The sequence below is a fragment of the Cannabis sativa genome, chromosome 2 (assembly GCF_029168945.1).
Source record: "Cannabis sativa cultivar Pink pepper isolate KNU-18-1 chromosome 2, ASM2916894v1, whole genome shotgun sequence".
Taxonomy (NCBI): domain Eukaryota; kingdom Viridiplantae; phylum Streptophyta; class Magnoliopsida; order Rosales; family Cannabaceae; genus Cannabis; species Cannabis sativa.
Genome location: NC_083602.1, coordinates 17256920 through 17401098, shown reverse-complemented (window position 1 = coordinate 17401098; position 144179 = coordinate 17256920). Strand labels below are relative to the sequence as shown.

Below are 144179 nucleotides of genomic sequence, written 5' to 3'. Positions count from 1 at the left end.
AAAACGATTGTGTATATTTTTTGATTGATTTGGATGTGTTTATGGTGGTTTATGTGAATTCAATGAGTTTATGTAAATATCTAAAATATTTGATGATAAATAACTTTAATTTTCTTTTGAAATTATTTTAAAAATGATCTTTGTGAAATTTTAAGCAAGTTTATTTTTTACAGAACTCGATTTCGATAAAAAACGAGAAAGTTATGGTGTTTTAAAAATCGGTGCCATGACTGCCATGCGAGCAGCCCTTTGAGCGTTGCACATCTCGAAAGGCATCCCTTCTCATGCGTGTGTTTCTCGGACAAGAATCCTCTTGTCCGCGCGCAGTGAAGTTTGAAGCATGCCTGTTCCCTATTTGTCTGAACCAACAGGCTGCAAGAAGCATCCTACGCGTGCGAACGAGGCTGCCAGTAGCCTCTTGCGTGCGCGGATAGGCTGCACCTAGCCTGTCAGTTTGGACAGGGTGCTTTTGGATCCAATTTTTTTTTTTTTGTGATTTTTCACTCAAATTACAAATTTTTCCATTTCAAAACTCTAAAATTCAGTATAAAATATTATTTTTAATATTTGAACTTAAATATTAATTTTAGAAATTAATAATTTAATTATTTTAGTAGTTTATTATTAATTTTTTATATTTTGAAGTATGAATTAAAAAATTATTTATTTTATATTTGAATTATGGTTAGATTTTAAAATTTTCTTAATTTCTTAAATTTTTACAAATTATTTAATTATAAGATTAAAAATTTTAATATTATATATATTTTATAATCAAAAGATATATTTATTTTTTTTATTTAAAATATTATATTATAAATTATCTTATATGATTAATTAAATAACAATAAATTTAAAACTAACTTAAATATTTTTATAGACATCTTAATTAAGATATGAATTTTGAAATTTAAAATTTATCTTTTTATTATATAATTTATTATTTAAAAATCATAAGTTAGAATAATAATATTTATAGGAATGGAAGATGTTTCAATAGTAACATCAAATGTGTAACCATAATGGTTATATTTATTTTTAGCCATTTGATTATTATTGAATGATTGTGATTAAATTAAAAATTAAATAGAAAATAACTTGTAACCTATAGTAACCTAATACTTTATTTCCTTAAAAAATTTTAATTAAGATTAATTATAATTATTAATTATTTTTTTGTAATTTATTACCAAACAACGTTCTTTTAGCAATTTTTTTTTTTGCACTTAAATTATTTTAAATATTTGTAGCAAACATCCTTATAATTTAAAATTATAACACATAATCTTATAATTTGAAATAATTTCACATATAACTAATAACCTTATAATTTAAAATTATTACACCTATAACCTTAATTTAAAATTATTACCCCTAAATATTTAATTTTTATTTAATAATTTATTTAAAAATTACATACAAACGAGTTTAAAATCTAACAAAAATAATAAAAAAAATTATTATAAAACTAATAAAGAATGCTATATAGATTAGGGCGTTACAACTTGGTATCAGAGCAACCATTAAAGGTCCTGAAGACGGGTCGAATATGTACATTCGCTGCGAGGACAGGTCGACTTATGGTATAGTAAGTGTTTATATTATTTTCTATTGGATTACCTACCTAGGCTATTATAAAGTATGTTGGAAAGTAGCATATTGATAATTTTGATAGGAATATGTGTATGGTATATGCATATAGATATTGATATTCGTTTGAGTTTTAAATGGTTTGAAGATGTGGACTAAATATGTGATAAGTTATACAGTAAGGGCAATCAAATAATCTGATTAACAAGCTATTTGGGCTCGGGGCAAACAGTAAGAAAGAGAATTCTTTATTGCCATAATGTTGGGAACATGTAAATTCTGCTATGCAAGATAGACAACAAGGAAAAATCGATCTGAGATCTGAAAGAACAATAGGCTCATCTTATATTTGTTCTTGTATTACCGACACTTCCTGTTGTACCACTATATGTGATGGAATATATGAAGTCAACTTACTAGTAGATCAGGAGCAAAAACTAAATGAACCACCAATTATGGGACAGGATAAAAAAGTTCTAGGGTGGTCAAGATAGCAGTTAAGGTGAGAATAAGAAATTGTGACCTTATCCTGAGTGTTCAAGATGTTAAAAGGCGCCATTTGAACCAATGTAGAGCCATATCTTGTTTTATTGTGGGGTAGTGGGTCATTTGAAAAGAACCTACCCGTAGTTAAGAAAGACTGATGTTAAAGGAGAAAAGTGTATGGGTACTGCCCAAGTGCTATTTATGACTCAAGGGGACTCAGGTATCGGTCCTTCGACCGACTCAAATTAGAATTTATGGGAAATATTATAATTGTTATTTTAATTTATATTGGTATTTAACATTGTACTCTCAATTGGGGGGAACATCAAAAGATCTAACGGACTGTGCCTGTGTGTTATTTAGTGGCAGTTCATCTGATAGGGAAAAAAATTGACAATATGAGTTAAATTTGTTGGTAATCCTAAGTGGAATATAGGACATGACTAGTTAATGGAGGTATCGATCTAATTAATTCAAATAACAAAATCTTTTGTTTAAAAGTGATCTAGCGTTAGCAAAGGTGGGACAATTTATGAGTATTGTCTGAAATCCTAAGTGAATTGAAGATGACGATTGTGTACTAATTTTGAAATTATGTAGGCTTGTGACTACCTATGTTTGCAAGAAGCATCTTGTTTTGGTAGCTCACCATGAGGGAAATGTTGGGTTTTGTACCCTAAATAAAACCCATTACAATCTGATTAGTTATCAATTTAGAATTTTGAAGTGATTTATGATTACATGTATGTTACATGTTTATGGTTTAATATACATATTAAATATATGCACAAAATCAGTTAAATCCAGAACATATAATTATTCACAATTACAGTATTGTCAATACAGTGGAATGTGATTGTGATTATATGATTCAAAAGATTTGTTCCCTCTTCATCAGTGTTTTGGATTTACACTGATGTGATAATCAGCGATGAAGTATACTTACACTTGGAGTAAGTGTTATGTTCTTTCCAGGACATTGGTAAAGTATACTAGTTTCGAATGTATAGAGTATACATTGGACTGGACCGATATTGAACTTAGATAAGATATTATAAACTTACCGTAGTATCCTTCCAAGTCAATATCATAAGTTGATCTTAGATTAAGAGAATCTAAATCCTGATATGCTCAGGCTCAATCTCAGGAGTGTTATTCATGTTCTTTGATTTATTAGTTAAGCCTACTTTTGGGTCAGGGCGATACGTATATTTTGGGAATATGATAGCATAACTGAGTGGGAGTGCTGAACATAAATATGGAATCTATAGCTTCTACTGGTGTATAGAAGTAAAGTGATGATTCCCTTCGAGCTTAGTTAAATAGAAGTAAATGGATGAGCTCTTGTTTCAGTGACTATATATTAGATCACTAAAACATCATTTACAGGTAACTAAGTGTTTTAAGGGGCAAAATACATTGAGAGGTGTAAACGGTAAATTGGTCCCATCTCGATGTAAATCATCTATATAGAGGATCTTTTAATCACATTAAGATTATAACAATGGTTAAATGAGATAGCATATTGATATCGTGAAACATATAATATGCTCTATATAAGTGTGAGAGTGCAATTCCAAGTTCTAAGAGTGGATTCAACAAGGAATTAATAAGTTAGGGATTTACTTGGTAAATCGGTTCAACTTATTGGAAGCTCAGCATATAGATCCATGGTCCCCATTCTAGTTGAGACTATACTGTTTGTAAGACTCTTATAAATCAATTATAATTCTAAAAGTTAGACTATGTCTAATTTGTGAATTCTCACAGTTTAAGGATGAAATTGTAAATAAAAGGGTTTCTAGGTTTAATTATTAATTGAGAGACTTTGCATGTCTAATTAATAATTATTTTAAATGACAATATTATTTAATAATCTATTTTAGTTATTAAATAATTAGTTTTGGCATTTAAATGATTAGAATTGGAAAAATGGCATTTTTGGAGAAATAGAAATAAAATTGAGGAAACTGCAAAATCCATGTGAGGCCCATAACACACCATGGCCGGCCACATGTTTGCTTGTTTCTCAATTATTATTTTCAATTTTAATTGTTATGTAATTGCTAATCAAAGCCTAGCAAAAACGGGAAAGTGGTGGATCACACTAAATAAGGCAGTTAATCAATTACACAGTAAAAGAGGAAACTGCTTATTTGGAAAGTTGTGCTCTCTCCTTTCCTATATAAAGCCGCCCCTCTCTTCTCTTGATGCATGTCTTTGTGTGCAATCACTATACACGAAAATAAGAGAGAAAATAAGAGAGAAATTTCGAAAATCCTTGTGAGAGAGAAGTGCCCACACACATCACTCAGTACCTCAATCATAGTTTGGAAGACTGTGAAGGATCACATCCAACTGAAGGAGATTCGGGCTCAGATCTTGATTATACTCTGCTACAGACAGGAATCAAGGGTTAGAGATTTGAGTGGAAGGAGACACTTAATTCTGCTGCCATCACTGTAAGTTATTCTTAACTTTTATGTGTTTTGTTTATCGTTTTAGAAGTTCATATTTAGGTTATTAAATCAACATACTTGTGAGTGGATCTAAGATCCTGGTAAAATTAATTCCAACAACTGGTACCAGAGCCATGGTAATTGATTTGCTTGCAAGAAATTTGGACTGAAAACGATTTGTTTGTGATTTGGATGGTTTCATGGTGTGTCATATTGATGTTTGTGAATTCTGGGAAAAATAATTGATAATCTGTATTTGAAATTATTTTTATTGGATAGTTTGGAAAATTCTAAGCAATTTACTTTTTTACAGAACTCGATTTCGATTTTATTTGAATTAGTTATGAATTTTTGAAAATCGGGAAAAAACGGGGTGGTGATCACCCTACCCACGTGCGCGGAAGGGCTGCTTGCAGCCTCCCAGCGCCGAGGTTTCTCGGCTGTCTCCCTTCACTACGCGCGCGGACAGTATGCTTTGCATACTGTTCGTACCACCTGCCATTTTTCTTCGTTTTCTTTGATTTTTCATACTATTTCATGGAATTGACTTCCGTTTTTTGCTGTAGTTTTGTATTTTGATTTTTGTTTTTCAATTTTCAAATCTAATTATCATAAATAAATTAATTTTATTTTAAAATTAATTTTAGATATTAGTGTAATTTGAATTTGAAAATAGGTTAAAATCAAGTATTGCTTACCTCTTTTCTTATTTCTTTTAAATTTTGATTATTTGATCTTATTTTTAAATAAAAGGTCAGAAATGAATTTTTTTTATAAAAATATTTCTTTTTGTAATTTGACCTTATTGTAACGCCCTTACTTACGTAAAATAAGATGCCATAAATAAACTGGCGTTAAGATACTAATGTTGCCTTTATCTAAAAAAAAAAACACTTTTCAAAACATGGGTACCCAGTTGAAAATAAAGTATTACCACTTAGGGAAAAGTAATAGAAAATTTAAACGACAACATCCTCGATAAGTTTAATAAATTAAAAAAAAACTTTCAGCGGAAGATGGCCAAGACCACACGCAGTTACATGATCACACGAGATACACCCCATGCTGCCCAGACTCAACTTGTCACCGAAAGCTTACAGGCTTACTTATCTGCACATAGGGGGTAAATAAGGGGTGAGCTGCAAAGCCCAATAAGGAAAAACAAAATACTATGTACCAGCATTCACACATCATAGCACAACATATACATCAAGCATACAACAACCTAATCATAAGTATAAATAGAGGCAGCCACACAAATACTGAAATACCACACACTCACACTCACGATCACACTCCAGCTTCCATACAAATCTGGAATGTCTTACGTTCTTAACCAGAACGCAGTACCAATAACCAGTGCACCCTTACGTACACTGACTCACTTACCACATCACCATACATGTGTGGTTTCCAACCACTTCTAAGTACCTGGAACATGATTAAACAGCCATATACAATTCATCGATAAAACACTATTTCACCGAAACTATCACATTCCACAGTTTCAATACAATTTATTCAAGCAGTCATACTAGATACTCAAACCATATAAAAAGCAAGTATAAAGTATAATTATTTTTCCTTACCTCAACTCTGCTGTAATTAACTCCTACGATACCTTCTAGGCCCTATAACAATTAGTGAAACCCTTAGTCCACCGATAAACTCAATATATTTATTATTCTTACTGTACAGCAAGTTTAGCCTAGAATTTGAATTATAAAACGTTTGAATTAGAAGTTCTACTGTTCACAAAGTTTTTAGTTAATTGAAAGACCTTTCTAACGGTATAAAGATCACCAAAATCGGAGCTATAGCCTAGGAGTTATGAATGTTTTCTCAAAACAGTTTCTTTAAAATCCTGGATCATGCCGATTTCTGAATACAGCCTAAAAATAAAAGTTTTAAAAATAGTTACACCCCGATCTAGACAATACTTTCTTCATACAAAATGTAGCTATTTTTCTAATCTTTAAAACGAGATAAAGATCTTTTAAAATGGATCAAAAGTGAGAGAGATATTGAATTTTTACTGAAGACACTTTTTCTAAAACGAAACTTAAAACGAAATACCATAAGCGAGTAAAGATCCTAACTTTTGACTGGTAAGAACTCCAAACTAGGGAAAGGTTTCTTCAAAGAAAATATGGATTATTGAATTATCTTTCTAACAGTACAAGAATCGCTGTAAAATAATAGATATCGAGAGAGATATCACACTTTTACTAAGGCAATATCGGAAAGAAATTTTAAAAAGCTGTAAATCGACAGTCAGTGTAAAACATGAATTTTTTTGACATCGAAATAATCAGAATTAGGAAATAATTTCTTCATAAAAAATATAGATCATTAAATTATCTTTAAAACGGTACCTAGATCACTGAAAACGGACCTATGGGGAGAGAGATATGATAGTTTTATGAAAGCCTATTTCTCTGAAAACGAAAATAAAAACAAGTACGAATTTTACCTGAAGATTTCGAAGACACGGAACGATGATTGGTTGATTGCTAACCCCGAAGCTCTTAAGATTAAAACAATTGATTTGGTTCAATAGAGAGAATAAAAAAAAGGAAATTGAGAGATGGTGAGAATAAAGGAATACGATACTATCTGGCTGCTAGGGTTCTAGAGTATATACGTATATAACATATCGTATAATAGGTTTAAATTTAAAAATAAAAATCTAACTAATCAGATAAAATTATGCTGATTTAAATTTAAATTTTAAATTTTAAACTAACTAATCTAATGCTTCACTATTTATTTATCTCACTATTTAATATATATATTTTTTTCTTTTTTAGTTACACACGCACAACAACAACAACAACAACAACAACAACAATAATAATAATAATAATAAGAATAATAATAATAATAATAATAATAATAACAATATAATTGTATCACACTTAACATACCAAATACCAATATATGTATATAAACTGGATATTACACTTATTTAGAATAAGATTACTATAATCATGGTATTTTAAAAGGGGAAATAAGATATTTTTGTTAACTTTTTTTAAATTTTGTTATTCTTACTTAAATTAGATTGTAAAATCAGAAAAGGGTATGTATTTACCATTTTCTATTTTATTGAATATTTAATTTATTAAATAACATGAAATTTAAAAGGAAAGTTAGCAATTTATTTTGAAATGATATTTAGGTTACTCAAAACCTAATTTTTTAAAATTGTAGGTTTAATTTTAAATATTTTTTTATTTCATTCTTTAAAAACCGAAATTCATTTTTTTTATTAAATTTCGAAATAAAGTTTAATATTTTGAAATTAAATAAATCCTACTTCCAACTATCCAAATCTGACTTGTTGCAGGAGTATGTGTTTTAGATTGTTTGTAAGTTTTCTAAAACCTATTATTGCTTGATCTAAATTGTCAGGGTTAACTTGTTGACAGATCCAATGATCTAATTTTAACCCATGGTTCAATTGATGATAGATCAAGTAAATAATTTGTAACAGGTAATTTTTACATTCTTCTTTCATCTGTGTATGACCTAGTAACATGATAGGGTCCATCCAAATCTGTGTGCATGTGTGAGCCTATATGTTTAATTTCTGTTATAGACACATATAGGTTGTTGTTGCTAAATAAAATGTCATAACTTGATAGATTTTATTTAGGTTCATTTAACTAATGGGCTTATTCAATTAATAACAGTTGTTCATTTTAAGGTTAAATTCCTCTCTTTTGGGCCTTGTGTGAGAGTTGGGAGCCTTAGAAGTGGGTACGACATACTGGACCCAGCCCCCCTCACATGAACAACCCCAATTGTGAAGGCCCATTTGCCTGATTTGGATAACTGTGCTAGGTTAATTAAACTAGTTTGACCTAATAAAATTGAATAGCAACATAATTAATTTCTCTGAAATTAATTTAAGAAAAACATAGTTTGTAGAATTTTATTTCTAGATAAACTATTTGTATTTTTTTTGTATTTAATTAAATAAAGAATTTTAACTAAGTAGATTCTTTCTGAAACTTACTTTTATTATTTCATTAAATATTCCTATTTAAGTTATGAATTAGTTATTACTAATTTTCTTTTTTTTTTTTAACTTAAATTTGAATATATTTTGAATTTAATATTAAGTTAAGGAATTCTAGGAATTAGTTATTGAAGATTCTTAAAAGATATTTTAAGTTGTTTTTAAACTTAAAATGGAATATCTTTAAATTAGGTAGTTACCACCTAATTTTGATATTTAATTAAATTTTATTTGGAAAATTTTAAGTTGCAAATTATAGATTCTTTCTATAATAACTTAAATCAGATATTTTTCAAATCTTGAAAAGATACTTAGTTAAATTGAGATATTTTCTAGATAGTTATTTCTATACTAATTATTATTTCTAATATAAGAAAATATCATTGATTGTGAAATTAATTGTTAAATAATTAATTTTTTGGTACAATTCAATTAAAGATATTTTCCTTGTATTAAATTAGAAATTAATAATTAAGCCTTCTCTATACTTAATTATTTATTTCCTGAATTTAATACATTTAATTAAATTGAAAAACTAAATATTTAAGTTGATTTTCATAATGATACTTAAATATTTTTATTTTCATGATATTTAATTAAATAAAAAAATTATTTTTAGTTGGGTATTTCCATAACAACTTAAATTTGAATGATTTTCAAAATATATTTTATTTATTTTATTAATCATTTTTCAAAATTGCATTTGATTATGCAAGATAATTTTGAATTCATCTTGAAAGATAGATTAAAGTTGTAAATTAATTATTCTAATTAAATTTGAAACAACTTAAATCAATGATCTTTTCATTTAATGATTAATTTAAAGTAAAGGAACTAAAATATATTATTAGAAATTGAATTAATTAGTCAAGAAAATCTAGATAGAAAGTATTTTTGCTTGAAGTATTTTTTCTAAGCAAAGTTTGATTTATTTTAATGTATTTTGAAAATTGTATATTTTTAGAAATACAATATATATATTTGTAGAAAATTTTAATTTGAGTTGCAAATTAATTTAAATTAATACAACTTAAATTAAGTAATTTTCTTAATATTTGTTGGAAAATTAATACTAAGATGGAAATAATTCATTTTATTTTCTTAACCATCTAAGTTTAATTTTACAAAAATTAAATTAAATTTTATTTAGAGTTTTATTCTAAATTTAAAATTTAATAAATATATATAGATTTAAAATAAATAAATAATAGAAGAAAATACATTTTAAATAATGAGCTTTATTATTATAAGATATTCGATCTCCATTGTTGGTTTTACATAGCTATTGTTTTAGTGAGTAATCCTCCCTAATGGAGGAACGTTCATTAGCAAGTTAGCGCCGTTTAATCTCGAAAGATAAGTATATTTGTAAGTTTTTTATATTAGTATTGATCACCCTAATGGTGGCGACTGTATAAGACTTACAAACGTATGAAACAATGGTGGAAGCTCATGAAATAGGAATGACCTTGACTCTCGCCTAAACGGGACAACGTCGGATTCTCTTTTCGATCGAATAAAAGGTTGCTAGAATGTTTGTCATTTAGATGAGCTGACAACTCTATTCAATGGATGATAGCTTTGACTCTCGCCTAAACGGGACACTGATATCAGTTTGTTGAAAACCTTGGAAATTATTTAGGATTGCATTTTTTAGTATTTTCTCTAGTCATTCCTACTTGCTATGTGCTAATAATTTCTGAATAAGATTTTGTGTTAAACCGTAATTGATATCTATTTATTATCTTGTAGTATCCTGAATTGCTATGTCGAATCCCATGTTATCACTGTTGACTGAAAATAAGCTAAATGGAGCTAACTTCCCAAAATGGAGAGAGAACATTAATATTGCTCTCATAGGTGAAAGTGCCATGTTTGTGTTGACTGAGCCGTCCCCTGAGCAGCCAGGTGACAATGCAACCAAAGCTCTTAAAGAGAAGTTCGAGCGTTGGCAGAATGCTAACAATAAAGCTCGATACTTCATGCTTTCCAGCATGGTTGACACCTTGAAAACAAGGTATGCTAACACTGTCACGGCTGCAGAAATCATGACGCAATTAACTGAGCTATTCGGTGTGGCATCTATTCATTCTCACTTTGACGCGACTAAGAAATTCATCAACGCACAGATGGAACCCCATCAGAATGTGCGTGATCACCTTCTCCATATGGCTAGTTATTTCCAGAAAGCCCAGAATCATGGTGCTGAAATGGATAAGACTACTCAAGTGAGTCTCATCTTGAATAGTCTGACTCCAAATTTTCTGCCCTATATTCAAATTATGTCTTGAATAAGAAGGAACAAGACTTTCATACTTTAGTCAATGACCTTCAGACATATGAAAATTTGATTGGAGGTCCCAAGAAAAGAGGGAATAAACCTCAGAATTCTGGAAATGGTAATAAGACGAGTAATCCTGAGGCACATGTTGCTTCTACTTCCAAATCCAATAATAAGAAGAAGCGGAAATATGCCAAGAAGCGAGCTCAAGCTGTGAAAGCAGCTAAGAACAAAAAGGCTGGAGCTTCTAGTGATACACCAAAAGGAAAATGTTTCTACTGCAATGAGAAAGGCCATTGGAAATCCCAATGTCCTAAGCTTCTTACAAAGAAACAAGGTATTTCTTTATAAACTAATGTGTTTTAGTGAATTATTATCCATTTGGATTATTAATTCTGGACTACTAACCTTGTTTATTATTCTTCTTATAGCTCAAGCTTCTTAAACTCGGATGCTGTCTTAGCGAGTTGGATCTGAAAGCTGGATGGTGGATGGAGGTCGTCTATGATAAAGAAGAAGCTCATTAATTTTTTTTTTGAATTAATTGTTTAGTTTTTCAAACAATTTGGATTTCAAGTTTTGGGATTTTATTCCCTGTTTGTTTCTCATAATATTGCAAACAATTTTTTTTGGTTTATAATAAAGTTTCTTTTACAAATAAATTGCAATCTATGAGTTGAGCTTCAGTACTTTATCTTATAAATCTATTACCAATTGTTATATTTATTATGTTTGTATGTATATGTGTTTTTATTATGGATACAAATTCTATAGTTATTTAAACTCCTTACAGAGTTATTACTACATAAACATAGAAATTATTTCTATGTTTTTGAATAATTGTTAATCTAGAACAATTATTGAGAATTTGTTTAATAAAAAGATCTTTTGATCTGATAGGGGTGGAGAAAAGTTAAGAATAATATGTACTTCAACGATCTTTTATATCTAATGAACTCTGGATTATATTCAACTCCACATATTCTCTATCACACTTAGGGAATCATGATCTTTACAACCTTTAGGGGTGGATCATAATCTCTATAAACTTAGGGGTGGACTTTATTCCACAGTGCTCTTTGTGACACATAATTTAAACATGGAAATAATATAATAAATTAGCTATTATCAGAATAAATCCTTGATCTTGATTATATGTTCCAGTTTAGATTTACTGTTGTAATAATTATTGATACCAATAAAGTTCTTTGATAATGTATCACATTACCTTAGTTGAGTGGGAGAATATTAAAATTCTTTACCCATCTTCGTTTGGTTGATATTTGTGATAGGAACTTAAGAACACCTCTGATAAAACAATCTAACCATTCACATGGATAGAAATAACTTATCAGAATTATGAGAATAAGATAGAAGAATTCTTGCATTGTCTATTCGAATGACTTGAGTCAAGATTTCTAATCCTCATAACATTTTTTGGTTTCTTAATTTGATTGCTTAATCTCTAGCAAGTATTTTACACTTCAAATACTAGACTGTTATGTTGTTGATGTAGTCTTAAAGAAACTTACAGTTTCAGATTAAGATAATAAGTAACAACGAGATATCCCTCAAAACAATAATAGGAGGTTAAAAGTATTATTTAACCAGACATCTACTATTGAGTGGGAGCCATCTGAGATGTAATCAAATGGGGAACATTAGGGGACAATCAAGAAAGATTTATGAAAGTGACCTATATGTTAGATATTAAGGAACTATGTATTAATGATCCTAATATCCACACCAACCCATAAAGAATTTGAGATGGTGGTTACTCTGGGGGTGGAGGAATTATTGTAGAAGAGTGTAAAAACTCATCTATAATAATTCAAGCTTCATCAGAGAAGATATAACTTTGTAAATTCAAAATTACCAGAAAGTTATTTTACTGAAGAAAATTCTACACTGCATTATCTCAATTCCAAATTTTAAAATTTGAGAGATATGTCTTCTGTTTGTTCACATGTACTTAATGGGCAGTAAGGATTTCAGTATCCCTTGATGAGTAAAGCATATAGTTAAGGAGGTTTCATAAGTTTCATGAACCTGGTTCCAGAAGTATGGATGGATTCAAGTATACTACACTTGATCAGAGGATCAAGGCAAAAGATTGATTGTAATGCACAACTTGTTTTATGTTAGTGCAAGTGGGAGTTTGTTGGGTTTTGTGCCCTAAATAAAACCCATTACAATCTGATTAGTTATCAATTTAGAATTTTGAAGTGATTTATGATTACATGTATGTTACATGTTTATGGTTTAATATACATATTTAATATATGCACAAAATCAGTTAAATCCAGAACATATAGTTATTCACAATTACAGTATTGTCAATACAGTGGAATGTGATTGTGATTATATGATTCAAAAGATTTGGTCCCTGTTCATCAGTGTTTTGGATTTACACTGATGTGATAATCAGCGATGAAGTATACTTACACTTGGAGTAAGTGTTATGTTCTTTCCAGGACATTGGTAAAGTATACTAGTTTCGAATGTATGGAGTATACATTGGACTGGACCGATATTGAACTTAGATAAGATATTATAAAGTTACCGTTGTATCTTTCCAAGTCAATATCAGAAGTTGATCTTAGATTAAGAGAATCTAAATCCTGATATGCTCAGGCTCAATCTCAGGAGTGCTATTCATGTTCTTTGATTTATTAGTTAAGCCTACTTTTGGGTCAGGGTGATACGTATATTTTGGGAACATGATAGCATAACTGAGTGGGAGTGCTGAACATAAATATGGAATCTATAGCTTCTACTGGTGTATAGAAGTAAAGTGATGATTCCCTTCGAGCTTAGTTAAATAGAAGTAAATGGATGAGCTCTTGTTTCAGTAACTATATATTAGATCACTAAAACATCATTTACAGGTAACTAAGTGTTTTAAGGGGCAAAATACATTGAGAGGTGTAAACGGTAAATTGGTCCCATCTCGATGTAAATCATCTATATAGAGGATCTTTTAATCACATTAAGATTATAACAATGGTTAAATGAGATAGCATATTGATATCGTGAAACATATAATATGCTCTATATAAGTGTGAGAGTGCAATTCCAAGTTCTAAGAGTGGATTCAACAAGGAATTAATAAGTTAGGGATTTACTTGGTAAATCGGTTCAACTTATTGGAAGCTCAACATATAGATCCATGGTCCCCATTCTAGTTGAGACTATACTGTTTGTAAGACTCTATAATTGATTTATAATTAATCAATTATAATTCTAAAAGTTAGACTATGTCTAATTTGTGAATTCTCACAGTTTAAGAATGAAATTGTAAATAAAAGGGTTTCTAGGTTTAATTATTAATTGAGAGACTTTGCATGTCTAATTAATAATTATTTTAAATGACAATATTTGTAACGTCCTAATGCTAAGGCATGCTACAGTGCTTTTTCAATTATAGTGCAATTTTTGCTAATCAAAGAATTTTCTTGAAAAACGTGTCAAATTAAAACTTTTATGATAAATATTAAACTTTGTAATATAATAAAATATTTACAAGTGTCGGGATCCCGTTTTCAAACTTTTAAAAATTAATATTCTAAAATACACAAATTACAGGTCGCACAACGACTATCAAAATACAACTTCCAGATGTCCCGAGACCGAACACTCCAAGTCGCGCTGCTAGACATGTACAATCCCGTCTGAGCTCAGGTTCACTCCTTTTCAGCCTTCGCCTTTCCTTTACCTACACATGGAAGCAGAACTGTGAGTCGACAGACTCACTAAGAAATGCATATAACATATCATATAATTTCCGACCTGTAAATAGGCACCCATACACCTCTTTACAGAGCTTAACAGATGAGTATGAACGTTCTATACTAGGGTACAACCACTATACCACATACACAACGTACCTCACTGTACGAGTGTTGGTAAGGTTTACCCCGTACTCTGAGTACCACTGAGTGATATACCACACACCTTTGCACTTCCCCGTACCCGTGTTGGTATCACTGTATCGTACTCACATCAACAATACTCACTATACCAATGCACTCTGTATCATATCCATACAAGTGTTGGTAGTGCAAATCACAATTTAAGCATGCATATACAAACACATATACATACATTCAGATAATCACATCACATATTATATTCAGTTCTTACCTGTTCCCCGAATTCAAGTGTGCTGGCCGACCTGAACGGAAATCTCGTGCTAGATGGATGCCCTAATCACATTTTGAAACCGGGTAAGTTACATGATTAAAACCCTAATCCCGGGAAACCCAAAACCAAAACCCTAGGTTCTACTATGCTCTTAATGGGTTTTTCTAACTCTGGAAATGGGGAAACACCCAACTGAGGCATCGAAATGGCGAAAATTGAGAAAATGAAAGGCCCGGGGAACCCTGCCAAAACCGGCTAGCCGGTTTTTGTGGCCCTGCAAACCGGCTAGCCGGTTTGCACCAGGTTTCCCAAAGCCATTCATTCCTTGCTCAATTCTTCACCAATTGCCATGAAACCTTCCAGAGCTCCTATTCAATGCATAAACAATAAAACCCAGCCAGTATTTCACAGAACAAATCACTAAATCTCAAATTGCCATTAAAGCTAAAAGCTTTGAACTCAATGTTCAAAGTTGCACAAAACTTAAACCAATCACCAAAACCAGCAGCTAGGACTTAAAATCAACTCAACAAGACCCTAAAATTCGAACCCTAGGCATATGAAAACCTAACAGCCCCTATTACTCAAAAACATAAGCTCAAACCAAAGAAAAAGCTTAAAATCACATCTTCAAGAGTTCTAGGGCTTTACCTCACTTGCAATAGCTTTGAATCCTTGCTTAAGCCAAAGAAATGGAAGGAAAAAATCTAGTTCTTGCTCTTGGTTTGTCCCAGCCGAAAGAGAGAGAGAGTTCAAGAGAAACTCTAATTTCTAATTTCCTCTTTTCTTGATTTTCTTCAAAATGGGAAAAAGGATTTTAATTAATCCTTATGCTGAAAATTAACTTGCCAAGTGTCAAATAATTGGGCAGCCACCTCACTCACCCCTTAACCAAAAGACTAAAATGCCCTTTAAACTTAAAACTAGGGTATTTCTAAAGCTAGGGGTAAAATGGTCAAAATCCATAATCCCACTCAATCCCGATAATTTATTTCCTCTAAAATATTTCCCACTAAGAAATAAGGTTCTAAACTTACCCATGTGATCAATCTAGCCATCCATTGCATTTTCCGTCATCGCCGAGCAAAAATTACAAAAATAACATATTTCACATATAAGCTAAATAATACCCCTAGAGTTTAATAAAATCTCTGGAATTGAGAAATTATAACTCTAATATTCATTTCTAAATATTGGGGTCCACAATTAAATTAATTCACAAATAATAATAAAATAATAAAAATTAGTGCTAATTGCCTTTACTAATCCAAATTACTAAAGCGGTCATTAAAATATTATTTAATAATCTATTTTAGTTATTAAATAATTAGTTTTGGCATTTAAATGATTAGAATTGGAAAAATGGCATTTTTGGAGAAATAGAAATAAAATTGAGGAAACTGCAAAATCCATGTGAGGCCCATAACACACCATGGCCAGCCACATGTTTGCTTGGTTCCCAATTATTATTTTCAATTTTAATTGCCATGTAATTGCTAATCAAAGCCCAGCAAAAATGGGAAGGTGGTGGATCACACTAAATAAGGCAATTAATTAATTACACAGTGAAAGAGGAAACTGCTTATTTGGAAAGTTGTGCTCTCCCCTTTCCTATATAAAGTCGCCCCTCTCTTCTCTTGATGCATGTCTTTGTGTGCAATCACTATACACGAAAATAAGAGAGAAATTTCGAAAATTCTTGTGAGAGAGAAGTGCCCACACACATCACTCAGTACCTCAATCATAGTTTAGAAGACTGTGAAGGATCACATCCAACTGAAGGAGATTCGGGCTCAGATCTTGATTATACTCTGCTACAGGCAGGAATCAAGGGTTAGAGATCTGAGTGGAAGGAGACACTTAATTCCGCTGCCATCACTGTAAGTTATTCTTAACTTTTATGTGTTTTGTTTATCGTTTTAGAAGTTCATATTTAGGTTGTTAAATCAACATACTTGTGAGTAGATCTAAGACCCTGGTAAAATTAATTCCAACAGGAACTTCATGGTTGAGTGTCCTTCACTTGGGGTGATTTCATTTAGGAAATTTCTCCATGAAGCGTGCGAGTCAGAGCAAAGCACGTTGGAAACACTTGGATTGGTCCGTGGGGGTGAGTCGTTAGTTCGGGAACCAGCTAGAGTGATGCACTCGTGTATAAGAGCCATCATTCTGTGGGAGTAAGGGCCCAATGGAGGCTTGAAGCGGGGACGTTACTGGGGTAACGTATAAAAGAACATCAGGAAGAGTAGTGGTATCACTAAAGTAAAGAAGATTACCTGCATTACTTAAGGTGATACGGTAATGATGGAGAGTACTTCATAATTGACTAGATAGTCAATATGGTATATAAGGAGACCATTGTAATTTTGGGAAAAGATTACTTTATTAAGCAATTATAGAAAGGCATACTTACCCAGAATGGGAAAAAGCTTATGAATTGAGATGAAATTTAATGGACATGTATTCGAGTGATTAGTGAATGTTGGATCATAAAGTAAGTGATTTATTAAACAATGGACTATATAATGGAGGGTAAAATGAGTTTTAAAGAGATTAACTAAATATAGAGATAGTGATGATTGCAAGAAAGTAATAGTAGCGTATGAAGCAGGGAGTGAAACCTTAGTGGTAATGATGGAAAAAAAAAGAACACGAGAGTCTCATAAGTTGATGAATCAACATCATCAACGGGAGACTCACTATAAGTTAGTGTGGTAATTTATACCAATGGGTTATCAATCTAACAAAGAATATACTTGAGGTATGTATATTTCTGGGTGTGTTGAAAAGATCATCAAGATCTTTACCAAACACAAAAAAGAAATTTTAAGATCACGAAATAATCTTTGATTAATTGTTATTAGTAGAGAATTCAGGAAATGTGTATTTCCAGTTTAGTTATGGGTACCTGGTATGAGCATTGTTGGTTACATTAATTCACTTTATAATGGTAGTTAACTGCAAGTGATTGGGGAATTTTAAAGTTGTGTCAGCTCAAGAGAAATTGATGCAAGTTAAAATAAGTAGAAATTAACAAGATTCAAGTTGATAATAAGATGGGAATTCCTCAAGTTTAAGTGAACAAAAAACGATGAGGAATTGAAAGAGGTTAATGAAGGGAGTGATGACAATTGAATTTTATCAATGAAAGAATGAAAAGCAAGAATTACAATTAGGAACGACAAAGAAGCATCTACTCTCTAATAACCCACCATGAGCTTACTTTGGAGTTAAACATACTTAACTTAGGGGTAATCTCAAGATGGAAAATCTTCTGGGGATTCATCTCAGAAAGTGTACAAGTGAGAACAAAGTACGCTAGAAAGATTCATATTAGGATGTAAAATTAGTAGTCGTTCCAGATATTATCAAGAGGAATGGATGTCTTAATAAGTAGATATTGACAAGGTATTGAGATGAGTATATAGTAGTGGATGGAAATAAGAAGTACTCTAATTGAATATCTATCAAAAATGAATACTTAACTTATTATTAAGCTAAGTCAGTAGGTCAGCTTAGGAGGCCCATATAAGGAATGCAAAGACATAATTATGAATTAGGTATTGTGGGATCTTATGATTTCGACTGAATAGTAACGGCTGGAGATACCGAGTTAATATGCTGTCTGTCAATATAGATAATTTATACAATAAATAAGAATATGAAATTCATACGAAGGAATAATCTAATCTTGTGAGATTCCAAGATTGATATCTTGGGCTATGATGTTAAGAATTAAAGAAGGTTAATGAGAACTGTGGAGATTAAAGCAAAAATAGCATGATGTTTTATTCTTGAAATGTGGATAACCTTAGAAGATCAATGGAATATTAGAAACATGTCATGGGTATATTTGATATAGGTTAGATTATTTTAGAATAATCTCTTCCTTTGACAAAGTGTTTGTCTAAAAGTGATAATTAAATGTACTATTAGTTAGGTACTTCAATAAGTGTGGTACGAGAGAAATATTATATACCTGTTTACTGAGATAAATAAGCTAGATAGCCTATCAGCTAGCCTTAACTCATGCGTTGTCCAGAGTATATAGTGTGTTTCATGTCTCCATGCTGAGAAAATATGTATCAAACTCGATCCATATTCTGAGTTGTGACGATGTTAAAGTTAAGAAAAATTTATTATATGGAAAAAAAAAATCTTGTCTAGGTTTTTGGACTAAAAAAAGGAAATACTATGAGTGAGACAATTCCACTAGTTATGAAAGTGATGTAGAAAAATAACAAGATAGAAACAACAATTTGAGAGTTAGAATCATAAATATGGGGGTAATATCCCGAATTGTTTAAACAAATTTCGAGGACGAAATTTTTATAAGGAGGCGGTAGTTGTAATATCCCAATAAGTTTAAAGGTAAATAATTAGGATTTATATTTATATTATGAATTAATCAGGTAATATTTGGGATTATGATCCTACTTCAGCATAAAATTTAAATTTTGCTATAAGTGAGTAAATAAGCGTAATTTATAAATTAAGGAGATTTATATAACATGTGTGAATGTAATATGAGCTATATGTGGAATAAAAATATATTTAGGTCCAGCGACCCTGAAGATCTAATAAGTGGATAAATAAACGTAATTTGTTAATTACAGAGATTTATTTAAAATACGTGGATATAATATGAGTTATTTGTGAAATAAAAATATTTTTAGGTTCAGCGACCCTGGAGACCCGATTGGAGGCCAAAAATGTCACAACAATTTTAGTTAAAAAATATTAATTGAATTATTGAGATAAGTTGATTTTAGAAATACCGAGGTAATTGGAATACTCGGAATTTGCTAAATACCCTAGAAATATAGATTTCTTAGTGACTAAAAAATAATAAGATAACTATTCATAATAAAAATTTTATTAATATTATATTATTATTATATTATATATATAAACTAACGTATCAGATATATATTATATGTTTTTAAAAACATAACAGAAGAAGAAGAATGAACTCTTGTTCTCTCCCTTTCGATAAAATTTTCTCCTTTTATATTTATTTTCTTCGATTTTTAACCCGAAACCTAGCGATCTAAGCTCTAGTAGTAGCGGAATAGCAAATCCTTGAAGAGGAAAAGCTTAAGGTATAGTTTAATTACGTTTTAAGCTAAAAACGATTGGCTTTATATAGGGGCTTTATGATTTAAACAGGTTATGGAGATTTTGACTTCGTAGAATTGTTCTTTGGTAACTTTGGGACTAGTTTATATGTTTACTTGTTGAATTTGAGGTGATTTTGAGTTAGAAATCGAGTTCAGAACTTTTCAAAGCTTAGTTCGAACGTTAATGACGTTTTTCATTTAAGGGGTCAATTTTAATTTTTGTTATGCAAGGATTGTAATATTTATGGTATATATGCGCCCTGTGAAGTTTGGAGTGATTTGGATAAGTTTTGGTAGTGTTTCGGTGAGTGCGAAAATTTGGATTTTCGAGTTTCATTGTTTTTAGAAATTCCTAGGAGATCAGAAATCGTATTTTTGTCCTAACTGTTGACTTGGGTGTCCGTTTTGAACGTTCTATATACCGTTTCGAAGCTTGCAACGAGCTCTAAAATATGTTGTATGTTTTAGAGCCAAAATATAAGTTTTATTTTAGTTTATTTATACCGAAGGATTTGGTAGAAAACCGTAGATTGTCTTATGTGAATATTAAGCAGTGTTTTGGGATAAACACTTATTGGTTTATCATTGTTGTGACATAGGGCCGAGATCATCGAGGATAATTTTCTACTTGGGTTGGCCAAAATGTATGAACCTGGATTAAAGGTAAGAAAAGTATATTGTACTGCATAGTACGTTGTATGTAATACAATTAGTATTGTTATGAATTGATTAATATTGAGATATAGTTAATATTGTTATATAATGAAAATAGTGATTGGTTGAGTATTGATAATGTGATAATATTATGCATGTGATATATGAGTTCACCTGATTAGGTGATGCAATTTTCTTGGCGACGTACTGGGCGTTAGTGATATATGATGAGTACCGAGCGTAGGTACGAGCTCACCTGATTAGGTGATGCGATTTTCTTGGCGACGTACTGGGCATCAGTGATATATGATGAGTACCGAGCGTGGGTACGGGCTCACCTGATTAGGTGATGTAATTTTTCTGGCGACGTACTGGGCGTAAGTACGGGCGTCAGTAACATATGATAAGTACTGGGCGTAGGTATGGACTCGTCTAATTAGACGATGCGATATATTAGTGTCAGATTGTGGCACGGGCTCACCTGATTAGGTGATGCAATTATATGATATATGGGTGCAGGTTTTTGCCACAGGCTCACTTGATTAGGTGATGCAGTTATGCGACATATGGGTGCCAAGCTATGGCACGGACTTGCCTGATTAGGCGATGCAATACAAGATTATCAGATTAAAGCATCGACCTGCCTGATTAGGCAACGTGTTGTTATGAAGATGGTTGCTTTATGAGGTAACTGTTGGAATTATTTTGCCAGGATCTTAGATCTACTCACAAGTATGTTGATTAACAACCTAAATATGAACTTCTAAAACAAGTATAAATAAAAACATATAAAGTATGAGAAATCTTACATTGAATGCAGCGGAATAATATGTCTCCTTCCACTCAGATCTCTAACCCTTGATTCCTTTCCTGTTGCAGAGTATAATCAAGATCTGAGCCCGAATGTCCTTCTTTGTTGACTCTGAATTTTCCACAGTCTTCCTCACTATGATTGAGGCATTACTTGATGTGTGTGGGCACTACTCTATCACTTAGAGGAATTTCGAAACAGAGAAGAAAGAAAGAGAGAGAGTGGCGGCTCAGGGAATTTTCTGTGAAAGGAAAATAAAGCAATTGTGTTGTGTGTGATTTATGAAGCCTTTACCTTCTATTTATAGAATACCACACAGGGTTAGGTTTGAATTACTTGGCATTAAAAATGAAAAAATAAATGATAAAGGGCAAGTTAAGTGGCTGGTCATGGCATTGTGGAAACTAGTCTTTCACTTTTGCAACTTTCCTATTTTATCATTTCTAGTTTCCCATTTTCTCAAAACCTGCCAATTCACTTATTCAACCAAATAAATGTCAAATCTGACTATTTAATAACTATAATTAATTTTTAAATAATATTGTCATTTATTATATTTATTAATTAAACTAATTAAAGTTTCTTAATTAATAAACATACCCTATAAACTCTCTATTTACAATTTCGCCCTTAATAAGTGATAAATTCACAAATAGACATAATCTAATTTGAGAATTATAATTGATTAATTAAAACCAATTAAATGAGTCTTACAAGTAATATTGTCTCAACTAGTGTGGGGACCATGGGTCTATATATCCGAGCTTCCAATAAGCAGATCAAGAATTTACATCTTAAATTCACTGACTTATTAATTCTTCGTTAAATCTACGCATAGAACTTAGAATTGCACTCTCAGCTATATAGAACGCTCTATATGTTCCACCATATAGATACGTCATTAATTATCCATTGTTATAACCCTAATTTGATCAATAATCCTCTATATAGATGATTTACACTGTAAAGGGATTAAATTACCGTAACACCCTACAATGTATTTTATCCTTAAAACACTTAACCCTGTATAAATGATATTTCAGCTAAGTGAAATGAGTACTCTGTTGGAATTTATTTTACCAGGATCTTAGATCTACTCACAAGTATGTTGTTTAAACACCCTAAATATGAACTTTCTAAAACGATAAATTAAACACATATAAAGTTAAGAAAACCTTACATTGATGCAGCGGAATTAATGTCTCCTTCCGCTCAGATCTCTAACCCTTGCATCCTTTCTGTAGCAGAGTATAATCAAGATCTGAGCCCGAATGTCATTCTTCTTCAAGTTTGATCCTTCACAGTCTTCCAATCTATGATTGAGTTACTGCTTGCTGTGTGTGGGCACTTACTCTTTCACTAGGGTCGAAATTTATGAAGAGAAAAGAGAAGAGAGGGTTTCGGCCAGGTATAGAAAGTAGGGAAGGCTCAGTTTTTCTGAAGAGAGAAATTTCTGTCAGATAACTAATGAAAAGCATGTATTTTGACTGAGCCACACTTTCTATTTATAGGCAACTACTAGGTTTAGGTTAGGAATTATTTGGCATTAAAATAATGAAAAAATCAATTTGAAACTCCACAAATAGTGGCCGGCCATGGTGTGTTAGTGGGCCCCACTTGATTTTGTAGTTTTATCAAATTTTATCTCTATTTTCTCAAAAACGCTAATTTTCCAATTCTAACCTTTTAAATGCCAAAACTAATTATTTAATAACTAAAATAGATTATTAAATAATATTGTCATTTAATTTAATTATTAACTAGACATATAAAGTCCATTAATAAATGAATAAACCTAGAATCTCTTTTCTTTACAATTTCACCCCTAAATAGTGAAAATTCATAAAATTAGACATAGTCTAACTTTAGAATTATAATTGACCAATCACGAATCAATTAATGAGTCTTACAAGCAGAATGTTCTCAACTAGAATGGGGACCATGGAGCTATATGCTGAGCTTCCAATAAGTGAACCAAATTTATCAAGTAAATTCCTACTTATTAATTCTTCGTTGAATCCACTCTTAGAACTTAGAATTGCACTCTCAGACTTATATAGAGCATATTATATGTTTCACAATGTCAATATGCTATCTCATTTAACCATTGTTATAATCTTATTGTGATTTAAAGATCCTCTATATAGATGATCTACATCAAGATGGGATTTCTTTACCGTTCTCACCCCTCAATGTATTTTGCCCCTTAAAACACTTAGCTACCTGTAAATGGTGTTTAGTGATCTAATAATTAGTCAGTTAAACAAGAGCTCATCCATTTACTTCTATTTGCTAAGCTCGAAGGGAATCATCACTTGACTTCTATACACCAAATAGGCTATAGATTCCATATTTATGTTCAGCACTCCCACTCAATCATACTATCATGTTCCCAAAATATACGTATCACCCTGACCTAAAAGTAGGCTTAACTAATAAATCAAAGAACATGAATAGTACTCCTGAGTTGAGCCTAAGCATATCAGGATTTAGATTCTTTTAATCTTAAGATCAACTACTGATATTGACTTGGAAAGATATATATAACGGTAAGTTTGTAATATCTTAACTTAGTTGCAATATCGGTCCAGTCCAATGTATACTCCATACATTCGAAACTAGTATACTTTACTAATGTCCTGGAAAGAACATAACACTTACTCCAAGTGTAAGTATACATTATCGCTGATTATCACATTAGTGTAAATCCAATAACACTCATGAAACAGGGACCAAGTCTTTTGATTCATATGATCACAATCACATTCCACTGTGAATAAACATATGATCTGGATTTAACTGATTCTGTGTGTAAATGTAATAAACATATTAAACCATTAGCATGTAAAATTCATGCAAAATTCAATCACTTCAAGTTTCTTATATTGATAACTAGTCAGATTGTAAAGATTTTTATTTAGGGCATAAAACCCAACATACTCCACCATTTATTTTTGTTTGGTTAAGCTCGAAGGAAATCATCTTTTACTTTCTATTCGCTAGATAGAAGCTATAGATTCCATATTTATGTTAGCGCTCCCACTCAATTGCACTACCGTGTTCCCAAAGTGTACGTATCACCCTGACCCAAAAGTAGGCTTAACTAACAAATCAAATAACACGAATAACACTCTTGAGATTGAACCTAATCATATCAGGATTAAGATCATTTGATCTAGGATCAACTAAGTGATATTGAATTGAATAGATATTACGGTAAGTTTAATAAATCTATATCAAAGTTTAATATCGGTTCATTCCGATGCATACTCCATGCATCCAACCCAAGCTTTACTTTAACCAATGCTCTGGAAAGAACATAGCATTTCTCCAAATGCAAGTAAACTCTGTTGCAGATTGTCATATCAGTAAAACCCCAGTGTTCTGATAAATCTAGAAATCTTTAATCACATAGTCATGTTTACTTTCCAATGTGTTGACAACACAATAAACATGATTAAGTATGTGAAAAGGGTTTGGATGAATTTATAAATCAAATAGACAAATAATTGATAAGGTGAACCAAAACATACACAAATGAATGAAAAATATTTCTGTTTCTTTATTGATATTGAATAGTCTGGATTACATTGAAATAGAGTTTTATTTAGAGCATAAAACCCAACAGTAACATATATATATTATTTATATGATTAAAGGAATATGAATTCCATTATTGGTATAATAGTTTTGTATTACCAAATATCTGTATACTGATGTTTATTCGTGGCAGATGCCAGTAGTAATTTGGATTTCATCTTATGAACAATGTGTGATGGTTTGACTCTTATTGTGTATAAATGATAATATTCGAATAATAAATTATATGATTGTTACTATTACTTTTCTTGTTGAGTTCTTGTGACTCACGGGTGCTATGTGGTGCAAGCAAAGGCAAAGAAAAGCTAGATCAACCATGAGGTGACAGTCTTCTCAAACAATGTACATATTGACCCCACCGGCATGCGTGCCGAGTTGTCAAGAGTTGTTTTGGGCTAGTTGTATCTGCTGTGTATTTTGATTTTGTGTTTAAATGGTTGTCGTATATATTTCTTTAGCAAAACTTTTTATAACAAGGATCCCTGAAACATACTTTTTATGTCGTTATAATGTCCGTTTTTAGTATTTTCTTTTGGTCAAGTTTTTAATATTATCACGTTTTTAATAATTAATTATTCTACTAGTATTAAATTAGTTTATAAAATCACACACATGACGTCCCTATAGATTAGGGCGTTACATTTATAATTTTAAATTATAAAGAGTTTTGCTATAAAAAATTTAATAATTTAGGGAAAAAAATTTGTTAAAAGATCCTTATTTAATAATAAATTATGAAAAATTAATTAATAATTATAATTAATTTACTTTTAAAATATTTTAATTTTCATTAAAGTTTTATAAGGAAATAAATTATTAGGTGACTATTAGGTTATAAGTTAATTATTATTTATTTTTATTTAATTTCTAAATTAATCACAATCATTCCATAGTAATCTATTGGTTAAAAAAAATGTAACCATGATGGTTACATATATTTAATGTAACCATTGAAATCTCCTATATATATGTTTCTTGGTAGCTGATGGCATTTTATGCCTCCTACATTCTTGATAGTTGAATCTATTTTTGACTCCTATTACTTATCTCCTTTAGTGATAGCATTAGTGCCTCCTAGCTTCTATTTTTATTTATCATTTTAGTTGATGGTATTTTGTATCTCCTAAAATCTTATTATTATTACTGTTACTACTACCACTGTTATTATAGTTAGTTGATGACATCTTGTGCCTCATAACTTTTATAACTATCAATTTTTGTTATTGTCATTTTTTTATTTATTGTATTTAGTTAGTTGTAATTTTATTTACTTTGCTTAAAAAAATATTAAAAACAAAGCTTGTTCTTTCAACATAAGTAAATTTTGTTTAAAAGAAATTTGGCAAAGTTCTCATCCACACTTAATAATTATCTCTGGAGAGTTGTTATTAAGTTGTGAGTAAGTGTAATCAAATAGGCCTAAGAACAAGTTAAATAAAAAAAAATTGAAAATTTTTAAAATATATCATAATCTCTTCATGCTATAAGTATGCTATGTGGTTGCAGTTTATAACTGATCTTCCATATCAGAAATTTGTTTTCTTGAGATTATTGTGTGTTATTTGTGCACTTGATGAAATTTGTAACATTGTATGTAATATTGGCAACGTGATTCAAAAAATCGTTTGGTAAAAAAGAGTAGTAACTTTATGTGAAATTGAAAGTATTTTTGAAAATTTAAGCATAATGGAACAAGAACCTAATGTAGCGCAAGAAAAATGCTACTTGAATATTTTTCATCTATTTTCATCTAATGCTCCATCATGCATTGTTTTTCCCACTACTAATGCCACTCATTTTGAACTTAAACCTTCAATCATTCAATTGTTGCATTCATTTTATGGTAAAAAGAGAATATCCTTACATGCATGTAAAAGATTTCTTGGATATTTGCTCAACTTTTTTATTTTCAAAATTTTTCAGATGAATCGGTCAAACTTAGGTTGTTTTCTTTTTCTTTAAAAGATAAAGTCAAAGCTTGGTTAAACTTACTTCTAACAGGAACCATAACTACTTAGGATCAACTTTTTAATAAACTTCTTGCCAAATTTTTTTCAATGTCAAAAACTGATAATTTAAGAAGAGAAATGTCCAAATTTTATCAAAAAGATAATGAAAATTTTTATGAATATTGAAAAAGATTTAAAGATTCATTATTAAAATATTCCCACCCTGGTTTTGAAAAATAGAGACTTGTAAAATATTTTTACGATGGTTTAACCCCTTCTAACCGACAAATGATTCAATCTATGCATACCAATTTTTTTTTGAAATTACAAGGGCAAGAGGCTTGGGAAGGTCTTGAAGAATAATTTGTTAACTCATAGCAATGAAATTATTCAGAGCCTAGGTCTAGAGCAAATAATTCACCTAAAAGAGGCGAAAAATATGAAATAAAAGAAAAAACTGATTTGAGAACATCTTTTGAAAAATTAGCAAGAAAATTAGAAGCCTTAACAAAAAGTCAAACTATGAATTCTCATGTTCAACCTAAAAAAGATGTTTGTTCAATATGTGTTACTTCTTGTCATAATGCTCAATCATGTCCTTCTTTTCTTGAAACATTTTTTGAAGAGACTAATGCATTACATTCTTATGATAAACCAAATGATAGCCAATTTTCTAACACATACAATCCTAATTGGAGAAACCATCCTAACTTTTCATGGAGACAAAACCAACCACAAATGAACCAAGGAAACCTATTCAACATGTCAAATTTAAATCATGCCCAACCAAGTTAACCTTACCCTCCACAAAGAAAGCCTTCCTTAAAAGACACTTTACAACAATTCATGCAATCCACCCAATAAATCATGCAAAATCACTCTCAATCTATTACCAAACTCGAGACAAAATTGTTGGAAATTATTTTACCATGATCTTAGATCTACTCACAAGTATGTTGATTAACACCCTAAATATGAACTTTCTAAAACGATGAAATAAACACATATAAAGTTTAGGAAACCTTACATTGGGTGCAGCGGAATATAATGACTCCTTCCGTTCAGATATCTAGCCCTTGATTCCTTTCTGTAGCAGAACATTATCAATATCTGAACCTGGATCTCTTTCTCTGAATCTTTGATGCTGAAACTCCTTTGCTGATGATCTTTCTTCACGATCTTCCTCACTATGATTGAGGTATTGCTTGATGTGTGTGGGCACTACTCTAATCACTAAGGATTTCGAAATTCAGAGAAGGGAGAGAAAGAGGCTCAGTTTTTCTGAATCAGAAGAAGTGTTTTTCCTGAAGCCTTCACTATCTATTTATAGCATTCCACTAGGGTTAGATTTGAATTATATGGCATTAAAATAATGAAAAAATCAATTTAAAACAGCTACAAAGGTGGCCGGCCATACACTTAGTGGATTGGGCCTTGTTTTTGCAATTTTGCAATTTTAACACCTTTTGTATCTGATTTTCTCAAAAATGCCAATTTCCTAATTCAACCATTTAAATGCCAATTCTAACTATTTAATAATTATAAATAATTATTAAATAATATTGTCATTTATCATATTTATTAATTGAACCATACAAAGTATCATAATTAACAAATATGCCCCTATAAACTCTTTCTTTACAATTTCGCCCTTACTTAGTGAAAAATTCACAAATAGACATAGTCTAATTTGAGAATTATAATTGATTAATCAAAACCAATTACATGAGTCTTACAAGCAATATTATCTCAACTAGTGGGGGGACCATGGGTCTATATAACCGAGCTTCCAATAAGTAGATCAAGAATTTAGCACTAAAATTCACTAACTTATTAATTCTTCGTTGAATCCACGCATAGAACTTAGAATTGCACTCTCAGTATATAGAATGCTCTATATGTTCCACCATATAGACACATCATTAGTTATCCATTGTTATAATCCTAATGTGATCAATGATCCTCTATATGAATGATCTACACTGTAAAGAGATTAAATTACCGTTACACCCTACAATGTATTTATTCCTTAAAACACTTGACCCCGTATAAATGATATTTCAGCTTATGTGAAATGAGTACTCCACCATTTATGTTCGTTTGGTCAAGCTCGAAGGAGATCATCCTTTGCTTACTATTCGCCAGATAGAAGCTATAGATTCCATGTTTATGCTAGCGCTCCCGCTCAATTGCACTACCGTGTTCCCAAAATGTACGTATCACCCTGACCTAAAAGTAGGCTTAACTAACAAATCAAAGAACACGAATAGCCTTTCAAGATTGAGCCTAATCATAACAGGATTAAGAACATTTGATCTAGGATCAACTAGGCGATATTGACTTGAATAGATATTACGGTAAGTTTAATAAATCTAAGTCAAAGTTCAATATCGGTCCCTTCCGATGCATACTCCATGCATCCAACCTGAGCTTTACTTTAACCAATGCTCTGGAAAGAACATAGCATTTCTCCAAATGCAAGTAAACTCTGTTGTAGATTATCATATCAGTAAAACCCTATGTCTGATAAATCTAGGAAACTTTCTTCACATAGTCATGTTTACTTTCCAATGTGTTGACAGCACAATAAACAGGATTAAGTATGTGAAAAGGGTTTCAGATGAATTCATACATTATGTTCATATATTCATGAAATAAATCATGTGAACCATGCAACATTAAATGTTGTTTCTGATCTATATTAATAAGTAAATTTAATTATATTGAAATGAGTTTTATTTAGGGCATAAAACCCAACAAACTCCCACTTGCACTAATATAAAACAAAAAGTGTGTTTCAAATAATCTCAACACCTTGATATACAAATCAAGTGTAGTAGTAGTAAACTCCTCGTAATAGGATCTGAAAGGTTGAATTAACCACAACCTTTCCTCCACTATTACTCTTCCTTAACCACAAAATCATTGATAATGTGAAATTCCTCTCTATATGTCTACTCTCTTGGGATACTGGATTCTATACCTTTGGCAACTACTTTTGGTTAATCAGGAAATTAACACTAGCAGTTTAAGGCAATTTGGAATGGTGCCAAAGATGTATAGAACTTTTCTTAGACTGAATAAGTACCTTTCCTGCAACCTTAACATTCAGTCCCTCTCTGGTAGACCTAGAGACTTCAGATAGGTTTTTACACTTCTCCAAAATCACTATTCCACCCCCAGAGTAACCACCATCTTATCAGAAAGATTTACTAGCACAAAGGCAAATTTCGAAATCTGATATGGTGTAGTCTAAGAGTTTTAAACACACCCTTATAGACTAACATATAGTTCCTCTTCATAATCTTAAGATTTACTTGATTGTCTTCCAATGTTCTTCTCCTGGATTAATCTGATACCTACTCATTACTCCCACTCAACAGCAGGTGTCTGGTCTAAGGCATGCAAAAGCATATCTAAGACCTCTCACTGTTGATATAAGAAATTCTTTCATGGCTTTATCTTTTCTGGAATAGTTGAGACTTTTCCTTAGATAAATAAAATCTATGTCTAAGAAGTTGTGAAGCTTCTATAGATTGCCATTAGAAAGAAAATGCTTCAGCATCTTACTAAAGTAAGTTGCTTGCATTAGAGTAAGTAATTACCAGGTATACCATAAGCCATAGGTTTAGATAAACTCAAACCTATAATACTAGGAACAGGAAGTTTTGTTAAGTCCATTGAATAGACTTATAAACGAAAATTTCCTTTTATGTCCTTGTAGTAGAAAACTTTAGGTTATTCCATGTGAATGGATTAAACCATAGTTCTATTGGGTTTCTTCTTAGTTTCTTATCTTGACAATCCATTACTTGTTTAAACTCACAATGGATTTTAATCACTAGTGTCTCCCAAGTCATAAGAAGGTGAGTTCCTAGAAACTCTCCCACTACGACGAGGTACCGTGAATAATGTCTAAGAAAATGGTATTAACCTCTTTGGTTGTGACAAGACAACAGAGGCAGTGGGATCATCATATCTTATATAAGATGATAGAACACTTTTGGAATCAAGAAAAATATCTCCTTTATTTGCTACTTGTTTTCAGACTTAGTCATTATCTTAGAAAAGTAGTATTTGTTTGAACAAACACTTTCTTATCTATTGACAATGGGATGGTCCACCCCTAATCACTTAGAATAGCTAAGAAACCATGGTTAACAGTTCTAGCTTTTCTTAAGATTTTGATTAGGTCATCCATGAATATAGTAATGATTTACATTAAGTATACAACCATTACATCATTCTGAAATTGTATTACCATAGAAGGAATTAGGCAACGACTAGTAACTAATCATCAACATGCAACTCGAAATTTCTGGGGAGGTAAGTTTGGATATAATTCAAAAATCAATTTAATGATCTTTGAACTGCATATCTACTAACTATTTCTCCACCCCTGTCAGTTCGCAAGATCTTTAACCACTTACCTTAATGGTTTTAACCATTGCTAGAAATTAATGAAATTTTTTAAACATTTCAAATTTCTTTGCATAAGGTATAATCTAGAGTTATCGTTTTAGGAATACAACGAAAAACTCATATCCAACCCTGAATGTACATCCATCTGCGAATGAGATGAACTACTTTCAGTGGATATAGGCATATTAACTCTTTGCAGAGATTGATCTTGTCAAATCCACTATGAACAAGATACAAATGCCATAGATTAAAAAAAATGTGGTAGTGTCTATGATGACATAGGTTTAGTTACATCAAAGAGTTCTTAGAATACTGCAAGTGGATCCTGGTCACAGAATACCTAACTCATATTCCATACAGTTTGAATCCATTAATAAAAGATGGATATTAAACACTTGAGAAAGTGTAACTGTATTGTATCTGGAATTAGAAATATAAGAAAATTTCTGTTTGGATTCTAAAATTAAAGTCAAAGACTTAAATTCAACCAAATATAATGAGTAATTATTTCTTGGACCACCACTACTAATACAAACTCTAAGTCAGATTTGCCCATACAAGTAGGAGATTTCTAAGATTGAGGATTTATATCAATTGGGAATAGAATTTCGGGATTATAATCATATGCGTCATATAAAATGACATGAAATGATTTATAGACCATTCATCCAATGATATATAATTGAGCTAATTCGAAATGAATAAGCTAAGAGGAATTAGGATAATTTCGTTTAAAATAAGAATCCAACGATGCTTCGATTAGCGAATGTCAAAGTAATCTTATTTATACAATCTTCTTGTTTCATATCGTAAAAATACTAGTCTAAGGTGTCATCAATTGATGAACAGCTAGATGTCGCATATACAATATTTATCTTTCGAGATCTAACACTATTATGTATGTCTAATGGTGAAAATCCACTAGGGATTTATCTCATTAGATAAACAAGCCAAGTTAGACCAACAATGAAGATTCGAAATTAAACTACAACTTAATAACAGAAAATAACATGATTCAATATAAATTCATACACAATTCAGAAATTATAAGCATATAGCAAGTAGGAAGGACAAGTGAAAATACTAAAACTTACAATCCTAAATAATTTCCAAGGTTTTCAACAAACTGATATCAGTGTCCCGTTTAGGCGAGAGTCAAAGCTACCATTCATTGAATAGAGATGTCAGCTCGTCTAAAATGTTAAACATTCTAGCAACCTTTTATTCGATCAAGATTGGAATTCAGCGTTGTCCCGTTTAGGCGAGAGTCAAGGCAATTCTATCTTATGAGCTTCCACCATTGTTTCATAATTTGCAAGTCAAGTATGGTCGCCACCATTAGGGTGATCCATACCATACAAAACACTTACAAACTACTTATCATGCGAGGTTAAACGGTGCGAAATTGCTAATGAACGTTCCTCCATTAGGGAGGATTACTCACTAAAACAAACGCGGTGTAAAACCCACAATGGAGATCGAATATCTTAATAATAAAGCTCATTATTTAAAAAAAAAAAAAAGAGTTGTATTTTCTTTGATTCTCTTTATTTATTCTATTTATTTTAAATATATATTTATTTAATTAAAATTTCTAATTTAGAATGAAAAAATTCTAAATATAAATTTTAATTTAATATTTATGAATTTTACTTAGATGGATATAACATGAATTATTTCCATCTTAGTAATAATTTCCAATAAATATTTAGAAAAAATATTTAAGTTGTTACAAAATTAATTTAATTTAATTTACAACTCAAATTTAATTTTCTATAAATATATATTGCTTTCGAAAAATTAAAGTATTTAAGAATACAATTTTCGAAAAATGCATATTAAAATAAAAAAATAAATCCTGGAAAAATCATTCTAATTTAATGTTGGCCCAAAATTAATTAATAAAATTAATTTACAACAAAAAATATAATTTTCCTATTTAATTAAATATATATAAGAAAAATTTCAAATATTTAAGTATGATGATGAAAATCAACTTAAATATTAATTTTCTATTTAATTAAATACACTAGAAAAATACTTCAAGCAAAAATATCATCTATCTAGATTTTCCTTTGACTAATTAATTCAATTTCTAATAATATACTTTGATTCAATTTATTTTAAATTAATCAATAAATGAAAAAATCATTGATTTAAGTTGATCCAAGAATTAATTAAAATAAATAATTAATTTACAACTTAATCTATTTTTCAAGATAAAATTCGAAATTCCAGCATTTAAGAAATGCAATTTCGAAATTTGATTAATAAAATAAAGAAAAAATATATATTTTGAAAATTATTTAAATTTAGTTGAAAAATAAATTTCAACTAAAAATAATTTTCTATTTAATTAAGTGTTATGAAAAAGAAATATTTAAGTATCATGATGAAAATCAACTTAGATATTTAATTTTTCAAATTAATTAAATGTATTAAATTCAAGAAATAAATAATTAAGTGTAGAGAAGGCTTAATTATTAATATCTAGTTTAATACTAGGAAAAAATACACTTAAAATAAATTGTACCAAAATTAATTATTTAAATAATTAATTTCACAATTTATAATACTTTCCTATTTTAATATTAGAAATAATAAGTAGTCTAGAAATAACTATCTAGAAAATATCTTATTTGACTAAGTATCTTTTCCACAAAATTTGAAAAATATCTAATTTAAGTTGTATTAGAAAAAATCTAACACTTAAATATTTTCAAATTTAAATTTAATTAAATATCAGAAATTAAGTTGTAACCACTTAATTTAAAATATTCCATTTTAAGTTAATATTCGAAAAGATATTAACCTAAAAAATATCTAAAGAATTTTAATAACCAATGCCTAAAATTCCTCAACTTAATTTTGAAATTTTAAATCCAAAAGATATTCAGATTTAAGTTGGTTAGTTGTAGATAACTAAATATCAACTTAAATAAGAATATTTAATGAAAAATTTAAATTAAGTTCCAGAAAGAATCTAGATGGTTATAATTCTATATTTAATTAAATACAAGAAAATACATATAGTTTAGCTTAGAATAAAGAATTCTTTAAACTATAATTTTCTTAAATTAATTTCAAAATAAATGAAATTAATTATGTTGCTAATCAATTTTATTAGTTTAATTAACCTAGTATAGTTATTCAAATCAGGCAAATGGGCCTTCACAATTGGGGTGGTTCATGTGAGGGGGTGCTGGGTTCAGTATGTCGTACCCACTTCTATGGCTCCCAACTCTCACATAAGGCCCAAAAGAGAGGAATTTAACCTTAATAAGAACAACTGTTATTAATTGAATAGGCCCAAAAACTAAATGGGCCTAAATAAATTCTATCAAGAACTATGATAATTTATTTTAGCAACAACAATCTATATGTATCTATAATCAAATTAAACACATAGGCTCACACAGGCACACTTTGGATGGGTCCTATCATGTTGCTAGGTCATACACAGATGAAAGAAGATTGTAAATATACCTGTTACAAATTATTATCTTGACCAAGGGAGCCATCAGATCATTAGATCTGGCAAAAAGTAACCATGGCTATTTGCAATCAAGTAATAATAGGTTTTGAAAACTTACAAATTAGTTAAAACACATACTCCTGCAACAAGGTTAGCTTGATAGTTGGATGTAGGATTTATTTAATTTTAAATTAAATATTTAATTTCGAAAATAATTAATTATATAAAAAAAAATCGAAAAATTTTAAAAAAAATTGAAAAATTCGAAAATTAAAAAAAAATTAAAATTAAGCCTACAATTTTTGAAAAATTAGGTTTCAACCAACCTAAATATCATTTCAAAAATTTGCTAACTACTTTTAAATTTTAAATGTTATTTTATAAATAAAAATTAAATAAAAAATTAGAAAAGATAAATAAATATCTTTTCAGATTTTAAATTTAATTTAAATAAATAAAATAACAAAATTTAAAAGTTAGCAAAATATCTTACATCAATTTAAAATTACATGATTATAAATATCTTATTTTAAATTTAAATAAGGTCAAAATATCTAAAAAGATTTAATTTAAAAAAAAAAATATCTTAAAAGATAAGATATAATTAAAAATATCTTATAAGATAAGATATCTTAAAAATATCTTAAAAGATTTTATAAATATCTTATAAAATCTGACCTTAAATTTAAAAAATAAGATATAATCAAATTTAAAAATAAGATAGATTTTTAAGCAAGAAGATAGATACTAATTCTATTCAAATTCAAATTACACTAATATCTTGAATTAAATTTAAAAAAAAATATTAAATTAATTCAAAATGATAATTAGAATTGAATTAGGAATAGTGATAGTATAAATACAAAACTATACAAAAAATTGGAAGTTAATTCCATGAAAAAGCATGAAAAATCGAAGAAAAACGAAAAATTCGAAAACTCAGATTTTACGATTTGCGATCGCAGAAAATATCAAGACAAAATTTCCGATTTTTCAAATCTTCAAAAAATCATAACTAATTCAAATAAAATCCAAATTAATCTAACTTGCTTAATTTTTTCCATACTATCCAATAAAAATAATTCCAGAGATAAAATCGCAATTATTTTTCACGAAAATTTCACAAACATCAATCAATCATCAAATAACACTCAATACAACATGATACCATCCAAAGAACATACAAACAATCGTTTTAAAGTCCAAATTTCTTGCAAGTAAATCAATTACCATGGCTCTGAGGCCAGTTGTTGGAAATTATTTTACCAGGATCTTAGATCTACTCACAAGTATGTTGATTAACACCCTAAATATGAACTTTCTAAAACGATGAAATAAACACATATAAAGTTTAGGAAACCTTACATTGGGTGCAGCGGAATATAATGACTCCTTCCGTTCAGATATCTAGCCCTTGATTCCTTTACGTAGCGAACATTATCAATATCCGAACCTGGATCTCTTCTCTCGAATCTTTGATCTTTGAAACTCCTTTGCTGATGATCTTTCTTCACGATCTTCCTCACTATGATTGAGGTATTGCTTGATGAGTGTGGGCACTACTCTAATCACTAAGGATTTCGAAATTCAAAGGAAGAAGAAAGAAGAAGTGGTAGCTAAAGATAGGGAGAGAGAGGGGCTCAGTTTTTCTGAATCATAAGAAGTGTTTTTCCTGAAGCCTTCACTATCTATTTATAGCATTCCACTAGGGTTAGATTTGAATTATATGGCATTAAAATAATGAAAAAATCAATTTAAAACAGCTACAAAGGTGGCGGCCATACACTTAGTGGATTGGGCCTTGTTTTTGCAATTTTGCAATTTTAACACCTTTTGTATCTGATTTTCTCAAAAATGTCAATTTCCTAATTCAACCATTTAAATGCCAATTCTAACTATTTAATAATTATAAATAATTATTAAATAATATTGTCATTTATCATATTTATTAATTGAACCATACAAAGTATCATAATTAACAAATATGCCCCTATAAACTCTTTCTTTACAATTTCGCCCTTACTTAGTGAAAAATTCACAAATAGACATAGTCTAATTTGAGAATTATAATTGATTAATCAAAACCAATTACATGAGTCTTACAAGCAATATTATCTCAACTAGTGGGGGGACCATGGGTCTATATAACCGAGCTTCCAATAAGTAGATCAAGAATTTAGCACTAAAATTCACTAACTTATTAATTCTTCGTTGAATCCACGCATAGAACTTAGAATTACACTCTCAGTATATAGAATGCTCTATATGTTCCACCATATAGACACATCATTAGTTATCCATTGTTATAATCCTAATGTGATCAATGATCCTCTATATGAATGATCTACACTGTAAAGGGATTAAATTACCGTTACACCCTACAATGTATTTATTCCTTAAAACACTTGACCCCGTATAAATGATATTTCAGCTTATGTGAAATGAGTACTCCACCATTTATGTTCGTTTGGTCAAGCTCGAAGGAGATCATCCTTTGCTTACTATTCGCCAGATAGAAGCTATAGATTCCATGTTTATGATAGCGCTCCCACTCAATTGCACTACCGTGTTCCCAAAATGTACGTATCACCCTGACCTAAAAGTAGGCTTAACTAACAAATCAAAGAACACGAATAGCCTTTCAAGATTGAGCCTAATCATAACAGGATTAAGAACATTTGATCTAGGATCAACTAGGCGATATTGACTTGAATAGATATTACGGTAAGTTTAATAAATCTAAGTCAAAGTTCAATATCGGTCCATTCAGATGCATACTCCATGCATCCAACCTGAGCTTTACTTTAACCAATGCTCTGGAAAGAACATAGCATTTATCCAAATGCAAGTAAACTCTGTTGTAGATTATCATATCAGTAAAACCCTATGTCTGATAAATCTAGGAAACTTTATTCACATAGTCATGTTTACTTTCCAATGTGTTGACAGCACAATAAACAGGATTAAGTATGTGAAAAGGGTTTCAGATGAATTCATACATTATGTTCATATAATCATGAAATAAATCATGTGAACCATGCAACATTAAATGTTGTTTCTGATCTATATTAATAAGTAAATTTGATTATATTGAAATGAGTTTTATTTAGGGCATAAAACCCAACAAAAATTGGGTCAACTTGCCAATGATGTAACTGAAAGAGAAAAGGAAGATTTCCTAGCCAATCCATCTCAAATCCTAAAGGCCAATATGAAGTAGGAGTTCCTAGTCATAAAGAAGAAGCTAGGTCTATTTCAACTCTTAGGTCCAAAAAACAAATCGTAAAACTCGATTACATACCTCAAGTTGAAAAAGACCAAAGTCAACCTCAAAGTTCCAACAGAAATGACTTGTCAAAAGATAATGATCAAATTCTTTCTTCCATTCCAAAAGCTCATTTTCTACAAAGATTACGTCCATTAAAGAAAGGCAACCAATAAGTGATATCTTAGAAGTTTTCAAACAAGTATTAACATCCAATTCTTAGATGCCATTAAACAAATTTGTGCCTACTCTAAATTTTTGAAAGACCTTTGCACTGTTAAAATAAATACTAATGTTCCAAAAAAGGCATTTTTAACTGAAAAAGTTAGCTCCATAATTCAATATAAAAGTCTTGTGAAATATAAAGATCCTGGTTTTCCAACAATTTTATGTATTATTGATGATCATTTTATTAACAAAGCTTAACTTGATTTAGGAGCTAGTGTAAATCTATTACCTTACTCTGTTTATAAGCAACTTGGTATAGGAGAATTAAAATAAACTTCTATAACACTTCAATTAGTTGATCGTTCTGTGAAAATTTCTAGAGGTATTATAGAAGATGTTTTAATTAAAGTTGATAAATTCTATTTTCCTGTTGATTTTATTGTTCTTGATACTCAACCTGTTGAAAATGCCCATGCTCAAATACCCATCATTTTAGGTATACCATTTTTAGCTACATCTAATGCAATTATCAACTGTCGTAATGGTGCATTGAAATTATCTTTTGGAAACATGACTGTTGAATTGAATATTTTTAATGTTGCTAAATCTATCGAGTGTGAAGAAATACATGGAGTGAACATGATTAACAAAGAAAATATTTTTGAAATTGACATGAATGAATCTTTTGAAACTTATAATTTGGAATGTGCTTAAATGTTGATGATTCTATTTATGATGTTAATTCTTTGCTTGAGTCTACACCTCTAATGGATACTGAAAAGTGGAAAGCTAAAATTGAACTATTTATTCCATTAGAGCATGTTGCGTCAACTCCTGAGCCACTAAAGTTATATCTCAAACCATTTCCTGACACATTAAAATATGCATTTCTAGGAGAGTCTAACACCTATCCTGTTATCATTGCATTTGATTTAGATGAAAAATAAGAAGCAAAGTTGTTATATATATTCTTAGAAAGCATAAAAAGGTCATAGGTTGGACCATATGAGACATTAAGGGAATCAGCCCAACTATTTGCATGCAGAATTCATTTAGAAGAAAATGCTAAGACCTCCTGAGAAAGCCAAAGAAGATTAAATCCAAATATGAAAGAGGGAGTAAGAGATGAGGTAATTAAAATGTTAAATGTAGGGATCATTTACCCTATATCTAACAGTCCATGGGTTAGTCCAGTCCAAGCTGTTTCAAAAAAGTCTAGCCCATGGGTTATAAACTAGGGGTGTACGTCGGTCGGTTTAGTCGGGTTATAGTATATTTTTATCAACCCAATATAAATATCGGGTTGCAAATATTTAATCGTAACCCGCCCAATTAAAAATTAGAGAAAGTTCAACCCGCCCAATAATTTCGTCGGTTTGGTCAGGTTAACCCGTCCAAACTGACTGTTCTTCACTTTTTTTTTTATAATTATTATTGTTAGTTTCTACTATTCAAATAATTAGATTTTTTAAAAAATAAAAATATATTATTTATATTTCAAGTTAAAAAATGCTATAGTTTAAATTAATTTTAAGAACATTAATATAAGATAAATATAATTGAGTAAACATAAAATAATTAAAAATAATAATAAAATATGGTAGAGATTTTAAACTTTAACTTCAATATCCAAATACAATAAAAATTATTAACTAGAAAGTTTAAGCTTTAAGTTAAACACTAAAATGTCTAAACTTTAAATACAAAATAGTTTAAGTAATAAATGTAATTTATGTGATATAATATATACACTTCTATAAAAATATATAAATCGGTTTAATTCGATTTATTCGGGTTAATTGAGCGGTTTAGAATAATTTGTAAACCACCCAATATATTCATTGGGCGGTTTAGATTTTCATTGTATTATTTCGGGTTGTATTTTTTATCGGTTTATTCGGTTTGGTTTGGGCAGTTTATTCGGGTTAGGTGGTTTGTAAATTTTGTTGAACACCCCTATTATAAACTAATTTATGAAAGCACAAACATGGCGTCCCTATTAGTTAGGGTGTTACATATTTTATTCTATTTTGATATGATATGCATTAATCTCTCAAACTAGGATTCTTGATCTCGAAGGAAAATTTGTGGGATGGCTTTGATGGAGTCTAGAGTCACAATGATGACTAGGCATATCAGGATTTTGTCTGCACACTTTCTATTAGGGCTTCACATCAGGTGGGTTTAACTGGGTTTGGGTTTTTCGGGTTCAAGTTTTGGGTGTAGGAAATTACATACCAAACCCGCCCATTATAGCACCGGGTTTAGAGGGTTTCGAGTCCGGGTTTTACCAGGTGTAATTCAATAAAAAAAAAATAACAAGATCTTCATCAAAAAAATAAAAGAAAAAAACAATAACCAAATCAATAACAATAACAATAACCATATATTATACTCATTAAAATAATGCCAACAACAACAATAACAATAGGCTGAGTTGGAGAGGAAAATAGAAAGACAAAAAATTAAAAAAATAGTGAGAACCATCATCGATTAGCCAGCGGGCTTTGCATCTATTGAGCTAGAGAGAGGGAGTTAGATTTAAGGAGAGATCGATTGTCAAGAGGCTGAGATGGAGAGAAAACCAAAAAAAATAAAATTAGAAAGAGAGATGGGTATATAGAAAAAAAGGAGAGAGGAGAGGAGAGGGATGCAGCTGAGGGAGCTGAGGTCGGTGGTCATCCCTATATGTGTGACTTGGCTGCCGAGACAAAAAGAAATCAGGGAGGGGGCTGGGAATGCTTAGAGGCGAGGGCCTAAAAGTGAAATGGATGTGTTTTAGTTTAGGTTTTCTTGTGGGGTTTGAGTAAGAAAAGTAAAAAAAAAAAAAACATATATATATATTTATTATGGGTTATTAATGGGTTTTAGGCAAGTACGGCAGTTCTAAAAATCTATTATTTTCCAAACCTGAATCCAGCCTGAATAGTGCCCAGGTTTCACCTGAACTTGCCCATTATTTTTTAAAACCCATTTTCTTGTGGTTTTCTGGGTTTGGGTCGACTGGGTTTCCCAAGTGGGTGGGTTTTTTGGGTACAAATGTCTACCCTACTTTTTATATCTGTTCAAACAAAATTTCATCATATATGAGTTTTTGTAAGGAAACTAATTAATGAATTCTCTTTTCAGACCTTTTGAGCTCAGTTTTGAGTGTCATTTATCCCTATAAATATTACCTGACCTATAGCAGAAGGTTAAACTCTTTCACTTCTTAATTTCTTATATTTTTAGAAGAGTATTTTTTGTAAAGGATAGTTGTTCTGCTATTCCTATGTGAGTGTGTGTCTATGTGATTACTTTTATGTGAAGTAATTTCCAAAGTGTAGAACAACCTTCAGGAAAAGGTTCATCTAAGTCTTGCATCGAGAGGAAGCAAGCACTGCTATCTTCAGGAGAAGATTTCTATAAGTCTTGCATCGGGAGGAAGCAAGCACTGTTACCTTCGAAAGAAAATTTCTACAGGTCTTGCATCAGGAGGAAGCAAGCACTCATCAAGTAATTTGAAGAGAGTTCAAACCTTGGTGTCTTAAGGAGATTCACTCAACAAATAGGAGTACATCAAGCTTGCGATAAAATTATTAGAGGGGGTCTAAGTTTTGTTTAAGTCAATTACTTTGTACTTGTTGAAATTTGACTAATGAATCTTATTTCTAGGCGTGGCCTGTGGATTAGATGCAATCTGCAAAGATTACTGATACCGCATATAAAATAGCGTGTGTCATTTTAATTTCTACAATATTATTCTGATCTATTAGGTTCAGTTTCTAATAGAATATACTTTGATTTTGTTCAAACAATTTTACAAGGATTTCATTAATTAAATTATTTGTTAATTTCACTTGGTAATCATAAAACAAAATTTCAGTATATATAGTGATTTAATGGCCATTATGTTAGAACATTAAATTGCTCATTTGTAGGAGTGTTCATATAATTTGTAATCTGTGATTCTAAACTCCAACCAATCTGGACCAAACTATTAGAGACCGAACCAAATGAATCCGTTGTGAATGGTTTGGTCAATCTGGACCGTTTGCAATTCTCTGATTCAATCACGATTTTAGAATTCTCAGTAGCGTTTCAAATCAAATCAATCTGTGTAATTATTTTATATATACTTAATATATTTTTTTTTTAATGGAATGTTGATATTTGGGAGCAATTTTTGGTAGAATATTGATATTGACTTAATATTATTCTGAGAATATTTTTTATATTATTTTATTTATGTATTATAAACTTATTAAAAATAAAAAAATTACTAAGAAATGAATAGTTATTGTATAATAAATATAGAACAATTACGAAATACAAACCATGATTTTGAACTAAACTAATCTGTTCTTAAGTGAATTAGTTTGAAGGCCAGTTTGGCACAACTTTTGGAAAAGCTAAAAGCTGTGACAAAAAAGTGTTTGGTAAGCAGTTAAAAAATAGCTTATTAAAGAATTTATGTAAAAGCTATAGCTAAAAGCTAAAGCTGGTACAACCCAACTTTTAGAAAAAGCTGTTTTGATTAAAAGACTATAATAAATTATTTTTTACTAAAAATTTATTTAATTATTTATTATATATTACAAAAAATAAAAATATTTAAAATAAATAATATTTAAATTTTTAAATTTAAATTTTTTTATTTGGTTTTAAAAAATATTTATTTTTTATTTTTATTATTAACAAACAATATCAACCTAAGCTTTTTATAAGCTACGATTTTTTTTTTTAGAATTGATAAAAAATATAATTTAATAATGTTAAAAATTATTTTTATCAAATACATATAAATTTATACTAAAGAAAAAAAATACTTAAAAATATATAAAAAAAATAAAAATTTTATATAACATATTTTCTGTAAATATATTTGTGATTTTAATGAAATAAATTAAAATATTATTATTATTATTATTATAATAGAATCTTAACAATTCACAACACTTTAAAATTTATAATTTACCAAATACTCAGCTCAGTTTTTTTTTACAGTTCTGATACAGTTGTTTTTTCCTACTGATGCTTTTCTCTACAACACAGCTGTGCCAAACTGGCTCTGATTTAGTTTAATTTTGAATTTTAAAAAACCGTAATAGTAGTTTGATTTGAAAATATTAAAAATCTGAGCAATTTGCGGCGAAACCCCCTTATGTTTTGATTTTTATACACTTAACCCCCTTATCTTTATTTTTGGTGGCAAAACCCCCTTATGTTTTAATTTTTATACACTTAACCCCCTTATCTTTTTTTTTTGTGGCAAAACTCCCTTATATTTTAATTTTTATACACTTAACCCCTCTATCTTTTGTTTTGGTGGCAAAACCCTTCAATTTACTTTTCTTTGCAAATTTAAAGTTTTAGTTAAATATTACCGTTAAATACTAACCGGATTACTACTGTATCGACTTCGAGGTTTTACCGTTACTTATACAAAAGTGTATACAGTGGTCATCCAGTTGATATTTAACGGTAATATTTAACTGGCGTGTCAAATTTGTAAAGAAAAATAAACATAAGGGGGTTTTGCCACCAAAAAAAAAGATAAAGGGGTTAAGTGTATAAAAATTAAAACATAAGGGGGTTTTGCCACAAAAAAAAAGATAAGGGGGTTAAGTGTATAAAAATTAAAACATAAGGGGGTTTTGCCACCAAAAATAAAGATAAGGGGGTTAAGTGTAAAAAAAACAAAACATAAGGGGATTTCGCCGCAAATTGCTCTAAAAATCTATACCAAACTCTAATACTCCTAATCATTTGAGACAAAAAGCATGTGAGAGAGTATCTTCATAAATTATAATTCCTTGAAGTGAACGTTACATATAAATACAATGCATATAATAACTTCAGCAAAATATAAAGACTTTTTATATTTTAATCTCCATTCCTCTTAGACTCTTAGCTCTGCTACCACTTTAGTGACTAATTATTATTATTATTATTATTATTATTTTTTATAACTTCCAATGATTATAATTGTAAGGTTACTTAAGTACAACAACAATGGAGTAATGTTAAAGAATCAATTTTTTTCCTTAGTTTAATGGTAACATCTATTCGCAATAGTGCCATACTCAGTGAGAAAAAATATGACCAATCTATATATCTATATACCTATATAAAGGAAAGCACAAAAAAGATTATGTGGCATTTTATATGATTTTCATTCTATTTTTACTCATTTGTGAGATTTTCTCATTTTATGAAGAAAATTTGATGATACATGTTTTCAAAATAGTCCCACATTGTTTAGGAATTATGTTGGGTGTTATACTATATTGTATAAATAGTCTATTAATCTTTACTTTTATTTGTAGTAAAATGAGTTTTTTTTAACCTTATGTGGTGGTTGAATAAAATATTTTTATTATTTAATCTAATCTTGCTTAATTAGTTAAAAAAAATTATTTATTATTTTGTCAAAATCTTAGTATTAAGAAAAGTTTCTTAAACACTAAGAAAAAAAAATATCTATGTAGGAAATGTGGCATTTTATATGATTGTTATTCTATTTTTACTCATTTGTAAGGCTTTCTTATTTGAATATAGAAATATTATATTACTAACATTTTTATGTAAATCTCTCATTTTTCTGTTTCAAAAACAAATAATATTGTGATGCCCTATTTTATAGTTGTCGTACCAAATTTACTTTTGGAGAGATGACATCCCACTGATACCACAAAATAAAATGTAAAATTTTTCATAATATTAGTTAAATTGTTTCTTTCTATATGATTTTCATTCTATTTTTACTCATTTGGGAGGTTTTCTCATTTTATGAAGAAAATTTGATGATACATGTTTTCAAAATAGTCCCACATTGTTTAGGAATTATGTTGGGTGTTATACTATATAGTATAAATAGTCTATTAATCTTTACTTTTATTTGTAATAAAATGAGTTTTTTTAACCTTATGTGGTGGTTGAATAAAATATTTTTATTATTTAATCTAATCTTGCTTAATTAGTTAAAAAAATTTATTTATTATTTTGTCAAAATCTTAGTATTAAGAAAAGTTTCTTAAGCACAAGAAAAAAAAAATCTATATAGGAAATGTGACATTTTATATGATTGTTATTCTATTTTTACTCATTTGTGAGGCTTTCTTATTTGAATATAAAAATATTATATTACTAACATTTTTATATAAATATCTTATTTTTCTGTTTCAAAAACAAATAATATTGTGATGCCCTATTTTATAGTTGTCGTACCAAATTTACTTTTGGAGAGATGACATCCTACCGATACCGCAAAATAAAATGTAAAAATTTTCATAATATTAGTAAAATTATTTCCTTCTAATAAAGTAAAAAAAAATCTAAATGGTCTCTTAAAAATAAATATATCATCAATCACAAGCCCATTTTATTAAATTTAGAAATGTTATTCTTTTTTTCATTTATTTTATTAAAAAAACACATGTAATTTCTTTTTTAGTTCCACAATTTTTAATATTTGCCACAAAATTGCCATCTTTCAATATATATATTATAATGTGTCTAATTTCACTACTATTACTTTGTTTGTAATACATACATCAAAATGATATATTTTAAATTATATGACTTAATAAATATAAAAAATATATAAATAAAAGATTAAAAGAGTTAGATAACACCGCGCGAAGCGCGGCTTGGTTTCCTAGTTCTAAAATAAAATAAATTATTTTAATGTCCTAGCATGACATGTCCCACCTTTTAGCACGATTTTGAATGTAATAATGCATGGTGACTTTTCCTTAAAAATATAATAAAAGTAATATATATGCGTGTTCATCTAACTAAATTTGTACTATTTTGGCATTCGATCAACCGTAAGTATAGATTTTATTTTTAGATTTAATCCAATCCGCACAATAGTTCAAATTCAATTCAATTGGCACAATAACTTAAATTCATTCCAATCCAATCCAATCTAAAAAAATACAGATTATATCGATTATTTTAGATTTATTACTTTTTAATATTAAATTATTTAATATTTATGAATTTTTTTTTTACATAATTAGCAACAAAATAAAATAAATTATTATTTTATCTCCAATAACAAATTAAAATAAATAAAATAATAAATAACAAATTCAAATGAAGACAAAAAAAATTGCATGTATAACGAAATGTTTAGTTTTATTATAAATTGTATGTAGAAAAAAAATTATATATAAGAATAGACTATACATTTCATCCATTGAGTTTTGAAATATAATTGTACTATATATATTAGACTTTAACTTACTATTTTCTTTACATTAAAATATTATTTGTATATATAATTTTTAAATTTTTTTATAAATATGCGTGGATTAGATTAGATCGGTTACTTTTACATGGCAATCAACATTCAATCCGCACAAGTGGGGATTTTAATTTTTCCAATCCAATCAAATCCGCATAAGTACGGATATCTGCACTTTACGGATTGGATTTGATTAGATCGTACAAATTGAATTAGATCAGTTATTTTATGAACACCCCTAATGGCGACCCACATAATTTCTCTTAGTCTTAAATTGAAGAAAATCCAAAAATTTTCAATAAGATAGTACATGATTTAATGAATTTCACACTGTGGGATGCGTGAATTTTGGCTATTTTTAAAATCAACGTACAGCTTTTGTAATTTCTCAAACCGTAATCGCACCACAAGAGCTTGAACCACAAAAAATATAATATCGTGTCTTACAATTTTAACATAGTATTATAGTCAAAAATCAAATTTTAATGAGTATCCAATCCAAAAATAATAATAACAAAATCGATGGAAAAATAGTAGAGCCTAAAAAAGCCACCAAAATCTTTTGATTCGGAGATAGTGAGCCAAACAGAGCCGCTTGTAATCAAATTGTCCAAGATTGATGAAAAAATAATCATCATTTTGAGGAATGTTAGAGAGTCTCACATTATTAATGTGTGAAAATTAAATACCATATATTAAATTTATGGACTACTCATCTCATAAGCAATTAGCTTTAAAACATTACATATAGTGATTATGGGCGGAGCCACAACCTAAAAAAGAGCGGGCATGCCCCCAAACATTTTAAAAATCCCATTATATATAAATAAATATTTATAAAGTAAAATACACATATAAATAAAGCAATATTAATAATAAATAAACATATTTAGCCTCTATTAATAATAAGTAAAATATATTAAATTTTAATAAAAATAAAATAGAAATTAATTTGTTTAAGACAATTGTTTATTAATTATTTTTTTAGGAATCATTCATTATACTATTTTTAATTTTTTATTTTATTTTTACAGTTTGAGTTGTTCCGGTAGTTGTTATGTAGATTTAAACTGTGATTTAAGTTGCTCAATTGGTTGCTATGTGAATTTTCGTAAAAATATAAAAATAATTACTTTGAAATGTAAAAATGAAAAAATCATTTACCAATAAGTTAGTACACCTATTATTGTTATATTTTTTTTTTCTACATCATTCACTAATTGATAACTTTCATTACTAAAATAAAAGTTGGAATTTATGATCTCCTTTAGTTAAGCATTAAATTTTGTTAAATATAAAAATTATTTTATTCATATAAATATTTTTGTTGTATTAAATATTTACTAAATTTAAAATTAAACGTGTGCTTTGATTAGAAGTGTATTAATATTTCCAGTTTGAATAATATAGAGTAAAAATTTGTATAATATAGATAATTTTTTACATACAAAAAAATCATTTTAAATTTTAATATTGAATATAAATATGCGTTATAAAAATTTTATTTGATACTAAATTTTAAAACTTGGCCCCTTACATTCAAGTTCGAGTTCTGCCATTGATAATGACCTACATAAGAAATAGTTAGGAGTCTCTTTTGACATTCAAGAGAATTGTTTTGTTTATTTTTTTTCCTATGATAATGTACATTGTACTTATTTAAGATCACTTGTAAATTGTCAAAAAATTTTGAATAGCTTACCGTTTTGAAAGTAAAGTTCAAACAATTACTTACCATACGTATTAGAAAAATAGTCACATGTGCAAGAAAAATTAATTTTATTTTCAACACTATAAATTGTTCAATTTTTTTTTTTTTTGAAATTATAAATGACCTAAATAACTACAATGTACATGTTCATAAATAAATAAAAAAAATTAAATAGCTCTCCTAGATGCGAAAATAAATAGAGAGTCTACCAGACCATCCTATTTATTTTAGTATCATGAGAGTTTTCTCATCTAAATTTTTTTATGATCTTGTAAATTTTTAGAAATTTTTAAATATTTTATATACTGAAAATAAAGTTCAGACAGTTGCTTACTATGAGTATAAGAAAAATCAATCATGTGTGTAAAAAATATTTAAATATTATTTTTTATATTATAAATTATTTAAAAAAAAATTAAAAATTTATAAAATTTTTTATTTTTTTAAATAATTACAACGTACACAATTATAAAAAAAAAAATAGACTAAAAAAACTCTATTAGATATAAAATTAGATAGAAGATTTACCAAAATATCTCTTTAGGTGTACTATATTTTTTTCACAAATAAATAATATATATTTTTAGAAGGTTAAAATATAAATAAAAGTCATCATTGATTCATGGGAATGGTAGTCATTGAAAAGAAATTAAGAAAAGATTCTTAAATCATTGAAAAGAAAGGAAAGAAACAAAAACAAAAACAGAAGCATATTGAAAAAGAGAAAAGAAAAAGAAAAAGTGTGACATTGCCCATTTACTCGTCTTAATTGGGACCCAATAGCCAAAAACACTCTAGGACATGGAGTACACCAAAGCAAGACCCCAAAATAGAGAATGAATGTGGGAAACATTGCATTCATTTTTTTTTAATGTTTCCATGAGAGTAGTAGTAATAACTAAATCATGTTTATCTTTTTTTTAGAAAAGAAAAAACCATGTTTGTCAAAATTTTCCACATTACTTAATTCGAATAAATAAAAAATACAAGATTTTAAATTTAGGATTGGATACTAAATACAACTGCCCCTTCAATTTTAAGAAGAATAAAAGAACAAATATTTTAAAAATCAATTTTTAATTAATTAATCAAAACTTATGAAGAAACTACAAGATTTTGTTAAGTAAAATTTTAAAAAATAAAAACCAAAATGGTTCCCGCCTATAATTTTTCTCCCTCAAACTCAAAGTATTACCATTTTTTAATCGTGATTCTTAATTTTTTTAATGTTGTTTTAAATTTTCCTTAAATCATTATTATTGTTGACTGTCTCCTTTGTTCAATATTTTTTTACTATGAAATGTCGGTTAAAATGTAACTAAGGTTATCTCCAATGGTAAAACTTAAATTTGGTATTAAATAAACACAAAAAAAAAATGCTATTTCAACACTATTTTTTTTTAAATTTCAATCACAATACTAAAAATTACACAAAATTTTATATTAATTATTATTTTATTATTTTATTAATATAATAACAATATTTTAATACTAAATATATATATAATATTATTTAGTTTTTCCTCTTAAAAATATTATTTAATTATTAAAAACTTTTTTTAAAAAAATAGTGTGGTCTACAGTGCCCCACTAAATTTTGTGGGACACTGTATACAAAGTCATTTATGAGTATAATTTTAGTGTCACATTGGAGTAAATATAGTGTGAAACTGTATTATATTTAGTGTTTTAAAGTCCGATTAGAGATTCCCTAATCTACCACGGAAATATTATTATTGTAGAGTTGCGTCTTTAAATTTTATTGAATTGATAAATTTTGCCACCAAATTATGACCACTTGCCAATTATTTTATTGTTGCAATAGTTCAAAAGAATCTAAAATAATGTTAAAATTCAAAAAAGATGATTAATCAATGACAATAAACCTTATAATTGAAGATAAAAATCATATTTATTCAAAATAAAATTCGTCAAAGAAGAGAAAAGAATAACATTTGGAAGGAAAAAAAATAAGAGTCATAAAATAAGTTAGACACGATAATACGACTCCAAACCTGCATGAAATAAACGAGTTTGAGATGAAATAAACAAGTTTGAGTTTTCCCTAAGTGAGATTGGACTATTTTTGGATTGACATGACCAACTCATAAATAATATAACAATGAACTATTTGAAAATATACTTTTATCTCTCAAAAAAAAGAAAATACACTTTTACATTTTTTATATTTATTATATATAAAATATATTAAGTTAGTTAAATGGCACATAAACATATTAAATTGCTCATATATATTTGTCATATACCAAATAATTTCATTAAAAAATTATCAATTTTGTCATTTGAATTTTTGACAATACTAATTTTTCTTCCTAAAATATATGACTTGTTAAAAATTTTCCCTCAACTTTTACATTTAAAGAAATTTAGTCATTCTGTTAGGTTCCATTTCAATATTTCATTTAAATGCTAATGTGTCTTTGTAAATTAACAATTTTACCCTTCTAAACTTTAACAACCATCAAATCATACCTCCTTGAAATAAAAATGTGAAAAATTCAATATTTTTTTAGTTGATCTTAACAAATTAATTTAGATATTAAAAAAATCATTTTTTTTTTAAATAAAATCATCATCTTTATTAGTTGCAATCCATAGTGATTACATGATTAAAATCTGGAGTAACATCACTACTCTTGATAAACACGTTCAGTAACTAAATAGAATGCTCGAGCTAAGAAGTGAGTAACACTATTTGCAAAACGTCTAATAAAATTGACAGAAACATCTCTCAAATCATTTAACATCATCTTACAATTAGAAATAACACTTCCAAAGTATGAAACCATAGGAAGAGAACTACGTAATGCTTGCACCACTGTAAGACTATCAGTTTTAATAACAACCTCCTTCCAATCCTTTGCCTTGATTAAATTTTTAAAACTAATTAAGCGATTTTAAAGTTATTTATTTTTAATTAAAAAATCTATTCAGAAATAAAAAAAAATATTAAAATTCAATGTTTGTAAAAACTAAATTTTATGGAAACAAGTTTAAGTATATTTTTTTCTCCAAAAATATAAATTTAGTTTAATTTCTATTTTTTTCAAAGTAATTTTATATTTTTACTAAATTAATTTTTTTTTTATTTTTCAAGATATGAGTTTATATATATAAATAAGCTTGATTTTTTTTTTCAAAAAATTCTTAGTTTGTTTAAATTGTTTATTAAATTTTAAATAGTTTTGGTTTAATTTTTTAAGATATGTAATTATAAGTAAAATAAAATTTGAAAATATTTATTAGTAATGATTTAGGTTTTTTTTTTAAGTAAATTTAATATTTTTATCAGATTTTTTAATAATTTTTATTAATTTTTTCATAATTAATATAACATTATAATTTTTAAAATTAATTTTTTTATTAAAAGGAGCAAAATTCTATATTGATTAAAGTTTAAGAGATAAAAATACTAATTTTTAACAGTAAAAGAAATAGAACCTTATAGAATAGGCATAATTATGTAATTTTTATTTTATGAGATATTTTTAACCAACTATATATTTTAGGGAACAAATTAAATAGTTCAAATGAAAAAAAATTCTAATTATTAAAAAAAAAAAGTATATCATTTATGATTTAGTATAATTTCATATCTTAAAAATGTGTTGGGTTGGCAAAATGATTACATCTGAATTTGTTGTTTTAAAAAAAGTGAAGTAAGAAAAAGTAGAGAACACCAAATAATAAATACCCGATTAATTATATATATATATATAAAAAAAATAATAAATACCCGATTTTTAAAATAATAATAATAATAAATACCCGGAAAAGCGGGTCAAATAATCCATAAAGAAAATTAATATTTACTCTCTCACTGATACTCGAAACATTCTCTCTCTCACTCAATTTTTTTCAGTACCTCAGTGCTTGCTTTCACATTCCCTCATTTCTGAGCTCTCTCACTCACTCAGATCCAGCTTTGCCTCTGCTCCAACCTCTGCAACTTTTTATTTTCTGGTAACTTTACTTTTCAATATTGGTTTTTCCCTTTCACAGTTTTCTGTGAAGATTTTGGTTATTGAGAAGTGGGAGTTTAGAAAATGTAAGATGAATATTTAAAGAGAAGATAGAAATATAACGGTGAAGTAGGTTTAATGCTGTTTTAAAGCTTTAATCTTTACGGAAATGGAAAGAAGATTTGCTCAAGTGTATTTTTTTTTGCATATTTGAGAGTGAAAGCTCTTATTTTTCTTGGGTCCCAATAGAGAATAAAAAGAATAGCTTGATTTAAAGCTTTTTTTTTTTTTTTCTCAGCTTTTCTTAGTAACCTTTAACCAAGCTTGAATATTTGGTTTTCTGACCTCCCAAAAATAAACCCTTGAAAATACTTGGTTGTGTTTTTTCTTTCCTTATATAGAATAATGTTGGGGTTTAAGAGTATTGATCATGAGCTAATGTGTTTTCTTTTCAGGCCTTTGAGCATTTATGGTTTCCTACTACTTTCCATTAAATATTTTCCTTTCTCAATTTGTAGTATAATTTTAAAAAGTTTTGTATTAATTCTCAAGTAGCAGAATAAATTAAAATGAGGAGAGAGAGAAAAAAAAATGGAAAAGGGGTTATACTTCAGTGAATTTCTGCTATTAAAGTCCTCTAATTAAAATAAATGAGTCATAAAATAAAATTAAAGTATGGTGCTCAATTTTTAATTCACATTTGATAAATGTTTATGATAAGAATAATCCTGGTGTTAAATGTGTTTTTTCAGTTTTCTTTTTTCAAGGCTGTAATTTCAACTTTTCAAGAATTAAGTTTGAAGAACAATTAATAGATTGTTGTTGTTTTATTTTTCTTCAGTATTTGGGAGAGGTTTGTGAAAGCCTCCCTTTGCATCATGGTCAGCTTTGTATTCTCAGCTGTCTTACACAATTTTGTTTTCCCCCAGTTTCTCAGTAAAATAGCTGGTTTTTTCTCAACCGTGTTTATTGATGCAGGTTTTTGGATTGAGCTCTGATTTATTGGAGTGAAATCATTACATGGCTAAGTTAGTCAGAGTGAATTAAAATTTTGTTCTCAGGGAGAAGATAATGGAAGAAATACAGTCTCAATCTGACAATAACAGGTCTTCATCATCTTCAGCTAGTAGTCCAGCCAGCAGGGTACCCTCAAGTAATTTTTTCTACTTGCGGAAACCTGGTTCTCTTAGACAACCCATTTCGTTTGAGGATTCTCCGGACTGGGGGGATACTGATATTGATGTTAGAGTTGATGATGGCGGTGATTCTATCAATGCTGCCACAACGCCGGCCTCTCCATCACTCTCTAAGCTTAATAGTAGGTCCTTTCCTTCCCCGCCGCTACCTGAGGGTGCAGTTATGGCAAGAAAGATTGCTGGGGCATCAGTTGTTTGGAAAGATTTAACTGTTACTATAAAAGGGAAAAGGAAGTACTCTGATAAGGTTGTGAAGAGTTCAACTGGTTATGCATTGCCAGGAACCATGACAGTAATCATGGGTCCTCCCAAATCCGGGAAATCAACCCTATTGAAAGCTATTGCAGGTATGAAAGCGCCGAACTCCATCTACAAATATTTTTGCTTTCTCTTGTTTTAGGATGCACAAGAATTGAACGTTGTTAAATTACTTGTACCTTAGGAAGACTGCATCATTCTGCTAAGATGTACGGGGAAGTTTATGTAAATGGAGCAAAGTTGGACATGCCATATGGATCATATGTAAGTTACACACACATTAACAAGATGTATGGTAGTTATTTTTTTTTTGGAACTAATTACTTTCAAGCACACATTTCATCTTAAATTTTCATGATTTTTTTTTCAGGGCTTTGTTGAAAGGGAAACAACACTAATTGGATCACTCACTGTTCGCGAGTTTCTTTTCTATTCAGCGTTGCTTCAGCTTCCTGGTTTCTTTTGTCAGAAAAAGAGTGTGGTTGAAGATGCCATCATTGCTATGTCACTGAGTGATTATGCAAACAAACTGATAGGTGGACACTGTTATATGAAGGGCCTTCCTAGTGGCGAGAGAAGGCGGGTTAGTATTGCTCGGGAGCTTGTGATGAGGCCTCATGTCTTATTTATAGATGAGCCTCTTTATCATCTTGATAGGTAAAGAGGTGTTTTTAAGTTTCTTTGCTTCTTACTGTTTTTACCATCCTTGTTAACGCTCTGCCTCTATGGATTCATTCGTTAAGCAGACGTCTACATTGTAAGGTTCTTGTCAGGAACTTAGGAAAGTACTAAGTTGTTTAATATTTGTGTATTTATTGGTACCCATTATGATATGCTTCTTTTGTTTATAAATGGCTGCATCTGAATTAATTTTTCTATTTTATTGGAATATATTTTTACTCAATGCAGCATTGTTGTTGAATAGGTTATATTAATTTATTTATTTTCAGTGTATCTGCACTTCTGATGATGGTTACATTGAAGAAACTTGCAAGCATGGGGTGCACTCTTTTGTTTACCATTTGCCAAAGTAGCACCGAAGTATTTGGCCTTTTTGACCGGATTTGTCTGCTTTCAAATGGAAATACACTATTTTTCGGGGAAACATTGGCTTGTCTGCAGGTACAGCTGTAAATATGTTGTTTTCTTTGCTACTTTTGTCTTTGAAGTTTGTAAAGTAAATATTTTTAATACATGATTTGTTGCTGATGAACTGAAATTCAAAGAAACAGTAAAATTTATAATCCAACTATGTGTTTGACTTTGGATTTTTAACATTTTGTTTTCTTAAGTAGGAAGTTAAATTGAAACCTTGTAGAAAATTACTAACCGGCACTCCTTTTGGTGATGTAGCACTTCTCAAATGCTGGATTTCCTTGCCCAATTATGCAAAGTCCTTCAGATCACTTTTTACGTGCAATAAACACAGATTTTGACAGGATCATTGCAATGTGTAAAAATTGGCAGGTAATTTTTATATTTTGTAGTGTTGTTAATTATCACTGAACTGATTGCATCTTGCAAATCTTGAATAAATGCTTATGCCAGTAAAAAATGGGATTTGTTTGGCAATAATATTTTAGTGTTAGAGGACCGGTTTTCTGATTTGATAACTTAAAGGGCTAGTGGTGTGTTTAAGTATTTCTTAATATTGTTACAACAGTAGTTGGGGATCAAATATGCCTTCAACTTTCATAGGATATTCTTTTAATCGCAAATTCATTTGGATTTTCATTTTTTTTTTGTTAACAATGTGCTGGCATTATAACAGGATGATAATGGGGACTTTTCATCAGTGAATATGGACACTGCTGTAGCAATACGCACCCTTGAAGCAACATATAAATCATCTGCTGATGCTGCTGCAGTTGAAACGATGATTCTGAGACTCACAGATAAGGTCCGTGTTTATATTTATATAGATATAGATATCATATTTTGTTGCTTACTGTTTCATATTAGCAAGCAACTCTGCTCAGATTCTTTATAATCAGTAGTTGCATCTATTGCATTTAGCATTACTTGCAACTTACATGAGCTTATAAATAAATCAGTAGATATAGATATGTGTTCACCACAAAGTAGTTACTGTTTATGTGTATATTTCCCCTATCTGGGACTAGTCTTCCCATTAAACATTACATTCTAAAAAGTATGAAAACATTGGTGGAAAAGAGAATCCTTAAGATAGAGAATAATTGGAAGTAATAAATAAAGTGAAGTTGAAGAAAGTCACAAATTTGATTGATTTATTATACATCAATTAAGCTTGATCCCTATGTATGAATGAAAGAAACCTTCAGCTTAATGAAAAATTGATGTTTGCTCATTAGTTTAGATCAAATTCTCACATGGAAATTATGTATATTAGTTCTAGGTACCTACTATTAAATTCTCACACCTAGCACGTATTGGTTTTAAGCTGGAGTCCCAATTCTATTCTTCAATGTCCTTTCCCTTCCAATTTGCAATTATCTTTTCCCCAAAAATTTACTTTATGAAAAGTATTCTCTTTGTGGTTGTATGTTGGCTTTTGTTAATTTAATTACTTGAATTTGCAATTTACAGGAAGGTCCACGTCTCAAAACCAAGGGAAAGGCAGGCAGTGCTACAAGGATAGCAGTATTAACATGGAGATCACTATTAATCATGTCAAGGGAGTGGAAATACTATTGGCTTCGTCTCATTCTTTATATGCTTCTTACACTTTGTATCGGTACAGTGTTTTCGGGCTTAGGGCATTCTTTGTCTTCAGTTGTGGTAAGTTTATGAGAATATACTAATATTTTTTTAAAGATGTTTGCACCTTTTTTTTTCCTTCTTTAAATAAAAATATCCTTGTTTTTTAAGGCTTCTGCATTTTTTTGTTATTTAAAAAATCTGCCCTTTCTCCTTGTCCCCTGTAGTATCACTTCCTTGTTTTGTATTTTTCTTTAGTGATATATTTAACTTGCATGCATGCATTATTAGAATGTTGTTATTCTTTCTTGTGTAATGTAATATTGTTTTATAAAATTATCATAATGTCCTCTATGGAACTGCCTATTTTCCATGAAATTTGTGCAATTGTGACAGACCATTCTTAGTCAATTTTAACCGGTGTGTTGATGAAAGCTAAAATATGAATTGATTCTTTGGAATAGTAATAAATAGGACTTACTGAAGGAACCTCTCCATTATCAACTTTAGTTGGCAGTGGTGAAGTATTTTACAAATAGAAACCGAGAAGAACCCGAATTTTTGAGGGAGATAAGCTTATCCTGTCTGCTGCTACGGTTGTAATTTAAGTTCCCGACAGTCTCATTTTATACTATCTTTTGACTATTTTGAAATGACCAAGAGTTTTCTCAACTTGCTGTGTAGTGCAAAGCAGCGAGCTGTTCTATCTGAAATGTCCTAGATACTTAGTAATATTGTGTGTATCACTATGTATGTCAATGTCATGAAGTCCCTTGTTCAATTATAGTTGCTCTGTCAGATTTCTTGTTAAAGTTTGGTATCTTGTTTAAATTGAGAAACACTGTTATGCCTTCTGGTATTTATTAAATAGTTTCCTGTTATGCTTTCTGGTATTTATTAAATAGTTTCCTTTTAGTGTTGGACTCATGTTATTTGCTCCTTAAGTCATATGATCATAAGCAAATTAATCTGATTCACGAATCCAGTTAGTGAAGTTATTAATTTTCTTTTCTCTTGACTATGTACATTGCAGACAAGAGTTGCAGCAATATTCATTTTTATATCATTTACTGCACTTCTAAGCATTGCTGGAGTGCCTGCACTTATGAAAGAAATCAAGGTACCACTGACTTGCCAAGCTGCTTCTATTTTAAAGCTTGAAAAAATTAAGAAGATTTTCAGTAGTTTGTAATGAGAATGAACTCTGTGGTTCGGTGATATCTAAGTATTTAAAAGGTGCAAGCCATTTTTACCTCTTGAGAGAAGGAAGTAAATGAGTGTATGGGTGTTCATTCCATGTGTATGAGCCTAGGTTTGAAATACACGTTATGCAATTATAAATTACTAAATTATCTAGTTAAGAACCTGCCAGCTGCCTGCCTATGTAGTTGAGATTTTAAAGGATACATGTAGTATTGTTTTCTCAACCCTGTTTTTATTGTAGTTTTAACAAGTTTCATAATAGATTTTCCTGGGTTCACGTTCATCCATCACAAGTATTTATCTCATCTAATGATTGTATATTTTGGCAGATATGTGCAAGTGAAAAATCAAACCAACACTCTGGGGTTTTAGTATTTTTATTTGGGCAACTTCTATCAAGCATTCCCTTTCTCTTTCTGATCTCAATTTCATCAAGTCTTGTCTTCTATTTCCTCGTTGGGTTGCGAGATGAATTCAGCTTGTTAATGTACTTTGTGCTAAATTTCTTCATGTGCCTCCTGGTAAATGAAGGGCTAGTGCTTGCTGTTGTTTCTATGTGGAAAGATGTTTTCTGGAGCGTCCTGACCCTTGTATCCATACAAGTAAGTTTCATACAATTTATTACTTGGTTACTCATAAATATTTTGGTTACACTGTCAACAATAATGGATCTTGGTATAACCATAAACCTGTATTGTCCAATTAAATGAACAATCATGGTTGTATGTATTTATCATGATTTTTGTGAAACATTTAGCTTCCGGTAATCTTACCGACATAAACTATGGAATATCAGGTCGTAATGATGCTCTCCGCGGGATATTTCAGAATTCGTAGTGCATTACCAGGACCAGTCTGGACAATTCCTATATCCTATATTGCTTTTCATACCTACTCTATCCAGGTAAGAAGGCTAACGACGTTACGGCTCCCCCTCTCTAAATAATAATGTTTGTATAAAGTTCATTTGGGAAAACTTTGCCCTTGTTTGCTTCAATGCAATGCAATTTCAGATGGGAAATTTCACTAGACTAACCTTTCTTATGTTATTATTTTAAAATTGTATATTTCCCTCTATGATGTTATTTTTTGTTCATATTAGGGCCTTCTTGAGAATGAGTATCTAGGGACAACATTTGCAGTTGGACAAGTAAGAACCATATCCGGTATTCAGGCAATCCGGAGTGCATACGATATCTCTCCCGACAGCAATTCCAAGTGGGAGAATTTACTGGTATTGTTTCTTATGGCAGTAGGCTATCGTGTTTTTGTGTTTTTTTTGCTATTCTTTCGAATAGGGAAGAACAAATCGATACATAAAATTTTCCGGTGTAGTCGGGATACAAATAGTTGAAGATGAATGAATGTACTGTGAGCTTTCTTTGGTCGTGTATCTTTGTGATCTTGGCAATAGTAAAACTTTAGAAGAAGAAAAAAAAAGTGCATAGTTTGAGGCTTCATCAATCTGTGTCTTTCTTAATGCAATTATTTTGTCTTAATTGCCAAGAATTGATTTGTCGATCTGAGTTTGAGAAAAAAAAGTTGTTTGAAGTTTTTTTTTTGTATTTTGGTGGCCAACATCTCAAACAATCCAATTATACAGAACCAATTCAATTTAATTAAGTTGGATATCCTATTACAACTAGAATGAATTTATTAATGTAAATTGTTAGATGGATTGAATTAAAAAAAAGGTTGAATTGAATCGGATGCTTACCCGTACTTGGAACCACTTAAGCACTTAAAACCCAAAATCATCATCTACATGAACCTCTAATAATTTTTCTTTCCTGAAAACTTTACATGTAAACTCAGTCATTCCCATTAAAAGTTGAAACACTCAAAATTGAAACAAGAATCATCAAAACACAATGACCATTGAGTAGTCGACCTCCACAGAAACAAGTGTTCCTCTATTAACTCAAGTCAAGCCCTTTATCGTTGTTCACTTCTTTATACACATAACAAAGGATAAAAGATAATTTTTAGGTTTTTTTTTTTTGGAAAATTTACAATTTTCGTTACATTAATAAGAATTATTACATTTTATATACAATAAACATAAGGAAATGGTGTGCTTTACAAAAAAAAAAAAAAAAAAACAAACAAAAAAAAAACAAAAACAAAACATTAGAGAAATGGTATCAAGTTTTGATTTATATAGCATAGAAATTCAATTGCATCAAATATAACAATTTAAAAAAAAATAAAAAAACTTAAAAATATATATATATAAAAAAATTCATTATATATAATAGAGAATGTCATAAAAAAAACTTTAATTTTTGTTTCTTTTTTCAAAAATGAAACATTGAAATAAATAAAAATAATGTCAATTGTATTGTAGAAGCTATTTTTTTTTGAAACTGAAGCAATACTAAAACAATTTTATTAGGGCAATAAATTATTAAACTAGTTAATTGTGTATAATCAAAAATTGGTTTCTTAACTAAAAAGCTATTTACAATACAAATACAAAAACTCATATATAAACTTTACATGCTTCTTAGAAGCTCCAAGACTTGACCATCAACCTACTACCAAAACTAAAACTAACACAAGACCAAGACCAAAACTAAAACCAACACAACACCAAGACCAAAACTAAAACCACCACGACTAAAACTAAAACCAATACAACTATACAAGACCAAAACTAAAACCAGTTACAAATTTCTAAGAAGCTCTAAGACTCGACCATCAACCCACTACACAAAACTTTCACTATCCACTAAAACAAAATATTAATCGCAATACAAGTAGAAAATAGAATGAGAATATTTAACAAAATTGCTATCATCATCAGAAAAGTCGTCGCTCCCGGAAAGTCACCGTAGTTAGACATCGGAGTTGTCACCAGTATTGGATATATGTTAGAGTTGTCACCGAAGTTGGACATTAGAATTTGACAATAATAAATCAGTAATATTTATCAGCTAGTTAAAAATAAGATATCGAGAAACCAATTATGTAGAGTAACTATATTAAAAACTAAATCTTAAAATCAATTGCGCGCAAAAAAAAAGTAATAATTTAATACAGACACCAATTTCATATTACAATCAACTAAAAAGTAAACAAACATACGACACCTAAAGTAATAAAAATATATATCAATTACAAAAACCAGTTACTTAAAAAAAAAAGACATCATAAAAGAATTTTTAAAAATGACTTCTAACTTAAATAACAAACCTGTTATATTAAACAACTTAGCAAAAAATCTTACACAGAATATCTGCTTACATAAAATAACTAAATTAAAAGTCAACTCACATAAATCAATTAACTAAATAACTAAAACAAAAATTAAATACAGAAACCAATTACTTAATACAATTAACTACAAAATTAAAACAAAAACATAAGAAACCTAAAACAATAAAATGATATATTAAAACAGAAAAACTAGTTAATTAAGAAAATACCATAAGAGAATTCTTAACAGATAATTAAACTCAAATCATTAAAACGAGTTGCATTAACTAACTAAATAAAATTTGACACAGAGAAACTAGTTACATTAAACAACTAATTGAATATTGTATACAAAAAACCAGTTACATTAAACAAACAATTAAAACCTGACACAGTGAAACCAGTTACATTAAATGACCAATTAAAAATCTTAAACAAACAAACACACTATTTACGTAAAAAAAATTGAATAGACATAAAATAACTACACAATAAAAAAAAATTGAAACACAAAAACGAGTTACTAAGAAAATATAACACATTTTTTTAACAAATAGCTTATAAAATTAAATTTTCAGAAGTCAGTTACATTAAACTACCAATTAAAATCTTAAACGGAGAAACCGGTTACATACAAACTAAACTAAAAAAACTAGTTTCATCATACAACAATAATGAACATCATGAAAACTAAAACAAAAACCAATTTCGTTACACAACAACAATAAAGATTATGAAAATAAAACGTAAATGATAAACAATAAAGATAATTGGAACCAGTTTCATGATCAAATGGTAAAAAAATGCACACAAAAATACAAAGAAAAAAATACTTATAAATATAATCAAAATAACACACAATACACAGCAAAAATCTAAAAATAAAATATAAGTGTGAAAACTAATTTCAAACTTAGAAACAAAATAATAAAAGAAATTTAAAATAAAAAATATACAATAATATCATAAAATAGAGCAACCCCACTATAGAACCCTTAAAACTTGTAAAACCAATTTTAAAACTTCGAAACCAGTTTCGAACTGTGAACCCACATTCAAATGGTGAATCCTGTAAAACTAGTTTCAAACCTATGAATCTTGTAAAATCAGTTTCGGCCCTATGAACAATCATAGCAAAACTTGTGAAACCATAACAAAACTAGTTTTTCTATGTTGGATTTGTAATAGGTTATTTAACGTAATTGATTTCTTTATGCTAGATTTGTTATTGGTTGTTTAATAGAAATAATTTTTTTTATATAGATTTGTTAAAAATTCTTTTATGGCACATCTTATATATATATATATATACTAGGTAATTGTTACGTGTCAAGCCACGTAGTGTTAGTTTTATTTAATATTTTAGTTTTTTATTTGAATTAATAATTAAAATAGTATAATTATTTGAACGATTTGTTTTAAAAAAATAAAATATGTGTCCGTATATTTAGTAAGTAAAATATAGTTGTGTTATAATAATGTATGTTATTAATAGTAAAATGTACATTAATCTTCTAATTGAAAAAAGTTCTATTATCTCATTTCATATCTAATAATAGCTACACAACTATATATTTATAGATTTTCACATTCTTTGCAAATTACTAATAAGCACCAATAATATTTTCATATTCTAATATTTTTCAACCTTCTCCTCTTGGTGGTAAAATTAAAAATAAAACTAAAAATAAGCACAAACATATAAGGTAAATACTAATTACAGCCCATTTTATCTTTTTTTATTATTATTTTTTTAAGCCCAAGCCCAAAAATCTCTAAGCCAACACAATCAATCTTCTTTTATATTATCTTTTCTAAATATTTTATCTATATTTTTCTTTTTTAAAAAATAAATAAAAAAATTATTAATATTCTCCCAAGATAGGGTTTGTTAGAGAGATATGTGGCTAAGATGATTTTTTTAATTTAAAAAGAGATTATTAATATTTAAAAGATTGTTTATTTAAAAGATTGTTTAATTTTTTGGGTTTAATTATTGGGTTTATTTTTTAACGGGAGATCAAATCTAAATTTAACAGAATATTCTTTTATTTTTAAGTATATTCTGTTAAACCAAGAATGTTAAACCAAGAAATGCCGTTAGATAGGCACTTTTAATATATAAAGATATATTTTAAAATTTTTAGTTTTGTGTTTCAATTTTTTTTAATTATTATTTTAGGTCTTATATCTTTGTTTAAACTTTTTAGTTAGTTGTAAAAAACTTATTTTTGTGATTAATTCTAAATATCTAATTATCATTATCAAAATATTATTAAAATTCTAATTTTATCTTATGTAGAGAAAGAAAATTAAAATAATTATAGAGCATAGATTTTGTTTATTATACTCTCACTTTAATATTAATATTCAATAATAATACTATAACATTTAAAATAATAATATTGTATTAGAGTCAATAATTTTGTAAGATGAGATTTCAACTACTCTCTTTCAAAATTAAAGTATTTTCGATGCGTTTCATTTGGATCATTTGTATTGTCAACTCTATCTATCTTCAAATGCTATACCTTTTAAACTTTCACTATCCATAAATTTATATATAAATATTTGTAAATAGATTATAGATATATGATAATGATTACTAGTTTTAAAATGAAAAATTATACTTTTTATTTTTTTTTATTTTTAGGAAAAGTTACTTGTTATTATAAATTAAACAGGAATGTCATTTACAATAACAGAGTAAAAAGTTAGAGGTAAATCGTCTAACCAAGAGCAAGTCTCATCCACCCCTAAAGCAAACTTAGCTAAACAGTGAGCAACCATATTGGCTGAGCGTTTAGCATGGACAACATTCACTTGTGGGAGAAAGGAAAGAAGACTAGAAACATCAAGTAAAATATCACGATAGGAAGAAATTGCAGTAGATCCATACTGCAAGGCGTTAGCAACTAGAAGCGCATCAGTCTCCACAATTGCAATTGGTAATTGCAGCTGAATAACCCAATTACGGCTATGAAACATAGCCTTTGCTTCCATTTCATGAGATGCAAAATTACCGATAATTGGTTTCGCCAATGCAGCAAGAACACGACCGGCTGAATTACGAACAACAGCCCCAACTCCAATAATATTTCGGTTAGCATCAAGGGTGGCATCCACATTCAGTTTCAGATCCAAACCAGTTGGCGGAGTCCATTTTGTAGCAGCTGGTGCTGGTGCAGGAAGTGTAGTAGTGTTGGTTGCTGCAGCATGATATTTCCCTGTTGTTGTTCGAAAGTTAGATAAGTAATTGACAGCAAAAGAGGCAAGTATTGGTGCTGGTTTTGCAGAAGAGCCATGAACCACTCGATTTCTTTCTGTCCAAATTGACCAAAGTGTGCAAATAATTTGTTCCATCTCTTGTTTGTTATAAATTGTAGAGAGATGTACCAAATAGTCTCCGTTGTACATTGCAGAAGCTTTACTCCAGTCAAAAATTAGATCCATGTTGCGCCATACAGCTTTGGCATATTTGCATCCAAATAGAGCATGCCCAATTAATTCCCACGCTTATTTGCAAACTGAACATGTTGAGTCCGTGATGATCTTGCGCCTCACCAAAGAAGTAGCAACTGGTAGAGCATTGTGAATAACCCGCTAAGCAAAGATCTTGAATTTTTGGGGGAGTTGCAAGGACCAGAAGTACTTCCACCAAGAAGCTTGTGAGATAGAACTAGAGCAATTATTAGCACTAGCATCTGCTATAGAGGTTGCAAGATGGTACCCAGATTGTACCGTGTAGGCACCTGATGTGGTATAGTGCCAAACAAGAGCATCTGAATTCTGGAAAAAACTAAGAGGCAGTGTCAAGATTCGATCCACATCCAAAGGAGAGAACCATTGTTGCAGGAGAGGGACATTCCAAACTCTTTCATCTGTGATTAAATGGCTAACCATTGCATTGGCAGGACCAGAAAAATGGATGGGAGTGAAAGTATCTTGGCCAGGTATCCAAGAATCAAGTGCAACCCGAATCTGCCTTCCTTCACCAATTTTCCAACGCAAGCCTTTAATGAGTAACTCACGTCCCCAAATGATTCCTTGCCAAGTTAAAGAGGGGTTGTGACCATGTGGAGCATGTAGAAAATCATTATGAGGAAAGTAACGACTTTTGAGTAATTTTCCAAGAACCGAATCTGGTTTCTCCAACAACCGCCACGCTTGCTTTTCCAACAATGCTTGGTTAAATTGTTCAAAAGATCAGAACCTCATCCCACCATCTATTTTAGATTTACACAGTAAGTGCCATGCTCTCCAATGTATTTTCGATCCATTTTCATTCGATCCCCACCAGAAGTTAGCCATCATAGATTCTAGCTGGTTACCGACATAGACTGGAAGTCGAAAACAACTCATAACATATGTTGGAATAGCCTAAACCACAGCTTTAAGAAGCACTTCACGCCCCCCAGCTGAAAAGATTTTCTCATTCTGATTGTGCAAAAGGCGCCAAATCTTCTCTTTAATGTCACTAAACAGGTGTTGCTTGTCACGGCCAGTGTATGATGGTAGACCCAAATATTTTTCATGGCATTCACAGATGGGCATGGAGAGATGTCTGTGAAAAAGAATTTGTGATGCCAAGGTGGTGTTTGGAGAAAAAGACATTACCGACTTATCATGGTTTATAAGTTGGCCTGAGGCACGGTGATAGATGTCCAAGACTTTCTTTATAGTAAGACATGAACTTTCATTGGCATGACAGAAAAGGAGACTGTCATCAGCAAAAAGCAAGTGAGAAATCGGTGCAGCGTTTCTAGTCAGCTTAAGCCCAGTCAATCGTCCTTCATCTTCCTCAAATTGTAACAATCTTGATAGGCCCTCGGAGCAGATGAGGAACAGATATGGAGACAAAGGGCAGCCTTGGCGTAAACCGCGAGTTGGGGTCAAGGATCCAGAGACTTCACCATTGACATTAAAAGAGAAAGTATTTGTTGAGAGACAAGTCATGATAAGGTTGATCCATTGTTCAGCAAAGCCCATTTTCCTCATAACTTCTTGAATAAAGCTCCATTCTACTCGGTCAAAAGCCTTACTCATGTCCAACTTAAGAGAGACAATCTGTTTCCTTCCCGCTGTTCTATTCTTAATGGCATGGACAAGCTCGAAAGCCACTAAAATATTGTCAGTGATGAGGCGATTTGGCAAGAAGGCACTTTGAGTTTCTGAAATGATATGTGGGAGAACAACTTTAAATCTTGCAACAAGAACCTTGGTAATGAGCTTTGAAATGACAATGGAAAGGGTAATCGGTCGGTAATCTTTCATGTTCTGTGGCTTTTTATTTTTGGGAATCAAGGTGATAATGGTACGGTTCAAGGGAGTTGGGTCAGCTCCATCATTGAGTACTCCCAGCACTGCCTTGGAGACTAAATCCCCCACTAAATCCCAATGTTTTTGGTTAAACATGGCGGACATACCGTCAATTCCAGGGCTTTTATCCGGACTCATACTTTTCAGCGCTTCATCAACCTCCGCTCTAGTAAAAGGCTGAGTGAGACCGTAGTTCATATCAGTAGTGACCATGACAGGGATTGTTTCAAGAGCAGAGGACGTTGTAGCATCATCCGTTGGAGAAGCTTGAAAGATATTCTGAAAATACTCTTCAATTACAGAGACCAAATCTGAACGTGAGTGCACTTTGAGGCCAACATCATTAATTAGAAATTTTATTTTGTTATTAGATTGCCGAGCTGAAGCTTTCGTGTGAAAGAATTTTTTGTTACGGTCTCCTGAACTCATCCATTCCACCCGGGATTGTTGTTGCCAATATATCTCCTCTTGTTCTAATAAATCATCAAGTATTGATTCAGAGGTTTTGAGTTCTTCCATGATGTTGTTTGATCGAACCAAGGTATTGTTGAGTTCATTGACACGGGTTTGAGCTTCAGCAACCCTTTTCTTCATACGGCCATACTTCCCAATGTGCCATTTTTGCAAGTTAGTGGCACAACCTTCAAGATTATTAAGCACATTATTAATAGGATTATGGGAAAATTGGTCTAACCAGCAGTGAGAGATTATGTCCCTACTTTCAGCATCAGCTAACCAAAGCTTTTCAAAGCGGAAACGACTTCTTCTTTTGGGATACTGCACTAGTTCATCATGAGCTGCAATCACAGCAGTAATAGCTCTGTGATCAGAGTGAAAATAGTCCAAATGAGAAACTCTTGGTACCCCAAACACATTGTCCCATAGATTATTAATAAAACACCAGTCGAGGCATTCTTTTAAGGTTGTGGCAGCAGTGCGGTTTTTAATCCAGGTGAAAGAATCACCCTCATATGGTGTGTCATTTAAATTGCAATGGTCAAGACAAGCACGGAAGTCATTCATCAAGCGTTCATTTCGCAGTGGGCCTCCTTCTTTATCAGCATTAGATAGAATCTCGTTGAAGTCACCAATTACAAGCCATGGCTGGTGAGGAGAATTATCAGCAAGCCTCCTCAAGAGGGTCTAAGAAGCTACTCTGTCATGAGTAGCATGGGCGCCGTAAAAAGTCGTGACGTGGAAAGAAGGGCCATCTTCGAAAGCCAAAGAACAATCAAAAAAAGTGTCTCCAAAATGGGAGAGCTTGACACTGACATTATCTTTCCATAATAACATTAAACCGCCACTCAATCCAACTCTTGGGGCCTCTAAACCATTCAAAAAATGAAGACTATTACGAAATCGAGTAGCCGAATTAGAACCGAGTTTTGTCTCCATAAGAAACAAAACATGGGGCGATTGTTGTTGAACAAGAAATCGTAAATGTCTGAATGCGTTCGGGTTCTCCAAACTCCGAGCATTCCAACTTAAGATTTTCATGGAGATGGGCATGGTTGCATAGCAACCTCCGTTGTTGAAGTAAAGGTGGTTGTAGAATCCGCATTTGCAGAAACATCAGTCACAAAGTCATCACCTCCTAGAGCAGTTGATGACGAACCATTCAGAAATCGGCTTCGTTTGAGCATTTTCCTAACAGACATAGTCTCATTTGGTCGCTTCGGAATGCAATTTGGCGAGATATTTTCTTGGCCAAGAGAGGTCGTGACATTTGGGGTTGTAGTGGTGTAGGCTGGTGTGGTGGAGATATGAGAGTGGAGTTGGGAAATGACTGGTGAAGTTGAGTGAAAGGAGTGTGTTGGTGGGTAGGTAGCAAAGACATTGGCGGAAGAAAAATGTGGAAAGGAATTGTAATCAATATTAGGCATATATATATTGGAGAGATCTGTTGTAGATAGGGAGGGGTTGATTTGTTGTGTTTGTGTAGAGGAAGGAATTGTTTGGTTGATTGATTGAGTAGTTGGAGTGGAGATCATAGGAGCAGTAGAGGCAATGGATGATTGGGTTGAAGCATGAGTATGAGGGTAGGATGGGGACTGCTTAGGTGAAGGATGGAATTCATTTATCTAGTAACATGGCATCCCGAACCAGATGAGTGTAATAAGGTGTTTGTTGGTGATGACACAGTTTGGTCATGGTGGGAAGTGGGGTGAGATGAACGTGAGTCTAGAGAAAAAGGTGAGGATGAAGACTCCCCATGAAGAAGAATTCTTGGCTGAGGTTGGCCACGGGTTCGAGTTGTCGGTAGTGAGGGTGAAATGGAGTTTCTAGCCAACCGAGTGAGAAGTGGCCAAGCATTGGCTTTGGAAAAGTCTGTACGATATCTGTCATAACCATTTGTTGGAAGCTTTGACCCTTTCATCCATGGCCCGTACTGAAAATCATCATCATTACCGTTGTCCATTCGTTCCATGAATGCCACACATCGTTCAAAAGGATGGCCAAGACAGCCACATTCGAAACAAAATTCAGGCAGCTGCTCATATCGAAAGTCGACCCAAAATTCATCCTTAACTTTTGGAAGTTTGATCATTTGGCCTCTCATAAGTGGTTTAGTGACTAGAAGTTTGACTCGGATCTGCAGGAAAGGACCCCATCCCTCATTAGTAGAATCATCATGAACTTCTAAAAATTCTCCAATGATATTCCCTAGTGCTTCAGCAAGGAACCGTGACTTACTTAGGAAAGGTAAGCGACATATTTGCACCCAAAAAGGAGTATGAACCATATTTTCCACTGTGACATTTTGCAGAACATCTGACCCCAAAAGGATAATCAAGTGGTTTTGAAAGTGCCATAGTTCTTTGTTGAGAACTCGTTGTTTATCACCCTCACAGGCAAAGCGAATATGAAAGAGACCTTCTTCATTTTTATATTCAGTGATCGTGACGGGGTATCGTCCCTGCCAGTGCCCCGACATTTGATCTATGCAGCCCGGTTTATAGACATTCTGTGTGGTTAAGACCCTTGCTAAAAGAGCAAAAACAGGCTGCGATGTTGCTGAGCCTAGAGTAGCAACGTCAGGCAATGTGAGAATAGAACTTTCCTCATCAGTGAGAGAAAGAGCAGAGTTGATGTTGTCCATAACAGAGTGCATGGGAGTGAAGGAAGTGGTGGGATAGTGACAGAGAAGGAGGACGCCGGCGAAGGGCAAGAAGAGCAAGGAAGGTGGGAGCAGTTATCTTCAAAGGATTTTTGAAAAAGGAAAAACAGTTAAAAAGAGAAAACAGTTAAAAATCCATAACTTCCACAGACCCAAAAAAGGGCACAATACATAATAAGAATTGTACTTCGAAAGATTATACTTTTGTTAACATCATGGCTCTTTTCCTTATATTAAAAATACAGTTATATTTATATATAGAACATTTTTTTAATAGGTATTCAGATTTTTCTTAATTAGATAAAAAAATTAAGCATAAAACTTAAAATTTTATAATACTATCTATGAATGGATAATACCCATTAAGAGTGCACCTATATATAAATATATTAGATTTTTTATAGTTAAATTCTTTCAATTATTATTTTACTTGAATTAACTATTAACATAGACTCTTGCTTATAATGAGTAATAGTATAAATTTGATTGGATAAACACCCCTAAACAAAAGAGAAATTTAAATTTATATATTCAATTTAACTACTTAATTAAAAAAAATATAAAAAAATACTTTTTTTACAGTATATTTATTAAAGGTATGTTTATATGAAAAATATTTAAATTAAATTTAACTTTATTTTATCATTTCTTTGCCGAAATTATTTTTCAACCAATGGAACAATCTCAATCCATAGAGATTTTTCTAATTAAATAGAAAAATTAAACATAAAAACTTAATTTTTTCTACTATTACCCATTAAACATCGCCACAAAATGTAGGATGTCAACCTCGTAGTGGTGTAGCAGCGTGTTGGGTACTAAAAAAAATGTAACAAGTTTAACCCCGCCAACATGTGAAATATGTTGGTTAAAAACTTCATTCAAGATAATCAATGGAACGTGAGCCTTGTCCAACAATGGTTCCACCACAAGGATGCGAGACAAATCCTTAATATCACAATGTTCGATCGACATGTTGAGGACTCTTGGCTTTGGCTCCCGGAACCGAGTGGAAAATTCACCATCAAATCGGCCTACAAAACCATAAAAAATCTGAAGACCAATGCAGGGGCCAATGAAAAATGGAGAAGCATATGGGGAGCAAGAATTCACAGCAGATTAAAGATGCTATGGTGGAAGATTTTATCCAATAGCCTACTCACAAGGGGTAAACTTCTAACATTCTTTGATATTAGAGACCCGGGATGTCCTTTCTACTCTATGACCATCGAAAATTCCTTTCACATGTTTTGGGAGTGTCACTTCGCTAGAGCTGTGTGGTTTGGTTGTTCTTGGCAAATTCAAACCAGCGAGATAAATATCGAGGATTGGGATAATTGGTTGATGTGGTTCAAAGCGGGCAATAGAAGACCAAAAGATCTTAGCTTTCACGCGTTCTTAGGATGTGCGGCCATTATCTTTGAAAAAGTTTGGAAGAAAAGAAACTCTATTATTCACCAAAGGAAATCCACTCCAATCAAGGTGATAATTTCTCAAGTCAATAGTCGTCTGCTGGAAAACTCTAAGGATCACTCCCACCCTGATTCTACTATGCTCAAGTGGCTCCCTCCCCCTGAGGGGTGGAGCCTGTGCAATACTGATGTCGTCATTGGGCAAAATCGAGGGGCTGGTGCAGCCATTTTCAGAAATGAAAATGGGGTAATCACGAGTATGTCATCTTCCAAAGCGACTCAACGGGTTCAATCAACGCAATCGACTGCAAAAGGACAGATATCTCAGGCTTCAATCATAACATTCAGGACCTCATAAAAAAGTTCCATGTTCTCATGAAGAAACTTGATCTCTAGGAGATCAGTTGGATCCCAAGAATTCACAACGGTGTGACCCATGATGTGGCCCAATGGGCATGTCGATCAAAGCAGTTTGGAAGAATCGACTTGTCCAATTTTGACAGTTTCCCACTCCACTTGGAAGTGGATGCCTGATTTGGTTCGGATACTTTGTCTTTCCGTTTTTTAGTTTCCTGTTTTAGTGTTTTTTACTTGTTATGGTCTCCTTTGTTCTGTTTGCCCTGTTGGTTTCCAGGGCTTCGGCCTTTTCTATTTCCTGTCGTTGTATGGTTTTTACTCTGGTTTGCTCTTTTGGCACCATTAAATCAACAAAAAAAAAAACATGTGAAATATGTGATGCCGTATCTTCAGCGTTGTATAAAAATGAAAACATGTAATGAAAGAACAAACCATACTTCCTGTCAAAACTGTCCCATTAATTTATTACAAACAGCTAATTTGCTATATATAAATATATTTTTTTTTTCAAAAAAAAAATAAAGAAAGCAAAGCTTTGCTTAGGTGAGGAAGAAAAAAAACTTCATAACCTAGATCTAATACAACTCTAAAACTAAGTTACAGCTTACCTTACATACCAAGGATGTGGAAAATTTCACATTGGTCTGTACACTACAGTGAAAAAATGGTCAGTCAAATTGGCAAAACTTATGGCAATAGAATTTACGACACCAATTGCGAAGAAATCTGTCTTATTGTGTTGTGCAATCAAGAAGCGGGCTTCTTGCTGTTTCTCTTGACAGCTTTGGCAATAGCATTAGAAATCTCTCTTTTCCGCTTTATGTTGTTATTGTTGATGTTGATGTCGTTGTCGTTGTTGTTATTGTTAGCATTGCCCATGCTGTTGTTGTTGCCACCCAGACTTGCTGAGCAGGAACTCTTGCCTTGAATTTCTAGAGCATCCTTTACAAAAAACTTTAGCCTCCACAAAGTGGATTCAGTCTGCAAACGGAATAAAATAGGCATTAACCATTTTGATATCAGCATGATGCATTGGACACAATATAACCAAAATGGGCAATTAAATGTGAAATGAAAATGACCACCTGAGCATCAATGTCAAGGTCCACCTCTTCAGCAGTAGCTTGGAACCCAGGATTATTTTGAGCAACAATCTCCAGTGCCTTGCTGAGATCTTCAGGAGACAATTTGGTGAGAGATGCCCCGAGCTTTCTTTTCTCTTCTACTGAAATTTTTCTACATCCATGGTTTAAGATAATTAGATTCATAACCATCAATAATATGTGCAAACAAACTCGTGTATTTTCAGTTATACAAGCAATGTTCCCGACATCCTGATGGTAAAGTTACCAGGAATTGGGTATTATACACACAAGAGTGTGCAGAATGCAAGGGCACACTGCAAAATGAATATCCGAAGATGAGACATACTACTATAAGCCACCATCATCATGTTAAAATAAATGTTCATAGTAGGTGGTACTATAAGCCATACAAACTCAAAACTTCTAAGTTCTAACAGTGTCAAGAAAAATTTACATCCTTAAAAAGTTCGCACACATATCAGGCATACTGTAGAAACAGTTCAAAGTTGTGAATTAACAAATTCCTGGCTCCTGCTGGTTCATAGAGGCAAGGTAAGATTGTAAATCTCCCACCCAACTCTGTCAAACATTCTACTCTCATGCACACCCAATACCAAATAGAATTTGGATAGTTAAATGGAATTTGATCACACATGAGAATCATGAATGAAATTGTCAATATATTATTTTGCACTAGAGGAAGGGAAATTACAGAATGGAAAATAAATAAATAAAATAATGGTTAGTAGTGTCTGTAGAATGAATAGTTTGTTAAGGTGAAAATGTATTACCACATTTTAATACATTTTCCTAACTTCCATAATTTGTTGGGGGACGGGATCAAATCCCTCTAGGTCTTGTTTGGACTTTGGACTTTAAGAGGTAAAAATAAAAACAAATCTATAAGAATCTATTTTCTAATATTGTGATTGAGTAAAATAAATTATAAATTCTATTGTTCAAATAAAAAATAATAAACTAAAATTCTTTTTCTAAAAAATTAAAACTTAAATAAGTAGTACAATTTTATGAAATTTAGAATAATTACAAATATGTACAATATATATATAAATATTAGGTCTTTTTATAAAATTTGTAGATTTTCTTCTCTCTTTCCCTATTATTTCCTTTATGAAATTTTCTTTGGTAAAATCCAAATTCAAACAAGGGCTTAGTATATGATAAGTAAGCCATCATCACCTTAATTTCCTCACTATTCATTTTTTATATTTTGAGATGGTTGTGTTGGAAAATTCAATGCAATGCACACACAAAGATAAATTCATTTTACACCAGATATAGGAATAGATCTGTCATTACAGCTTTGTTTTTATTGGGGCAATATAGTGGATTTAACTATCAAAATATACATAATTTAAAGTATAAATCAAACCTGCACTTTTGAACAACCATTTCTCGAAGTTCTTCCAAATGCAGATCAAGCTCGTGCAGCTGAAATAAGTGCATCATGATATAGCTACAAAGTTCAACCATCATACTTCTCTTAAAGTATAAAAATATCTTAAAGCGGAAATATATGACACTTGCAAAATCATTTTCAAATTGCTTGAAAGTAAATCATAATTATTTAGAAGTGATTTATCCCTTTTAACTATGACACACCTCATTGTTTATATCTCTAGCCATTTTGTTATGAGCCGCCTCATAAACAAGCTGAATGTTCATCTGCGCTTCTGCTTCCTCCTCCTCTCGTCTTTTTTCCTGTAAGCATGTTGCTCTAGAAGTTTAGTGGTGAAGTATTCAACAAGTGCCCATGTCCATAAAAACAAACAACTAATAAATGAGTGGATCAAACAAGCAAATACCTCTTCTATAACCTTAGGCAGAAATTGCAGCCACTTCTCCTCAAACTTTTTCAGCAAAGTTTTGGCCATAACATGAACGTTACTTCTCTCTTCATTATATTTCATAGCATTTTTGAAAACCAACCTTACATCACCACAAATTTGTCGAACATTTTTATATCCAGTGCCATCGTTAGCCTCCATTTGGTTTTTTATTGTATTAAAATCCATTGGCTTGTCAATAACCTATTAATTGAAAATTCAATAAGATATTAAGAAGAAATCTGAGACAATAGCATAATGCAATCAAGGATTTTCTTGCTAAAGTCAAGAAAAGAGCATTTAATTACAAAAGTTAACTATGCAGGAGAAGAATTCTAACTAGCTATTATAATCTCAATACATCCTCAATAAGGCTAAATACATTAACAGTGAGCCATAATTTATAAATATATATTTAAAAAAAATTACAAAGAGTGCCACTAGACCTGTGAAATAAATCTTGTGTCAAGAACTCCAAACACAAACGCCTAGCAAGTAATATTTATCTCACACCTAGTCTAGAGAACATGTTACACCGCCTGTACTTATCATGCAATCAACAGTTGAATACTTTATAATGTACATATTTCCCATGACATCCAGTTGAAACCATAAAAGGCAGAGAAAATATATTTAAGCTTAAACTTCACAAATTGTTACATACATATGTAAAATGTGCAAGCCCATGCTACACATGTTTGTGCATACTCCTCGTTTTTCACAAGTATAAAATGTGCAAGCCCATGCTACACATGTTTGTGCATATGACTCTCTCATATTCATGTTGAAGCAAATGAGAGAAAATTGTTTTTATTTCTGATGATTTCTTTTAGTATATACAAAGGGTATATATAATACAATGTGAACACTAAATGAAAAAATACATTAAATGTAAATTTACACCTAATTGCTAGCTTGATTTCCTACACTCCCCCTCAAGCTAGATATATACTAAACATTCCTAATTTTGAACTTAGTTCCCTAAAATTAGGACGATGGAGAGCTTTGGTTAAGATATCAGCAGCTTGTTGTCTCGAGGGAATATGCTTCAAGGTGATGATCTTGTTTTCAATCTTTTCACTGATGAAGTGACGATCAATTTCAACATGTTTGGTCCTATCATGATGAACTGGATTCTTTGCTATTGCTATGGCTGATTGATTGTCACAGAGAACGTCTATTGGGCCTTCAAGTTTGATTCTGAGTTCATCAAGAAGACGTTTCAGCCACATTCCTTCACAAATTCCATGTGCTAAGGCACGAAATTCTGCTTCTGCACTGCTGCGAGCTACCACTTGTTGCTTCTTGCTTCGCCAAGATACGAGATTTCCCCAAACATAGGAGCAAGACATCGAATGGATCTTCGATCGTTGAGAGAACCAGCCCAATCGCATCCGTGTATATTTGAAGATTTTTGCCGAGAGTTTTCCCGAACATTAACCCTTTTCCGGTGTTCCCTCGAGGTACCTAAGAATCCGGTAGATCGCATCCATGTGTTCCTCAAAGGGATTATTGAGAAATTGGCTAACAACACTCACGCCGAAATAAGCTTATGTCGTGCCGAGTGTGAGTTAGGTATATTAGCTTTCCCACAAGACGCCGATATCTTCCTGGCCAACTTTTGTTCCGTCCGTCCGTACTTCAAGTTTGGTATTGTGGTCCATCGGAGTTTCACTCGCTTGCATCCGATCATCCCCGTTTTCCCGTAAGAGATCAATGACATATTTCCGTTGAGTGACTGAGATACCTTGGCTGGATCTTGCAACTTCCATCCCCAGAAAGTATCTTAATTGGCCTAGATCTTTAATCTCAAATTCGCTGGAGAGAAGCTGCTTGAGATGAGAAATTTCTTCCACGAAATTACCTGTTACCACAATATCATCGACATAAACAATCAATGCTGTTAAATTTCCACCAACTGAGTGTTTTATAAACAAAGTATGATCTGATTGGCATTGGGTGTAACCATCTCCTTTCAACACTTTTGTAAACCTGTCAAACCAGGCTCGAGGGGATTGCTCGAGGCCGTAGAGAGATTTTTTTTCAGCCTTGCACACTTTTTCTTTCGAGAATCCTGGCCCTCAAATCCTCGGAGGAATGTCCATGTATACTTCTTCCACAAGGTCGCCGTTAAGAAAACGCATTTTTTACGTCAAGCCGGAATAAAGGCCATTCATTGTTGGCAAGAATAGACAACAATCCCTGATGGTGTTCAACTTAGCAACAGAGCAAATGTCTCTCGGTAATCAATACCATACGATCAAGGGTGAATCCTTTAGCCACTAATCGGGCTTTGAATCTTTCAATACTCCCATCGACTTTATACTCGACCAAGAATATCCATTTACAACCAACCGTGCGTTTGCCATTTGCGTATCCGTGATAATCCATGTTTTATTCTTTTCAAGTGCTTTTATTTCCTCCATTGTGGCAGCATTCCAATTGGGATCCTGTAGAGCTTCCTGAACCGAATTTGGAATCTGAACTTGATCCAGAGTGGTGATAAAAGCTCTATAGGTAGGAGATAAGCTTGAGTAACTCAAATAGTTGTGAATGGGATGTTGAGTGCAAGAGCGAACACCTTTCCTGAGAGCAATGGGAATGCTTAGATCGTCAAACACATCTTCTTCCACAACAGGTTCAACTCTAGCATCTTCCCCGTGTTTGTTCAAGAATGAATGGAATCGATTATATTCATGACTTTGCCGAGTTTGAGTGGTAGCTTGTTCAATGTGGGCAAGATTTTTCTTTTTCCTTGAGTAAACCCGATTTCTTTGTTTGGGATGTGGACAAGGAGTTTTTGGCTCATGTGAATTGGCCGAATGGTTGAGCTCTGCCCTCGTTGATAGGAATAAGACTTAAGGAAGGAGCCGGGATGAGGATTTCTTGGCTCATGTGATTTGACCGAATAGTTTGGAGTATGAGTACGTACTTGGATGATGAGTGTTCAAGCAATGGTGTTGTCGTAAGAATGAGGATCATTGAGTGAAACAGGAGGATGAGTAGTTTTTGGAGCAAGGGTGTTGTCAAAAGAAGAATGAGGATCAATGAGTGAAACAAAGTCCCAATTTTGTAGTTCTTGATTATGATTCTCCCCCTGAACTGCAAATTTGGGATAATAAGACTGTTCCTCAAAGAAAGTAACATCCATGGAGTTGAACACTTTTTGTGAAACAGGACAGTAGCATTTATATCCCTTTTTATTAGATGAATAGCCAAGAAGGATACATTTCGTGGCTCGAGCATCAAGTTTGCTACGATGTGAGGAGTGAACATGGACAAATGCAACACAACCAAAGACACGTAAGGGAATCTGAGACACAAGATGTGAGTGGGGATATGCTTTTAGGAAGATTTGCAACGGAGTTTTGAATTTTAATACACGTGATGGCATTCTATTTATGAGATAGGTAGCTGTGAGAACTGCTTCACCCCAAAATCTTTTTGGAACATGGGATGAAAAAAGTAAAGATCGGGCTACCTCTAGTAAATGACGATTTTTGCGTTCAGCCACACCATTTTGTTGTGGTGTGTCTACGCAAGAACTTTGATGAACAATCCCATTGGATTGCAAATATGATCCAAGTACAGAATTGAAGAAATCACGAGCATTGTCGGTTTTTAACACTTGGATGTTTGTTTGGAATTGAGTTTGGACCATTTTGTGAAAATTTTGAAAAATATGACTTGTTTCAGATTTTTCTTTCATGAGGAATGTCCAACTTAGGCGGCTGTGATCATCAACAAGTAATAAAAACCAATGTGCTCCACTGATATTTTGAATTTTGGATGGTCCCCATATATCACCATGAATGAGTGAGAATGGGTGAGAGGGTTGATAAGGTCTTGGAATGAAAGAGTTGCGAGAGTTGCTTTAGAAATTGACAAATATCACACTTGAGAGACTGAGGATTTACATTGACAAATAGGGATGGGAACAAGTGTTTAAGATATACAAAATTTGGATGACCTAGACGGTAATGCCATAACATGATAGTATTGATTTTATTGGATTGATTTACTGAAGAAAGAGATTGACCTTGGGAGAAACAACAACGATTTCCATGATTAAACATGGGGTTCTCGATTTTTAGCAGATACAAGCCCTTACTGAACTCAGCATAGCCAATCATCTTCCCCGATTCCACATCCTGAAAAACACAAAACTTAGCAGCAAACTTAACTTCACAATTAAGATCACTACTCAATTTGCTTACAGAAAGTAAATTGCAATCAAGTTTTGGAACGTAAAGGACAGAATTTAAGACAAGACTTGGTGAGATTGTTATAGTTCCAATTCCATCAATTCTAGAAGTCGAACCATCAGCTATGCGAACAGTCCTTTCATGAGAGCACTTACTTAGAAAAGAAAATAGAGATCTATCACCTGTCATATGGTCAGAAGCACCAGAATCCACAATCCAAGGGTCATGAGGGATTTGTTCTGCCATGGAGAAAGACATCAAGACAACACAAGTATATAACCCCAGAGGAGACGAATAGTGAGAGAGGACGCCGGAAAAAAACGTCGCTGGAGTTGGAGAAGAGTCTGAGATCAAGAAATATGAGAGAGACGATGCCGAAAAAACACCGCAGGAGACTGCCACGCGCGTACACGCGCCGGCGCGTGGAGAGGGTCGCGACGGAAGGAGGTGGCGCGTGGGGCCCACGCGCAGCTCAGATGGAGGCCGGACTTTTGGGTTTTGCCGATCGGAGGTGGGACAAGCTCCCTGGGTCGGAGGTGAGAATAGAAAACTACTTTTAATTAATCTTCTAGGATAAAGCCTCCAAACCCTAATTTTAAGAACCCTAATTTTAAGGAAGGGAGTTTGAGAAGTTTCAAATGCTCTGATACCATGAAGCAAATGAGAGAAAATTGTTTTTATTTCTGATGATTTCTTTTAGTATATACAAAGGGTATATATAATACAATGTGAACACTAAATGAAAAAATACATTAAATGTAAATTTACACCTAATTGCTAGCTTGATTTCCTACACATGTTATACCTGCAAACTACATTGGAGATTCAAGAAGGAAGCAATAAACTTTACCTCATAGTAGTCATGCAAACCAAGACCTTCAACATCTACAGGCTGCATAAAGGGCCAGGCCCATTTGTGTCTTGTGATCTGGTTGTCAAGTCAGATAAATGTGCATTAGAAAAATAACTTGATGCAACATTTGTGCTTTAAGCATCCATTACAAACAAATTACACAAGATTACAATACCAAGATGCTATAAAGAGAAAATTAGAATAACAGCTCTCCCAAAGGAAATAACCATCACTATAAGATCAAAAGAAAATAAAACCACCATCAATGAGAAACTTGCCTGGCTCAAAATAGTTCCAAATTGGCGCATGAGGTCATGCATTCTCTTTGCAGCAGCAGCTTCCCTTTTTGATGCCTCTTGCTGCTGCTTCTTAAGACTTGGGATATGTTTCTCCTTATCTTTATCTTTTGAATTTGAGCTGCCTTTAGATGCCTTTAGCTGCTTCTTACTTGTACTAGAGTTGAACTGCTCTACCTCAATCATTTTTTGCTCAAGCTGAAAGTAAGTCAGGATAGGAATGGCAATCTCAGAAACATATTATAAAACCATTTAGAATATAAAATGAAGCAGCCCAAATAGCATAATAACTGAGGAAAAACAAATACTTGAAAAACTAGGTAGAATTAGTTCCCAAGCCATAACAGATATTCTTACCTCCTCAATCTTCAGTGAAAGTTCATCTACGAGATGCTGATAACCCTCTACTTCTTCCACATTATTATAACCACTAACTGTTGGAACATTTAAAACATCTAAAACAGGTACATCCATTGAGCTTGCCTGACAAATTCCACAAAAGTTAACAGTTATTGAATAATCAATATAACAAAATCACACAGGCCAACAAGACAAATGTCACTGTACACATGGGCCCAAGCATACAAGCAATGTACAACAGCATGACCGGAAAAAAAAAAAAAAATTCCCACAATCTTCTACTAAACCCAATGACTAACAATGTGTAACTGCCCCAATTAATTAAAAGATCATGCTCTCAGTCTTATCACCCAATTTAACAATATTTTCAACATAGAAAAATGCCTGCCTTTTAGCTAACCACGTATAGAACTCAGCTAATTGAGAGAGCAACTAACATATCGATATGGCAACCCACTTCAGGAAGCTAATGCATTTGGGTATTCCACATTAGCTATAATTTGAACACCGTTGGAATTATAAAAGTTGTAATGAGAGGTCCACTACTACCCTCAAGCTGGTATTTAACAGTAAGAAAATAAGTTGAAAAATGAAGAATTTCTTTTTTAATTCAAATTTCAAATGATATGTCAAAATCAAACTAATAAACATAGCCCATCAAACAAACCCACCAACTAAACTAACGTGAACCTTGATATGTAACTTGAGTTCCTACATTCCCAAAATGAATACAAATTTAAACTCAATCAACCTAGATTGAGCAGCACAAATTAAATATAGGACATTTTCTTAACTTACTTTTTCGGTCAAAATGTTACATCCACAGGTCGTTTAGTTGCCTTAAAATTCAAACTTCTTTTAGATTAAATTGCCAAAGAGCGTAAAGAGTCTCAAAACAAAAATAGAAGTATAAATAAAAAAACTCTGACTCACATTTCTAATGCTTTCTCGGGAATCAAACAGGTCGTGAAATTACAATAATTAACAATACACAAATAATTCAAGAGAGAGTGAAAGAGTGGGGGAGTGTTATGAGGAGTGACAGACAAATTGAGGCAAAGAAAGGTTTTCGTACAAATTCTGTGTGCTTTTTTAAAACAACAAAATGTTATAAAACTCAAACAGATATGATAAATAATATTGTACGAGCTCTTTCTTCTCTTTTCTATTCAGTGTACATCCTCTACGTGTACCTCTACTTTTAGTTTAATACGTAAGATGCATCCAACATGTATACTGCTACTAGTTGACATGCACTAAACAGATGCAGAAGATTGTTACCAACAAACATTCAAACACTCCACTTTATAAAAGAGTAAACTATAGCTAAATAGCTATATTAGCATTGATAAATGAGATATTATACCAGTTAGCAAAACTTAGTAATGTTGAACAACTGGGATAAATTTTTTAAAGCAATTAAATTCCGATAACTTTTTTCTTTTTCTTTTGTCCTTCCCTTGATGAATGAGAGAAGTGAGAGTGCTACTAAAAGTTCTTTATACTACTCAAATTAATTAACCATAACCTATATAGTTAAACTTAAAGAACTAGAACACTGTTAAGGCTGAAGAAAAACCAGTGAAAAGAGCATGGGATTTGGAATATCACTTCTCTCTGCTTTTTCCACTATCACAGCTTAAAATTGTACAAGAAACTTTTAACCAATATCTAACCAAGATAGCTATTAAGCCAAGAGAAATGTTATGATACCTAAGACATAATCATGGAAGTAAACTTAAAGAAAACTATATGAGCCTAAGCAATGTTACAAAACAACTGAGATAAAATAAAAAAAAAAAATCGAGTCTACAGGGAATTTTGAAGTTACCTTCGGTAGATCGTCTGCTGCGAAAAACTTTAAGAAACTCGGCTCAAAGCTTCTCGACATTAATGGCTTCCTCCATGTCGCTCAGCCTTATGCTCTCAGTAGTAATCAAAAGTACTTCATCGTTTCTATAAATGATTTCATTTTCAGACTCAGTACTGCATTTCAAAAAATTTGAATCAAAACATATGTAGAAACGGAAAAGAAACTTCCATATAAGATACCTGATAGCGCGGAAGTGTATAGAACCGGCGAAGTGGTTGACCAGAGCACCCACCGGGAGTGGAAGAAGACAGGGAATTTTAGGGTTTAAATTTGTGTGAATTTGAGAAAAAGATATAATAATGTAGCTATGGTGGAAGAGGAACTGTGATGGGCTTAGGTGAAGAGACGCCGCCTGGAACCGCCGAGGGGAAGCAGCTGTTGTTTTTTCTCTGCTAGGTCGCGCGAGAGATCGAAGAGAGAGAAAAGAATGTAGGATCTGGGGCTCCGCGCTTGGGGTAAAACAATTAATAATAAAAAAAATAACTAATTAGTAATTTTCTCCCCGAACACATGTACTAAATCGTGTTCTTTTAATTTTTTTGGCTGTTAAAAATTTTCCCAAACTATTAAGATTATTAAATTTAAAGACTTTTGTCTAATTTTAGTAAAACATGGATAAAAGTTCAAGGGGTATGGTTTAATACATATCAAAGTTTGAGGGCATGATTTGGTAGATATCAAAGTCTGAGGAGCATGGTTTAGTACATAAACAATCACTGAAACAGTAAAATTGAATGAAATTAGACAAAAGTCCTTAAATTTAACAATCTCAATAGTTCACGGGAATTTCTAACGGCCAAAAAAGTTCACAGGGCACGATTTTGTACATGTCAAAGTTCGAGGGGAAAAATTACTAATTAGCCTAAAAAATATATTAACAAATTTAACAAACATAATTTTTTTTTTTTATAAAGAAATGGGATTTATTTTTAGTTTTATCCAATAAAACTAACAATATTACAAAAATATTTCCAGCTGCCTAAATAAATAAATATACAGTTTAAATAAAAAAAAATTACACAAATACTTCTTACACATACCTTCAACCCAAGATCTATACTTCTTGGGCAACCTTCGGGCAACCACGCAGCAACCCAACGCAACCGAAATGAAAATCTAACCAAAAAGAGAACCACCATTAATTTTGGCGACTTCACCTGAGAAGACGACTTGAATCAATTAAATCATGGACTGTTTTGAATTCATGAAAAAAAAAGTGCAGAAAAACTACTACGAAACTAAAATTCAACTAGAAATCCAGTTTAATTCGCATAAAACTAATGTTTTGACTTCAATTTTCAGATCCATGAAATGCAGATCTCAAAAAGTTGAACTGGAGTTCCCAAACAATCCAACTCAAGTATAATCCAAAAAACATTACATCAATACTATAGTAAAATATTTATCTTGGTATATTTTCGTTGTTTTTCAAATTTCTAATGGTGAATTTGTTCATATTAAATCATGATGAGACATGTAGATAGAGTAACGTACGTGGATATACTGTTCTAATTTTTAATGTTTCATAACAGTTGCATAAATATTTTGCTAACAGTTATTTCTCCACATATTATTATTAAGGTACAAGTAATTATCGATCAGTGACAAAAAAAATACTAACAAATAGTTTCTTACATATACACATTCACATTTTACATTTTTTAGTTGCAATTAAGTTGCATGTTAGTTGGCTCACAAAAGATATAACTGTTGCATTACAATTTCAACAACACCCACGATCCATGCTTCCAAGGATTGAAACATTTGTCTGATGCAACCAGCAACCTTCGTCTAATGCAACCTTCGGCCAACCATCCAGCAACCTTCGTTTAATTGAAACTTTCGTCTGATGCAACTTTCGGACAACCACCCAGCAACCTTCGTCTGATTGTGTAAGTGATAGTGTAAGAGGTATTTTGGTAATTGAAAGCACATAAAAGGTATAAATATTGTCCACATCTTATGAAGGTATTTTTGTAAATAAAAAGTAAATTTTTATTTTTCATGTAATAATTCCTAAAAAAAATTAGTATAATAAAATTGAAAAATAAATAAATTCAAAAGGAAGTCCATTCATAGATTGTAGTGGACAGTCACCAAACCTGTAACACCCTAACTAGCATAGGCGTATTACGTGATTTTTAAACATACTGTGCAGCTCGTTGCTAATCAACGAGATTTATGGAAAACGTGATTAATTAAAATTTTTGCTTTTTAATTAAACTTGTAAAATATTTATACAAAATACTCGGGATCTCGATTACAAAACCATTTACAAAAGTTAACTGTCTATACAAAATGTTTGTCGCCTAGCGACTAGTTACAAAAATAGTCTCGCTGTCCCGATGATCGTACGCTCCAGGCCTAACCGCCCCACATGTACAATCTTCACCGGCTCGCTCACGGTCCATCAGCTCTAGTCTTGCCCTTACCTACACATAAACATAGCACTGTGAGTCGACAGACTCAGTAAGAAAAGCATAATAATACTCATACATAAATTCCCAGTCATGATCAGACGCTCATACCCCTGACCATAACCCTAACTGCCGTGTCCAACACAATACTGAGTCCCCCTAACTGCCGTGTCCAACACGGTACTGAGTTATGAACGTTCATATGGACGGTACTATTGACAAGTAACAGCCTAATCGGTTGAACCGGTCATACTCCGGCTGCTGGTCATACTCCAGCCTGTACCGACGTGTTACAGTATCAGCCTAATCGGTCGAACTGGTCATACTCCAGCTGCTGGTCATACTCACTGTACCGACGTGATACGTCAAATAGTACGGAACCACCAACCGAAGTATCAGCCTAATCGGCCGAACCGGTCATACTCCGCCGTCGGTAATACTCGGCTGTACCGACGTGAGACGTTGTCGGCCTAATCGGTCGAACCGGTCATACTCCGCCCGCCGGTCATACTCCACTCGTACCGACGTGACACAGTCGGATGGTTCGAAGCCAACATACATATCTAATGTAATCTAACAGGCTTCCTACATGCACGCTAAACATGTAATCTACATATGCAAACTGTTATACTAATCTTACCTGGATTCCGAATTCAGGTGTGCCGGTCAACCGGACTGGAACTATCTGCGCGGCGGATTACAGGCTCCAAAGCTTGATGAACACTAGATTGAAGGAGAAAGAGCTTGAAAATTAAGAAATCCCAGCCCTAGAAACACCCTACCAGCCGAGAGAGAGAGAGAGAGAGAGAGGAAAAGAGAGCTTTGAAATTTTCTATTTTTCTCTAAGTTTAAAAATTTGAATAAAAATAAAATGCCACTTAACTCATTTAACTTCAGCTAAAATAATAACCAATTAAACATATATTTTTCAATTATTAAGCCACAAAAAGACAAACTAACAATGGGACAAAATGACTATTTTGCCCCTTCACACTAAAATCTCATAAATAACACTAAAGGGGGGGTATTTTGGGAAATTCTAAATTTCCGACCATTCCCGACATTCCCAATGTCTAATAAACCGTCCCAAACTACTAACATACTAAGTTGTGATTTTACTGAGCCAAACACCGAGTTCCATGTTACCGGGCACCGAAAATGCAAACTTTATGAAAACTACTGAATTACATAAAATGCATCTCAAAATTCAATAATAACAGTATAAATAATTATTTAAATAGCTATAAATAATTTTAATAATTAATCATGATTAACTGCTAATTTTCAAATTAAACTAAGCGGTCTTTACAACTATTCCCCCCTTAAAAGAATTTCGTTCCCGAAATCTAACCTGAATAACTCTGGATATTGAGCTCGCATATCTGACTCTAGCTCCCAGGTGGCTTCCTCCACCTTGCTGTTTCTCCAGAGAACTTTGACCAATGCTATGGTCTTATTCCGAAGAACTTTATCCTTTCTATCCAGGATCTGCACTGGCTGTTCTTCGTAAGTCATATCTGGCTGCAGTTCTAGGCTCTCATAACTGAGTATATGAGAAGGATCTGAAACGTATTTTGTCAACATCGAGACATGGAATACGTTGTGAACTGCTGATAAAGCTGGAGGCAACGCTAACCGGTATGCCACTTGACCTATCTTCTCGAGAATCTCGAAAGGTCCTGTAAATCTAGGACATAACTTGCCTCTTTTCCCGAAACGTTTGATCCCCTTCATTGGAGATACCCGTAAAAACACATGGTCCCCTACTTGGAACTCAAAATCTCTGCGTTTCGGATCTGCATAACTTTTTTGTCTACTCTGTGAGGCAAGCATTCTAGCTTTTATCTTCTCTATTGCCTCATTGGTCCGCTGCACTGACTCTGGACCTAAGTATTTTCTCTCCCCTGTCTCATCCCAGTGGATGGGAGATCTACACTTCCTACTGTATAACAGTTCATAGGGAGCCATCACTATCGTACTCTGATAACTGTTGTTGTAAGAAAATTCTATCAACGGTAGATATTTATTCCAAGAGCCTTCAAAATCCATAACACAGGCTCGTAACATGTCCTCCAATATCTGAATTGTCCTTTCAGACTGTCCATCTGTCTGAGGATGGAATGCTGTACTGAATTTCAGCTTTGTACCCATTGCTCGTTGCAAACTCTGCCAAAATTTGGAGGTGAACTTCGGATCCCTATCCGAAACTATAGACTTCGGTACCCCGTGAAGTCTTACAATCTCTCTGACATACAATTCTGCCAACTGATCCACTGTAAATGTTGTTCTAACAGGCAGAAAATGAGCAGATTTCGTGAATCGATCCACCACTACTCAGATGGAATCAAACAAACCCGTGGTTCTAGGTAACCCGACCACGAAATCCATCGTGATATCTTCCCACTTCCATTCCGGTAAGGGTTAAAGGTTGCAACAACCCTGCTGGTCTCTGATGTTCAGCCTTAATCTGCTGACAAGTGAGGCACCTCGATACGAATTCTACCAAATTCTTCTTCATACCGCTCCACCAGAAGTACGGCTTAAGATCTTGGTACATCTTAGTGGTGCCGAGATGCAGAGAATAAGGGGTAGAATGAGCCTCCTCAAAGATCTCATTCCTGAGTTCCACACTATTCGGAACACAAACCCTAGCTTTATACAGAAGCATCCCGTTGTCTGACACTGAAAAGTCCCTGGCTTGTCCCGCCAAAACCTCATCTCTGATCTTCACTAACTCTGGATCAGTCATCTGAGCGGCTTTAATTCTTTCTAACAGATCAGATTGCAGCGTTAAGTTGTGAAGCTGACCTACCACAAACTCAATGCCGGATCTAACCATATCCTCTGCTAGCTGAGGCGAGATCTGAACCATGCTAGCTACTTGCTCGGGACCCTTCCTGCTCAGGGCATCAGCCACTACATTGGCCTTCCTAGGGTGATAAAGAATATCGCAGTCATAATCATTCACTAGTTCCAACCAACGTCTCTGTCTCATGTTCAAATCTTTTTGAGTAAAAAAATACTTGAGACTTTTATGGTCGGTATAGATTTCACACCTTTCTCCGTAAAGGTAATGCCGCCAAATTTTCAATGCTAAAACCACCGCGGCCAATTCTAGATCATGAGTCGGGTATCGCTGTTCGTAATCCTTTAACTGACGGGAGGCATAAGCGATGACCCGATCGGCTTGCATCAACACACACCCCAGACCCTGTCTGGATGCATCACAATAAACTACAAACTTCTCATTGTCTGAAGGCAAAGCTAGCACTGGAGCGGTAATCAACCTCTGCTTCAGCTCCTGAAAACTAGCTTCGCACTTGTCTGACCAGACAAACCGCTGACTCTTCTTTGTAAGTTCGGTTAGGGGCATTGAAATTTTTGAAAACCCTTCCACGAACCTACGATAGTACCCAGCTAAACCCAAGAAGCTTCTAATCTCTGTCACTGTCTTCGGTCTCGGCCAATCCCTGACGGATTCGATCTTCCCGGGATCCACCTTGATCCCATCTTTGCTCACAATGTGCCCTAAGAAGGACACCTGAGATAGCCAAAATTCGCATTTCTTGAAGTTGGCAAAAAGCTTGTGTTCCCGAAGCCGTTGCAGTACCATCTGAAGATGTAACTCATGCTCCTCATCTGAGTGAGAGTACACAAGGATGTCGTCGATAAACACAATCACACAGATATCGAGGAAATCCTTGAATACTCTATTCATCAAATCCATGAATGCTGCAGGAGCATTGGTTAGTCCGAACGACATAACCAGGAATTCATAATGTCCATACCTAGTGCGGAAAGCCGTCTTCGGAATGTCCTCCTCTCGGATTTTCAACTGATGATAACCCGAACGGAGATCAATCTTAGAAAAGACCGTCTTCCCCTGAAACTGATCGAACAAATCATCGATCCTAGGTAATGGATATTTGTTCTTCACTGTCAGCTTGTTCAATTCTCTGTAATCGATGCACATCCTCATAGTTCCATCTTTCTTCTTGACGAATAAAACCGGGGCTCCCCAGGGTGACACACTAGGCCGAATAAACCCTATGTCAAGCAACCCCTGGAGGCTGGAGCTGAATCTTTAATTCCTTAAGTTAAGCTGGAGCCATTCTATATGGAGCCTTGGAAACCGGTTCCACTCCTGGTGCCAAATCTATTACGAAGTCTATCTCCCGCTGAGGTGGTAACCCTAGAAGTTCTTCGGGAAAAACATTTAAAAATTCCCGAACCACCTTGATGTCCTCTGGCCGAATGGTATCTGGCCGAGTGGTGTCCACCACCACGGCCAGAAACCCTAAGCATCCACCATGCAATAATTCTCTAGCTGACATGGCCGAAATCACCGGGATCCGAGATCCCCGAACTGAACCAACAAATACAAAAGGTTCTTCACTTTCCGGTCGGAAGATCACCATCTTCCTTTTGCAATCAATACTAGCCGAATATTTAGATAGGAAATCCATTCTTAAAATAATATCGATCTCTACTAAGCTCATCTCTATCAAGTCAGCACTTAATTCTCTACCATCTATTCTGATCGGCATAGCCCTAATCCACCTTTTGGAGATAACTAACACTCCGCCAGGTAATAGGATTCCAAACCCTGATTCATATCTATCATGCGGTCTATCCAATTTACTAAAGACTCTGGCTGCCACATAAGAATGTGTAGCTCCAGAATCAAACAGCACTGAGTAATACGAGTTATTAACAGAAAGCTGACCTGTTACAACTAAGGGGCTGGCATCTGCATCAGCCTGAGTGATGGCGAACACCCTAGCTGGAGTGGGTATCGCCGGAGCCCTCGGTGCCTCTAAGCAGAGCTAGGGACAATCCCTCTTGAAGTGTCCGGGCATGCCACAGTGAAAGTATCCCTGACCTTTGCATTCACCCCGATGGTGCCTTTTGTAGCTGGGGCACTCGGGATAGGAGAATCGGGTCTCTGCACCACTAGAACGACTACCTCTATTCTGGTTCCCCCGGAACCTCTTGTTCTGACTCGAGCCACCGGATGTAGTGGATGTTCTCCTCTTCTGGTCCATGGCCGAACCACTACTCCCCCTGCTAAAGCCTGATGCAGGAGGGGTAGGAGCCCCGCCACTCGCCGGAGTACTAGCTGACTCCGACATACACCCAACTGCGCCCTCAGCTCGCAGTGCCTTCTCCACCATCTCAGCATAGGTGGTCTTGTCGTCAGTGGTGATCATCAAGTCATGTTTGATCTTCGCATTTAACCCGTCTAGGTACTTCTCTTTCTTGCTGAAATCGGTTGGCACTATTCCCGAGGCTAACCTCGCCAACCGGTCGAACTGAGTAGTATACTCGGTCACGCTCATATTCTCTCGCTGGGTCAAGTGAGCGAACTCTTTCCTCTTGGCGCTTCTGACCGCCTCGTTATAATACTTGGCGTTGAAGAGTTCCTGGAACCTTTCCCAGGTTATAGTAGTGACATCATGGATCTGAGACACCATGTCCCACCAGACAAGAGCGTCTTCCTGGAACTGGAAGGTGGCACACACCACTCTGTCGTTCCCAGTGACACCCATAAAGTTCAGAATTTTGGTGATCACCGTTAGCCACTGCTCGGCCTTCATCACAACTAGACCTCCCAGAAAGACCGGAGGTGCTTGCTTCCGGAACCGTTCTGTAAAGACCGCTTAGTTTAATTTGGAAATTAGCAGTTAATCATGTTTAATTATGAAAAATTATTTATAGCTATTTAAATAATTATTTATACTGTTATTTTTAAATTCTGAGATGCATTTTATGTCATTTAGTAGTTTTCATAATTTTGCATTTCCGGTGTCCGGTAACATGAAACTCGGTGTTTGGCTCAGTAAAATCACAACTTAGTATGTTAGTAGTTTGAGACTTTTTTTTCTAGACATTGGGAATGTCAGGAATGGCCGGGAATTTAGAATTTCCCAAAAATACCCCTTTAGTGGTATTTATGTGATTTTGGTGTGAAGGGGCAAAATGGTCATTTTTCCCCATTGTTAGTTTGTCTTTTGTGACTTAATAAAGTGGAAAATATATGTTATTTAATTATTCTTTTTGGCTGAAGTAAAAGAGGCTATGTGGCATTTCAATTTCATTTTCTTACAAACTTAGAAAATTACAAAATTTCTCAAAAAGCTCTCTCTCTTTTCCTCTCTCTTTTTCGGCCACTTGAGGCAGCAAGAAAAGTGGATTTTCCTCTTCAATTTCAAGTGATTTTCAGCAAGTTAAAGTGTTTCTAGTTGAGGTATTTCTTGTCTAGTTTTCTTCCTTTGTTTTTTTGAAATTTTGATGAAAAAGATGAGTAATGCATGGATGATTTTGATGATGTTGCTGCTGCTAGTTGTTGTTGTTGTTTCTATGTTTAAAATGTTGAATTAAATATGTTTAGTTAGGTTGAAATGCATGCTAGTTGTTCATGTTTTAGTTGGTTAGTTTTCTTGTTAAAAAGCTATGGTTTTCAAGTGAAAATTGAGGTTTTGGTGGCTGTAGTGTTTGCATGAATTAGGGTTAGTTTTCTGCAGTGTTTTTATGCTTGTTTATGTAGTTCTAAGCTAGTTTTGAGGCTTGTAAGTGAGCTTTAGCCAAGTTTGAGTTTGAAACTCAAAGCTTGGAGCTCCCATGGTGATTTTCGTTTCTGTGCTTTTTAGGCTGTGTTGATGCTTTAGAATTGTTATTTGGGTCATTTAGAACAGGTCTGGATGTTTTGGCATTGTTTGGATTGGTTTTGAGCTTTGTGTGAATTTTTGAAAAATTCCTGCGAGGAACCGGAATTTCGGTTGTGCATCCGGAATTCCGGATGGGGCTCTGAAAATTCCCAGAACCGGAATTCCGGTTGGGCAACCGGTCTACCGGTTGGGTGATTTTCAGAAACCCTAGTTCTCCTCGTTTTTATGTTATTTGGGGTATTGTCATGCTTTTTATCGATAAGGAAACTTTTAGTTCCTAGTTTAAGTCCCCGGGAAGTGATTTAGCGTATCACTTATAGTGTTGTGATTTTTATGGTTTAGGAGCCTGTAATCCACCGCGCAGATAGTTCCAGTTAGGTTGACCGGCACACATGAATTCGGAATCCAGGTAAGATTAGTATAACAATATGCATATGTAGATTACATGTTTAGCGTGCATGTAGGAAGTCTGTTAGATTACATTAGATATGTATGTTGGCTTCGAACCACCCAACCGTATCACGTCGGTACAGGCTGGAGTATGACTAGCAACCGGAGTATGACCGGTTCGACCGATTAGGCTGATACTTAGGTTGGTGGTTCCGTACTATTTGACGTATCACGTCGGTACAGGCTGGAGTATGACCAGCAGCCGGAGTATGACCGGTTCGATCGATTAGGTTGATACTGTAACACGTCGGTACAGGCTGGAGTATGACCAGCAGCCGGAGTATGACCGGTTCGACCGATTAGGCTGTTACTCGTCAATAGTACCGTCCCTATGAACGTTAAGAACTCAGTACTATGTTGGACACGGCAGTTAGGGGAACTCTGTATCGTGTTGGACACGGCAGTTAGGGTTATGATCAGGGGTATGGGCGTCTAATCATGACCGGGGTTTTATGTATGAATATTATTATGCTTTTCTTACTGAGTCTGTTGACTCACAGTGCTATGTTTATGTGTAGGTAAGGGCAAGGCTAGAGCTGATGGACCGTGAGCGAGCCGGTGAAGATTGTACATGTCGGGGCAGTTAGGCCTGGAGCGTACGATCATCGGGACAGCGAGGCTATTTTGTAATTAGTCGCTAGGCGACAAGTATTTTGTATAATCAGTAAACTTTTGTAAATGATTTTGTAATCGGGATCCCGAGTCTTTTGTATAAATATTTTACAAGTTTAATTAAAAAACAAAAATTTTAATTAATCACGTTTTCCATAAACCTCGTTGATTAGCAACGAGCTGCACAGTATGTTTGATTCAACCCTACCGAATTGCCCTGGCTCCTGGTAGTCCGCCTGGCGTCCATCTAGTCGAAACCGCATGCGAAACTAAGAGTTGGCATATCAGGTCGTGTTCAAGGAGAGCTTACTAATGCCGCTTAATTTGGAAATTAAAAACGAAACATTCGCCTATTCTACTATCAGGCTACTAACATGCTTCCTATCAGGCTTTTCTTATTCATAAATAAATAAATAAACTACTAAAGCAATAAAAGCTTACTGAACCGTGAAACGAGTTAACTGCTGATGATGATTGTACATGTCGTGACGATCTTCGGAAGACAACCTTGCGGCTCTGATACCAAATTGTAACACCCTATCTAGCATAGGCGTATTACGTGATTTTTAAACATACTGTGCAGCTCGTTGCTAATCAACGAGGTTTATGGAAAACGTGATTAATTAAAAATTTTACTTTTTAATTAAACTTATAAAGTATTTATACAAAATACTCGAGATCCCGATTACAAAACCATTTACAAAAGTTTACTGTCTATACAAAATGTTTGTCGCCTAGCGACTACTAGTTACAAAATAAATTTCGTCGTCCCGATGATCGTACGCTCCAGCTTAACCGCCCCGACATGTACAATCTTCACCGCTTGCCAAGCCACCCGTCCATCAACTCTAAACCTCGCCCTTACCTACACATAAACATAAGACCGTGAGTCGACGTACCCGCAAGTAAAAAGCATAATAATACTCATACATAAATTCCCTTGGCCATGATCCGGGACGCCCATACCCCCGACCATAACCCTAACCGTCGTGTCCAACACGATACCGAGCCCCTCTAACCGCCGTGTCCAACACGCATCGAGTTCCGAACGTTCCTGTGACTCGTACTATCGACAAGTAATAACCTAATCTGGCCGAACCCATACTCCGCCATTGGTCATACTCCAGCCTGTACCGACGTGTTACACTATCAGCCTAATCGATCGAACTGGCCATACTCCAGCTGCTAGTCATACTCCAGCCTGTACCGACGTGATACGTCAAATAGCACGGAACCACCAACCTAAGTATCAACCTAATCGGTCGAACCGGTCATACTCTGGCTACAGGTCATACTCCACCGTACCGACGTGATACGTTGTCACTTAATCTGGGCCGAACCGGTCATACTCCAAATTTCGTCGGTCATACTCCAACCTGTACCGACGTGACACAGTCGGATGGTTCGAAGCAAACATACATATCTAATGTAATCTAACAGGCTTCTACATGCACGCTAAACATGTAATCTACATTTGCATACTGTTATACTAATCTTACTTGGATTCCGATCTGTGTGTGCTACCAACCTGGATCGGAACTATTCATGCGGCGTACATGCTCCAAAGCTCGATGAACACTCAGATCGAAGGAGAAAGAGTTTGAAAATTAAGAAATCCCACTCTAAAACACCCTACCTACCGAGAGAGAGAGAGAGAGAGAGAGAGAGAGAGAGAGAGAGAGAGAGAGAGAGGAAAAGAGAGCTTTGAAATTTTCTATTTTTCTCTAAGTTTGAAAATTTGAATAATTGAAATAAAATGCCACTTAACTCATTTAACTTCAGCCAAAATAATAACCAATTAAACATATATTTTTCAATTATTAAGCCACAAAAAGACAAACTAATAATGGGGCTTGCCCTTTCACACTAAAATCTCATAAATAACACTAAAGGGGAGATATTTTGGGAAATTCTAAATTCCCGGCCATTCCCGACATTCCCAATGTCTAATAAACCGTCCCAAACTACTAACATACTAAGTTGTGATTTTACTGAGCCAAACACCGAGTTCCATGTTACCGGGCACCGGAAATGCAAACTTTATGAAAACTACTGAATGACATAAAATGCATCTCAGAATTCAATAATAACAGTATAAATAATTATTTAAATAGCTATAAATAATTTTCATAATTAATCATAATTAACTGCTAATTTCCAAATTAAACTAAGCGGTCTTTACAAAACCAAATAGTCTTTGGACTGTGCAATGTGGCCTGCGCCCAACCCCAACCCTAACAAGCAAAGAGAGTTGCTATCTCTCTACTCAATAGACTTCCATAAATAGAACTTGTAGGTGGAGGTGCACAAAATATGTGCCAAACCAACTAACTTCGCCAACCCAACTAATTTTTTGTAGTAAAAGGTTACATTAAGAGTAGGTCATCATAATGCACAATATAATATGGCAATCAAAGAAGTCTCTCTCTTTCTCTCTCTCTTTCTCTCTCTCTCTCCCTCTCCCTCTCTCTCTCTCTCGCTGAGAAAAGAAACATGGTAGGTGTAGTCCTTTTTTTTTTTGAAGGGTTTAATATTTACAGTGAACGATAGAGTGGGTAGGGACGATTCTCGATGGCAATTTCTCGGAGCTTGAAGGACGTTGGCCTTATTTCTACAGAATCATCTTCTCAAAGGCAGCTATATTCTTAACGGGGGCTGGGGAATCGGCTCCGTTTTGTGAGGGTGAGCGGCAGGCCAGAGCACCATTCATTCGACTATGGTCCTGGATTGGGGAGTCTGCTCTGTACGCGAGGGTGGATTTGGGTAAGTGTATTATTAATTCTAGACTAATTGAAGATTTTTTATTGCTATAGTCTAGTTTGTTCTAGGTTCTGGGTAATTTGGTTTCACATTATGGGTTTTTGGTTCAATCCACTTGCTTTAGGTGGTTTATGGTTGTGTTGGAGGAGCTCCGTGGTGGTTCGTTTGTGGTTGTGTTTGTTCCACTGAGTGGTGTTGGGTTGGTTACGGTATGGGGTTGGGTTGGTTACGGTGTGGTGTTTGGTTTAGTTGTGGCTTAGTTCGGTTCTGGTGTTGGGAGTCGATTGGAACCGGGGTGTGATTACATTTTTTTTGGGTGTTCGGGTGCGTCGGGTATCGGGTTGGGTGTAGTCAGGTTGGGCACGGTCGGGTTCAGGTCCTATTGGGCTGAGCCTGAATGTTTAATTTATAGGCTGAAATGAATTATAAAAACAAAAATGGTGAGACATAATATTATTCCGTTTTGGTTTGTCAACGTAAACCGTAAACTCAATGGAGCCAGAGAGATTTCTTCACCATCTATCCCTCGATCTTGGCCTATCAAAATAGAAGTTAAAACATTCAGAATCAAATTACTCATCTTTGAAAAATCAAAATCTCATTTTCTGAAAACTGTAAAAAATACAATAGAAGCCTACCTGTCCAAGTCTCTGCTACCCAGAAATCCTCTTTCCTTGTTTTTATCTCTAAGTTTTCTGACTAGTTTGGAATTGGATGACGATGTTAGGGACGCCGGACTGAGCCCACCGCTTGGATGCGACCCTACCAGAGAAGAGAAGCAGTTGTCGTCCGTTCGTCGACGCCTTTGGAGAAGAAGAAGCTTGAGGGTGACTCTTCGTGTACTGACTACTGTGTCTATTTGTAAGGCAAGCTAAAGAATTCGAATATGTATTTTTTTAAATAATAAAGTCTAAAAACTGAAAGTAAATATTATTAAGTTTTTAATAAAATAAAAAAATTAATTTTTTAATACTGCTCGAGTTACGGATTACAACCCGAATAAAAAAAAACAATTCAGTATACCCGAATTCGAAGCCCGAGTGAGGTATTTTTGGGTTGAACCTGACCCGACCACATGGGTTTTCAGTTTTTTGGTCGGCAGATCGGGGCGGGTGGTCAGGTTTTTCGGGTTTACGGGTCTAAATGTTCAGCCCTAAGTGTTTGTGTAGTTTGTTGGAACAAGCATTGGTGTTCTTTTATGTTTTAAGCTTTCTTTGGACAATATGCAATTTTTATTTCCTGTTTTTTTAGCTTTGTTATGTAAAACATGTTTTATGTTGAACTGTTTAGTATTTAATTTATATATTTCTGTTATTTTGAATCTTTTTTGTTGTTATTTTACTATTGTTTTATTATTTTTTCACAGTTGATTACTTTATTTATCAAGGTTTCATAACATTATTGTTTTGTTATAATCTTAAAAAAAATATCTGCATTATTTAATCAAAAGCAAACTATATCAATAAAATTATCATATATATGTATATATTCAATGTAGTATCCAATTACTTTTAAAACTTTTGTAAAATATGAAAAATTACCATGTTGTGAAAATTATATATGCAAGTATACGCAGTCAAACAAGTAATAAAGTGATAAGTAAGATCGTCTCCACAGGGATTGCAAACAAAGTTTGATGTAAAACCAACTAATTACAACTTAAAGTAAGAGGAAATAACATGCAAATGGTTGTGTTTACCCAAATTTTGACGACGATGACGTGTCAAGAATAGCACCGCGTGGCACAAAAATACCGGGACTAAATTAATGAAGAATGTGTAAAGTCATGACTGTTGAGATGCCCCTTCAATTTGACAGTGTCCTGTTCACAAATTTCTGCATTAAGCATAGCATAGTAAAGAGCTTCTCGGCGGTCTCGCACCCCCAGTCAAACGGGCAGGTAGAGGTAGTGAATAAGACCTTAAAGGACACCTTGAAGAAAAGACTCGAAGAAGCGAAAGGAAGCTGGCCAAAACAATTACCCAAAGTTTTATGGTCATATAGGACGACGGAAAGAACAGCGAGTGGTGATACCCCCTTTGCCCTTGCTTATGGGTATGATGCGATGATACCGGTCGAGCTAGACCCACCATCCCACCGACGAGCAACATACAACCAAGTCAGTAATCACCGGCTGATGAATGAATCGTTGGACCTATTGGAAAGTCTTAGGGAAACCTCACAAATACGTTTAGCAGCATACCAACAAAAAGTAGAAAGATTCTATAATTCCAAAGTTAAGGAAAGAAGCTTCAAGGTATGAGATTTAGTACTACGCAGAGTCATGGCCAACACTAAAGACCCAACAGCAGGAGTATTGGGGCCAAATTGGGAAGGTCCATACAAACTTACGGAAGTTGTACCCCCCGGCACGTATAGGCTCGGCCGGTATGACGCTAACATGAACCTTATACCAGTACCCTGATATTGGAACGGCCAACACTTCCGCAAATATTATCAATAACAGTTGCTTTTCAGCGACAATTCGTGCTAAGGGTATGCCCGTAAGCAACTTAGAATCTTTATTAGTGTTTAGTCTTTTCTTTTAGATTTGCTTTAGTTTTAATCACATACTACTACGTAGTGACGTAATAAGGCGTTGTCGCCAATTTCATTTATCAATAAAATTGCAAGTTATTTTCATATAATGACGCAGCTTGTATGATTGTTATTGAATCAAATTGCATGCCTCACAATGGTCACAGATATATGGGTAATAGTGAGCAACCAAAACTTAAAGGTAACACCCCGGTCATAAGATAAGTGACCAAGAGGTAAACCTGCATAGTCACTTGGGGAGCAACCACACCCATATATAGATTAGTAAGCAAATATGCACCCTCGCTTAAGTAGATATTAAAATTTTTAAAGTGTCGGTGCAATACTCAATGTTTTGAGCAACTTATGTGTGGTGAATGGTTGACTATAGATAAATACCCACGCTATGTGGCTCACGCGAAACAAAAATCAACATTTAAAGCCTAAACCATATATAAAGATAAAGGCCCTATGGCCAAGTAAAAAGATTAAAGACATAAATGTCTCAAAAGTAAAATTACGGGATTAAAGACTGTCCGGACAGTCATGAATCTCTAATGGGCATAAAATCTGTAAAAGTAAAAATACATCAATAGGAACCATCAAGTAAGTCATTAAGGGGACTGTCATCTGTTGCCTCAACCCCAAAGTTGAGGTATGAATCGGCCTAAATGCAAGCTGCCTGCGCCTTCTCCCTGGCTTCTGCCTCCTCACGATTGCGACAATAAGATAGCATACTTTCCATGTTTTTACCCAGATAACTAAAGTCAGCCTTCTTGTTGTTTAGCCAAAATTTGAAGAAAACATCGGTGGAGAAGTCTTCGATCTGTTTCACCTCCGCAGCTAGCTTCTAACACTCCTTGACATTAATTTTGTTTTCCTCGACAACCTTGGCATGAGCCTCCTTCTCGCTTTCAAGCTCACCACTGAAACGCTCCTTCTCAGCACTAACACTTTCAACAGAAGTTTCTAGATCACGAATCTTCTGGGAGTATTCTTGGCGGAGGGCATCAAGTTCAAGTTGGAGTGAGGCTGCTCTTTGCTTGTTGTGCTCCTCTTGTAGGGCGAGAACCCTAGATTGACCATAAGAAGTAATGGTTGCAGCCTGTTATATATCATTACATATATGTTAAATAATGGTTAAAGGAAAGAATTTTTACAAGTAGGAGCAACTTACCCTAATCATCTCGCGACACCCAAGAGCATTGATCTGGCCAGGGGGCAAACAATCAAGCTTAGACATGGTCTTGTCCGTGATGTCCATAAGGCCCTCGGTGTGGCTACGTGCCACCTTCAAACCCGTAGATAAAGCCTGACAACGACCGTATAAGGACAGTGCAACAAGTGACTCGGCCCCCGTGGACGTCGAACCAACGAGGATTATATCATTGGCAGACCCAGATGCGGAGTCAAGAGGAGGCGACCAAGATGAGGCAGGCGATCCAACAGTAGGGGTGTGAATATTAATGGTCAGGCGAGAGTTAGTCTTCCTAACCTTACCAGGAGGAGCCATGGGAGAGGCGTTAGAAGGTGAACCCTTTTTCTCCTGGTAGGTCGTTTGTCGCAACAGGCTGGCCATATGTGCAAAACACACAAAAATGATTAGTAACGTATAATAACATGCAAATTAATGAAGAAATGCAATGAGAAAGACAAATAGCGATCATCACCAAGAGAGTCACACTCCCTGATTGGTCTCTTTTTAGAAGACCCGGGCATAGTGCTTTTCGCTATGGCTGTCTGTGCCAGCGTCGGAGGTCCCAAGGGTCTCGGAATTTCCCGCACTTCGCTAAAAGGGGTAACAACAAAGTTGAACCCAAAATCATCTAACGCCCGAGGGGATGTTAGAATGTTTAGATCCTTCTTATAGTCAGGCAGTTGGGCTAATGCAAGAACTCTCTCGTACATGGCAATGGTGGGGGAAGGCTTCTCGAATTGGTCCACCATTTGGAATTTGATGTGTTTAGTCCCAATGTCCTTCACCAAAAAATAGAGTTTTGAAATCACGTTCCTTCGACGACTTCTCCATACCAAGAAGGAATTTAACATTCATGTGTGCATGCTGAAATCCGTAATATACCGACCGATGCTCGCTGTTGTTCGGTCTCAGATCGAAGAGATAGTGTACCTCATGGCCTGTCGGCCACTTCCATCTCATCAACTTATATAAAACAAATATGCCGGTCAGGACTCGCATGGCCAAGGGAAAGAACTGCCCCGAACTAATGCCAAAATAATCAGCCACGTCTTTGAAAAAATTATGAAGGGGGAGTGCCCCCCCATAAGTAATATGGCGACGGGACCATGCACACAGTCCCTTCCCAGGATCATGCGCCAACTGATTCGGGGAGGGGAGTACAAGCTGGCCATCCTTGCCATTCACAGTCATCTCCTTCACAAATTGGAGTTGGGTCTCGGTGAGACTGCTAGAAGGGGCCATAAAGGGGGTCTGCTTGGTTTTGCAGCGGGAAGTGCGAACCTCCTTAATCACTTTCGGGGCAAAATCACTGATTTTGAGAGTGGCTGGTTGGGAACCCTTGGTTGGTTCTTTCTCTTTGGCGGCTTTGTAAAGGGTATTCTTAGCTTCCACTTCCACCCACTTGTCAAACTCTTTGACTATCTCCTCCATGGCTCCATCGTTAGAATCAGTCTCAATATCGTAAGATACCCTCCGTTTAGTAATGACCTCCGCCATATAAGGACTGTCAGAAGAGCTAACCCGACTCTTCTTTTTAGTGCGAGCCATAACGTTCAATATGGTAGGTAGTTTTGTGGTGGTTATAGCAGTCTCGGCCAAGGATAGCCCCCCTGACGGGCCGATGGGCACCCCTACTCGAATGTTGACCTCACCAAAAGGAAGAGTGTATGTCCACTCTCGGGGTAGATAAGATCGTATCCCTTTTTCAAGCTCCCAAATGTGCCTGTTGTACGCTTCACCACCTATTCTCTCTCGGTAGAGGTGGTCGGGCGCCTCTAACACACTAGTAAGCCCCTCGTCCCGAGACGAGTTGTGTGGGAGCGACGCTGGACAATCTTCAAACAATAATTGAAGAAGGTCCTCGTCTACTCGGTGTTCACCTCCCCAATAATCGCTATAACTCATCTGCAAAAAGGAAAAAGCGAGGAGGTGAATACACCGAGTAATGCTAGTAAGCTATCCATGATGGACTCACCTATTAGTACGAAAAGAAAAGGAGAAGAGAAGATATGCACAACAAAAATTTACAGCGAGATAATCATCTAAGCATCTAAATGAAGGGAGCAACAATGACCATTACAACGCTTAATATTCTTACTAAGTGTAAAAAGTAAAAACAACAATTGGCTCCAAATCGCAAAATTACACCACGGTCGTCCCAAGGCATCACCCCCTATGGATAGTCTCGAGGTGTACCACCCCGACCTCCCATGGGATGGTCTCGGGGTATATCAGCCCAACCCCCGCTTGGAGTTGATGCCGAGAAAAAAAAATGGTCTCGGGGTATATCACCCCAACCCCTGCTTGTAGTAGGGTATCACCCCGGCCTTCAAGGGGTAATTAGGGAGTAACACCCCAACTTCGTGGTATAAGGGTGTCTCGGGGTACCCCCCCCCCCCCCCCGGCGACTCACAAAGAGGTGACTCGGGATATATGTGCGTTTAAAAAAAATGAAAAATGAGAAAGGGGTTTACTGGGGGTGTACCCCGACCCTCTAGCCACGGGGTGAACTATAACCCCTACATATTTGAAGTAAACACATATGTCCATGACTACTAGTAAAAACACTCATGGTACTCAAATATATCCAAGAAAGATACTCCAAAAGTTACATTCAACTTGGCTATGTCATGACTCGCATAATTGTTTAAGTCATCACACACATAATCATATAGAACCCAATGTGGAACCTACGGGTAAGGCTTGATGTGGTACCTTCCCCACTTGTGAGATCTATCTATGAGTGGTAGCAATATTCCATCATTTATCCAAGCTAAGAAACCATAATTACCTATGGATAATTTTATCTAAAAATAACGTTTGACTTTTAAATCAAGCAAGTATGATCGGCAATGGCACTTGGTCTCGGGTGTTACCCCCACATCCAAGGAAGCCAAATCAAGTTGCCGCCCCTACCTCCAAGAATGTTGGCTCGGGGTACCACCCCGACTCCCTAAAGGGGTATCTTGGGATGCGGCTAAGAAAATCAAAGTTGGGAAAATGAAGGGAAATTGAAATTGGGATACCCCTTTGGGGGGTCGGGGTGGTACCCAGAGCCAACCTTCTTGGAGGTAGGGGCGGCCACTTGATTTGGCTTCCTTGGATGTCAGGGTGACACCCCGAGACTAGGTGCCATTGCCGATCCTTCTTGCTTGATTTAAAAGTCAAGCGTTATTTTTAGATAAAATTATCCATAGCTAATTATGGTTTCTTAACTTGGATAAATGATGGAATATTGCTACCACTCCTAGATAGATCTCACAACTGGGGAAGGTACTACATCAAGCCTTACCCGTAGGTTCCACATTGGATTCTATATGGTTATGTGTGTGATGACTTAAACAATTATGCGAGTCATCACATAGCCAAGTTGAATGTAATTTTTGGAGTATCTTTCTTGTACATATTTGAGTACCATGTTTTTTTTCTAGTAGTCATGGACATATGTGTTTACTTCAAATATATGGGGGTTATAGTTCACCCCGCGGCTAGAGGATCGGGGTACACCCTAGTAAACCCCTTTCTCATTTTTCATCTTTTTCTAAAGCGCACATATATCTTGAATCACCCCTTTGTGAGTCGGGGGGGGAGTACTCCGAGACACCCTTATACCCTGAAGCTGGGGTGTTACCCCCTAATTACCCATTGAAGGCCGGGATGATACCCTACTACAAGCGGGGGTTGGGGTGATATACCCCGAGACCATTTTTTTTCGGGGCATCAACTCCAAGCGGAAGTTGGGGTGACACACCTCGAGACCATACCATGGGAGGTCGGGGTGGTACACCCCGAGACTATCCATAGGGGGTGATGCCTTGGGACGCCCGTGGTGTAATTTTGCAATTTGGAGTAAATTGTTGTTTTTACTTTTTACACTTAGTAAGAATATTAAGCGTTGTAATGGTCATTGTTGCTCCCTTCATTTAGTTGCTTAGATGATTATCTCACTGTAAATTTTTGTTGTGCATATCTTCTCTTCTCCTTTTATTTTTGTACTAGTAGGTGAGTCCACTATGGATAGCTTACTAGCAATACTCGGTGTATTCACCTCCTCGCTTTTTCCTTTTTGCAGATGCGTTATAGCGATTATTGGGGAGGTGAACACCGAGTAGACGAGGACCTTCTTCAGCTATTGTTTGAAGATTGTCCAGCGTCGCCCCCACACAACTCGTCTGGAGACGAGGGGCTTAGTAGTGTGTCAGAGACGCCCGACCACCTCTACCGAGAGAGAATAGGTGGTGAAGCATACAACAGGCACATTTGGGAGCTTGAAAAAGGGATACGATTTTATCTACCCCGAGAGTGGACATACACTCTTCCTTTTGGTGAGATCAATATTTCAGTAGGGGTGCCCATCGGTCTCGTCAGGGGGGTTCCACTTGGCCGAAACTGCTATAACCACCGCAAAACTACCTACCATGTTGAACGCTATGACTCGCACTAAAAAGAAGAGTCGGGTTAGCTTTTCTGACAGTCCTCATATGGCGGAGGTCATTACTAAACGGAGGGTATCTGACGATGTTGAGCCTGATTCTGACGATGGAGCCATGGAAGAGATAGTCAAAGAGTTTGAGAAGAGGGTGGAAAAGGAGGCTAAGAATACCCTTTACAAAGCTGTCAAAGAGAAAGAACCAACAAACGGCTCCCAACCAGCCACTCCCAAAATCAGTGATTTCGTCCCGAAAGTGATTAAAGAGGTTCGCACTTCTCGCTGCAAAACCAAGCAGACCCCCTTCGTGGCCCCTTCTAGCAGTCTCAGCGAGACCCAACTCCAATATGTGGAGGAGTTGATTGTGAATGGCAAGGATTGCCAGTTAGTACTCCCCTCCCCGAATCAATTGGCGCATGATCTTGAGGAGGGGCTGTGTGCATCGTCCCGTCGCCACATCACTTATGGGGGGCACTCCCCCTTCATAATTTTTTCAAAGACGTGGCTGATTATTTTGGCATTAGTCCGAGGCAGTTCTCTCCCTTGGCCATGTGAGTCCTGACTGGCATATTTGTTTTATATAACTTGATGAGATGGAAGTGGCTAACAGGCCATGAGGTACACTATCTCTTCGATCTGAGACCGAACAACAGCGAGCATCGGTCGGGATATTACGAATTTCAGCATGCACACAGGAATGTTAAATTCCTTCATGGTATGGAGAAGTCGTCGAAGGAACATGATTTCAAAACTCTATTTTTTGGTGAAGGACATTGGGACTAAACACACCAAATTCCAAATGGTGGACCAATTCGAGAAGCCTTCCCCCACCATTGCCATGTACGAGAGAGCTCTTGCATTAGCCCAACTGCTTGACTATAAGAAGGATCTAAACATTCTAACATCCCCTCGGGCGTTAGATGATTTTGGGTTCAACTTTGTTGTTACCCCATTTAGCGGAGTGCGGGAAATCCCGAGACCCTTGGGACCTCCGACGCTGGCACAGACAGCCATAGCGAAAAGCACTATGCCCGAGTCTTCTAAAAATAGACCAATCAGGGAGTGCGACTCTCTTGGTGATGATCGCTATTTGTCTTTCTTATTGCATTTCTTCATTAGTTTGCATGTTATTATACGTTACAGATCATTTTTGTGTGTTTTGCAGATATGGCCAGCCTGTTGCAACAAACGACATACCAGGAGAAAGAGGGTTCGCCTTCTAACGCCTCTCCCATGGCTCCTCCTGGTAAGGTTAGGAAAACTAACCCTCGCCTGGCCATTGATATTCACACCCTTACTATTGGATCGCCTGCCTCATCTCGGCCACCTCCTCCTGACTCCGCATCTGGGTCTGCTAATGATACAATCCTCATTGGTTCGATGTCCACGGGGGCCGAGTCACTTGCTGCACTGCCCTTATAGGGTCGTTGTTAGGCTTTATCTACGGGTTTGAAGGTGGCACGTAGCCACACCGAGGGCCTTATGGACATCATGGACAAGACCATGTCTAAGCTTGATTGTTTGCCCCCTGCCCAGATCGTTGCGCTTGGGTGCCGCGAGATGATTAGGGTAAGTTTCTCCTACTTGTAAAAATGATTTCCTTTAACCATTATCTAACATATATGTAATAATGTGTAACAGGCTGCAACCATTACTTCTTATGGTCAATCTAGGGTTCTCGCCCTACAAGAGGAGCACAACAAGCAAGGAGCAGCCTCACTCCAACTTGAGCTTGATGCCCTCCGCAAAGAATACTCCTAGAAGATTCGTAATCTAGAAACTTCTGTTGAAAGGGTTACTGCTGAGAAGGAGCGTTTCAGGGGTGAGCTTGAAAGCGAGAAGGAGGCTCATGCCAAGGTTGTCGAGGAAAACAAAATTAATGTCAAGGAGTGTGAGAAGCTAGCTGCGGAGGTGAAACAGATCGGAGACCTCTCCACCGATGTTTTCTTCAAATTTTGGCTAAAATACTAGAAAGCTGACTTTAGTTATCTGGGTAAGAACATGGAAAGTATGCTATCTTATTGTCGCAATCGTGAAGAAGCAGAAGCCAGGGAGAAGGCTCAGGCAGCTTGCATTCAGGCCGATTCAAACCTCAACTTTGGGGTTGAGGCAACAGATGACAGTCCCCTTAATGACTTACTTGATGGTTCCTATTGATGTAATTCTACTTTTACAGATTTTATGCCCACTAGAGATTCATGACTGTCCGGGCAGTCTTTAATCCCATAACTTTACTTTTAGGACATTTATGTCTATAATCTTTTTACTTGGCCATAGGGCCTTTATCTTTATATATGGTTTTGGCTTTAAATGTTGACTTTATTTTGGCGTGAGCCACATAGCGTGGGTATTTATCTATAGTCAACCATTCACCACACACAAGTTGCTCAAAACATTGAGTATTGCACCGACACTTTAAAAATTTTAATATCTACTTAAGCGAGGGTGCATTTTTGCTTACTAGTCCATATATGGGTGTGGTTGCCCCCCAAGTGACTATGCAGGTTTACCTCTTGGTCATTTATCTTACGACCGGGGTGTTACCTTTAAGTTTTGGTTGCTCACTATTACCCATATATCTATGACCATTGTGAGGCTTGCAATTTGATTCAATAACAATCATACAAGCTGCGTCATTATATGAAAATAACTTGCAATTTTATTGATAAATGAAATTGGCGACAATGCCTTATTACATCACTACGTAGTAGTATGTAATTAAAACTAAAGCAAATCTAAAAGAAAAGACTAAACACTAATAAAGATTCTAAGTTGCTTACGGGCATACCCTTAGCATGAATTATCGCTAAAAAGCAACTGTTATTGATAATACTTGCGGAGGTGTTGGCCGTTCCAATATCGGGGTACTGGTATAAGGTTCATGTTAGAGTCATACCGGCCTAGCCTATACGTGACGGGGGGTACAACTTCCGTAAGTTCGTATGGACCTTCCCAATTTGGCCCCAATACTCCTGCTGTTAGGTCTTTAGTGTTGGCCTAGATTTTGCGTAGTACTAAATCTCCTACCTTGAAGCTTCTTTTCTTATCTTTGGAATTAAAGTATCTGGCTACTTTTTGTTGGTATGCTGCTAACCGTATTTGTGAGGCCTCCCTACGACTTTCCAATAGGTCCAACGATTTATTCATCAGCTGGTGATTACTGACTTTGTTGTATGTCGCTCGCCGGTGGGAGGGTGGGTCTAGCTCGACCGGTATCATCGCATCATACCCATAAGCAAAGGCAAAGGGGGTATCACCAGTAGCTGTTCTTTCCGTCGTCCTATATGACCACAAAACATCAGGTAATTGTTCTGGCCAGCTTCCTTTCGCTTCTTCGAGTCTTTTCTTCAAGGTGTCCTTTAAGGTCTTATTCACCGCCTCTACCTGCCAGTTTGACTGGGGGTGCGAGACCGCCGAGAAGCTCTTTACTATGCCATGCTTAATGCAGAAATTTGTGAACAGGACACTGTCAAATTGGGTACCGTTTTCAGATACCAATTTATTGGGTAATCAAAACCTACATATAATGTTCTTGACCACAAAGTCAAGCACCTTCTTGGATGTTATAGTTGCTAGTGGTTCGGCTTCTGTCCACTTTGTGAAATAATCGACTGCTACTACCGCATATTGCACTCCTCCTTTGCCCTTAGGCAACTGACCGATCAAGTCTATACCCCAAATAGCGAAGGGCCATGGACTCTGCATTTGTGTTAGCTCGTTGGGTAGAGCCCTTGGTGTTTTTGCAAACTTTTGACATTTTTCACACCTTCGAACATACTCCATGGAGTCTTCTATCATGGTTGGCCAGAAGAATCCTCGCCTTAGTACCTTCTTGGATAAGCTTTGCCCACCAGCGTGATTACCGCAAAAACCTTCATGGACTTCTTCCATTAGTCGTTGGGCTTGGTCTTGATGTACACATCGTAGTAGGGGCATTGAGTACCCTCGCCGATACATGACACCATCAATGATTAGGTACCGGGTGGCCTTCCTTCTCATTTTCTTTGCCTCGTTTTTGTTGGTGGGCAGTGTCCCTTGATCTAAGTAAGCGGCTATGGGGGTCATCCACGATTGAGTCGTATCGAGTAGGAGTACTTCTTCTTTGGTGCGGATGCTTGGCTCGGGTAAGTATTCTATTAGCACAAGGCTGGCTTTATCTATCTTTTCACTTGTTGCCAACCTTGCCAAGGCATCGGCGGTAGCGTTCTCTTCTCGTGGTATTTGTTGAATGGTGTACCCTTCCAGTTGGGCAAGCAAGTCTTGTATTTTGTTAAGGTAGGCAATCATCTTTTCTCCTCTAGCCATGCACTCTCCCAAAACTTGGTTTACAACCAGCTGGGAGTCGCTGTAAATGTCTAAGTGTCTGGCCTTCACCTCTTTCGCTAGTTTCAGACCGGCAATTAATGCTTCATACTCTGCTTCATTGTTTGAGGCAAGGAAACCAAAGCGAATGGCCGTGTGAATTCGTTGTCCCTCCGGTGTTGTTACGGTGATCCCCGCTCCTGATGACTGATCGGTAGAAGAACCATAACTTGTAGCTTACAGGTTTCACCTGGATGGTCTTGGTTTTCATTTTTCTCGGAGTTATGGACGTGTGGTTACGGTGAATCGCTCAGGTCAGGCCTTTGGACGTCACTGATTATTGTTGGTTGGTCGCCCTCTTGCGCCTTGGTACACTCGACTACAAAGTCAGCCAGGGCCTGCCCTTTAATATCCAATCTTGGCTGACACGTTATGTCATATTGCCCTAACTCTATTGCCCATTTAAGAAGGCGTCCCGATGTATCAGGTTTTTGTAGCACCTGGCGTAAGGGTTGGTCAGTGAGTACTGCAATGGGGTGAGCTTGAAAGTATGGTCGAAGCTTCCTGGATGCTAATAGTAAGCAGTATGTTAATTTTTCTATGAGGGGGTATCTACACTCTGCCCCAATCAGTCTTTTGCTTACATAGTAGACTGTGTGTTGTGCTCTATCTTCCTCCCTCACCAAGACTGCGCTAATCGCATGTTCTGTTACTGCTAGGTATAAGCTTAACCTTTCACCATCGAGGGGTTTTGAAAGGATCAGCGGCTGGGATAATTGTTGCTTTAAAGCTTGGAAGGCATTTTCGCATTCCTCAGTCCATTCGAATTTTTTGTTACCTTTTAGGATGTTGAAGAAAGCGACACATTTGTCGGTTGACTAGGAGACGAATCTACTCAAGGCAACGATTCGGCCTAATAAGCTTTGGACGTCTTTAACTTTAGTTGGGGACTTCATGTCGATCAGTGCCTTTATCTTTTCTGGGTTAGCCTCGATGCCCTTAGAGTTCACTATAAATCCAAGGAACTTTACCGAGCTTACTCCGAAAGAACACTTAAGAGGATTGAGCTTCATTCGGTATTGTCTTAAGATCTCAAAGCATTCTTTTAAGTCTTCAATGTGCCCTTGGGCTTTCTTAGACTTGACCAGCATGTCATCGACATAGACCTCCATGTTTCTGCCTATTTGCTCTTTAAACATCCGGTTGACCAACCTCTGATAGCTGGCTCCAGCATTTTTCAAGCCAAACGGCATCTCTTTGTAGCAATACAAGCCGACGTCTGTTTGAAAGCTTGTATGTTCTTGGTCAGGTGGGTGCATGCTTATCTGATTATACCCTGAGTACGCATCCATGAAAGTCAGAATTTCATGGCCGGCTGTTGCGTCTACCAACTGATCGATTCTCGGTAAGGGAAAACAATCTTTTGGGCATGCCTTGTCTAAGTCTGTAAAGTCAATGCACACCCTCCAGGTGCCATTTGGCTTTGGAACTACTACAGGGTTCGATACCCAAATTGGGTAGTAGACCTCTTTGATGAAATTGTTGTTCCATAGTTTTTCCACCTCTTCCTTCAATGCCTTGGCCCTTTCTTTGTCGAGTAGCCTTCTTTTTTGTTGAACTAGCTTGAAGTTTTCGACGTCGATGTTTAAAGCATGACTTATCACGGTGGAGCTTATTTCCTCCATGTCTTCGTGTGACCAAGCAAAGACATCTTGGTTTTCCCTTAAGAACTAGATCAAAGCAGATCTTATGTCCTCAGGAAGGTTTTTCCCGATCTTGATTAATTTGGATGGTTGTTTGGGGTCTAATGGCATTTCTTCTAATTCTTCAATCGGACAAACCCCTGTATCATTATCCCCAAAACGGGGATCAATGTCCTCGACCCCGTTTTGGACGAGTCTTCATTGTTGAGAACTACTTCCCGTAGCTTCGAGGGATGTGGCTGCTTTCTCCCTGGTTGCGATGGATAGGTTGTAACACTCTCGTGCTACTATTTGATTGCCCTTCAAGCAGTCAATTCCACCTTTGATAAGAAACTTGACAAGGAGGTGAAAGATAGAAGTGACCGCTTTCAGGTCATACAGGGTTGGGCGGCCAATTAAGGCATTGTAGGGAGATATTATATCCAATACCACGAATAATGCCATGATAGTGACACTCTTGGAGGCTGTTCCCACTGTCAATGGTAACTTAATAAGTCCAGCCGGCACCATACCACTTCCTGTGAATCCATAGGATGTTCACAGGGCTCCAAATCCTTTGCTCCCAAACCCATCCTTTCCAATGAGGACTTGAAGAGGATATTGGCTGACGACTCATTATCAATCATTGTCCTTGCCACAATCATATTGGCGATTTGTACCTCTACTACCAAGGGGTCATCTTCAGAGAACGTGATTGACTCATGTTCATAACGAGGTTGCTTGGGAGCTCGCTCTTGGACAGCCAACACATCGTCACCCAGTTCATGTCGCAGAGACCGAGCGTATTTCTTTCGGGACTTTTCGGAGTTCCCGGCAAGGTGAGGTCCTCCAGATATAATGTCCAAACGACCCGCAACGTGGGGAGGTAACAATTGTTGGTCATCCCCAACTGCTTGTTGTTGTTGTTGTCGTGGGGGCCGGTCATTGTCCCATCGTACATATCTTTTCAAGTTGGGGTTGTTTTGTCTGATGAGAAACTCTATTTCCTCCTTTAGATTATTGCACTCATCGGTGTCATGGCCGTAGTCATTGTGGAATCGACAAAACTTGTTCATGTCGCGTTTGCTAATGTCCTTTCTCATGGGATAAGGTTTGCGGTACGGTACCACCGAGTGAGTTGCATTGTAGATATTTTCTCTTGTGTCCAGGAGCAGGCTATAGGTGGTGAACCTTGGGATTAGATCTCGTCGGGCTGGCTCGGGGGTATTCTTTAGTCTCTTGTTATCATTGTCGTTACCGCCATTACTGTTATTCCCTCTCTTACCATTGTTGGAGCCATTCCTACCATTACCCCCTCGAGAGCTTTGACTATTTGAGCTTGTTCCGTTTTTTTTATTCTTAGTGTGGTTGAAATTTTGAGCGTTTCGCTCGGCTTCTTCCAATTTAATAAACTCATCAGCTCTGTCAAGAAAGTCTCTCATAGTATGGGTTGGTTTCCGCCTTGTATCCTTCCACAGCCGACTTCCCACAAGGACGCCCCCCATGATGGCGGCCCACTTGCCATAATCGCTCAGATTTTTTACTTTAGTTGCCTCCTGCATAAAGCGTTGAATGTAGTCTTTTAGTGGCTCATCGGGCTTCTGTTTGATGGCGACCAAGTCACCCAACTCCGCTAGTATCTGTCGAGCTGAAGAGAATTGGGTGTAGAATAACCCTTCAAACTCATCCCAAGAAGTGATTCTTCCTGGAGGTAGTTTAGTAAACTATTGTTGCGCCGAGTCCGTGAGGGTTGCAGGGAAAATTCGACACCTAAGGTCATCACTGATTCCTTGAAGGTCCATTTGGATTTTGAAGTTCTCCACATGAGTTAGTGGGTCTTCACTACCCGTGTACTTGCAAGTGGGCATCTTGAACTTTGCTGGAATAGGGAGGTCATTAATCATTTGGGAGAAGGCAGACCCTCTCCTCCTTTCTAGGTCCAAATCAGTGGGTTTTGGTGCGGTAAGGTCCTTGACCAATCGGGTTAACTCGTCCAACCGAGCCTGGATCACCGGATCTGTAGCTGTTTGAGGTTGAGCAATATTGGCACCAACATTCGCTTAGTCCCCTTGGTCTGGCTCAGGTGGGTTCACTATGTTGGAACCACGATTGTCTCTATTTCTGTTGAGGGCGTCCCGCAAGTCTCTACCCCCTCGGGGGCCTACCCGTTCAAAAACTGGCCCGATTCTTGGCATTCCTCCAGCGTTCTGACTATCAACCCTTCCATCTGTCGGGGGTGGTACTTGGTCATTCCTACCCCTTTGGGGTGGATTTTCAGGTTGATGTTGCCTGTTAGGGGCATACGGCCCTCTGGCTTGATAACCCCCCAACTCAGGATTTGGTTGGTTGTTAGCCCGACTTTCAGCTTCGTCATCACCTTGACCGTCAGGGTAGTTTGGATGGTAGTCACTGTTGACCTCAGGGTCTTCTCTTCTCCTTTTGGACCTACTATTTCTTGGGCGATCATTGCCATCTCGTGGTTGGCCACGTTGATCGCGGGGTTGCCACTCCCTATGCTGGGGCGTCCTTCCACTATTTCTGCCACGATCACCATTATTGTTTCTAGAGTTTCCTCCACCACTTCGCCTTAGACGGACATTGTGGGAGTCATCGCGTCCCATATGATGACCGATGTGGAAAATTTACAGCTTACCTTACATACCAAGGATGTGGAAAATTTCACATTGCTCTGTACACTACAGTGAAAAATTGGTCAGTCAAATTAGCAAAACTTATAGCAATAGAATTTACGACACCAATTGCGAAGAAATCTGTCTTATTGTGTTGTGCAATCAAGAAGCGGGCTTCTTACTGTTTCTCTTGACAGCTTTGGCAATAGCATTAGAAATCTCTCTTTTCCGCTTATGTTGATGTCGTTGTCATTGTTGTTATTGTTAGCATTGCCAATGCTGTTGTTGTTGCCACCCAGACTTGCTGAGCAGGAACTCTTGCCTTGAATTTCTAAAGCATCCTTTACAAAAAACTTTAGCCTCCACAATGTGGATTCAATCTGCAAACGGAATAAAATACCCATTTTGATATCAGCATGATGCATTGGACACAATATAACAAAAATAGACAATTAAATGTGAAATGCAAATGACCACCTGAGCATTAATGTCAAGGTCCACCTCTTCAGCAGTAGCTTGGAACCCGGGATTATTTTGAGCAACAATCTCCAGTGCCTTGCTGAGATCTTCAGGAGACAATTTGGTGAGAGATGCCCCGAGCTTTCTTTTCTCTTCAACTGAAATTTTTCTACATTAATGGTTTAAGATAATTAGATTCATAACCATCAATAATAAGTGCAAACAAACTCGTGTATTTTCAGTTATACAAGCAATGTTCCCAACATCCTGATAATAAAGTTACCAGGAATTGGATATTATACACACAACTGTGTGCAGACTGCATCCGAAGATGAGACATTACTATAAGCCACCATCATCAATTTAAAATAATTGTTCATAGTACGTGGTACTATAAGCCATACAAACTCAAAACTCCTAACAGTGTCAAGAAAAATTTACATCCTTAAAAAGTTCGCACACATATCAGGCATACTGTAGAAACAGTTCAAAGTTGTGAATTAACAAATTCCTGGCTCCTGCTGGTTCATAGAGGCAAGGTAAGATTGTAAATCCCCCACCCCAACTCTGTCAAACATTCTACTCACATGCTCACCCAATACAAATAGAATTTAGATATTTAAATGGCATTTGATCACACATGAGAATCATGAATGAAATTGTCAATATATTATTTTGCACTAGAGGAAGGAAAATTACAGAATGGAAAATAAATAAATAAAATAATGGTTAGTAGTGTCTGTAGAATGAATAGTTTTTTTAAAGTGAAAATGTATTACCACATTTTCCTAACTTCCATAATTTGTTGGGGGACGGGATCAAATCCCTCTAGGTCTTGTTTGGACTTTGGATTTTAAGATGTAAAAATAAAAACAAATCTATAAGAATCTATTTTCTAATATTGTGATTGAGTAAAATAAATTATAAATTCTATTGTTCAAATAAAAAATAGACTAAAATTCTTTTTCTAAAAAATTAAAACTTAAATGTGTAGTACAATTTTATGAAATTTAGAATAATTACAAATATTTACAATATATATATAAATATTAGGTCTTTTTATAAAATTTGTAGATTTCCTTCTCTCTTTCACTATTATTTTCCTTTATGAAATTTTCTTTGGTAAAATCCAAATTCAAACAAGGGCTTAGTATATGATAAGTAAGCCATCATCACCTTAATTTCCTCACTATTCATTTTTTATATTTTGAGATGGTTGTGTTGGAAAATTCAATGCAATGCACACACAAAGATAAATTCATTTTACACCAGATATAGGAATAGATCTGTCATTACAGCTTTGTTTTTATTGGGGCAATATTGTGGATTTAACCATCAAAATATACATAATTTAAAGTATAAATCAAACCTGCACTTTTGAACAACCATTTCTCGAAGTTCTTCCAAATGCAGATCAAGCTCGTGCAGCTGAAATAAGTGCATCATGATATAGCTACCAAGTTCAACCATCATACTTCTCTTAAAGTATAAAAATATCTTAAAGCGGAAATATATGACACTTGCAAAATCATTTTCAAATTGCTTGAAAGTAAATCATAATTATTTAGAAGTGATTTATCCCTTTTAACTATGACACACCTCATTGTTTATATCTCTAGCCATTTTGTTATGAGCCGCCTCATAAACAAGCTGAATGTTCATCTGCGCTTCTGCTTCCTCCTCCTCTCGTCTTTTTTCCTGTAAGCATGTTGCTCTAGAAGTTTAGTGGTGAAGTATTCAACAAGTGCCCATGTCCATAAAAACAAACAACTAATAAATGAGTGGATCAAACAAGCAAATACCTCTTCTATAACCTTAGGCAGAAATTGCAGCCACTTCTCCTCAAACTTTTTCAGCAAAGTTTTGGCCATAACATGAACGTTACTTCTCTCTTCATTATATTTCATAGCATTTTTGAAAACCAACCTTACATCACCACAAATTTGTCGAACATTTTTATATCCAGTGCCATCGTTAGCCTCCATTTGGTTTTTTATTGTATTAAAATCCATTGGCTTGTCAATAACCTTTTAATTGAAAATTCAATAAGATATTAAGAAGAAATCTGAGACAATAACATAATGCAATCAAGCATTTTCTTGCTAAAGTCAAGAAAAGAGCATTTAATAACAAAAGTTAACTATGCAGAACAAGAATTCTAACCAGCTATTATAATCTCAATTACATCCTCATTAAGGCTAAATACATAAACAGTGAGCCATAATTTATAAATATATATTTTAAAAAAAAATTACAAAGAGTGCGACTAGACCTGTGAAATAGATCTGTCTGTGTCAAAAATCCCAAACTCAAACGCCTAGCAAGTAATATTTATCTCACACCTAGTCTAGAGAACATGTTACACCGCCTGTATTTATCATGCAATCAACACTTGAATCCTTTATAACGCACATATTTCCCATGACATCCAGTTTAAACCATGAAAGGCAGAGAAAATATATTAAAGCTTAAACTTCACAAATGTGTTCTGTTACATACATATGTAAAATGTGCAAGCCCATGCTACACATGTTTGTGCATACTCCTTGATTTTCACAAGTATAAAATGTGCAAGCCCATGCTACACATGTTTGTGCATATGATTCTCTCATATTCATGTTAATTACCTGGAAATTACATTGGAGATTCAAGAAGGAAGCAATAAACTTTACCTCATAGTAGTCATGCAAACCGAGACCTTCAACATCTACAGGCTGCATAAAGGGCCAGGCCCATTTGTGTCTTGTGATCTGGTTGTCAAGTCAGATAAATGTGCATTAGAAAAATAACATGATGCAACATTTGTATTTTAAGCATCCATTACAAACAAATTACACAAGATTACAATACCAAGATGCTCTAAAGAGAAAACTAGAATATCAGCTCTCCCAAAGGAAATAACCATCACTATAAGATCAAAAGAAAATAAAACCACCATCAATGAGAAACTTGCCTGGCTCAAAATAGTTCCGAATTGGCGCATGAGGTCATGCATTCTCTTTGCAGCAGCAGCTTCCCTTTTTGATGCCTCTTGCTGCTGCTTATTAAGACTTGGGATATGTTTCTCCTTATCTTTATCTTTTGAATTTGAGCTGCCTTTAGATGCCTTTAGATGCTTCTTACTTGTACTAGAGTTGAACTGCTCTACCTCAATCATTTTTTGCTCAAGCTGAAAGTAAGTCAGAATAGGAATGGCAATCTCAAAAACATATTATAAAACCATTTAGAATATAAAATGAAGCAGCCCAAATAGCATAATAACTGAGGAAAAACAAATACTTGAAAAACTAGGTAGAATTAGTTCCCAAGCCTTAACAGATATTCTTACCTCCTCAATCTTCAGTGAAAGTTCATCTACGAGATGCTGATAACCCTCTACTTCTTCCACATTATTATAACCACTAACTGTTGGAACATTTAAAACATCTAAAACAGGTACATCCATTGAGCGTGCCTGACAAATTCCACAAAAGTTAACAGTTATAGAATAATCAATATAACAAAATCACACAGGCCAACAAGACAAATGTCACTGTACACATGGCCCCAAGCATACAAGCAATGTACAACAGCATCAACGGAAAAAAGAAAAAAACACACTAAATTCCCACAATCTTCTTCTAAACCCAATGACTAACAATGTGTAACTGCCCCAATTAATTCAAAGATCATGCTCTCAGTCTTATCACCCAATTTAACAATATTTTCAACAAAGAAAATGCCTACCTTTTAGCTAACCACGTATAGAACTCTGCTAATTGAGAGAGCAACTAACAAATCGACATGGCACCCCACTTCAGGAAGCTAATGCATTTGGATTTTCCATATTAGCTATAATTTGTACACCCTTGGAATTATAAAAGTTGTAATGAGGGATCCACTACTACCCTCAAGCTGGTACTTAACAGTAAGGAAATAAGTTAAAAACTGAAGAAACATTTTGTTTTAATTCAAATTTCATATGATATGTCAAAACCAAACTAATAAACATAGCCCATCACACAAACCCACCGACTCAACTAACGTGAACCTTGATATGTAACTTGAGCTCCTACATACATTCCCAAAACGAATACAAATTTAAACTCATTAATCAACCTAGATTGAGCACAAATTAAATATAAGACATTTTCTTAACTTACTTTTTCGGTCGAAATGTACATTCAGAGAGTCACAAAATTCAAACTTACTTTTGCTGAAACACAAAATTCAAACTTGGTAAAAGTAAAATCAAATTAAAGTTTAGACCCAAGGAATGTTACATCCACAGGTCGTTAAGTTGCCTTAAAATTCAAACATCTTTTAGATTAAATTATCAAAGGGTGTAAAGAGTCTCAAAACAAAAATAGAAGTATAAAAAAAAATAAATAAATAAACTCGACTCACGTTTCTGGTGCTTTCTCGGGAATCAAACAGGTCGTCAAATTACAATAATCAACAATACACAAATAATTCAAGAGAGAATGAAAGAGTGGGGGAGTGTTACGAGGAGATGACAGACAAATTGAGGCAAAGAAAGGTTTTCGTACAATTTGTGTGTTTTTTTTAAACAACAAACTGTTATAAAACTCAAACAGATATGACAAATAATATTGTAGGAGCTCTTTCTTCTATTTTCTATTCAGTGTACATCCTGTACGTGTACCTCTATTTTTAGTTGAATACGTAAGATGCATCCAACATGTATACTACTACTAGTTGACATGCACTAAACAGATGCAGAAGATTGTTACCAACAAACATTCAAACACTCCACTTTATAAAAGAGTAAACTATAGCTAAATAGCTATATTAGCATAGATAAATGAGATGTTATACCAGTTAGCAAAACTTAGTAATGTTGGACAACTGGGATAAAAAATTTCAAGCAATTAAAGTCCGATAACTTTTTTCTTTTTCTTTTGTTTTTCCCTTGATGAATGAGAGAAGTGAGAGTGCTACTAAAAGTTCTTTATACTACCCAAATTAATTAACCATAACCTATATAGTTAAACTTAAAGAACTAGAACACTGTTAAGGCTGAAGAAAAACCAGTGAAAAGAGCATGGGATTTGGAATATCACTTCTCTCTGCTTTCTCCACTATCACAGCTTAAAATTGTACAAGAAACTTTTAACCAATTTCTAACCAAGATAGCTATTAAGCCAAGAGAAATGTTATGATACCTAAGACATAATCATGGAAGTAAACTTAAAGAAAAATATATGAGCCAAAGCAATGTTACAAAACAACTGAGATAAAATTTAAAAAAAAAAAAAAATGAGTCTACAGGGAATTGAAGTTACCTTCGGTAGATCGTCTGCTGCGAAGAACTTTAAGAAACTCGGCTCAAAGCTTCTCGACGTTAATGGCTTCCTCCATGTCGCTCAGCCTTATGCTCACAGTAGTAATCAAAAGTACTTCATCGTTTCTATAAATGATTTCATTTTCAGACTCAGTACTGCATTTCAAAAAAATTGAATCAAAACATATGTAGAAACGGAAAAGAAACTTCCATATAAGATACCTGATAGCGCGGAAGTGTATAGAACCGGCGAAGTGGTTGACCAGAGCACCCACCGGGAGTGGAAGAAGACAGGGAATTTTAGGGTTTAAATATGTGTGAATTTGAGAAAAAGATATAATAATGTAGCTATGGTGGAAGAGGAACTGTGATGGGCTTAGGTGAAGAGACGCCGCCTGGAACCGCCGCGCTGGAAGCAGCTGTTTGTTTTTTCTCTGCTAGGTCGCGCGAGAGATCAAAGAGAGAGAAGAATGTAGGATCTGGGGCTCCGCGCGTGGGGTAAAACGATTAATAATTTAAAAAAATTAAAAAATTTAGGTGTGGTTTAGTAACACTTTTGGAGTTGTTCGGTAACCATTTTAAAAATGACTTTTTTTTGTTTTTTTTAATCAAAAATTCAACAATGAAAAATAAAATTATGTTCGGTAAAATGTTTTTGTTTTTGTTTATTTAATTTAAAATCAAATTTATGTAAATTTTAAAAATAAATTTTTTACGATTTTAAAAACAAATTTCCCTTTTCTCGCTTCTCTCTCGCTCTCCCTTAACTCTGCTATTTGAAGCTCATCTACGATCTTCAATGGCTTCAGTTCGGTTGAGGTAATCTCTTCCTCTCTCCATATAAATACATATACATATATATATCTACTCTTACTCTTTCTCTTTCTGAAAGATTTTGAGTTTAATATCTGAAATGAGATTTAGGGTTTAATCTCTAAAATGTAATTTTGGTATTTTACTTTGAAATGAGTTCTACATTTTTTACCTAACAGTATTCTCGCTAGATTTGAAGCTCGGGGTGTCGTTTCTGCAGTATTCAATAGTTGTTTGGAAAACCGAAACAGGTAGGATTGATTTCACATGTTTAATGTAATTTTCTTTTGATGTTTATATTTGTTTATTCTATTATGTTGTGTATGTGTTTGTAGAAATCAAAAAAAAAATCTTAATGGGGTTTTAATAGTGGGATGAGAATGCTTTGTTGATTAATTGGAATGCTCGATTTAAAGGAAAAACTTTGATAAAGAACAATCCAGGCTCACTCTTATGCAATTACATATCAATTTTTGACTACATGGAGATGTGATTTAATTTACATATAGCCTTAATTCTTTGTGTTAATGATGTTGTGCATGTGTACCCTTTTGGAAACTAATACCAGTTTTTGCCTTTTGTAAAAGAAAATTGGCAGAGAAAGTTGCAACTGCTGGATTCTTTGTGGCAGTTCCTGACTTTTTGAAGGGAAATTCTTATGTTCCTTCAGATGCTAATAGACATATAAAAGTTCGGATTCAAGATCATAGCACGGTTGGTTCAAGTCTTTTCTATTCAAACTTGGTAGTCCTTAATAATTTAAATTCATATTACTATGTAATACTAATTATTTGTGCATTTGATCTTGAACTAACTTTTTTTCTAGTGAGTTAGTAGGAAGTTTATATATTTTAGGCTTTGCATAATTTGGTCTAGATCAAGCTAGACTGATAATTCCTACTGTTAACACCATAATTTATTTTCAACTGTCAAGCTAATTTACCATTTTAGAGGTGTAGAAGAATTGATTAGATGTTATTTTCGTACAAATCAAAGTCAGTTCCACAATAATCTCCACTTGTTGTTGTGCTTGCCATCAACAATGAGGATCAGATAAGATTAAAATTAATTGTTTATTGATTTTTTCTGCCTATCTAAAGGAGAAATTAAAACTAATATTGTTGTGGGGGTGATTAGTGGTCAGTGGTCTAGTATGGGATATTAATTTGGGCAATCATCTCCACATTCGAAACTTTGAAGCAATTCTTATGAACTGGTGAAATGTATGTGCTGTTTTATTTATTTCTGTTAATATTCTATATAGGAATGCAAATGTTATTATTGATATAAGAAGAAAATGAGACAGGTTCTTCCAATCATATATTGGTATTGTTAGTATATTTCTAATTTCATGATTAGAATGTGATATTGGTATTCTGTACTTTGTGTTTTTATGGAGACTCTTTTACAGTTTTATAGAAAAATTCAGGGTACATCAGTTTAGTTTTATATCTGAAATGCAATTGGCACATATAATTTTTGTATTATGTGTTGTAGGTCTTCTTTCATCTTATCTCATCTGTTAGTATTAAATAAATGACAGAAATAGATAGTGAGGTGCTTATTATCCAATAATTTATTTTTTATTTTATGTAGGAGTTATAGATGAGACCTATATCTTTGCTTATGCCTTCGTATGATATGAAAATACAGAAGTACATTGTGATTGTCTGTTGTGGGATTCAGAACTTTATAAGGACGAATACAAAAAGAGACGTATTTTGATGGAGATGAAGAGATTCCATGAAGTACAAGATACTACTATACAAAGCACCCGTGTAATTTTGAATGACAGTGTTGAGTTTAGCATTTCAAGAGATCAAATTCGTGAAATGACTAATGTCCGTGATGAAATTGCTGATCATTTACAGGGGAGCAAATCAACGATAAAGATAATGAGTGAAGTCTATTAACTGTTATGACTTTTTTAAATTTTTCTTCAAGATTGGACAATTATTAGTTCATATTTTATTATGAATTTGGCGATTTTGTGTTATAGATAATGAGTCTCGTGATTTCAGATTACTTGAATATTTTTTAAGATGTTAACGAGTATTTTTTTTATTATAATTTTATATATTTATTTAAAAATAAAAATAAATGATATTAATAATTTTTTTTATTTAAAAAAAGCAAAAAAAAAAAAAAGAAAAAGAAAAATCAAAATGTTTTTTTAAAAAAAAAATTGAAAAATTAAAATAGTTACCGAACATAATTTTATTTTTTGTTTTTAAAATTATAAAACAAAAATGGTTAGAGAACACATTTTTATTTTCTGTTTTTATAATTTAAAAACAAAAGTGGTTATAGAACATATTTTTGTTTTTTAAAAATAAAATTTTAAAAACAAAAATTTTACTTTTATTTTTCTGTTTTTAAAATTAAAAAACAAAAGTGTTACCAAACGCTACCTTTGTTTTTTAATTTTTTAATCACAAAATGAAAGTAAAATTTTTGTTTTTAAAAAATTTATTTTTAAAAAACAAAATGCGTTCTGTAACCACTTTTGTTTTTCAATTTTAAAAATGGAAAACAAAAGTGTGTTCTGTAAAGTTCATTTTTATTTTTATTTTTTGATTTTATTTAAGTCGGGTCAAGATCCGGAGTTGGATTCGGGTTCGGGTCAGAAGCCGGGTTCAGTGCCAAGGTCGTAAGGAGGGGATTTGGGTCCGGGTCTGGTTGTAATCCAAAAGATTGTTAAGAAAAAAAACTGTTTAAAAAAATATTGAAACTGATTTTTTTTTGTTTTTAAAATTTTAATTTCTAATTATAAAATTGAAAAGTAAAAGCAGTTTTATAGAACATGTTTTTGAAAAATATTTTCACTTTTTTACTTTTAAAAACAGAAAACTAATTAAAAAAGTGTTACCAAACGCCACCACAAACATAATTTTTTTTTATAAAGAAATGAGATTTTTTCAATTTTAACCAAAAGAAATATCAACATTACAAAAATATTTTCAATTACCCAAATAAATAACCTCCTTAAGTGGTCAGGGTTTTGCAATTAACCCCCAATTCTAAAATTTTTGCGGTAAAACTCCCTAAACTCAAGTTCTGTTAGCACTTAGCCCTTTCCGTCTATTTTTAGTTGTTAACTACCATGGTGGAATGTCCACATGTACACAGTGTACACGTGGCACAATTTTATTGGTCCACGTAAATAAATATTTAAAAAAATAAAAAATTAATTATTTTAAAAATAAAAATAAAAAATATTTTTCTTTAAAATTAAAAAATTAAAAATTAAAAAAAATAATTTTAAAAAAATAAAAATAAAAAAAACCCTAATTTTCTAATTCACTCTTTCTCTTCCGCCCCTTCTTCTTCTTCTTCTTCTTCTTCTTCTTCTTCTTCTTCTTCTTCTTCTCCATAATCAGCTATTCCATGCTCCATTTCTTTATCAACCGAAGAGAAAACAAACAAAAACAGCACATTTATACATCATTCCATGCGATTTTCTCAGAAGAGAAACAAAAACACAAAAGAAACAAAACAAAAAAAGCAAAACTCACATGGAGAATTTTGAGCTGGTCCTCGAGGTTCTCAAGTGCGGTTTGAATGGCAGAATCGGCATCAGGGTGGAGACGGAAGTCCTTAACAAAAACAAAACCTCCGTGACCGGGAAGGGCTTTGGATTTTGTAACCACCGGAGCAGCTCCGTCGGCTTCGGTTCCAAGCTCAACAAAGACTTTGGGTTCAGCTTCCATTGTTGGTGTTGAGTTTTTTTCTTTTTTTTTTGTTTTCAAAATCCCAGAAAAGCTTTGACTTTTAGAACTTTTCTCTTTCTAGGTTTTTGATTTATGAGAAAAAGTTCTCCTCTTTAAGAGGCATAGCAAAAAAAATCTGACCTTTTTCCTTGCTTTGCTGGGTTTTAAGGTTTTGTTTCATTCTTTTGAGTTTTCACATTGGTGTAGGATTTTCCTGAGAAAGAAACAAGAAGAAGAAGAGGGAGGAGGAGGAGGAGGAGGAGGAGGCGGCGACGGGTAGGGCTGAGAGAGAGAGAACGAGAAGAGAAAGAGGAATTGGGTTTTTGTTAATTTTTATTTTTTTTTAAATTGTTTTTTTAATTTTTAATTTTTTTATTTTTTAAAAAAAGAATTTTTTTTTATTTTTTTATTTTTTTAAATATTTATTTACGTGGACCAATAAAATTGTGCTACGTGTGCACTGTGTACACGTGGAAATTCCACCATGGCACTTAACAGCTAAAAATAGACGGAAAGGGCTAAGTGCTAACAGAACTTGAGTTTACAGAGTTTTACCGCAAAAATTTTAGAATTGGGGGTTAGTTGCAAAAATCTGACCACTTAAGGAGGTTATGCTGCAAATAACCCAATAAATAAATATACAGCATAAATAAAAAATTTACACAAATGCTTCTTACACACACCTTCAATCTAGGATACATGCTTCTTGGACAACCTTTGGACAACCACGCAGTAACCCAACGCAACCGAAACAAAAATCTAACCAAAAAGAGAACTAACATTAATTTTGGCGACTTCACCTAGAAGACGACCAGAATCAATTAAATCATGGGCTGTTTTGAATTCATGAAAAAAAAATCCATAAAACTACTACAAAACTAAAATTCAACTAGAAATCCAGTTTAATTCGCATAAAACTAATGTCCTGACTTCAGTTTTCATATCCTTGAAATGCAGATCTTAAAAAGTTGAACTGGAGTTCCCAAACAATCCAACTCAAGTATAATCCAAAAACCATTACATCAAAACTATAGTAAAATATTTATCCTGGTGTATTTTTATTGTTTTCCAAATTTCTTATGGTGAATTTGTTCATATTAAATCATGATGAGACATGTAGATAGAGTTACGTACGTAGATATACTGTTCTAATTTCTAATGTTTCATATCAGTTGCATAAATATTTTGCTAACAGTTATTTCTCCATATATTATTATTAAGGTACAAGTAATTATCGATCAGTGACAAAAAAATACTAACAAATAGTTTCTTACATATACACATTCACAATTTACATTTTTTAGTTGCAATTAAGCTGCATGTTAGTTGGCGCAACAGATATAACTGTTGCATTACAATTTAAACAACACCCACGATCCATGCTTCCAAGGATTGAACATTCGTCAAATGCAACCTTCGGCCAACCATCCAGCAACCTTCGTTTGATTGAAACTTTCGTGTGATGCAACTTTCGAACAATCACCCAACAACCTTCGTCTGATTGTGTAAGTGATAGTGTAAGAGGTATTTTAGTAATTAAAAGTACATAAAAGGTATAAATATTGTCCACACCTTATGAAGGTATTTTTGTAAATAAAGTGTAAATTTTTATTTTTCATGTAATAATTCCTAAAGAAAATTAGTATAATAAAATTGAAAAATAAATAAATTTAAAAGGAAGTCCATTCATAGATTGTAGTGGACAGTCACCAGGCCAAATAGTTTATGGAGTGTGCAATGTGGCCTGCGCCCAACCCCAACCCTAACAAGCAAAGAGAGTTGCTTTCTCTCTACTCAATAGACTTCCATGAATAGAACTTGTAGGTGGAGGTGCACAAAATATGTGCCAAACCAACTAACTTCGCCAACCCAACTAATTTTTTGTAGTAAAAGGTTACATTAAGAGTAGGTCATCATAATGCACAATATACTATGGCAATCAAAGAAGTCTTAGGGTCTCTCTTTCTCTCTCTCTCTCTCTCTCTCTCTCTCTCTCTCTCTCTCTCTCTCTCTCTCTCTCTCTCTCTCTCCCTCCCTCCCTCCCTCCCTCTCTCTCTCTCTATCTCCCTGAGAAAAGAAACATGATAGGTGCAGTCCTTTTTTTTGAAGGGTTTAGTATTTACAGTGAATGATAGAGTGGGTAGGGACGATTCTCGATGGCAATTTCTCTGAGCTTGAAGGACGTTGGCCTTATTTCTACAGAATCATCTTCTCGAAGGCAGCTATATTCTTAACGGGGGCTGGGGAATCGGCTCCGTTTTGTGAGGGTGAGCGGCAGGCCAGAGCACCATTCATTCGACTATGGTCCTGGATTGGGGAGTCTGCTCTATTTGCGAGGGTGGATTTGGGTAAGTGTATTATTAATTCTGGACTAATTGAAGATTTTTGATTGCTATAGTCTGGTTTGTTCTAAGTTCTGGGTAATTTGGTTTCACATTATGCATTTTTGGTTCAATTGACTTGCTTTAGGTGGTTTATGGTTGTGTTGGAGGAGCTCTATGGTGGTTTGTTTGGGGTTGTGTTTGTTCCACTGAGTGGTGTTGGGTTGGCTACGGTGTGGGGTTAGGTTGGTTACAGTGTGGTGTTTGGTTTAGTTGTGGCTTAGTTCAGTTCTGGTGTTGGGAGTCGATTGGAACCGGGGTGTGATTACATTTTTTTTGGGTGTTCAGGTGTGTCGTGTATCGGGTTGGGTGTAGTCAGGTTGGGAATGGTCGGGTTCGGGTCCTATTGGGCTGAGCCCGAATGTTTAATTTATAAGCTGAAATGAATTATAAAAACAAAAAGGGTGAGACAAAATATTATTCCATTTTGGTTTGTCAAAGTAGACCGTAAACTCAATGGAGTCAGAGAGATTTCTTCACCATCTATCCCTCGATCTTGGCCTATCAAAATAGAAGTTAAAACTTTCAGAATCAAATTACTCATCTTCAAAAAATCAAAATCTCATTTGCTAAAAACTGTAAAAATACAATAGAAGCCTACCTGTCCAAGTCTCTGCTACCCAGAAATCATCTTTCCCTGTTTTCATCTCTAAGTTTTCTGACGAGTTTAGACTTGGATGACGATGTTAGGGACACCGGACTGAGCCCACCGCTTGGATGTGACCCTGCCAGAGAAGAGAACCAGTTGCCGTCCGTTCGTCGACACCCTTGGAGAAGAAGAAGCTTGAGGGTGACTCTTGGTGTACTGACTACTGTGTCTATTTGTAAGGCAAGCTAAAGAGTTTGAATAGGTATTTTTTTTAAATAATAAAGTCTGAAAACTGAAAGTAAATATTATTAAGTTTTTAATAAAATAAAAAAGTTAATTTTTTAATTTTTTAATACTTCTCGAGTTACGGATTACAACCCGAATAAAAAAAATAATTCACATACCCGAACTCGAAGCCCGCGTGGGGTATTTTTGGGTTGAACCTAACCCGACCACATGGGTTTTCAATTTTTTGGTCAGCAGGTCGGGGCGGGTGATCAGGTTTTCCAGGTTTGCAGGTCTAAATGTTCAGCCCTACGTGTTTGTGTAGTTTGTTGGAACAAGCATTGGTGTTCTTTTATGTTTTAAGCTTTCTTTGGATAATATGCAATTTTTATTTTCTTGTTTTTGAAACTTTGTTATGTAAAACATGTTTTATGTTGAACTGTTTAGTATTTAATTTATATATTTATGTTATTTTGAATTTTTGTTGTTGTTATTTTACTATTGTTTTATTATTTTTTCACAGTTGTTTTACTTTATTTATCAGGGTTTCATAACATTATTGTTTTGTTATAATCTTAAAAAAAATATTTGCATTATTTAATCAAACGCAAACTATATCAATAAAATTATCATATATATGTATATATTCAATGTAGTATTCAATTACTTTTAAACCTTTTGTAAAATATGAAAAATTACCATTAACATCGATTTTTTTTTAATAAAAATAGAAACTTTAGTTCTGTATAAAATTTATATTCTTCAATATCCCATGCTAAAATGTATGTTCAGTTTTCTCATGTTTTTCCATTGTTGTTCTATGGTTATTTGTATTCACTCCTCCTTTCTATGCCTTCTGCTACATGTTCTCTTGTTATGCCACAACTCCCCACATTTGTTGCACTTGTTATGTTGATTCTTTTCCCATCCATCTTGCCTCCTTAATTTTTTTGGTCTTCCAGATTTAACCATTTCATGTGGAGGCAAGACTATAATGTCTTTCACATCTTCTGGTACATCCTACTCACTTTGGTGTCCTATTGGGGTACACTGTTCCTGCATAAGTTACTAGCCAAATTTTCTTTGTGTAGTAATCTGAACAGTAGTTGTATGGGTCCATGTTCATCTCCTTCAGCACAGCCATGACATGTCTGTAGGGCATTTCATCTATTTGGAACATATTGCATGTGCATGTTCTTTCTTTGAGGTCTACTGTCCACAATTCTTTCATTCTTGTTACCTCAAACAAATAATCTATTGTTGATTTAACCTGTTTATTTTTTTTGTTTAAAAAATAAGCATTTATTGTATTTACAGAACAACATTGGAACAACATTACAACAATACCAGAAAAACCTAACAAAATTCCTAGATGTTTATGTTTAAGAAATTTTAAATTTGAAATGTAGATCTCACCTCCAGATTCAATGAGTACGTGTAGTTTTTTTAGCAGTATGTCTTCTCCAGGTGACGCCAGCTTAGTAAATGTGTTTTGTGCTTTTGTCTTATTATTATGTGTCTATTGTTGCACCAATGCTCTCAAGCATTCTAGCAATGTTGTAATTGGTAGCTCCCCTGCTAAATTTGTGGCGTTCAGTGATTCTGCTACGTTTGAGATCATGGCTGAATACCTCTTGTTGTTGCTGTGAATTCTTGACCATTTTTCATAACTGACTTTTTTCAAGTACGGTCGTATGCGTTTGTCCAATCCATCTAGTTCAGCTATGTGGAATTCGAATTGCTTTTCTATATAGGCTTTATTGCTCCAAAGAATGGCAGGTTGTACTTGGCAGCCTGTTGTTTGAAGGTTGTTTTGAGGTTGCTCAATAAGTGATACCCGCAGTATCTGTGTGTAATTTCTGGATATATTTCTCTTGATGCTTTGATATGGCTCTCTTTCCTATCTGAAATTAGACACTAATTTTCTCGGACTCCATACACTTCTTTTAATTTTTTGAAAAACCATTTCCAAGATTGGTCATTCTTAGAATCGGCGACACATAACGCTAGCGGAAAAATATGACCTGCTGCATCTTGTGTGCATGCATACAACAATGTTCCTCCATAAGCTGCTTTGAGGAATGTACCATCAACCACCACAATGAGTCTACATGCTTTCCACCCTTTTATTGATGCAAGCCATAAAAATAAAGGGCAAGCTGTTGTCTTCTGCTGTTTTCATATCGACAACTGATCGTGGGTTTGTTTTTTCCACCATGTGCAAGAAATTGGGTATAGGTTGTATGAGTCACTAGCGTTTCGTCTTAAGTCATTTACTGCATGCTTCTTACTTCTCCAAGCTTTCACGTAGTTCATCTTGATGCCAAACCTATATTTCAACTCTCCTTTTATATCAAACGGTGTTGCTTTTGTCTTTATGTTCAGAAACTTCAGTTTGATGCATTCTCCTATCAATTTTGACGTCGCTTGCCTTTGGTCTTCATACCTAATATTTATTGGGTAGGTGTTGATTTTTTAGAACCTCTTAATAATGAATGTATTTATCAACCCATTTTTGGATGCTCGTAGAGACCAATTACAACTTTCATAAACACATTTCAAACTGTATTCTTGAGAGCACGACTTCCACACTTGTATTGGAATTTGTTTTTGATTGCGTAGTAGCTGAGGACATTCTTCAGTGTTTCCTTGTCCTTATATGCCTACCTTTTTCAACTGTTGGGTGGTGTTTGTCTGTTATTAGCTTCGCGTTGTTGATGTTGATTTCTAGATCTAGTTTTTTACTATTGTTTTTAAGTTTTTCTACCATTTTTTCATCAACTAGATTTGTATAGTCATCTATATCGAATTTGTCGTTCTCAAATTCTCTTGTTTCTGACTCTGCTCCTTCTTCTGATTGGTGTTCGAGTGTGTATGATTCTGTTGTTGCTGTGTTATTTTCAAGCATTGCCACATTTTCTTAATATGGTGTTATTGTGGATGTGATTTTTAGGATTTCAGTAAGTGTTGTGTTGTTGTTTTGTTGGTTGACGCATAATGGGCATGAAATTTTTTTTCTTTGATCTTCAATTGCAAGTAAAAAAAGAGGCTCGCATCGTTGAATATTTTAATTGGTGGTATTTCATCTTTTCGCTTGGTACTGTATTTGCAGTGTTGTTCTTGTATTTTCGCACTCCAATGAAGTAAGTACTTGTTGGAATATATTTTACCAGGATCTTAGATCTACTCACAAGTATGTTGTTTAAACACCCTAAATATGAACTTTCTAAAACGATAAATTAAACACATATAAAGTTAAGAAAACCTTACATTGATGCAGCGGAATTAATGTCTCCTTCCACTCAGATCTCTAACCCTGGTATCCTTTCTGTAGCAGAGTATAATCAAGATCTGAGCCCGAATGTCCTTCTTCTTCAAGTTTGATCCTTCACAGTCTTCCAATCTATGATTGAGTTACTGCTTGCTGTGTGTGGGCACTCACTCTTTCACTAGGGTCACGAAATTGATGAAGGGAAAAGAGAGGGATGATTTCGGCCAGGTATAGAAAGTGGGGAAGGCTCAGTTTTTCTGAAGAGAGAAATTTCTGTCAGAAAGATGATCTGAAAACTTGTGATTTGACTGAGCCATCACTTTCTATTTATAGGCAACTACTAGGTTTAGGTTAGGAATTATTTGGCATTAAAATAATGAAAATATTAATTTGAAATCCCACATTAAGTGGCCGGCCATGGTGTAGTATTGGGCCTCACTTGATTTTGCAGTTTTATCAAATTTTATTTCTATTTTCTCAAAAACGCCAATTTCAAATTCTAACCTTTTAAATACCAAAACTAATTATTTAATAACTAAAATAGATTATTAAATAATATTGTCATTTAATTTAATTATTAATTAGACATATAAAGTCCATTAATAAATAGATAAACCTAGAAACTCTTTTCTTTACAATTTTACCCCTGCTTAGTGAAAATTCATAAAATTAGACATAGTCTAACTTTAGAATTATAATTGATCAATCACGAATCAATTAATGAGTCTTACAAACAGTATGTTCTCAACTAGAATGGGGACCATGGATCTATATGCTGAGCTTCCAATAAGTGAACCAAATTTACCAAGTAAATTCCTACTTATTAATTCTTCGTTGAATCCACTCTTAGAATTTAGAATTGCACTCTCAGACTTATATAGAGCATATTGTATGTTCCACGATATCAATATACTATCTCATTTAACCATTGTTATAATCTTATTGTGATTTAAAGATCCTCTATATATATGATCTACATCGAGATGGGATTTCTTTACCGTTCTCACCCCTCAATGTATTTTGCCCCTTAAAACACTTAGCTACCTGTAAATGGTGTTTAGTGATCTAATAATTAGTCAGTTAAACAAGAGCTCATCCATTTACTTCTATTTGCTAAGCTCGAAGGGAATCATCACTTGACTTCTATACACCAGTAGAAGCTATAGATTCCATATTTATGTTCAGCACTCCCACTCAATCATACTATCATGTTTCCAAAATATACGTATCACCCTGACCCAAAAGTAGGCTTAACTAATAAATCTAAGAACATGAATAGCACTCCTGAGTTGAGCCTAAGCATATCAGGATTTAGATTCTTTTAATCTTAAGATCAACTACTGATATTGACTTGGAAAGATATGTATAACGGTAAGTTTGTAATATCTTAACTTAGTTGCAATATCGGTCCAGTCCAATGTATACTCCATACATTCGAAAACTAGTATACTTTACTAATGTCCTGGAAAGAACATAACACTTACTCCAAGTGTAAGTATACATCATCGCTGATTATCACATTAGTGTAAATCCAATAACACTGATGAAACAGGGACCAAGACTTTTGATTCATATGATCACAATCACATTCCACTGTGTTGACGATACTGTAATTGTGAATAAACATATGATCTGGATTTAACTGATTTTGTGTGTGAATGTAATAAACATATTTAAACCATTAGCATGTAAATCTCTTGCAAACACCAATCACTTCAAATTTCTTATATTGATAACTACTCAGATTGTAAAGAGTTTTATTTAGGGCATAAAACCCAACAGTAGTATCTCTAATAGCTCTTCATACTTGCATTTTTTTGGTATGAATTCTCCACTAGCCTTATATTTGACATAATTATGTTCTTCTTCCTATTGTCCATTACTCTTTATCAAAATTGGTATAGATTCCATAACCTGTCATTTTTTTTTACAATATTTCATTTACTTGACATTTTTTCCAATTAAAACAACAGTAAAATAACACTAAAAAAATAATACATAAAATTCATTTTTCTGTTGTCCTTTTCATTATTTGGCTGATTCTCCTAATTAGCAATGAATTTATGGTTATAAGCGAAGAACAACCTTGAATTTTGTAATTTACCTTATTAATTGTTTCTCAGGGATGATATATATGAATATTTTTCTTTTCTTTATTAAATGGCATGTATAATTATACATTTTCAGATTATACTCGTTTTAATTTTTTGAATTCCAGATCTAAATTTGGGTGTTTTTTTTTATTATTTTAAAATTAAAATACTGTGGGTTTAGGTGTAATTACCTCTTTTGTTTCCTTTGAATCTAGCTTAAATGTTGTTGTTGGGTCTTGATTATTCGTTGATTTACTAATTTTTCCTCTTTGTCGGATTTATGGGTGTTTTCCTAGTGTTTTCATGATTCCGGTGTTGCTCTGTCTGCCCCAACGAAGAATGAGGCGTCGTTTGTCCCATTTTACTATTCACATTATAAAAGAAAAAAAATAGGTCCGGAGAAGATGCCAGACGCGCCCTCACGCGCTGGCGCGTGGGATTCTGGGCAGCGACAAACGGCGGCACGTGGGGCCCATGCGCGGTGAATCTGGACGCTGAAATTTGGGGTTTTGCAGATTGGCGGGCAATATTTCTGAGTGGGCAGTGAAAACAAATTATCACTCTAAAAATGGTTTCCGAGAAAGAACCCTAATTGAAAAACCCAAATGTGTGAAAAACTCTAATTTTGAATTCTCAATCCTAAAATCAGCTTTGATACCATGTAGAGAATGGTGAATTAAATTGTGTGTTGTATTCCATAAAATAGTATATATTTATATACAAAGCTAGGAGACTAAATAGGAAACTACTAAATACAAAATAGGAAACTACTAAGTTCAAGTTACTCTAATTTTTTACAACTAATTTTCTAACATAATCTATTTTTTGGTTGGTTTCTTCTGTCGATTTTCTCTACTCTAGTAGTTTAGCATCTCTAAAATTGAGAGAATGTATGAGAAAAAAATTTTATTTTGTATAAATATGAAGGATATATAGAAAGATGATGAATAAAAAGACACTCACTGATTCATGGAGTGGAGATTTAAAATTTTGTAAGATGTGATCAATTGTTATAATTTATGAGATTGAGATTGAGATGACATGAGATAGATTTAGTTCACCTGTAGCTTGCCTTTAGAATGGAAAACTGACAAAGGCAACAATCAAAACCACTGAGCACGAGAGAGAGACGGAAAGCAGAGTTGAGAAAGTATATATACACATGTAAACTAATTTCTTTTCATTTATACTATTATTAATATTAATATAATAATCATATAACTTTTATATACATTATATATACATAAATTTTTAAATTAAATAGTATATATAAATTTATTTATGTTTTATATAAATTCGGTGGTTTCGGTTTGCTACCGAAATAAAAACTGACCGTTTAAGGGCGGTTAACGGTTTTTTTCAGTTTGAACGGTTTTAATTTTAGTGGTGTTCGGTAAGTTGATTTAAACGGTTTGAACTATTTTTTGAATTTTATGCTCAGTCCATAGAATTTTTAAGTATATTAGGGTGCATATCTTAAAATTTTTTAGTTTCGAAACCTTTTTTAAATCACACTCTCGATCACCTTCCCTTTGTTTGGTGTTGTTTTTCTTAACTTTGAGTAGAAACTACGGCGGTATTTGGTCCAAAAAGTCATATGGTATAAAAGCCAGTAGCGGAATCCTTAAACGCGTAAACGTGGTGCCTTCGGTGCGTTTCCTCGCCTTACATCTAACGTCTGTCGTTGTTTTCAACCAACATCATGTTTACCTTTTCCAAAAATGACAGTAGTTTCTTGGAAATTCCGAAGTAACTAAAAAAGAATTCATGTCTCGATATTTTATCAAATCTGTGTAATTTTGTACCCTTTTTTTTTTCTTAATAAATAAAATTGAAATTAAAAATGGCGGCCATGGCGTCGCTGCTGAACGGTGAGAGAGCTGTGGTCGTCGTCTTCGTAACATGCGTTGTCGTCTCCCTTCCTCCTTCTCTCTTCTGCCATGGCCTCGCCCTATCTCTTCTCGCACTCGCCGCCTTATCTCTCGATGTTGGAGCCGATTATTTAAATTCCTTCCCCCTTTTCCAAACCAGGTGATTATTTTTCCTCTTTTTCTCCTCAATATCTGTCTAATTTTATTTCTTAATTCAGATTCGGGTGATATATGGATTTGTAATGTTGAATTTATGCTTAATTAACTCGTTTTGGTGATGAAAACTTAGAAAAATATGATTTACAAATCTCTCTATCTCATTATATATGTATATACATATATTATATTTTCAGGCCAGGTGCTTCGTCCGGTATACTATTGGGTGCTGTTACCCTGCCAACTGTTATGTTGTCCAAGTTGATACAGATAGAAAGGGCAGTTTCCTTGAAGGAAATCGAAATTGAAGGTAGAAATACATTGTTTCCCGAATTCAAAATTTCATCATTTTATTCTGGTCAATTATCGAATAAAAGATCAATCAATATTGCTCCGTTTGATTGTTTACGATGTTACTCAAGTGACAAAAAAGTTATGGAAATTTATCTCCGTTTAATCGTTTCCTTTCCTTCCATCCTGTATATTTTTATGCCTTTTTACAATTTGTGAGTCTTGTAACTTTGTTTTATTTTCGGTGTGTAGAGTTTGAGCACTTAACGATGCAGTACTGGGCTGCTTCTGCTTGTTGCTTAGGCGTAATAGTACTTCTTTGCGTGCTTATATCAAATACACCTAGCAATACGCATCCCCTTGCTCTGCATAGTGCTCGGCATGCAAAGTTCAGCTTGACCTGTATAGTCTTATATACAGCACTTTGCTGTGTGTCTCTTGGTACAATCTCTCTTACCAGTAAGTGCTTAATCTTCAATTACAACTAGTAATTATTTTCTCCATCGTCCTAATAGCCGATCACACAATTAGAGCAATGATTCGATTACAATGAAGTGTAATTCATCCCTTTGATTTTTCATGTTGTGTGTGTGTGTGTCTTGCTTCTGTTGAAGTTTAAATATATCTCTGCTGACACTGTATCCTTGTTTTTTTACAGGCTTCAACACAATATTAAAGCTATTATGGATGTTTTGTCATGGATTGGCAGCTGTGAAATTGATACAGCATCTTCTCAGTACTTTCCCGTCATGTGCTTCCATTGGTATTTATCATGAAACCTTTTGTAAATTTTTTAAATACGTATATGGTAAACTAATTGTTTATGTCAGCATTATTTTTACTGGATTATAAACTGCATAAACCATTTCAATTCAATTTTTTTATACTGTTTGATGTAGTTTACTACTGAGAGAAACAAGAAGAACGGGAGAGTAAAGAGAAAACTGAAGAACTTAAGAGAATGTTTGACATCATAACTAAAAAAATTATTTTCTTTTTTTAAGAACCAAAAACCGTTTATTGAACACAAGTGGGAATGTTTGTCATTGTTTCATGAAAACAATACATAAAAATAAAGCTACAAGAACTAAGAAATTTTGAAAACAACAAAAAGTTGTTTTTTTTTTTGGAGTTTTCATCACTTTTTCTTTCAAATTAATTTTTCTCATTATTGCCACAATATTACTTTTTCCTCATTATAATTTATAAGTTTTAAAAGATTTATCTTTCTATAAGTATATTGAGTAATTTTTATTGATTTTTTTCTCTTAAGAAAATGATCTAAAATCTACTGTTAAAAAACATAAACAAAACAGTTTTTTTTTTTAAACTATAAAAACTGTTTTGCGTTCTCATTTTTTAAAACACAATTTTAAAAACAAAAAACCGAAAACAACGCCAAACAAGTTTTGAAAATTTGAATGTTATTGAGTTTAAACCTCAATGTTGGGGTTCAAATAGTAAATGAATTATTTTTCCAACTTTAATAAATAATTAACTCTAACATATTCACCGAGGATAAAGATAAATACAGCTAATATTAAACGTATTAATATTAAAGTAACAAATTACATCAAAAATTTTATTTTTTTGTGTTTGTATTCATTTCTTATTGTTCCATTCAGGAGAAGCACTTTTGGTGACATCCGGTCTCGTTCTCTATTTAGGGGACATGTTGGCATTAACTATAGCAAAAGTAAGGTTCTTCTGCACTTGATTGTTCTTTGTTTCCTCTAGGAAAACTAGCTTATGATATTGGCAGTGACAAATTTTGTAAAAAACAGGCATGTAGATTGTTGATTACAGAAAACATGGTGCGGTATGGAAGTAAAAGGAGTGAGATTGGTGTTATTATTCAGGTATGATTCCTTATGTGATGAATTGATTAAGAAAATGTTATAGCTGTATAGCAAAGCTTCTCTCTTGTGCAGGGAATGCTGCTCGGCCTTCTTCTTTTTCCAGTGGTGTTTAGATTTGTACTTCAAATTTTGGAATGGTTTTTAACTAAAGCATTTTCTCAATCAAGGATCGACAATGAAATTCGGAAATCTCTTATATTCTTCTTTTGCCTTGGATTTAGCATGATTGTGATTATTCCAACATGGATGGAGTTTGTTCAGGATTTTCATATGCATCCATTGCTATGGTATTGCTATCACTTTGGTTGCATTTACTTATATTAAATTTAGGGTGGTAGTTTGGTAGCTGTAGGGCTCTGTTTGACGTTGCTATCACTTTGGTTGCATTTACTTATATTAAATTTGAGGTGGTAGTTTGGCAGCTATAGGGCTCTGTTTGATGGCTGCTATGAACTCACTATGATTTAAATCAAATGAGAAACACTTATATTTTATTATATTTTGTTTTTATATAAATTGTTTTGACATAGATTCAATATTTATATGGGAGTGATAGAACTTTCTTTTCTATCAAAGGTGAAAGACAGAACTGAAACTGAAATCTTTCTTGTATAGAACTGAAGAAAAGAAAAGGAGAAAGGAAACCTCAATGTACAAATTGGGTTCCAAACTCCCAAGAGGTTTAATCTCTCCACTGGATCTAGGCTTTTCAATGTTACAAAACTATGAGATAATGAATCCCTCCTTAGCCTATCTTATTTATGGACAAGTAAATGAACTAAATATATTTTGATAAAACTACTTATGTACCCTAACTGCTGCCTTTAACTTTCATCTTATTATTGGTCTATCAATTACCCCAGCCAAACTTTCACCTTGTCCTCAAGGTGGAATTCAGGAAATCGCTCTGTTAGGATCTAAAATTCCTACCAAGGTAACTTCAAATTCTGGTAAGTGCTTCCATTTGATCAGTACCTCTTGCTCTCCATCTTCTCTCTTCCTTGAATAGGGCACACATCTACGGTTGCTTGCTTCTGGTTGTACTTTCATTCCAACTTGGATGTGAGCTGGGGAGGAGCAATAATGGTTGCTAAAGTCTGTTCTATTGCATGCCAATGTGGAAAGTGGGTTGTATGGCTGCTGTAGGGGGCAGCTCCAATTTGTAGGCTACTTTCCCAATCCTTTGCTTTGTAGGGTTTATAGTACATAGTACATAGCTGGATGTTTCTCATTCCTATGACCTAATAACTTTTGCCGTTATGGTCTCAGCTTAAGAAAAAAGCTGGCTGAAACTCTTTCGTGTCGCTTTCTATCTGCATTCTCAAGTCATCTTGAACAGCATCTCAATTTTGTAACAACCTATCCGCTTCTGAAACTCCTTTACATTAGGTCATGTGGGGTGGGTCTCTACCATATGATGCTTGGGTTGGGTGGGAGTGCATTTTGTTGCTGAGTGGTAATTGATGTTGTACAATTATCAACCACAAGAAGTATTGGATCCCAATTTTTTTCTCTCTTTCTCTCTATCATAGGTAAAAGACAACTGAAACTGAATTCTTTCTCTTATTGAACTGAAAAGAACAAACTCAATGTACAAATAAGGTTCTAAACTTTTGAGAGGTTTGCTCTCTCTACTAGATCAAGGCTCTTCAAAGTCTTTGAACAGTCAGATAATAAATCCCTCCTTAGGCTAGCCTACTGACTAAATAATATTCCGTTGGGGCTACTTGAGTCTAACTAATCTAACTGCTACTTTTAACTTTCTCCACGTTAGATATCTTGATAATGGTTGGATTAGGAGTTTAGGCCTGCATGAGTGTTTATATCTTGGCTATGTATTTTCTAATGTGAATATTGGAACAGTAGTAGCTATCCTTGTGAACCCTACATGATTAGTAGCCAAGTAATTTTTTGTAAGATTAAAGTTCTGGCTTTGTAGGAGCTTTTGCGATGCAATATCAGAAGTCATCCAAGCTAAACGATGAAGTTGTTATAACATTGAAATAGCCACATGCTTTTGTAGGATCTACAGCAAACATCTTCCTGCTCAAAATTAATATAGTTATTTAGGTTTCCTGTGAATTGGATCATACATTTATTACTTAGACTGTCGAGACTTTTCCACCTCTGAAGATGTATAAATTGGTATACTGTACAAGTTGAATAAGACATTTTTTTTGGGATGGGTAGGGATGGGGTAGGTGTTACTTCTACAATTATGATTTCTATTAGCTGCTGTATGTTCTGGCATCTGTGTTTTTATATCAAATTACTCTCTAATCTCTACATGGTGTTTTTCTTTTCGGCAGGGTTTTTTCATTTGTCTTTTCAGAACCCCTTAAAAGATTATCTTTATGCATCTACTGGGTGCTTGTCATATGTGTTTCTGTTGTGAGATTCTATAACATCTCAAAAAATAGCAAAATCGAGAGGATTCTTCTACGGAAGTACTACCATCTTATGGCTGTTTTAATGTTTCTCCCTGCTCTAGTCTTCCAGGTATGATTTAAGGGATTTTAATGTATTTATTCTGATGTTATTCTCTCTCTTTTTTGTGGTGTTCTTAGATATGTTCTCTTTATGTTTGATTTTCAGCCTAAATTTCTTGATCTAGCATTTGGTGTGGCTTTGGGAGTTTTCTTGGCATTGGAAATTGTTCGAGTAAGTTACAAAACTAATAGTATGATTGTTTGGCTAAATTGTCTTTCTTTTGTTCTAATGTAAACTGGCATTATCCATGTATATGAAAAGGAGGTTTGTAAAAATTATGTTAAAAATGCGGAATGAGAAACTTTGATCCCATTCAATTGACTTAGGATGTCCCATATTTGACATTTGTAAGATGAATTACCCAAAGTCAAGTACAGGATCGTACGATAGGAAGAGAAGATTGTACATCAATATGATCAAATTTTGTTCAGTGCATACCTTGGGCAACTATGTTACTAATCTACACCCAAGTTTTTTTTTTTCAAAAATAACTAATTGGGAATTGAGGCGTTTTCCTCAACTGAAACAAAACATACATTTTGATTTTTTTTAAATAATCATAAATTTGTGAAAAAAAACATAAAACTCATAAAACAAACAATTAATTCATAAAAAACACGAAGTTTGAAAACAAAATAGTATTTCTAAATTAGACAAATATAAATTTAGTAACCTAGGATAGATCGTAGATTTTAAACCAAGTCTTTTAGTCTTAAATAAGTGCTATTAAACTTTAAATTAAGTCCCTTGACATAAAAGCTGAAATGTATTTCATGGAATCTGGGTTCATAAATTGGAAAGAATATAACATCTCTGCTTTATTCATGGTCATCTTTCGGAAGACTTGCTGGGTCTAAGCTCTTCTTAAGAACATTTCAAAAAAATATTAACCAATTCTTATCCTCTTATGTTTTATGGTACATTTTTTTGTAACTACTTTGTTTTAGTCAGGTATGGAGACTTTGGCCTCTGGGGCGACTGGTGCATCAATTTATGACTGCTTTCACGGACCATCGTGACTCTGATATTCTAATTGTTAGGTGGGTGAGGCATTTTATTTTTCTCTTGGACCAGAAACTTTAAAGTTTAGTACTTATCAAAATGATCTTGATGCTTTAATTTCTAATATCTTAAATATTCAGCCACTTTTCACTTCTGTTGGGATGTGCACTTCCCATTTGGATGTCTTCTGGCTACAATGACCGTCCTCTTGTTCCTTTTGCTGGAATTTTGAGCCTTGGGATTGGAGATACAATGGTGAGCGAGTTCACAACTGTACTTGTAATTGTGCACCAATAATTTGATATACTAGTTAGGGTGTTATTTTGGGTTAGAGATATCATTCATAACTCTGTCCTTATCTTTGAGATGAGAAGAATGTTGTTTGGCAAGCATGATGTAAAGAGTTCAGTGTTTTTCTGTATTTGTGAATCCTTGTTAGCAACTGTGGCTTGCACAGAAGCCACTAGGTTGGTCTAGCGGTGACTGGGTTTAAGAAATGAGTGTGACCCAGGCTTGAACCTGGGATCTCTTAATATAGAGGATCTTAGGGGCTCATTTAGGCACCAAGTGTGCCAAGATATTAAAAAAAAAACTATGGCGTGCACATGTAGCCATAAGTTTCATGCCAATAGTTTGTCAAATTAGTAATGCTAACAGAGTATGTTAACTGTGATCCTAGGATGATTATTTTATAGCACATCTGTTATAAAAGCTGGCAGAGAACAAAGTTATTGCTGAAAATGTTTTCTAAACCATTATCGAGAGTGCTATCAAGCTATCCATCAAAACCTTTTTTATACGATGATGTATTGTATGTTTTACCAACAGTTTTGCTTTACATATTCAGGCATCAATGGTTGGCTACAAGTATGGTGTCCTTAGATGGAGCAAGTCGGGCAGTAAGTATGCTTTTCATTAATGGTTATATTATTTTACTATTGTTTCTTTCTAAAACCCAGCTGGTATTATCAATTTTCAAAATTTTGCTGACATGTCCTGGACATGGTGACTTTCATAGAGAAAACTGTTGAAGGGACTGCAGCTGGTATTACATCGGTTCTGGCCACGTGCTCGGTTCTGCTTCCGCTTCTAGCATCAACTGGATATATTGTTACAGAGGTATCTCTAGCCCTCTACTTTTCTGTGAATTAAGCATTGGTACAGTTGGTTATCAACATAGACTGTGATGGTTGTGCTTTATGCATATGGGATATTTTGGATCTAAATCCAATTAAAAATCTTATGACAAAAAAATTTACATAGGCAAAATTTCAAATTACAAATGGGCGTGTATGTAAATCCTTTCTTCTGAGTTTCTGTTAAAAGTCAATTTTCAAGAGTAAATTCTGCTCATAGATTCATCAGAAAAAGAAGGGAATTCAGTGACTCACTTAAAATCCGAGAAAGGAAAAGTAGGAGATTATATGGTATTTATGCTTTTTGCCTTTCACTTTTGCAGCATTGGTTCTCTCTTGTCGTTGCTGTCACTGTGAGTGGTTTATTGGAGGCCTACACAACACAACTTGATAATGCTTTCATACCACTTGTTTTCTATAGCCTTCTTTGTCTGTAAATGGTGCTTCCAAGTTCCAACTTTTGAAAGTACAAGAAACCGAAAATGATCAAAGCCTTCCAAAGAATACAAATACACTAGATACAGACAAGGTAAAAGAGGAAAAGGAGAAAGAAGACAGATATTCATCACTCAATTTATGTGATCTCTCATGATTGCGTTTTGTAGATAACTAGATACGACTGAGTAGAGTGGTCAATACTAACAAGATGACTTATTTGTTGTATGTCAATTTTTCATTGGTCTGAGTTGGGCTCTTAATAAGGGTTAGATTTAGCATAAAGTATTCCTTTTGTAATTTTTTACCATACATTTTAGTTTTTAGAGAGAGTTACACAGAGTAGGAAAGAGTTAGGACACTACACTGATCCTATAGTAAAGAAAATTTAACACCTTTATTTCATTTTCAACCTCTCAAAGTTTTTGATTATGTATCTGCTATTATCTGACCTTAAAACCCAATGATCTATGAGAAAGAAAGTACAAATGAATAGATTGGACATGCAATACTGCCTTACTGGACGTCATGGCGAATATAAGCTTTTCAAATCGTGCACCAAAGAATTTTATATTTATATATATATTTTTAGCAATAAGTACATGAAAAAAGAATGACTATATTATGAAATGGTAAATTATTCTTAGCATACCAAATAGACCAAACAATAAAGATAATATTCTAGAGTGAACTAAAGATGTGGCAAACCTGATCTGAAACCAAAAGAGGTAAGTCGAAAACATGTAAAATTCTAATTCAAATCAGATGAGCACGAACACTCGTAGTGAAGATGCGATCAATGAGAACTCTAGGATTTGTTCCCACTTTACTATAATAACCCACTTTGAATCCCATTTTGTCCAAGTCACTACTATATCACTGAATGGAGCTATTTCTTGCAGTGGTCATAATTAATGAAGATGTATGTGTGTAGAAGAGGTAAGATTGGTTATCTAACTAGAGATACTGAGGCACCATCAAAAACTCACCACAACTATGGTGTTCGGGATGAGGAAAACTCTATGATTATGGTCTAGCTAGTAAATTCTATAGATGAAGATATTAGTCCTATCTATATATGTTACTCCACAACAAAAGAATTACGGGATAAGGTGAGTAAATGTATTCAGATTTATCAGTTCACAAAAAAATGTATTCAGATTTGTCCGTTAAAAAAAATGTATTCAGATTTGTTTAACAAGTCTCAAACTTTTGGACTATAATTGAAGCTTGGAAGTGTACTTAACAAGGAGATGGCGATGTGACAAAGTAATTTGATTCTTTGATGAGAATGTGACATGGATAGTAATTTGATTCATAAATATATATTGTGGATCAAATTACTATTTGATGACTATATAGTAATCCTCGTGTTACTTTGGCACAAATAAGTAGAAGTGCTAATGCTCTTTCTAGTTCTCTAATTTTTGAACTAATATGTCCTTCATGTCTCTAAATTGTCTTGCAACCTTTTCTCTTTTAGCAAGCTATCAAAAAAGATTCTGTTGTATTGTTTTGTCTAATTCTTACTGAATTTTAGAACCAACTTTCTAGGAAGACGATTGACTGTGCCAAAATAATCAATGATCTCTACTATTTCGATGATAATTGTTATAAGTATAGACAAGTTCAAGAATTAAGTGGTAGTACCAGTTCTACTTATGAAACAATAATGTTTTGGCATGCCATCAACGATTAAGGCCCCTAGGTTTATTTGAAACAACCATTCCCTAGTTTGTTTAAAGGTGTGTATTTAAAATCTATGTAATGTGAACATTTTATTTATCTAGGAGTTATTGTACTTTTTTTTTTTCCAAAGCCTACTGGATATTTCATTTCTAGTCCGTTCTATCTAATTCATAGTGATGTATGAGAATCTTCAAAGGTTACCACTTTATTTGGAAAAAAATTATTTGCCACTTTTATTGGTGACAATACTTGTTTATGTTGGGTGTGTCTAATGAATGCTAATTCTCCAAGTTTAAAATTTGTTCAAGTATATTTTCAAGATTATTGAAAGAGATCATTTTAGAACAGCCAACAGTCATGTAAATCTTAGCTCGCAGTTCTAGCTTTTTTCTAAGGACATGAGCAAATGCACCTCCAAATTCTATAATGACACTAGGTATACGTTTATTTTATCATTCTAAATGTGTTTTGGGAACAGACTTAGATGAGACAATATCATAATGCCAGATTCCATTGTGGAAGACAGATTTTTTTTTTGAAGAATTCGCCATCTACGCAGCTTTTCTGTATGAATGCATTCAAAACGACCTGCTTTCTATATGATCCTTATAGAAAGGAAGAGGCGTTGATAGAGAAAGGAAGCCAGAATGAAATGATTTTGACTATCGATTTATTAGTAAAAAACATTTGCTGTCTCTAAAGTATATCCTCAGAAGGACATTGGCAGAGTAGAGTAACTAATGATTAACCTTACTATTTTCATTAATGTACGATTCTGATGTTTTGCAACACCACTATGTTGTGGGGTTTTTAGGGAGGTAAGTTGAGATACAATTTCAAGTTTAACTAAATAATTTTTGAACTGCATATCCAAATATTCTCCACCCCTATCAGTTCGCAAGATCTTTAACGACTTAACTAACTAGTTTTGAGCCATTACCAGGAATTCTTAAGACTTCTCAAACGTTTCAAATTTTTGTGCATGAGATAAAGATGTGAATATCTAGAGTAATCATTAATGAAAGTGACGACGTACTTATAACCACCTCTGGCTTATATATTCAAAGGTCCGAAGCATCTGAATGCACCATCCCAAGTGGTTATGTAGCACGTGTTCCCTTTGCAGAGAAGAAATGTTTAGTTATTTTGCCTTCTAGACAGGACTTGTAAGCTGTTAACTCACCCAGGGTGAGTTAGTTTCAAAGGTCCACCTTTGGTTAGTCTTTGAATTTTATCGTAACTAATATAACCAAAACGTGGGTGCCAATAGATTAATTATTATATCGTTATTGTTGCAAAATTCATATGATATGCTTACAAGTGTACAAAATTACAAGAAATAATAGTGGTTAAGAGATTGATATCATCCCATAGAGATTAAAATAATCAACACAATTATTTATAGCGAATATTAAAACCTAATTTTAACTAAGAGATCAATTTTGAATGATATTAGAAAAGAATATCAAAAACGAGAATAAAAAGTTAAAGTTAAGAATAATCAGATAAAATAATTGTCAAGATTTCGATTTCACCCTAATTAAACTACGGTTTTGATTATTAATGTGCCTAGCTGTATACCCAAATTTTAACGACGATGACATGTCAACAGTAGCAACACTTGGCACAAAAATATCGAGACTAAATTAATGAAGAATATGTAAAGCCATGACCGTTGGGATGACCGTTAATCATGAAGGGTGGTCATGACCGTCAACCATGAAGGGTGATCATGATCGTTAGAATGGAAGTCAGACGGTCACCTTTACCCCTAGCTTGAGTAAGGTGGGAGTCTCCAAGAAGGAAAAATGGACTAATACTTTCTTAAGCAGAATGAACAATCAGCACACACCTACATGCCAAGTTAGTCCAAGGGGTAGATGACATTACCTCCACCATAGACATAATGATACTCTTAAAGGTAGATGAGAACATCTACATAACATTATAACTACTGACAACGTACAAGGGATCTCGGGGGGTCACCCCGAGATGACGATTGTCACCCTTCTCAAGTTGGGTCACCGGGGGGGGGGGGGGTCACCCCGCGATGATGATTGTCACCATCCTCAAGTTGGGTTTCAGGAGTGTTGCCCCCAAGTATGGGCTTCATCTCCAAAGGTGGTCAACGACCGTGTCACACCCTTAGGAGACCCTCGTCATTAGTGACTATTTCAAATATTCAAATCCCATGAAAGGCTCAAAGACAATTATAAACCCACGAAAATAGGGGATATTATCATAAAAATCAGACTTCAACCACCTCCGAAAATCAAGGAAAACGGCTGAGATAGCTTCGCATTGGTCGCGTCTCCTGAAGCGAGAAGCACTGACCCTTTCCCCTATATAAGGGGTCATCCATGACCTGGAAAAGGGATCCGCAATTTTGAGCACTTAAAAAATAAACACTTCTTCATTCTTTGCAATCATGAGTTTGTTCTTGACTTTTGCAACTCAGCTTAATAAAACACAAAAAGAGTAGGCTATTACCGACATCCGGAGCTGAACCTCTTTAAATTTTGGTCTCTTATCTTTATATTTATTGCAAATTCTGGTGTCATTAATTGCATTTATTACTGAAATTTTGGTTTAAATCTCATTTATTATGACACCGCGTCGGTTGGCTAAAAATACAGTCAATATTTTGGTGCTTTCATTGAGAGCTTAAACCAAAATCTGGAAGTTTTTTACCAAAAAAAATGGTGTTAACCTGAAGATCTCAAGAATGACTTGATGAGGAGACGAACAATGCCTAACAATTTCCATCATCAAGCAATCTCGCTGAAAACAATAGAGAACGACCCTCGCGTTCGGGGAACGGTGGTGCAGCCACCACCCACACCACTGCTCAGACTGCTGCCAGTCATGGGAAAACTGGCCAAACTGTTGCCACAAGGTAGACAATTGCTGGGCGTACCACCAACGCCACTACCGCAGTAGGCAGCGCTACTGATGGTGCCACCAAAAGGGGTAATACTGGAAATTTTTCCCCACCTATTGATGGCACAGGCCAAGCTCAAACTAGTCGAGGCCTTGGCGTCTTTAGGCTACGAAATGAACCCCATATTGATATTGAGGGAATTAACCCCGAGATGGATCAGTTACA

At 34.0% G+C, this 144179-nt stretch overlaps 6 protein-coding genes across 14 annotated transcripts; 3 read left to right on the top strand and 3 right to left on the bottom strand.

Moving 5' to 3' along the window:
• The first annotated feature begins 52204 nt into the window (after positions 1-52204).
• On the top strand, positions 52205-59170 carry LOC115719457 (ABC transporter G family member 3). The gene is made up of 12 exons (XM_030648518.2): positions 52205-52375; positions 53353-53917; positions 54013-54092; positions 54199-54485; positions 54779-54950; positions 55182-55295; positions 55600-55728; positions 56397-56588; positions 57541-57627; positions 58040-58312; positions 58507-58614; positions 58813-59170. Exons 2-12 carry the CDS (start codon positions 53446-53448, stop codon positions 59062-59064), a joined length of 2166 nt encoding a protein of 721 aa, XP_030504378.1. The 5' UTR covers positions 52205-52375; positions 53353-53445; the 3' UTR covers positions 59065-59170.
• A 4414-nt stretch (positions 59171-63584) lies between these two features.
• On the bottom strand, positions 63585-64361 carry LOC115710980 (uncharacterized). The gene has a single exon (XM_030639331.2). It carries the CDS (start codon positions 64359-64361, stop codon positions 63585-63587), a length of 777 nt encoding a protein of 258 aa, XP_030495191.2.
• Positions 64362-70305: 5944 nt separating this feature from the next.
• On the top strand, positions 70306-71115 carry LOC115720075 (uncharacterized). Its single transcript, XM_030649237.2, has one exon. It carries the CDS (start codon positions 70306-70308, stop codon positions 71113-71115), a length of 810 nt encoding a protein of 269 aa, XP_030505097.2.
• Positions 71116-71533: 418 nt separating this feature from the next.
• On the bottom strand, positions 71534-82073 carry LOC115719701 (transcription factor GTE6). 2 transcript variants are annotated; one of them, XM_030648847.2, is made up of 10 exons: positions 81813-82073; positions 81592-81746; positions 79758-79883; positions 79383-79598; positions 79102-79179; positions 74026-74250; positions 73823-73921; positions 73593-73651; positions 72200-72350; positions 71534-72095 (listed from the first exon to the last, which is right to left on the bottom strand). In XM_030648847.2, the coding sequence occupies exons 2-10, from the start codon at positions 81649-81651 to the stop codon at positions 71862-71864; spliced, it is 1248 nt and encodes a 415-aa protein (XP_030504707.2). In that variant the 5' UTR covers positions 81652-81746; positions 81813-82073; the 3' UTR covers positions 71534-71861. The 2 variants fall into 2 exon arrangements, with proteins under 2 accessions (XP_030504707.2, XP_030504706.2); XM_030648846.2 differs by having other exon boundaries at positions 81592-81716.
• Positions 82074-83094: 1021 nt separating this feature from the next.
• LOC115719417 (transcription factor GTE6-like) lies at positions 83095-117589 on the bottom strand. Of its 8 annotated transcripts, XR_009686146.1 has the most exons (13): positions 117285-117589; positions 117064-117188; positions 115107-115232; positions 114732-114947; positions 114451-114528; positions 113581-113805; positions 113378-113476; positions 113148-113206; positions 111797-111947; positions 111502-111699; positions 111343-111385; positions 98256-98649; positions 96126-98183 (listed from the first exon to the last, which is right to left on the bottom strand). XR_009686146.1 is itself a non-coding variant. In XM_061110208.1 (12 exons), the coding sequence occupies exons 3-11, from the start codon at positions 115221-115223 to the stop codon at positions 111344-111346; spliced, it is 1185 nt and encodes a 394-aa protein (XP_060966191.1). In that variant the 5' UTR covers positions 115224-115232; positions 117064-117188; positions 117285-117589; the 3' UTR covers positions 96126-98649; position 111343. The 8 variants fall into 8 exon arrangements, 6 of the variants coding, with proteins under 6 accessions (XP_060966193.1, XP_060966194.1, XP_060966190.1 ...); XM_061110208.1 differs by having other exon boundaries at positions 96126-98649; XM_061110207.1 differs by lacking the exons at positions 96126-98183; positions 98256-98649; positions 111343-111385 and adding an exon at positions 83775-84065 and having other exon boundaries at positions 117064-117218; positions 117285-117569.
• A 14083-nt stretch (positions 117590-131672) lies between these two features.
• LOC115719412 (dolichol kinase EVAN) lies at positions 131673-139789 on the top strand. The gene is made up of 14 exons (XM_030648455.2): positions 131673-132175; positions 132369-132481; positions 132715-132921; positions 133121-133225; positions 134088-134158; positions 134247-134321; positions 134394-134608; positions 136631-136820; positions 136917-136982; positions 137763-137851; positions 137954-138068; positions 138661-138712; positions 138832-138932; positions 139273-139789. Exons 1-14 carry the CDS (start codon positions 131988-131990, stop codon positions 139384-139386), a joined length of 1701 nt encoding a protein of 566 aa, XP_030504315.1. The 5' UTR covers positions 131673-131987; the 3' UTR covers positions 139387-139789.
• Positions 139790-144179: the final 4390 nt, after the last annotated feature.

Bases quoted from the DNA above. Each gene is read 5' to 3' on its own strand.
- LOC115719457 (XM_030648518.2), top strand. From the start codon at position 53,446: ATGGAAGAAATACAGTCTCAATCTGACAATAACAGGTCTTCATCATCT. The intron at 55,296-55,599 runs GTAATTTTTATA...GCATTATAACAG, and splicing joins CAATGTGTAAAAATTGGCAG to GATGATAATGGGGACTTTTC. The intron at 56,589-57,540 runs GTAAGTTTATGA...TGTACATTGCAG, and splicing joins ATTCTTTGTCTTCAGTTGTG to ACAAGAGTTGCAGCAATATT.
- LOC115710980 (XM_030639331.2), bottom strand. From the start codon at position 64,361: ATGGATCTAATTTTTGACTGGAGTAAAGCTTCTGCAATGTACAACGGA.
- LOC115720075 (XM_030649237.2), top strand. From the start codon at position 70,306: ATGTTCGATCGACATGTTGAGGACTCTTGGCTTTGGCTCCCGGAACCG.
- LOC115719701 (XM_030648847.2), bottom strand. From the start codon at position 81,651: ATGTCGAGAAGCTTTGAGCCGAGTTTCTTAAAGTTTTTCGCAGCAGAC. The intron at 79,884-81,591 runs GTAACTTCAAAA...GGAATTTGTCAG, and splicing joins CAGCAGACGATCTACCGAAG to GCAAGCTCAATGGATGTACC. The intron at 72,096-72,199 runs GTGGTCATTTTC...TTCCGTTTGCAG, and splicing joins ACCTTGACATTGATGCTCAG to ACTGAATCCACTTTGTGGAG.
- LOC115719417 (XM_061110206.1), bottom strand. From the start codon at position 115,223: ATGGATGTACCTGTTTTAGATGTTTTAAATGTTCCAACAGTTAGTGGT. The intron at 114,948-115,106 runs GTAAGAATATCT...ACTTACTTTCAG, and splicing joins TTTCACTGAAGATTGAGGAG to CTTGAGCAAAAAATGATTGA. The intron at 114,529-114,731 runs GCAAGTTTCTCA...CTTGACAACCAG, and splicing joins TCGGAACTATTTTGAGCCAG to ATCACAAGACACAAATGGGC.
- LOC115719412 (XM_030648455.2), top strand. From the start codon at position 131,988: ATGGCGGCCATGGCGTCGCTGCTGAACGGTGAGAGAGCTGTGGTCGTC. The intron at 133,226-134,087 runs GTATTTATCATG...TGTTCCATTCAG, and splicing joins CCCGTCATGTGCTTCCATTG to GAGAAGCACTTTTGGTGACA. The intron at 136,983-137,762 runs GTAAGTTACAAA...TGTTTTAGTCAG, and splicing joins TGGCATTGGAAATTGTTCGA to GTATGGAGACTTTGGCCTCT.